The following is a 144179-nucleotide window of genomic DNA, read 5'->3' as shown; positions in this document are numbered from 1 at the left end:
TCATGTTGTCATTCAATTCCCATGAGAATTTGTTCATATTTTTTTCCATTCTTTCCCTGTCCTTTTGTGTGTAGAATTTCAGATGCCCTGTCCCCTAGTTTAATAATCCTTCCTTATGTCTCTTCAAATCTGCTTTTGTATGTCTCCATTGTGTTTGTAATCTCTTCTATTGTGCCTTTCATTCCCATAATTTGTTTTCTCTAACTTTTAATTTCTTCCTAAAGTTTGCCCAATGTCTTCTTTATATCCTTTGTCACTCTTGCCATATCTTTCCTGAACTCATTGATTTGATTTTTGGATTGATTTATCATGTTTGTTAGAATATCTTTAGTAAATTGTTTCATCTCCTGTATCTCAAATGAGGTGTTAGTTTGTTTCCTTCACTGGGCTGAATCTTCATTTTTCCTAGTGCAACTCATAATTTTTTGTTGGTGACTAGGCATCTGGTTTCTTTGATTAGTCTATGCTAGTGGTCATTTTCACTCTTTTACCTAGGGTTTTCTTGTTGGTTGGCTTTGTTCTCTATCTGTTCTTTGGCATTTATTTCAAATTATTCTAGACCTGTAACATAGCTTCTGTTTAACTGATCAAAATTTTTCAGCTCTTGATTTTCTGGTCCCATAAGGAACCTTTTTTTCATATCAGTCCCAATCAGATTTTCCCATAACTGACAGGCCCAGGTCTCAGGAGGAGGGTGTAATAAGTATCAAGTTTCCCTGAGGATGAAATCCAGGAGGTTGTCAGATTTTCCTGTAAGGCCTCTAGACTCTGTGCTTTTCCTATCCTGTCCAGCAGGTGGCATCCATCCGCCTTCAGCTCCCCACCAGCATAAAGACGTATGGTGGCTTTAATTCTCAACAGAGCCTGTTCCTGCCAGGGGCATAGTTAAGGCAAGCTTAAGCTGTTTCTGTTTTGTTTTGTTTTCCTAACCCCTGGGGTCTGAATTCTCTGAAGGAGGGCCACCACTTGAGCTCACTCCTACCCCTCTTTTCTTGGGGAAGGAAAGCCCTTTAAGGAATTATCTCCTTCACTTGACTCCTTACTTTGTCTCTCAGACCTGTGTTAACTTCACCCTTGCCTGGGTCAGCACTGACAGTTGAAAATGTCTGAGGCTTTCTCTAATGAGATACTTAGAATGATTTAAAAAGGGAGAGAAGAAAAAAATGTCTCCTTTTCAGAGTCAGTTCCCAGTTCTCCCCCCACTCCCCCAGTTTTGCCAGTCAAGAATCTGAGGTGGTACCTGGGTCTATGTGTCCCTTTTCTTGGGGCACAGCCCTTTTCCAGGGCTTCACTGACTCCAAAAGCCTCTGTTTTTATTCATTATTTTTTTCTGTCAGCCCTGCCTCCTCTCCTCAGAGTTCCTTTTCTGCTTGCTCCAGGTTTATGTGTGCTAATAGCTTATATTTGGTAGTCCACTTTTGTTAATTAAAACCACAATTGGAGCCTAGTTGAGCTACCTTCCCTTGCTACCAGCTGAGATCACTTCTCTTTCCCACAGGGAAGTGTTCCAGCTCAGACTCCTGTGCCAGTAGGGGAGGGGCACCAGCTCCACAGTTTGGCAGCTTTACTTACAGTTCTAAACTGTGGTCTCAGCCTTTCACCAATTCCAGACTAGTGTACAATGGGTGTCCAGTCATGGATGTCCCCTAAATAGTTGTTCCAGATTATTTGCTAGTTTTTCCTAGCTGTTTACTAGCTGCTCTAGAGGACTAACTAAATTCCACACCTCCTTATGCCACCATCTTGCTCTGCCTCCCACTATGAGTTATTAAACCAAGTTCCATTATTTATGGGTCCTTGTGCTGTTTTTAAACTTCTGCTAGTACAAAAAAAAAATGCAATGAATGTGCCCTATTATTCAGCCTTTTTACATTACTGTTTATAATATAAATACCTAAACTTGGAATGGCTGGATCAATGGTATATGCATGTTTGATGTTAACAAAAATGGTCACATTACCCCTTCTTGTTTTCCCTCCCTCCAGCAATAGACAAGAATTCCTTTTTCCCTACTCCATGTCTCTTAAAATCAGTGCATTATCAACCATTCTCATCTTTGCCAATCTGATAAGTTAAAAATGGAGTCTCCCTGTAATTAGCTGCACTTTTCTTATAAATATTATTAATAATATGAATAAGAGTCATTTATATGTCCTTTTCTGTGTTTATATGCTTTCTTGGTTCATGGCATTTTATCTTATTGATTTGTAAGTACTCTTTCTACATTAATGAAATTGTCTCTTTTTATAATAACAATTTCAAATAATTTACCCATCAGTTATTTGATTTTTTGGTTTGGTTCATGGTGTTTTCTTTTACTTAACTGTATTTTCATTAATTTTTATAGCAATATTTATCAACATATTTTCTTTGAACCCTGGGCTTTATGTCCTTATAAAATTCCTTCTTTGGAATTATTTTTAAAAATTCATGTTTATTTTCATACAATTCCTATTTGGAATTTGAACTTTAAAATTATCAGGAATTTATTATCTGATTAATAATGAGGTAGGAACTATAGAAGTTATTGCATGCTAGTTATTAATATTATTGGCTCTCTTTATAAGAATAGCCTAGAATTGTTTTCCCTTCCCCTTCTGCATATAAATATGTCAATATGATTTGTTTCATTCAGAGAAATGTGAGTAGAAGTGTCATGTGTCACTTCCAGGTAGAAATTTTAAGAGCTGGTGTGCAATTCAGTGTGATCTCTTTTATTTCTGCCAATATTTCTTCAGTTTTTCTACAGATAGTAGTTGTTTTGGCAGTCTGGGTCCCAGGGTGAATGTGACACCAAGCAAAGTACTCCAGCGAAACCACAATGAACCTGAAACTAGAGTGAGAAATTAACCTGGTTGTTTTTAGCCATTGAGATCTGTGACTTGTTTGTTATCAAGCATTATGTAACCTATCCTGACTGAATAGTCTATTCAGTATCTAAAAGTGGGAATTGCCTCTTTACCCCTCACCCCCAGCAAAATAAAACCACTTAAAACATATGGCACTGGGTCATGGGTTTGGAGTGGCCAGCATTGAAACTTATGAGCCATACTGTGCTGTGATGAAACATTCAGCCAAATTGTTGCTTGTGATAGTTTTTGAAGATCATGCGTTTAAGGAACTATCAGCTCCAAGAGAGCTCATTGGTATATGAAAGAGAATGAAAAGAGTTTCTAAACTCAGAGACTTGTAAGATCAATAGTGGCAATTGCTTCTCAACCCCCAAAGTAAAAGTTAAAATTAAGAAATATTTTAAGGAACAATATTAGATTTAAATTCACCCTTATCACAGGAGTATGGTGTCACACTCATTGCTAAAACTCTGATACTATAAATAAAGATACTAATAAGATGTGGCATCCAGTCAATCCATTCTTTTAGACAAGTAGCTTAAGGGATTGAGATATTGGTTCTCATATTCAAAACTGATAAGTCCTATATGCCCCCAATTAATTCAAGACAGAGAGGAATTGGGTTTAAAAGTAAAGAACAACAGTAAATGTAAGAGATAATTCTAGAAAATATGTGTGGGTGTATCTGCTGGCAGAGAGAAGTGGAATCAAAAGATGAGAACTTTATTACAGTCTTAAGAGCATTCGATTGCTAAAGAAAACTCAAGCCTGTGGGGAAGAAAAATGTGTGACTGTTAGTGACTTAAAACATCTTTGGCTCCTAACTGTCTATGGGCATGAAGTAGGCTGAGAATTCTGCTCAGTATGCAAGGAGGCATTTTCCCTGATGCCGACTACAGATACGGCCTTGAAAACAAGGAAAAAAGAAGAATCATTAACAGAGTGGAGCCAGGAACTCTGTAGAACACTAGAGAAGAGACATCTTCCCAGAGAGTGAAATCAGGACCCAGCTGAGGAACAAGGGGCCCCTCAGAGTGTCTTCTTTGAAATTTCAGAAATTCCAGTGACTGCTGTGTGTCTGAGAGGGTTTATTATGTTTATCATGTCTTGTTTCATTATTATATATTGGGTATATGGGGTGGGGGGCAAACAACTTGTCTCTTTCACTTATTGGGGTGACCTATGAACTAAACTAAATGCCAGAGGTACCACATTCAGGGCTGCTGTGTAAACAAGGCATAAATCAGAGCTCCTGGATTTTCAGCAGCTATGATTGGAAGATACCATTGGAGTGAGGGTGATTAGCTGTGGAAAGAGGTGTAAGGAAAGAGTTGATGGAGTGCCATAGTAGACATTAGTGCTTTCCACCAAATATTTCCAGCTTTTCTCATCCCAAGTTCATGTAGGATTATGTTTTCTTACTCATCTTGAAATGAGTGTTGCCTTCTCACCTACTTTGGCTACAAAGAATGCAAACCAAGGTGAAGCACAATTTGCTTTGTAGAAGCTTTAAAAGTCAGTGAGTTTTTCTTCTGCTTTGCCAACTGTGGGAATGTGGTTTACCTACTGGTTTTAAAAAGCCATCTTTACCATATTTCCATAAGTATTTGACCCTATTTCTGAAATTTCTATTCTGTTTGATTTATTTGTTCGTCATTCAAGAGTATATCTTTCAAATTTCTGTAGTTCTATACATTTTAACATTTAAAATTTTAACTTACCCTCCCTACTCTGTTTATCCTTGCTTGCTTTTCTAAATATGAATTTTAGAATCAGTTTGTCTTATTTTGAAAAAGTGTCATGTGTATTTTTAATTGAATATCTATTTTTGGTGTGTTTGTAATCTTTCTTATATTAACTGGCATTCCTGTTTTGCAATTACAATTTGATAAGTATAAAATTATAACTATAATACAAGTTGACTGTTCCAATTATTTTAAAGATAATTTATGTGCACAGAGGGTGTCATAACAGCTTATTCAAAAGAACATACGTATTGACTATGGTTACTACGATTTAATCATTGTGATTACTTAATGAAAAGTGTGTGGGTTTCCATGGAGCTATCAAAATTCTCATTCTATGAGAGGACTAATTCACAAAAAAATATGATAAATCAAGAAAGAAAGATTTATAAACTTACAAAAAGCAATTCACTCTCTGGCTTAATGGGCAAGAGAGAAGACTGAGTTCTAATCTAAGGCTTTTTACTTACTCCCTGTATAACTTTGGGCAAGTTACTTAGCCTGTCTGTTCCTTATTTTCTTCATATGTAAAATGTGGATAATAATAGTATCTACCTTAGCAAAATAAATGAATAAAAAACCCATACCAAGGAATAGCCTTATAAAAATCTAGTTCATCAGAAGTAAAGAAAAATAAACTTTGAGGAAGGAAAAAATAAAAACACAGATCTTATACAGGTAATTAGGCATTGGAACAGCTTTGGGCTTTTCAGTAACAATACTGGAAGCTAGAAGCAAATGAAACAATGCCTTCAATGCACTGAGAGAAAATAATTTCCAAGCTGGAATTCTAAACCTGAACCAAGGATTAACACATATGAGGGAAAATCAAAAATATTTTCAGTGATAAAAGATCTCAAGAATTTTACCCTCAAGTGCCCCTTTTCAGGAAACTACAGGAAGATTTTTACCAAAATTAAGCCAAAAAATAAAAATAAATAAAAAAATAAATAAAAAATAACAGGAAAGGGATAAGGCTCATTTGCCTTGGAAGAGAATGAAGGTAAATCCCCAGGGAAGTCTCGCTGCAGCTGTTACTGAACAAACAATTCATATTGGTGCATTGTCAAGGGCACCTGGAAATAGGGAAAAGCAGACCTGATAGATCATTTGGTGGGTGTTTGATTTCACTGAGGGAGGCTTCCAGTTCTGTCAGAGAGCTTGTGGATCAACTAGTGATACAACAAAACCTATATCAAGTGAAAAATCAAGGCCATTATCACTCTCAGAAGAAGAGTTGAATAATAAAAGAAACATTATACTAGCATAATACACGTTTGAGCTAAAACTTGAATTCCATTTTTTTAACCAAAAGTTCATATAAATACATTGAGGGAATAAGGAAGAGCCATTTGTATATGCATATCCATGTTTGGAAACAGGAGGTAAGACATATAAATCCTTATATTCTGTAAATAGGAAATCAATAGACAATGACTAAGACAGAAAAATCAACAAATGGCCATATACAAACTTGATATAGAAAAATAACAGTAAGTTAAGGAAAACAATAGTTGAAATTGACTGAAAATTGGTTGCTTCCTAGAGTGAAAATTAGGAATAGGAACAGATAAGGTTGGAGACAGCTCTTGGTTTCTTATAAGCCTTATACTATCTGATATTTTAGACAAGGCATTTGTGTTATTTTGATAAAAATTAAAATTAAAGTTGCAAGACTAAAATTGAGATAATATTTTTTGAAAAGAGAAAAATATATGGGAATTTAATATTGATCAGACAGTTGAAGGAATGGTTTTATTGATTAGAGAAGTGATTATATTTACAGGCAAAGAGGAAGAACTTATGGGAGAAAGTAATTCATAAGAAAAAAGGGACAAATCATGAAACAAGTATATAGATTACTTAAGTTAAACAGCCACAAAATCTATACATTGGTATCACAGTGTAAAGTCAGTAGCATAGAAAAACAACTAACAAATTTATTAATAATTTTACATGCATATGTCACCTATAAATTATGTGCATATTCCCTTTATGTTTTACATCCTATAAGAACAAGGATACATTTTGGCCTTAAAACAACTGAGATAGCTTAGAATTATGAAATCAAAAGTAAAATTTGATATCCTCAGATTTGTGAACTACAAATTCAACTTCAATAATAAAACCACTGCCATTGTGCTTGACAGATCAGGGCAGAATTGTTTATTAAACTCTAATTACCATGAAATTAGGCAGTACCCCAAATGAATTCTATGTTAAAGTAGGTGCAGTGCTCGTTGTCCATTAAAAATTGTGACATTTTTAGGTAATGCTCTCTCCATAATTCTCCTTTCAACCCAAAAATTTATTAAACTTTTGTATGCAGCCCCTCATTAGTGGCCATTAGCACATTAAAGCTGCTACTGAACAAGGAAAAGTAATCCCTTGTGCTTCACGTTGCCTTTTGTTCCTCCAACTAGTTACTCATTTTGGATATTATGTTCCAAAGGATAAAAAGTTAAATGAAAATGAGCAAACTATTATATTAGACCCTACATATTGATATGGATACAATTGTAAGCTATGGCCATTTAAGAATAATTGAAAATTTAAGAACATATAGATATGTGCTTAAAATATTTTAATTTTTATACTTAATGTAGATGGATGCATATACTTGTCTTTATATTGCACTAAATTCATTCTTCCTGAGTAAACTTATTTACACAAAATTGGGTTTTTGTTTGTTTCTTTTTTTTTTTTATTAAGAGAATTCTATCTCCTTTAACTGAAATAGCCAATGAACTAACTGCAAATATTTTATGTGGGAAGAAAAAGGACAAGAACTATATATAATAACTCTGGTAAAACTGCTTTGGCCCAAAGTCTTGGCAGATTTTAAGAATATAAGAGGAATGCAATCAACCAAGTTATCTAGATACAACCGTCAAAAGTTTCAAAGCCAACTTAATTTCATATCCGTTTCTATCCATATGTCCATGTCTTTATCTAAATCCATATCCATATCTATATCTATACTTAAAGAAACAAAAAGATTTAACAATGCTTATATATTTCACCATGTAGGACATGGAAAATTGCCTCAGAGTGCAGTACACAATGATCATGATATATGCAAAATGGTTGACATTTGAAACATACTTGTCAACTTCAAACAATAAAACACAAACAATAAATCAACTGTGAAATTACCTGTTATCACCTGAAAGACTACATGGGGTGTATTTGCATAGAATTATGTATTTCTCTGAGTAAACAAAACCACCAGGAAAGAGCAGATTGCTTAATGACATCATAGTCCTTTACATGTCCCCTTTCTCTCACATAACTACATGGCTGAATTTCCACTACACCTGTTTTATATGCTCTCTTATTGGGACGTATTTTCAGTTGCTTTCTGAGGCAAAAGAAGAGAAAGGACATGTGAACTCAGTTTTCAGGACAAAGAATATTTTTTTATTGCTCAGCTTTGGTCATCACTTGACCCCTAACTATTATTGATATAGACAGTGCCTATAAAAATGCCAAGGGCAAATAGGTGTTCTGTGAGAGAAAAATCTTTTAAAGGATCTGGGAAAAAACACTCTGTCCTATAGAATGTTTCATCCATTGTCACTGGTATCTGGCCTTTATGGATTCCCTCATGGGTGAGCAAGAGACAGCGCCAGTTTCCTACATGTGCAAAACATGTAAAGATCCACATTAAGACACTGGGGATGAAGCGGGTACCCAGGATTATAGATTATAGATGAATCAATGGGCCTAGAAAAGGGATGTGACTTGACCAGGGTTAAGTTGCAGCTGTCTTGTCCTGACTCTCAACTACAATAAAGCTGCCTGTTGAGTTCAGTGATAGTCACTTCCTTTTAAACATTATGTACATTTAGATCAGTAGTTCTCATCACTGGCTACATATTAGGATCACACGCACCATAGGGAGGCCCCAACCCCACCCCAGAGCAATCAGAATCTCTAGGGATGAAGCCCTGGTAGTCTCATTTTTATTTTGAACTCTCCAGCTGAGTTATATATGCAGTTAAGTTTAAGAATGCTGATTCAGGTAAATGTTTAAGTAAAAATAAGACATTCTAATAGTATGTATTAAAATAAGGCATGGTGTTACATGTTCACAGATGTGGAAAAAGATTTTAATTTGAATTAAATGTATTTATTCATATTTGATACAGGAAAATTCTGCTAACAATATTAAAACTTACATTTAGAAAATTTGCCTTTAAAAAGCAGTGAAAGGAATTCTGCTTTATTAGAAGGTTGGCCCTAACACATTTGTGTCAGTGAGGATAGGTTACCTTTTGCTGTGGTAACAAATAACCCAGCATTCCAGTGACTAAAAACAACAGATTATTTCTCACTTGTTCCAAATTAACTAAGTAGGATTTTAAATCTGGGTTCTGGGAGAACCAGAAGCAATAATCCTTGAACCAAGATGGTTTATTACTGACAGGTCCTGGAAGGGGATAGGGGTGCCATGAAGGGACAATGGGAAGTGCAAATGGCTTAGGGCTCAACCAGTAAGTGGGGAACACACAAACAGGTCGAGAAGGACCCATGGGCTTGTGTCTTTATTGTGGCTGAGTTGTGGTTACTATGTTTCCCCAGGGAATCAAGGGATGGTTAGTTTAAAGCAAATGCACGGGGAAAAGGAAAGGGACTGGGGGTCTGAGGTATGCTTAACTTATCCTTTGGAACCAGTTGTAGATCTTGGATGAGATGTGTGGGTGGTGTGGATGGAAGCCACTGATACACACTGAGACCAGAGCACAGACGTGGGTTAATGGCTAGAGCAAAGGCCAAGAGGCCCTAGCAAAATTGATGCTCTGAGGCAGCACAAACGTAATGGAAGTTGATACCATGCTCATTCTACTTGTTCAATGTTAGTTAGCAAGGGAGCTCTGTTCTTGAAGTCACTCGGTCATCCAGGTTGAGGGAGGTTCCATTGAGACAAGCTTTTGGAAGCACAGATATTGAGGAAAAGAGTGTGACTGCATACATACTCTTAAGTTATTGCCTGGAAATGACCTACATGCCACTCCTTTCATATCCTTGACCAAAGCAAGTTGTGCCTGGCTTTAAACAATGAAGGACTGAAGCCCTATCATATGCCAAAAGCAAGAGAATTGACATTCATAAGCAGTCCTAAATTTACATTTTTGAGCACTTCTCCAACCACCCCAATGGGTAACTAACAGAAATGCAGAGCACATTCTACAGAGAAAATAGCATTCCGCATATATTTACCACACACCTAACATGAACCAGGCATTGAGAATACAAATACACGGGAGCTGAGGGGCTATTAAACAGAGGACATGGTGAGTTGGGCTGAATTATTTACCCCAACACACACATGTTCTTAATCTTAATCCATGTCCCTGTGAGTTTGAACCCATTGTAAAAAGTACCTTTGAAAGATGTTATTTTTAGAATAGGCATGGCCTAACTGAGCAGGGGGCCCAAATTCAGTTAACTGAAGGCCTTATAAGCAGAGGCTGGAAGTTAGTGGAAACCAGAAGAGCAGATCCAAGAGAAAGGAGGGGACATCATCATGTGACCAGAGGCAGAGACAGAAGCACAAAAACTCCAAGGATTCCCAGAAGACATCACGAGAACACTATAGTCTTCAGGAAGAAATGAAGCTTTGCCAGTATCTTGATTTTATACTTCTAGCTTCTGAAACTGTGAGCCAACAAATTCCTGTCGTTTAAGCCAAAACCTGTTTGTGGCATTTGTGATAGCAGTTCAGGCAAACTAAGACATACAGTATATGTAATAGCCCTTATAAAATAGATGGAGAGGGACTTTATCTATAGAAAAAAGTAAATATGGAGAGGTAGACAGGGGCCAGGAACTTGTAAGTTCTCTTGGGGATTTGTACTTCACTGTTGTTATTACAGCTTTTCAAAAATTGAGCACATAGCAGGTGGCAGACACTTTTCTAAGTATTTTATGTATTCTAGCTTATTTAATACTCACAATGACTGTGCCAGTTTGAGTGTATTGTGTCCCCCAAATGCCATTATCTTTGTGGTCTTGTGTGGGGCAGACGTTTTTGGTGCTGGTTAGATTTACTTGGAATGTGCCCCACTCAGCTGTGGGTAATGATCATTTTGATAAGATGTTCCCATGGAGGCATGGCCCCACCCATTCGGGATGGGCCTTGATCAGTGGAGCTATATAAATGAGCTGACCCAGAGAGAGGAAACTAACTGAGTGCAGCTGGGAGTGATGTTTTGAAGAGGAGCAAGCTTGCTAGAGAGGAGAATCCTGGGAGAAAGCCATTTTGAGGCCGGAGCTTTGGAGCAGATGCCAGCTGCCTTCCTAGCTAGTAGAAGTTTTCCGGACGCCATTGGCCATCCTCCGGTGAAGGTACCTGATTGCTTGGACGCTTTGTGGCCTTAAGACTGTAACTGTGTAGCGAAATAAACCCCCATTTTATAAAAGCCTATCCATCTCTGGTGTTTTGCATTCTGCAGCATTAGCAAACTAGGACAATGACTCTATGAGGTTTGTGCTATTATTTCCTGCCTATAGATAATGCAATGGAGAAATTGAGAGGTCAGGTAACTTCTTAAGGTAGTGACCCCATAAATCGCAGAAGTGGGCTTGAACCCAGGAAGTCTAGGTCCTGAGTCCTAAGCTTAACCATGTAGCATTTGCTAAATGATATACTGGTTTGAATGTATTGTGTCCCCCAGAAAAAGCCATATTCTTTGATGCAATCTTGTGGGGCAGATGTTTTAGTGCTGATTAGATTGGAATCCTTTGAGTGCTTCCATGGAGATGCACCCCACCCAACTGTGGGTGATGACTCTGATTGGATAATTTCCATGGAGGTGTTACCCCACTCATTCAGGGTGGGTCTCAGTTAAATCACAGGAGCCATATAAATGAGCTGGAAAACAAAAGGAACTCAGTGCAGCTGTGAGTGACATTTTGAAGAGCAAATGAGAGTGACATTTTGAACAGGAGCAACAGCCAGGAGAGACACTTTGAAGAATGCACAGGAGCTGAGAGAAGCACTGCAGTTTACAAAGACATTTTGGAGACAGACTTTGAAAGCAGACTTTTGCTCTGGAGAAGCCAAGAGAGGACAAACGCCCCAAGAGCAACTAAGAGTGACAGTTTTGAGGAGCTGAAGCTTAGAGAGGAACGTCCTGGGAGAAGACCATTTTCAAACCAGAGCTTTGGAGCAGATGCTGGCCACATGCCTTTCCAGCTAATAGAGGTTTTCCAAACACCATCGGCCATCCTCCAGTGAAGGTACCCGATTGTTGATGCATTACCTTGGACACTTTATGGCCTTAATACTGTAACTGTGTAACCAAATAAACCCCCTTTTATAAAAGCTAATCCATTTCTGCCATTTTGCATTCCAGCAGCATTAGCAAACTAGAACAGACACTAAGATTTTAAACCTGAAAGTGGCTTAATGGTTACCCCATCCAAGTTTCTAGGCACTAGAAGATGCAAAGTCTCCTAGCATTTATTCCAGGACCTTTCTATTGTACGTTTGGTCCCTTTACTGGTGAAGTACTATTACTTTTTTTTTAATAAAAGCTAATAGAAATCTATTGCCTTCCTATAATAAATCTAGGGTGCAAGAAGGTGGTGAGAGTCAAATTCAGTGTACTTCCTTCAAGGCTGTCACTTGTGTCCCCACATGGGAGAACCAGGCTGAAGGGCCAAGTGGAGCAAAATCCAATTGCACTCCACTTGCCAAAATCTATGACCTAGGCTTTTAAAGCCAGCAAAAGAGGTACCTTTTTCTAATTTTAAAAGAGTAGGGTTCTCATCCTTGGTACTATTTTGGGTCAGATGTTATTTGTTGTGCAGAGCCGTCCTACATATCAGCAGCATTCCTTGCCTATGTTCACTAGATATCAGAATGCATGCTCCCCACAGTCGTAACAATCAAAAATATCTCTGGATATTTTCAAACATCTCTTGGAGGGAGCAACAATCACCCCAGACTGAGAAACACTGCTAGGAGAGGCAGGATCAGGAGCTGTGTACACCTGGGGCTGTAGCTTTCCCTGCAGAGGATGCCCTGTTCTGTGAATCACACAATGGCTGGCAGAGAAATTATCTTTGAATTTCTGTTTGATGCTTCTCAACCTGACCAGCAGCAGCAGCACTAACATTTACGTCCTGAAATGAAAAAATGGGCATATGGAAGATTAAACAAGTTCAAAGACAATGCTCACTTGATCGTAATGAAGAGCTTTTCTATGAACATTGGAAGACTTCAGTACACCATCCTATGAGAATATTAGCAAGGACACATGAAGAAATATGGGCAAGAATATTCTTTATATTTGTGACAGCAATATTGAAATAATGACAATCAACCTAAATTCCCATCCAGAAGGAAGAAATTAGATAAAATACAGCCTATTAATATGTAAAATAAAGTGTGTATTTTAAAAAGTGGATATATATTTCTGACATGATGTATTTGATGGAATGCGAAGTGGAAGAGGTTAGTCATATAGTAACATATGTAGTCTGATCCTATTTATGTGTAAAATGCAAACATGTGCACACATGGAAATGCAGATGCAAATATCTGTGGAGGCAGTGAGATGGGGAAGGAATGAAACAAGTTATTTACTTGTATCTATGTGTGTAGATACATTACACTGATTAGTTTTTTTGTATTTAAAAGTAATACCATAACCAAATTCATGAAACATGCTAAACAGCATCTCTGTGGGCTTTGCTTGCTAGTAGGCAAAAGGTGACTAGTAAGGTCCTATTCAGCTCACAGATTTGATTTATCTTAATGGATCATTATTGCCTAGGAGTAGAGCATCAATAAGCTATTTATAAAAATTTATTTTCTAATTCTCTTATTGCATATCATTTTTGCATAATTTAAAATTACATGATAATTGGTGCCACAATGTTGGATGAATGATTATTTAAAAATAAATACAATGATTTCAATAGTAAGTCTCATTCAAGGTTAAATTTTGAAAGCAGGGGAAAGTAACCACCTTTCTTTTGTATCTTTTTCCTTGAAAAAGAACAGCTAATCATTTTGTATTTCAATGTCCTTACACTGGATGGTCATAAAAGGCCTTTATTCATCTGTGACTCTTTACTTGGTGGTCAATTAGGTCATCTGGCTTCTCCCCATTCACATAGAGCTGTGGAAAGACTGCTCCCTGAGACTGTGTCAAGTTCCCTGTCATGTTCTCTTTCTCTTTGGTTCCATCTTGTTAATTTTGTTAGCCTTGAAAATGCAATACAACTGTGGCTACATGTATGCTTGTCTTCCTGGATAACCCAAGCACACAACTGGGAAAACAAAATGCACACAGGCTGTTTCTTCTCCAATTAACAACCATATTATAAACTGACAGATAACTAATGAAAAATAAGAGGTTATGAAAACACAATAACTCAACAGAATGGGTTGCAATTAAAAGCTTATCAGTGCCCACTTTTGTAATCATTCTGTGGTGCTCTGAAACCTCTAGGATGTAATTAATATTTCATACAATTCACAGCTTCTAAATGAATTTTTGCATTACATCAATGGACAAAAATTAATTAACAATCATCAACACACTGCAAAGGAATGCCTTGTTTACACAAAGATTATTGTCCAACTCAACTTTAGAAAAATAATTACTTACTACACACCAGGGAGAAGATTTCATTGTTATGGAGGCCTCCTCATGGATGACTCTTTAAGAGAATTATTGTTAAACAAACTGTTGAAGTGTTGAAAACCCTTATCCTACATATAACAGCAATTAGGAGAGTTAATGGATAATCTGCTTAGAAGACTGGAGAGTAATACAGTATGCATGGCACAGACATTGCAATGAAGAATGTCTACAAGTTTCACTGTAAGAACCCCACATGTTTTCATTTTTTTCAGTTAATTAATATTTCTTCTTTAAATATAATCAAAGAACCACTGTTACTATTTATTGCCTCTAAATCTCTTAATTACCTGATATTATATAATCTGATTTATTTTCAAAAAATATTGTCTCCTTAAGGCATAACTATTTACATATGATAGGCAAATATAACCAATTAATATTTTATAGACTGATACATTTTGTACAATATTTTCTTAAATATGCATCAAAGAACCAAGAGAAATCTTTTCTGGAAAATGGCAGTGGATGGATAGATAGATAGAAAGATAGATAGATAGATAGATAGATAGATAGATAGATAGATAGTTAAAGATGGAAAAATAGACAGAAGATAGATGATAAAGTAGATCACAGGCAAGGTAGATGATAGACATTTTCCATTTTATTCAAGAAAGCAGTCTAGAACTTAGAAGCAGAATTGAAAGTGCAGTCAGAAAAATCACAAGCCTCTAATTGCACAATTACATAACTCCTTGTGCTATAATCAGAGAAATAGAATTCATTAAGCATTATATCCTTTAAACATGCATGAGGAAGAACACACTGTACTGCATTAAATCCTTCATAACTGTTAATCTTTTGAATCTGGTTCTTAAACATTTGGCAATTGATTCTGCTTAAATTTATGAACTTAATTTCCTATGGCTAATGTCTCCAGCAGGAACTTTAAAACTGAAAAACAATATCTATATTTTCTTAAACATTGATCTTTTGAGCAGTTGGGTATAAATCTAACTCCCCTATGAATTTACAGTATGCCATTCCAAGGATTTACAATATCTCAAAAGCTTACTTACTCTTGTTTTTGAACATCATTATAGGTTGCTCTAAGGCTTTACCTTTGAACTTGCAAGATGTTGTGCTCCATGTGTATCTCACAAATGATTCTGAATTCTAGTTATAGTTAGTAAAGCCTTTCCCATGAGAATCACACTTGACATATGTGGAAATAGTTATATAGAGTCCATGACATCATTTTAGGCTGTGTCCAGACTTTCTTTGTCAGGAACATCAAAGAATCATTCTGACCTTGAGTTCTAATAATCCACTACAATTAATTTACATGATAATTGAATCATAGACATCTATGAATATCAGTTGTTTAAATAACACCATGTAGATGCACTAAATCTGACTAGTTAGAGCAAAAGATACAGAGCAAAAGACTGGAACAGTTTTGTTTCCAAGCAGGAAGACTCAACTTCAGTCACTTAACCACCCTTCAGCATTTTGCTTTGAACTATATCCTTGTACCTAATTTACAAGTTTGTAATTGATGATAAAGTCAGAACCTTTGCTAAAATCAAGAGACATTGCAGCTAATACTTTCCCTTGATCTACAAGTCCTATCACTCTGTCATTGGAGATTAGTTTAAATTAATCTGATTCATTCCGAAAAGTCATGCAGATTTTAACTAGAAAATCTCTTGATCTCTTGTATTCCAGATATTGGTAAATTGATTATTACATTACACTGTTATAGTCTTTTTTGTTATTTCAGTGGTAAATAGTCAAGCTCATAAGTCTCACCCAATCCCTATTTGTTCTTTCCTTCTGCCTTACTATAGGATATTTAGTGATAATGAATATGATAATAAATCCACTTCTGTGTATAGATTTAACTGTAATGTTTTAAAGTCTATTAAAGTTATATTTCTCTTTTTGGTAAACCTAAAAAAAATTTCATTTGGCTAAGAATGGAGAGTTTTAACTGGTCATCAATTGAGTATTTATTGAGCATCTACTGTATTCTGTACACTCTTAAGCATTGAGGATCATATACAAGAAGTAAAGGTCAATAAAGAAGGTTTCCTTGAGTCATTTACAATCTAGATAGGAAGATTGTACAGGCATGCTTGTGACAATAGCAAATAATACATTCATAATTGAAAGTTATTAGTTAATGATTTTTTTAAGTCTTATTAATTCTTATAGCCAATATAGAAAACTATAAAGAGTACTATAAAAGTACTCTATAAAGTGAGTACTTGTAACCTCCCTTTATTCTGACCCCTTTTTATATTATGTTGTTTGGTATCAACATATTGAGCCTCTCTTTGGTACTGTAATGGTATGGTAAATAGCTTTCCTAATCTTGGTAAATAGCTTTATTAATCTTCTTGATCTTCTTGAACTCCCTTTTTATCCAAAAAACTACAAAGAGGAAACATAAAGGGAAGAGGCAAGCAGACATGCCAAAGATCCCTTGCAGTGCTGATAAAGACCCCTTGCTGTGATAAAGGAGTCAAACTGACTAATCAGCTAATCTTCACCTGATAACCCCAAACCCTGAAGTTGCTAATTAATGGACTATGATCTGATAGCTCAAGTCGTCCTCCTCCCTCTCCATCCCCCCACATCTTCCCTTTATGCCAAACAGGCATATAAACTGCTTCCCAGAACCCAGACCCTTTGATCAATAACTTTCTTTTAGTTCTGCTCCCAGGCATGCTACTTTAGCTCAATAAACTTCTTCTGTATTTTCGTTTTCAGAGTCTGTAGATTCTGTTTTCAGCATAACAGCATTGAATACTGGCTGGAGTAGGGTGTGTCTTGCTGATCATTGTAAAGGAGATTGACAAGTCTCCTTACTTTCTCTGGGTTCCACAGCTGTGGGACGGAAAGAACCACATTTTCTTTTCTATAATTCCTGTAAACAGAAGAGTTTTTTGTTTTTGTTTTTTCAATTACAGAATTTTATTGGGGACACTAAAAGTTTTGCTGCAGTAATTACGGAAGCCTGATCACATGTAAAAATGGAAGTAGCTTCGATCTTCTAGGGATAACAAGTGATTTTTTTTTTTTTTAGTTCTATGTTTTTGATGTTTCTGAGAAGTTTCCTTTTAAGGTACTAATTTTTTCTTTGGATGAATATTTCTTTGACATGAAGGTTATTAAATTTTAGAGTACATATGCATCCAGTAGAGCTTATTCAAAACTGATATTCACAGGTTCCACCCACAAAGATTCAATTGTGGGTTGAGGGAAAAGGAATCTTCATTTTTAACAAGTATTTCTTGCATTATTATGTAGGCACCTTTCAGATCACACTTTGAGAAACACAGCTTCAGTAACTTTGATGATGAATCTTTAATGTGATGCTTCTAATTAGAAGAACCACCTTTAAGTGTTTGCTTTTGCATCCATGGCGTTAATATGTTTCACCTTAAATCCTGTTATCTGTTGTGTAACTACAGCTGTCCGTATTGTCAGAATAGGAATTAAAATGGCATTCAGACTGAAAAGAATAGGGGAGAACAATGTCCAAGGATCTGAGATATCATCACCACGGACAAGTCTGTAGGGATGGAATCAGTGGCAGATGGTGAGAGACAATTCAAACATTGTGGAGAACCCAGTAGGCTAGAAAGTGAATGGTAGAAGTCCTTGCAGAGAGCAGTCAGCTACTGTCACATAATCCTCAGAGGTATACAGACATTTTACACCTGCCAATATGAAATGCACCTTACTGTGCTTTCTTTTTCCTCATATTGTACATCTCTGTTTATTGTCAATCTGTATCCACAACTCCTTCCAAATAAGGTCAACTTTAAGTAATCACTGCTGAATACCACAATGCTTAGAATTGTTTGTGGTACATGGTATTTGATCAAAAAATAAATTTTGTTGAATAGATGAATATTGTTAAGTAGTAGAGGAGTGGCACCACAGAAGAAAGTGGAGAGTAGTAAGCTTTAGGAATTCATCCCTCCACTGAAACAACTGAGCTGGCAAGAATTATTAGAATAAACTATTTCAGAACTTTGCAGTCTAGTCAAACACTTGCAAGTATCTAGGGGAATGATTGGTGAAGATAAAGGCTGGTAAATTTTAGTGAATTTTGGCATTTCGCATACCAGCTACCATTTCCACAGCCCCAGCCCTGTAGTAGGTGGCCATTGGGGCAGTGATCTGCATTCCTGGTATGGCTTGCTGGTACCTAGATGTGCAAATAGGACTTGTTCCCCCTAAATTGCAGTAGTAAGTCTTGATCTGCCCATGGATCATGGAGAGACCAACAGAGTGGCTGGCCATTGTTTCTACCCCATCATACTCAAGTGGCTTCCCAGGTAGCAACTGTCAAGGAATTTCAAGAAACATAACACCCTCTTTTTCTTTTCATATTGTATGAAGGCTTTCAAGAAAGTCTCTTTCAGGTCCTTGGCAGAGTAAGGGCAAAATAGAACAAAGACTTCAGTGAATGCACACAATAAGTGATATATATATTCTTTGCAAAAATGGTTTGGAAATGCCATTAAACAAATGGATGGGTACAGCTCTAAACAATAAACAGCATAAATCTCTGATACCAGGCTAATCTGATTTCCAGGGTTGCCATATTATACTATTAAGAATTTCAAATTCTCAACATAATATTATATATATACAAAGCAATTTGAAAAATATGCCTCATTAATAAGAAAAAATAAATTAATGGAAAGATCCTCAAGCAGCCCAGACATTGGACTTACTAGACAATTCCCAATTCTCAGTAAAATATTACAAACATACAAGGCATTGGAAAGCATGCATCATCCATAAGAAAAAAAAAAAAAATTGAAAGATCCCCAAGTAGCCCAGACATTGGAAATACTAGACAAAGACTATAAAATTAACTTTCATAACTATCATCAAAGAACTGAGGGAAACCATATACAAATAACCAAGGGAAATCAGAAGAACATGAATAAGTAGAGATATCAATAAATATATAGAAATTACAAAAATGAGCCAAATAAAAATTCTGGAGCTGAAAAAATGCAATAATTGAATTGAAAAAAACTCACTAAAGGTGTTCAACAGCAAATATGAGCAGACAGAAAAAAGAATCAGCAAACTCAAAGACTGGGCAATTAAAATTGTTGAGTCTGAGGAGCAAAATGTAAAAAGGATAAGAAAAAATAAGAGTTTAAAGGACCTGTGGGACATCATCAAGTAAACCACCAAATGCATTATGGTAGAACCTAAAGGAGAAGAAGAAGAGAAAGGGATAGAAAGAACATTTGAAAAATAATGCATTAAAGCTCCCCAAATGTGATGCAAGACATGAACCTACATATTCAACAGACTTAAGAAACTCCAAGCCCAATAAACCTAAAGAGATCCATACACAGAAATGAAACTGTCAAAAGCCAATAACAAGGGCAAGATGGTGGCACAAGGAGTTGTGAAATTTAGTTAGTCCTCTGGAACAATTAGTGAACAGTCTGGAACAACAGTTGGGGGGCATCTCTGACCAGACAAACATTGTAAACCAGTCTGTAATGGGTGGAAGAGTTGAGATTGCAGCATAGGAACTAAAAGTAAAGCTCCCCAAACTGTGGATTGGTGCTCCTCCTCCACCGACACAGCAGGCTGAGTTGGAAAACTCTGTGGGAAAAAGAAAAGCAGTCTACTAGGAGGAAGGGAAGGTAGCTCAAGCAAGCTCCAATTGCAGTTTTAATTAAGGAATTCAGATAACTGAATACAAGCTATGAGCACAGACAAATCTAGAGCAAGCAGGAAAGGAACCTGGAGGTTTCTCCTAACAGAGAGGAGGCAGGGCTAATGAAAAAAATGCATAAATAAATAAAAACAGAGGCTTTTGGAATCTGCTGATCTCAGAATACTGGTTAAGGGTTGTGTCCCAAGAAAAGGGGCATATAGAACCAGGCACCTACTCAAGTTCTTGACTAGTTACTGGGGGGTTGAGGACTGGCTCTGAAAAGGGGATATTTTTCTTTTTTCCTTTTTTTTTCCTCTCAGTCTAAGTAGCTTATTGGAAAAAGCCTTAGGTATATTCAATTGTCAGTTTTGACCCAGGAATGGTGGAGTTAAGATAATCAGAGAGTCAAAGGAAAAAGTCAAATATAGGAGAAAAATTCCTAAAGGGCTTATCTTCCCTAAGAAAAGGGGGAGGAAGGGCCCAGTTCAAGTGGATGCCCTCCATCAGAGAATTCAAACCCTAGGGCATGGGGGAGGGGTGGGGTGGAGATTAAGATTGGCTTCTGAAACTCTCAGTCCCTGGCAGGAACAGGGTCTTCTGAGAATTAAAGGTAATACAGCTCTTTATACCAGTGGGGAGCTGTGGGCTGAGATAGGAAAAACAGCATCTACAGTCCTCACAGGAAAGTCTGACAACTTTCTGGGACTCATCCTCAGGGAAATCTCCTCCTGAGACCTGGGCCCATCTGGTCTGGGAAAACCTGATTGGGGTAATCAAGGAAACCAGACACCTTAACAACAAAAAATTATGAATCACACTAGAAAAAGTGAAGATATGGCCCAGTGAAAGGAACAAACATACTTCAAATGAGATACAGGGTTTAAAATGACTAATTAAAGTTCTTCAAACAAATATGCTAAATAAAGTCAAAAATCAAATCAATTAGTTGAGGGAAGATATGGCAAAAGATGAGGAATATAAATAAGACATTCGGTGAACACAGGGAAGAACTAAAGTTTGAAAAAACAATTGGCAGAACTTATGGGAATGGAAGGCACGAAAAAAGAGATGAAAAACATGATGAAGACATACAACAGCAGATATGAAGAGGCAGAAGGAAGGATTCAGGAACTAGAGGACAGAACATCTGAAATCCTACACCAAAAAGAACAGATAGGGAAAGGAATGGAAAAATATGAGCATTGTCTCAGGGAATTGAATGACAACATGAAGCACATGAATATACATGTCATGGGTGTCCCAGAAGGAGAAGAGAAGGGAAAAGGAGCAGAAAGAATAATGGAGGAGGAGGGCGGGGCAAGATGGCGGACTAGTGAGCTGTATGTTTTAGTTACTCCTCCAGGAAAGTAGGTAGAAAGCCAGGAACTGCGTGGACTGGACACCACAGAGCAATCTGACTTTGGGCATACTTCATACAACACTCATGAAAATGTGGAACTGCTGAGAACAGCGAAATCTGTAACTTTTTGTGGCCAGGGGACCCGCACCCCTCCCTGCCAGGCTCAGTCCCGTGGGAGGAGGGGTTGTCAGCTCCAGGAAGGAGAAGGGAGAACTGCAGTGGCAGCCCTTATCGGAAACTCATTCTACTGATCCAAACTCCAACCATAGATAGACTGAGACCAGACACCAGAGAATTTGAGATCAGCCAGCCCAACAGAGAGGAGACAGGCATAGAAAAAAACAGCATGAAAAACTCCAAAATAAAAGCAGAGGATTTTTGGAGTTCTGGTGAACATAGAAAGGGGAAGGGCAGAGCTCAGGCCCTCAAGCTCATATGCAAACCCCGAAGAAAAGCTGATCTCTATGCCCTGTGGACCTTTCCTTAATGGCCCTAATTGCTTTGTCTCTTAGCATTTCAATAACCCATTAGATCTGTGAGGAGGGCCCTTTTTTTTTAATCCTTTTTTCTTTTTCTAAAACAATTACTCTAAGAAGCCAAATACAGAAAGCCTCAAAGACTTGCAATTTGGGCAGGTCAAGACAAGAGCAGAACTAAGAGAGCTCTGAGACAAAAGGCAATAATCCAGTGGCTGAGAAAATTCACTAAACACCACAACTTCCCAAGAAAAGGGGGTGTCCGCTCACAGCCATCATCCTGGTGGACAAGAAACACTCCTGCCCATCACCAGCCCCATAGCCCAGAGCTGCCCCAGGCAACCCAGTGTGACAGAAGTGCTTCAAGTAACAGGCACACACCACAAAACTGGGCGTGGACATTAGCCTTCCCTGCAACCTCAGCTGATTGTCCCGGAGTTGGGAAGGTGGAGCAGTGTGAATAAACAAAGCGCCATTCAGCCATCATTTCAGCAGACTGGGAGCCTCCCTACACAGCCCAGCAGCCCAGAACTGCCCTGGGGGGACGGCACTCACCAGTGACATAGCACAGTCATCTCTCAACAGAGGACCAGGGTGTGCATGGCCTGGAAGAGGGACCCACTTGAAACTCTCAGGAGCCATATGCCAATACCAAGGACTTGTGGGTCAGTGGCAGAGACAAACTGTGGCAGGACTGAACTGAAGGATAGACTATTGCAGCAGCTTTAAAACTCCAGGATCACCAGGGAGATTTGATTGTTAGAGCCACCCCCCCTCCCTCACTGCCCAGAAACACGCCCCATATACAGGGCGGGCAACACCAAATACATACGCAAGCTTGGTATACCAATTGGACCCCACAAGACTCACTCCCCCACTCACCACAAAGGCAAACTAGGGGAGAACTGGCTTATGGAGAACAGGTGGCTCGTGGACGCCACCTGCTGGTTAGTTAGAGAAAGTGTACTCCATGAAGCTGTAGATCTGATAAATTAGAGATAAGGACTTCAATTGGTCTACATATACTAAAAGAACCCTATCAAGTTCAGCAAATGCCAAGAGGCCAAAAACAACAGAAAATCATAAAGCATATGAAAAAAACAGTCGATGTGGATAACCCAAGCCCAAGCACCCAAATCAAAAGATCAGAAGACACACAGCACCTAGAGCAGCTACTCAAAGAACTAAAGATGAACAATGAGACCACAGTATGGGATACAAAGGATATCAAGAAGACCCTAGAAGAGCATAAAGAAGACATTGCAAGACTAAATAAAAAAATAGATGATCTTATGGAAATTAAAGAAACTGTTGACCAAATTAAAAACATTCTGGATACTCATAGTACAAGACTAGAGGATGTTGAACAACGAATCAGTGACCTGGAAGATGACAGAATGGAAAATGAAAGCATAAAAGAAAGAATGGGGAAAAAAATTGAAAAAATCGAAATAGACCTCAGGGATATGATAGATAATGTGAAACGTCCCAATATAAGACTCATTGGTGTTCCAGAAGGGGAAGAAAAGGGTAAAGGTCTAGGAAGAGTATTCAAAGAAATTGTTGGGGAAAACTTCCCAAATCTTCTAAACAACATAAATACAGAAATCATAAATGCTCAGCGAACTCCAAATAGAATAAATCCAAATAAAACCACTCCGAGACATATTCTGATCACACTGTCAAACATGGAAGAGAAGGAGCAAGTTCTGAAAGCAGCAAGAGAAAAGCAATTCACCACATACAAAGGAAACAGCATAAGACTAAGTAGTGACTACTCAGCAGCCACCATGGAGGCGAGAAGGCAGTGGCACGATATATTTAAAACTCTGAGTGAGAAAAATTTCCAACCAAGAATACTTTATCCAGCAAAGCTCTCCTTCAAATTTGAGGGAGAGCTTAAATTTTTCACAGACAAACAAATGCTGAGAGAATTTGCTAACAAGAGACCTGCCCTACTGGAGATACTAAAGAGAGCCCTACAGACAGAGAAACAAAGAAAGGACAGAGAGACTTGGAGAAAGGTTCAGTACTAAAGAGATTCGGTATGGGTAAAATAAAGGATATTAACAGAGAGAGGGGAAAAATATATATGACAAACATAAACCAAAGGATAAGATGGCTGATTCAAGAAATGCCTTCACGGTTATAACGTTGAACATAAATGGATTAAACTCCCCAATTAAAAGATATAGATTCACAGAATGGATCAAAATCAATGAACCATCAATATGTTGCATACAAGAGACTCATCTTAGACACAGGGACACAAAGAAATTGAAAGTGAAAGGATGGAGAAAAATATTTCATGCAAGCTACAGCCAATAAGGAAACCAAATAATAAGGAGACCAATAAGGAGACCAATAAGGAAACCAATAAGGAGAACAATAAGGAAACCAAATAATAAGGAGACCAAATAATAGGAAACCAAACAATAAGGAGACCAATAAGGAAACTGAAAATCTAAACAACCTGATAAATGAATTAGATTTAACAGACATATACAGAACATTACATCCCAAATCACCAGGATACACATACTTTTCTAGTGCTCATGGAACTTTCTCCAGAATAGATCATATGCTGGGACATAAAACAAGCCTCAATCAATTTAAAAAGATTGAAATTATTCAAAGCACATTCTCTGACCACAATGGAATACAATTAGAAGTCAATAACCATCAGAGACTTACAAAATTCACAAATACCTGGAGGTTAAACAACACACTCCTAAACAATCAGTGGGTTAAAGAAGAAATAGCAAGAGAAATTGCTAAATATATAGAGACGAATGAAAATGAGAACACAACATACCAAAACCTATGGGAAGCAGCAAAAGCAGTACTGAGGGGGAAATTTATAGCACTAAATGCATATATTAAAAAGGAAGAAAGAGCCAAAATCAAAGAATTAATGGTTCAACTGAAGAAGCTAGAAAATGAACAGCAAACCAATCCTAAACCAAGTAGAAGAAAAGAAATAACAAGGATTAAAGCAGAAATAAATGACATAGAGAACAAAAAACAATAGAGAGGATAAATATCACCAAAAGTTGGTTCTTTGAGAAGATCAACAAGATTGACAAGCCCCTAGCTAGACTGACAAAATCAAAAAGAGAGAAGACCCATTTAAACAAAATAATGAATGAAAAAGGTGACATCACTGCAGATCCTGAAGAAATAAAAAAAATTACAAGAGGATATTATGAACAACTGTATGGCAACAAACTGGATAATGTAGAGGAAATGGACAATTACCTGGAAACATATGAACAACCTAGACTGACCAAAGAAGAAATAGAAGACCTCAGTCAACCCATCACAAGCAAAGAGATCCAATCAGTCATCAAAAATCTTCCCACAAATAAATGCCCAGGGCCAGATGGCTTCACAGGGGAATTCTACCAAACTTTCCAGAAAGAACTGACACCAATTTTACTTAAACTCTTTCAAAACATTGAAGAAAATGGAACACTACCTAACTCATTTTATGACGCTAATGTCAATCTAATACAAAAACCAGGCAAAGATGCTACAAAAAAGGAAAACTACAGGCCAATCTCCCTAATGAATATAGATGCAAAAATCCTCAACAAAATACTTGCAAATCGAATCCAAAGACACATTAAAAAAGTCATACACCATGACCAAGTGGGGTTCATTCCAGGCATGCAAGGATGGTTCAGCATAAGAAAATCAATCAATGTATTATAACACATTAACAATTCAAAAGGGAAAAATCAAATGATCATCTCAATAGATGCTGAAAAAGCATTTGACAAAATCCAACATCCGTTTTGGATAAAAACACTTCAAAAGGTAGGAATTGAAGGAAACTTCCTCAATATGATAAAGACCATATATGAAAAACCCAGAGCCACCATAGTACTCAACGGTGAGAGACTGAAAGCCTTCCCTCTAAGATCAGGAACAAGACAAGGATGCCCGCTGTCACCACTGTTATTCAACATTGTGCTGGAAATGCTAGCCAGGGCAATCCGGCAAGACAAAGAAATAAAAGGCATCCAAATTGGAAAAGAAGAAGTAAAACTGTCATTGTTTGCAGATGATATGATCTTATATCTGGAAAACCCTGAGAAATCGATGATACAGCTACTAGAGCTAATAAACAAATTTAGCAAAGTAGCAGGATACAAGATTAATGCACATAAGTCACTAATGTTTCTATATGCTAGAAATGAACAAACTGAAGAGACACTCAAGAAAAAGATACCGTTTTCAATAGCAACTAAAAAAATCAAGTACCTAGGAATAAACTTAACCAAAGATGTAAAAGACCTATACAAAGAAAACTACATAACTCTACTAAAAGAAATAGAAGGGGACCTTAAAAGATGGAAAAATATTCCATGTTCATGGATAGGAAGGCTAAATGTCATTAAGATGTCAATTCTACCCAAACTCATCTACAGATTCAATGCAATCCCAATCAAAATTCCAACAACCTACTTTGCAGACTTGGAAAAGCTAATTATCAAATTTATTTGGAAAGGGAAGATGCCTTGAATTGCTAAAGACACTCTAAAAAAGAAAAATGAAGTGGGAGGACTTACCCTCCCTGACTTTGAAGCTTATTATAAAGCCACAGTAGTCAAAACAGCATGGTACTGGCACAAAGATAGACATATAGATCAACGGAATCGAATTGAGAATTCAGAGATAGACCCCCAGATCTATGGCCGACTGATCTTTGATAAGGCCCCCAAAGTCACTGAACTGAGTCATAATGGTCTTTTCAACAAATGGGGCTGGGAGAGTTGGATATCCATATCCAAAAGAATGAAAGAGGACCCCTACCTCACCCCCTACACAAAAATTAACTCAAAATGGACCAAAGATCTCAATATAAAAGAAAGTACCATAAAACTCCTAGAAGATAATGTAGGAAAACATCTTCAAGACCTTGTATTAGGCGGCCACTTCCTAGACTTTACACCCAAAGCACAAGCAACAAAAGAAAAAATAGATAAATGGAAACTCCTCAAGCTTAGAAGTTTCTGCACCTCAAAGGAATTTGTGAAAAAGGTAAAGAGGCAGCCAACTCAATGGGAAAAATATTTTGGAAACCATGTATCTGACAAAAGACTGATATCTTGCATATATAAAGAAATCCTACAACTCAATGACAATAGTACAGACAGCCCAATTATAAAATGGGCAAAAGATATGAAAAGACAGTTCTCTGAAGAGGAAATACAAATGGCCAAGAAACACATGAAAAAATGTTCAGCTTCACTAGCTATTAGAGAGATGCAAATTAAGACCACAATGAGATACCATCTAGCACCGATTAGAATGGCTGCCATTAAACAAACAGGAAACTACAAATGCTGGAGGGGATGTGGAGAAATTGGAACTCTTATTCATTGTTGGTGGGACTGTATAATGGTTCAGCCACTCTGAAAGTCAGTCTGGCAGTTCCTTAGAAAACTAGATATAGAGTTACCATTCGATCCAGTGATTGCACTTCTCGGTATATACCCGGAAGATCGGAAAGCAGTGACACGAACAGATATCTGCACGCCAATGTTCATAGCAGCATTATTCACAATTGCCAAGAGATGGAAACAACCCAAATGTCCTTCAACAGATGAGTGGATAAATAAAATGTGGTATATACAGACGATGGAATACTACATGGCAGTAAGAAGGAACGATCTCATGAAACATATGACAACATGGATGAACCTTGAAGACATAATGCTGAGCGAAATAAGCCAGGCACAAAAAGAGAAATATTATATGCTACCACTAATGTGAACTTTGAAAAATGTAAAACAAATAGTTTATAATGTAGAATGTAGGGGAACTATCAATAGAGAGCAATTAAGGAAGGGGGAACAATAATCCAAGAAGAACAGATAAGCTATTTAACGTTCTATGGATGCCCAGGAATGACTATGGTCTGTTAATTTCTGATGGATATAGTAGGAACAAGTTCACAGAAATGTTGCTATATTAGGTAACTTTCTTGGGGTAAAGTAGGAACATGTTGGAAGTTAAGCAGTTATCTTAGGTTAGTTGTCTTTTTCTTACTCCCTTGTTATGGTCTCTTTGAAATGTTCTTTTATTGTATGTGTTTTTTTTGTTTTGTTTTTAATTTTTTTCGTCCAAACAGTTGATTTAAAAAAAAAAAAAAAAGTTAAAAAAAAAATACGTAGAGCCCCCTTGAGGAGCCTGTGGAGAATGCAGGGGTATTGGCCTACCCCACCTCAATGGTTGCTAACATGACCACAGACATAGGGGACTGGTGGTTTGATGGGTTGAGTCCTCTACCATAGGATTTACCCTTGGGAAGACGGTCGCTGCAAAGGAGAGGCTAGGCCTCCCTATAATTGTGCCTAAGAGCCTCCTCCCAAATGCCTCTTTGTTGCTCAGATGTGGCCCTCTCTCTCTAGCTAAGCCAACTTGAAAGGTCAAATCACTGCCCTCCCCGCTATGTGGGATCAGACACCCAGGGGAGTGAATCTCCCTGGTAACATGGAATATGACTGCCGGAGAGGAATGTAGACCTGGCATTGTGGGACGGAGAACATCTTCTTGACCAAAAGGGGGATGTGAAAGGAAATGAAATAAGCTTCAGTGCAGAGAGATTCCAAAAGGAGCCGAGAGGTCACTCTTATGCACAATTTAGACAACCTTTTTTAGGTTCTAAAGAATTGTGGTAGCTGGTGATGGATACCTGAAACTATCAAACTACAACCCAGAACCCATGAATCTCAAAGACAATTGTATAAAAATGTAGCTTATGAGGGGTGACAATGGAATTGGGAAAGCCATAAGGACCACACTCCACTTTGTCTAGTTTATGGATAGATGAGTAGAAAAATAGGGGAAGGAAACAAACAAACAAACAGACAAAGGTACCCAGTGTTCTTTTTTACTTCAATTGCTCTTTTTCACTTTAATTATTATTCTTGTTATTTTTGTGTATGTGCTAATGAAGGTGTCAGGGATTGATTTAGGTGATGAATGTACAACTATGTAATGGTACTGTGAACAATCGAATGTACGATTTGTTTTATAGGACTGCGTGGTATGTGAATATATCTCAATAAAATGAAGATTAAAAAAAAAAAAGAATAATGGAGGAAATAGTCACTGAAAATTTCCCATCCCTTATGAAAGACATAAATTTGCAGATCCAAGAAGTGCAGCATACCCCAAACAGAATAGATCCAAAGAGACCTACTCCAAGACACATAATAATCAGATTATCAAATGTCAAAGAGAAAGAAAGAATTCTGAAGCAGCAAGAGAAAAGTGATTCATCAACCCATCACATACAAAGTGAGCTTAATAATACTATGTGTGGTTTTCTCAGTAGAAACCATGGAAGTGAGAAGGCAGTGGCATGACATATTTAAGATACTGAAAGAGAAAACCTGCCAACCAAGAATTCCATATCCAGCAAAACTGTCCTTCAAAAATGAGGGAGAGTTTAAAATATTTTCATACAAAAAGACACTGAGAGTTTTTGAACAAGAGACCTGCTTTAAAAGAAGTACTAAAGGAAGCACTACAGGCAGATAAGAAAAGACAGGAGATAGAAGTCTGGAGAAAAGGGTAGAAATGAAGACTATCAGTAAGAGCAAAATGAAAGAAAGAAAAAAATAAAAATAAGATATAACATATAAAATCCAAAAGACAAAATGGTAGACAGTAGACATTACACTGAGTGAAATTAGCCAGAAAAAAAAGATGGCTACTCTATGGACTCATTTATACGAACTAACATTGATGAGCGAAATTTGAGAGTTAAAGTTGAGAATACAGGTTGTCAGGAGATAGAAAGAAGTTAGAAAATGGGCATTTGATGCTGATGGAGTACATAAGCTACAACAGGATTGATTGCATAGATCCAGAAATAGATAGCATAATACTGTGTGGTGGTAGCACAATATTGTAAGTACTCTGAACAAAGATGACTGTGACTGTGGTTGAAAGTGGAAAGCTAGGGGCATATATGACACCAGAAGGAAAGATAGAAGGTAAAGACTGGGATTGTATAACATAGAAAAACCTAGAGTGGTCAATGATGGCGATTAAATGTACAAATATAAGAATATTTTTAAAAGAGAGCAAATGAATGTCAACATTGCAAGGTATTGAAAATTGGATGGTATAGGGGAAAAATACAATCAATGCAAACTAGAGTCTATAGTTAATGGTAGCATTGTAAGATGCTTCCATTAATTGTAACAAAGGCAATATACCAAAGCTAAATGTGACATGGGATTTTTGGTGGTGGTGGTGGTGGTGTCTGACATTTTCATTGTGTTTTATTTTTCTGCTATCTTTTGTAATTTATTCATTTTTTCTCCTTTTCCTTTTTCTTTGTGGGAAAAAAAATGGAAATGTTGTCATATAAATTGTGGTGGTGAATGCATAATTATGTGGTTATACCAGGAATCAGTGATTGTATGGTATGTGACTAAAGCTGTTTAAAAAACAGTCTTTTTATTATTTTTGCTCAAAAAAAAAAAAGAGATACAAACATTGAAGAAAATATGGAGAGGGTTGTACCTATTCACTGTTGGTAAGGAAGTAGAATGGGGCAGCCCATCTGGAGGGCAGTATGGTGGTACCACAAGAAGCTAACTGTGAGGCTGCCATATGGTCCTACAACCCTGTTATTGGGTATACTTGGATGAACTGAGAGCAGGGACATGAATGGACATTGCACACTGGTGTTTATGGTGGCCGTATTCATGATTCACAATTGATGGATGTGATCTAAGGGCACATTACGTGATGGATGGAATGGTGAACTATGGTGTATACATACAATGGAATATTGAGCTGCGGCAAGAAAAAATGTTGTTGTGAAGTATGCAGCTAGGTAAATGGACCTTGAGAACAGTATGCTGAGTGAAATAAGCCAGAATCAAAAAGATAAACATTATAACGCCTCACTAATATGGACTAACTATAATGTACAAACTCTGAGAACTGAATTTGAGAGCATGGGTTATCAGGGGAAGGCTTATGGTAAGGTTCCTACATTGCTAAGCTCTTACAGAAGTCACATCTATCATGAGTTGTAATGATTCTTTCTAATTCTGAGAAGATGAGCTGTCTGTATATAACCTTATCAGTCTCTGGAATGCTCAGTGAACCCCTGTACATGCAGGACAAGTTCTGAGGACATCAAGTCCCAGAGAGATTGGGACAGACAAACATACTTCCAGTAGGTCCACAAGTGTTATTCTGCTTCTTCCAGAACTGGGACCAGGAATCTGCATTGCAAATAAGATTCAATTTAGTTGGGGGAGGACCAGCCACAGTACCAGGAGATCCCATCACTTTTAAGTGGCCTTTTTCTTGATTCGACACTTGACCTGTTACTACCATCCTTTAACTGTTTTCTGGAGCTTTTAGAAAGATGTTCCTGCTAATTCTTCCTGGTTGTTCAAAGGTTCAATGGGGATACAGAACCCTGAATTTTCTCACTCTGCCATTTTGATCAGTATTCAGTATTCCTTTTTATGCATCTTGAGATTGGTTTTGTTTTTGGTGTAGGGCAAATTAATACTTGGAATAGTTATTTTTCTTATTAATTAGCTTCATCTAACTGTATGGTTGATTTCTGAATTGTGGAACTGATTACATTTCTATTTTCCCTTTGATTGTTACAAAATTTATCACCAAATTTAGAGCCCACTTTTAGCAAATAAATCTAATTTCATGGCATGCATTTGGACTACTGGCTTAACTTCTGGCTCTATTTCATGTCCCTCTCTTTTGCTCCCTAATTCTCTTTTATTATTTAGAGCAAACTGTCTCAGGAACCCTGTTCCCATTACCTCAGCCCAACTCTGATGCCAGCAGCAGCTTCTATGAACACTTCCATTTATCTTTTTTCTTACTGCCCAGGGGCCTTCCTGAAGCCGAAGGAACTAAAGATTGATTCTAAGGTAGACTTGATTGACCTAAGTGAGTTCAATCAAGTGGATTTCAGGATTTCATATGAGGACTGGGACAAAGATGCTTCCTCCTCTCTGCTGGATACAAACCATAGAAGATTGGAGCTCCTGGCAGTTCTCTTTGATCTTGAGGGGAGTTACGATTAGGATGAAATCATTTCAAAAAAGCATAATAAACAGACGAAAATAAATGGGGTCCTTGGTGAAATTACTGAGATATTATAACTATCTTTGTATAAAACCATATTTATTGCCAGTTTCATATTTTCTATATAGTTTAAGTCAGTTGGAGTTGGGTTTTCTGTTATTTATGTCTACAGAAGTCTTGGTATATGTCTTTTAACCCAAGTTTCTTCTTCGGTATGGGGCTAGAATAACAGTTAATATAATAAAGTTTTTATGAGAATGCTGTAAGGTAACACATGTAATGAATAGAACACAGTGTTTACCATGCAATACCTATTAAATATATCAATCAGCATCAAATAGTCACATTCCTTTAAACACTCTGCATATGTTGACAATTTTCAAATTGACTTCAGTCAAGACTTCTTTTCTGATTTGCTAATATTCATATCTAACTACATTTGATGACTCTACTTAAAAAAATATAATCATAAGATCTTAAACCATGCAAAACTGTACCTTTAATTGCTCCATCCCTTTATTTTCCCCCACCTTTATTAAAGTCATCTCCACAAATAGAACAAATGACAAAATCCAGGATCATCCTTGTTCTTTTGTTTACCTCCTTTCTAACATCTAATCTTTCAGGAATTTCTCATGTTTCTATAGCCATAAATCTCCCTTGATATTCACTTTTATCCATCTTGCTAGCATCATTCTAGTCCAAGCCCCCATGAGTTTTGCCTACAGTATGGCAATATTAACCTATCTGGTCAATATATTAACCTATCTGGTCTTTTCAAGCAGCCAAAGTAATGTTTCTAGAAGGTGACCGTATGCCACTCACCTGCTATTTTTCAGCTTCCCCCTACAGCTGAGACTGAAATCAAACTCCTCACCAGTATAAAAGCTGCCTATTATTAGAACCAACTTCATCTATCATCACTATCTGCCTGACTCACTAAGATCTAGTCACACTGGCCCTCTATAGATTCCTAGAATAATTCATTTCATTTTCTAATAAATCTGACTGAAATGTGCTTTTCTAGGATCTATACAGATATGATCTTTTCATCATGTAGATCTATTACTAATGCTACCTGTCCTTCCTTCCTCTTCATGTTATATCTCTACAGCACAGTGTAAACTTTCTTCATAGCACTTATCCCAATTAATAAAATGTTATTTGTTTTTTAATGTGTCAGTGTTTCTAATAGAAATGTAAGGCTCTTGAAGAGGTACTATCTCATCTCAGTTACTAGCCCAGTGGCTGGGACATAATAGGCCCTCAAATTTTATTTGTATAAATAAATGATTATTTCTGCTTTGCTGACCATTTTCAACAAGATATTTTCATATTAATGGCACATAATTAATTGTATACACTGTATATATGCTTTTTCCAATTAAAATTGGACAGATTTATTAATAATCCCTATCTTATTACTTTGTTTTTGTTTTAATGTATGGAAAGAAAAGTGCATTTGGCCTGCAAAATTCTAGAAATAATCCCATTTGCAATTATACATGCAGAGAAATTTCCAAAGCATATATCTAACCCTATCAAGTGCTAAATTCTATAAAATGGACAACATTAAACGGAATTTAGGAAAGGAAGAGATCAATGTCACTTGGTATCTCAGAAAAAAGTTTCCTGTTGGAAAAAAAAGATAGGAAAAACTTTATAAGAGAACTAATATTTGGATGGTTGCATGAGCAGATGAGGGTTTCTACAGACTAAGGAAGCAGTACGTAAACAGCCATGATAAGCATGCATTTTCTATGGTAAATAGATTCTTATTCAATGTACCTAATAAACAAAATTTAAATTCATTTTACAGAGATTCATGTTATATATCATCTAAAAAATATCTTTGGTCTATGTCAAGTGTGATTTATTGCTCTCCCTCATCTTTTACAGCTAGATGTTACATGGCATTAGACACCATTTTTCATGGTAAAAATTTATTGTAGTTCATACTATCTCTTCTTATAGGTAATATTTTTATCTTAACTGACTAAACTTTTATAATCTGATAATAGTCTTTAGTAAAGCTCCTAGCCATATTTCTAAACCTTTTTTTGATCATGTGGTAAACTCCTATATCTTTTGATAGTCCACATAAGCATTCTACCAAAAAAGAAGACAATATCCTTAAAATTCACTTATAGCTAGTGGCATAAGATGTATTTGAATTGTGTATTAATTGGAACCCTAGTTGAGGTCTACAAGAAATGTTGCATTTTAAACATTTTTCTATTTATAATTTCTATTTGTTCTACATTTAACATTTAACTATGATCCATTGTAGTTGTTGTTGGAATCCTTTGCCCACAATCCAGAATCCAAAAGACTGTGGGAACATGGGAAATAGGTCTCCAATCTGGAGTACATCATAATTGCTCCTGACATCTTCATGATGCAATCCTACAGAAGTCCCTTGAACTCTAGGGTTACTCTACATCTCTACCACAGAAGCTAATTTTGCTCTCCATCTTCCTGCCATCTTCCCAAACCATTCCCTGCAGCATGAAACAGTCCCTGATAAGTTTGGGAACCTCTGGTAACACATTTAACCTTCTTCCAAAGTCTCAGAATCACTTTTTCTCTTTCTCTTAAAAGGTACCCATCTCTGCCCTCCTTTTCCAGAAAATCCCAGCTTCATTTCTTCAGTAAATCCCTCATTTAGAAAGCAAACAGAATCTGGGAAGTGTTTGTAGACAAATTCTCATTTTGACCTTGCCTTGAGGAAAATTTTTCCAAAAGTCCCAACCACCTTCTTAAAATGCGAAAATGAGAGAAAATAAAGGGAGGAAATAACATGAATTAATGCCCTAATATTTATCCCGATTCAAAGTTTTAATGAGGAACAATAACATCAAAAGTTAGAATGAAGAAAGGAAACTAAAGGATAGGAGGCTGGGGAAAAGAAAGAAAAATGTAACTGAATGAAAAGATCTTTTACCAAAACTTTAAAAGATCCTTCACATACTTGACATATCTAGAGGGCATTTGCTAAATGATAAGGTTGGATGGTTTTAAAAGACTGGATAGGTATCTAGATATATTACATATTTACAGCATGCATGGACACACACCCACCCCCATACACATAAGCACCCCATTTAATACTCTCTTAGATGTGTGGATAACACAGGGAATAATTACACTCATACAATTAATGAAAAATGCTGCATTCTGTTTGAAATTGTAGATCTAGCCAAAATTGGGGAAAACTCATTTTAAACTAATTTTCATAAAGTCTTTCATTTATTCATGTTTTCATTCAACCAATATTCCATTCTAATGTGAAAATCTAAAACATACTGTAAGAGGAGTAGGAAACACTTTCTAACTGAGAACTTGCAGAGAAATAGCGAGTTGCCATTTTGTTCTTATTGATTGCAATATTATATATACTAATTTTCTCTGATTTGATAAAGCATATCATCTAATTTTGTCAATGGAGTTTCTATAATGATTACTATGATTAGATTTGTGGAGGTTACTAATTCTTGAGCCCAGAATTTAGAATATAGGAAACGAGATTGACCATGTCAAGGGATTCACAACTCAGAACTCTATCACTTTATAATGAGCAATGAGGCAGTTTGGATTTATAGATAAAATATTAGATATGAAGAGAGTCAAAAGTCATATTTCTGATTGTTATTTTTAACATCATAATCATTTAATCAGTTTATATTTTGATAGTTGCTTTGTTTGAATAAAAATAATTGCTTTAAAGTCTTTGAGTACTGGGGTTTTGACATAAACACGTAAATACAGATATTACACAAATTTTCCATAAGATGGAAATATATCACTGAGGGTTAAAAGTGTACTTCCAGTAGCTCTCTCTTCCTTTTAACTTTCTTCACTGGTTGTGGACCCATAAAACCTATATCTAGGGTAGGGGCTGAGCAACAGAGAAGGGCTCCTTCACTAGGTTAGGAAATTTGGTTTTCCCTAACTGACTTGCTTTCTCTGAAAGGTAAATGAGGGGCAGATAATGCTCCAGCTGGTCAGCGACTCCGGTGTAGGTACCTCCTCCTAGATTCCGAGACTTCTGGATGAACACTGCCAGGATCTGACACTCCTGTCAGAGATGCAGTTTGGGGTGGCGGCGCAATACTAGGATTAAAAGAGGAAAATGAAGCCAAAACACCAAGGGATTTCAGGCAGTCCCAGTCAAGTATGGTAGTTGCAGGACTTTATCTAGATACTCTCAATATCTGGGAAGAGGGGAGACAAGAGTAGGGGAAACCTCACAGTCACAGTACTTACCCTCTTTTTTTCCTGGGAATGTAAGCTCATACTCTTCCTCAACAAGCGTTTTATTAAAGGGCTAAGTCCAGCCCTAAATGCCTTTTATAGATTCCATTCTCCTAGATTTTGTTTTTGTGGATTGAGGAGTCACTACCACCATTTTAACTGAACTCTGGTTTTAAAATCCCACTATATGAAGGTTGCTCCAGAATCTTCCAAATCACCCAAAATTCCAGAGTGGGGCAAGGTAGTTTGTAAGTGTCCTCTGGCTGTCCCCTTCTCTGCCTCACATGTCCAGGGCATTTGGTAATTTTCTTCTCCTTATCCCTAAAAGAGAGCTTCAGTAATACATACTCTCATAATATGTAAAACTATCAATTCTTAAGGGTAATAATGTACAATATTTTAATCTCTAAGGTAATTTTTGCTATATTGTGTTATACTGATCTTATTATTACCTTATGAATTTAACTCTTGAAATACATTTTAGAGATTTTCTTGTTTTTATATAGATGTAAGTTTTCTGCCTGCATTTTCTATAGAAAGGTAGTCATTAAAACCAGAAATAAAAAAAAAAAAGGTCAGGCTATAACAGAAGTTTCAGGACAGAAGCATACCCTAGCATGTGAAAGAACTTAATAAAATCCAGGAATTATCAAAGCATGTTAGGTAGGATTACTCATGTGGTGATGGGGAAATTTGTAATTCACAAATAGAGAAAACAATCAACTAGGATTCTCACCTCACATAAAACAGCAAAACACATACCAGCTAATTAAAAGGGACACATCAAATCATGAAGTATCTGAAAATAAACATCAGCACTTATTTGATTGCTGGATGAAGGACATTTCCTAATAAATTGCTGAGGGTAAAACCAATAGCTTTATTACTTACAAATTTAAAATTTCCATGTCCAAACAACCAAAAGAAAGAAGACATATTGAGAAAACATATTGGCCCTGACTTTGGAGTCAAGAAGACCTAGTTTGAACCTCAACTGTTTTGTGAACTGTACTGAACTTTATCAGCATCTGGATCCTTTCTGATGTTTCTGGAACTCCTCATTCTGACTCCAGCTATAGAAGTCAGGTGCTTGATGTTTCCACCTCCTTAGCTGGTACACAATACTGCAACCATGGCACAGCCTACCATTCACACCCATCGTGGGATATTGACCCATCATGGGATATTAACCCATCCATGGGATATTGACCCATCGTGGGATATTGACCCATCGTGGAATATTACTGAGTGATGCTGGGAGAGGAGGAGTGAATGGCTGAATAGTGGGTGACGGTAGCATCCGATTCCAGGTGTCCACTTCCAGCAGCACCAGCAGCTGTGTCAGAGGTTCACCCCTAACATGGTGTGACCACGACCAAGGCCTGGGAGTCTAGTGTCCCTCATTCCCGTGAATTTTCTGAGCCTGATTCTTCAGCCTTGCTAATAATTCTAGGAGCCATGGGCTAGGCTTTTGGTAAATTTATTTATTTTAAAACTTATCTTGCTTGTAAACAAAGTACCCTGATTGATAGGAATAGCCATTTACTGAAACTCTGAGGCTATTCTTTTATCTATAAAACAGACATTAAAAAGAATGTTGGGAGACTTAAAGATGATGCCTTTTTAAAATATTCAAATTATTTGGTAGTCTGTAATTGATAATTACCAATTACTAGTAATTTTGTGATGAGGTTGCTTATCCATAATGAACAATCTTAGGCAAAAATGTGTGAACTTCTTTCAAAATGAAGACCCTTCCAGTTTAAGCGTCAGAAAAATAATAATGAAAAACAATTCCCCAAAAGGACATTTATTTTCAAAGTTCCTATATTAATTAATGCAACAAACATTGGGTACCTTTTATGTCTGGGCTTTGTTCTAGGCCTGGGGATGTAGTGGTGAACAAGATAAAGTTTCTGCTTTTGTAGAACTTATATTCTAATGGAGACAGAAATAAATAGGTGAATACCTAAGGGTTGTGTAGATTTTTATAGTCACAGTCTTCACAGATGTAAACAATTCACCATTATTTTTCAATTATTCAGTCTCTATTTTGAGAATACATCAAAGTAATGTCAAAAGGTGTCAAAGCAAAAAAAAAAAAAAAACTTTATTTGGTATATTTTTAGTCAAATAAGATTTAAACTCAGATAATTCAGGATTTACCCCATCTTACTTCTTTTCCTGGCTGTAGCATCATCAGAGGGGTTGGTGAGAGAGAGCCTACATATCATCATGACACAAGAGGAGGAAGATCCAAGCTGCAGAACATTGGAAATCATCTGTTAAGATATACAATTTTCCTGTCCTGAACTAAGATTTCCAGCCCCTACTAACTAATATGGTCTTGCTCATTTGATGCGTCCATAAGATACCTTGGGGTAGCTCACATTCTCTCTCAGATATGGCCTCACTTCTCTTACTCTCCAGCTCAGGCCATAGCCTGACCTCCTTCCCCATTAAGATCCAATTTTATTTTATACACTTCAACATGGATCTTCTGCATTCATCTAATTCCTTTTATTTATTTTCATGAACTGAACATATCATGCATCACACCTTCAAATCTTCCTTTACTTATGCCTAACAGGAAGCCAAATGGCAAACAAGTGTGAGGATTGTAGTTTGTAGAGCTCTAACAGCATCATCATGGAATATAGAAGGATATAAATGAAGTTGATAAACAATAGGAAAATTACCACACTACCTCTTGTGTTTTCTTTTTTTTTTTGATGATCGATTGAACTAGTCTCTGAGTTTCTTCTAAAATAAATGCGAAGTCATCGCCCCCGTCATCATGATAATAATTCAGGATTTATCATGAACCTTTTTTCCTAGAAGACACATCTGTGGTAGGAATTGTTGACTCTTCCACCCCAACCACTGATGATTATACCAGATAATTCCTGACACAAAAGTAGATATGCTAGAGGGTGTTCAGTATTCAGCAGTCAAGAACCTTACAGACTGTACCCAGTTGCTCATAAGAATTTTGATGCAAGACAGATGTAGAGAGTGACTAATTGCTGGTAGCCCCTGGAGCTGAAAACTGTGATTAAGGGAGGAAAGAAACAGAAATTATGAGGAAGTAGAAGTCATGTACAGAGGAGTTCATAGTGAGAACAAACAGTCTAAAGGTATACAGAGAGTTTACATGAGCAATCAAAATTACAAAGCATTGAAGTTGTAAGATGCAGCTATAGCAGTTTAGGGAGAAATTTATATTCTTAATGCATACATTGGAAAAGAAGAAAAGCTGAAAATGAATAATCTGAACTTCTATCTCAAGAAGCTAGAAAAGAGAACAGCTAATTATTTTTTAAAGTAGAAAAAGTAAATTAAGATAAAACAAAAATAAATGAAATAGAAAGTATACTTAACAAGAAAGAAAAATCACAAAATCAAAAGTTATTTTTTTGAAAAGAATAAAATTTAGAAAATCCTAGTACAGAATAGGATAAAAAAAGAAAACTAACAAATAATCAATAAAATTAGAAGCAAAGAGAGAAAGAACAAAAGAACAGTTCTCAACCCATTTTATGGAAGCAATATAATCGTTATTCCAAAACCTGACAAAGACATTGCAAGAAAAGAAATTGTTTCTCATTTACCTAGAAACAAAAATACTAAAAATATGCTAACAGGTATAAAACAATGATATATGAAAAGATAATCATAATACATCATAACCAATTGAATTTAATTTAACATGCATTCACAATCAAAACTATGAACAAAATAGGAATAGAAGGGAAATTATTTACCTGACCAAAGGTGTCTACCAAAAGTCCTACAAAAATGTCATATTTAATTAACTGTTAATAAGACCCTGTGATTGGGAACAAGACAAGGATATCTAATGTCACCACTTCCACTTAACATTTTTATTAGAGTTCCTCAACAGTGCAATAAGTTAGAAAATAATAACTAACTAACTAACTAACTAGATAAATATCTGAAAGAAATACATTTTCATTATATGCTATTGACATTTATGTAGCAAAACCCAAATAATTTGCAATTATAGTTTATATATAAACTTTGTGATGCCCCAATCCAGATAAATATACAAATATATTCTAGCATAAAACAGCTAAAAATGAAATAATGAAAATAACATAATTTACCCATTACCAAAATAGCATAATATTCTTAGGAATATATGAAATGAAAGCTGTTCACATTGAAAGCTACAAAATAGTTAAGAAGAAATTAAAGATAACCTTATAAAATGGAGAAAACACTCAATCCCATTAAGACATCAATTCTCCTGAAAATAATCTATAGATTCAGTGCATTGCCTATGAAGATCCTAGAAGTTTTCTTTTGTAGAAATTGACAAACTTATTCTAAAATTAATATATAAACTCCAAGGACCTAGGATAGTCAAAGCAATATTAAAGAAGAGGAAATCTGAAGACTTAAAATACAGGTTATAAAGATTTGTTATAAAACTACAGCCTTGGCAAGAAGAGATACACAGATAAATGGAACAACATAGATAGATAAACATAAAGTTTGTTGCACATAATCACAGCAATTCAGTAAGAAAAGGTAGTCTTTTCTACAAATGTTGTTGAATCAGTTTCATATCCATACTGAAAATTGCAGCTTGACTCCTATGTCACCACAGACACAAAAATTAATTCAAAATGTTTTAACAACCAAAGGTAAAAGCTGAAACCACAAAATTCTAAGAGGAAACATAGGAGACTATCTTTGTGGCCCTTGGTGTAGACCAAGATTTCATAAACAGGAAACAAAAAAAAAACAAACTATAAAATATTGAAATTAAGAATTTCTGACAAAGCACTAGCATCCAAAATTTGTGAAAACAAAACAAAGCAAAACAAAGACAACAAAAAATCAGAAAATACAAACAAAAAACTACAAATTAAATTTTAAAAATACATAAAACCCAATAGAGGAATGAGCAAAGTTCTGGGGAGGCACTTCACAAAAGACACTGTCCAAATAGCCACTAAACATATGAAAGGTCACTCAACATCATTTTACACCAAAGAAATGCAAACTGGAACCACAAGGAGATACCACTACAGACTCGCCAGAATGGCACAAATTAAACAGATGAACACCATGAAGAATGTGAGTCCTACCTCATAGGTTGAAGTATACAATTGCACAACCAGTTTGGAAAACTATCAATATTACTAAACCTAAATATATGCCAACCATTTGACTCAGCAATTCCATTCCTGGGCATATATCCAACAGAATATGTTCATCAAAAGACTTGCATGAGGATATTCATTACACACATTTCGTAATAACTCAAAACTTGAAAAAGTCCAAATGCCTTTCGGTAATAATTGGGATTAGTAAATAATGTTAAATTCACACTATGAAATGGTACACAGTAATAAAATAACAAAATACTGATACAACTAACACCAGGATGAAACTTGCATACATCATGTTGAATGAAAGAACCAGAATTAGAAGGGTGTATATTGTACAATTCTAAACTGGTCTAGAGTTTGTTGCAATAGTGGCTATCTGTGGCAGAGGTGTTAATTGGGAGGGTGATGATAGAGTCTTCTGGGGTGTTAGAAATATTCTATATCTTGATTGAACAGTGATGGCACGTATACATATCATTGATTTTTTTAATATCTCAAAAAATGACAGAACATTAGATTAGGGATCAGAAAATTTCCCAGCACTGACAGGGTGGGACAAGTAAACTCTCTCGGGAGAATCATGTGATTCTCACCTGTTCCAGTCTCCTTATATGCTTGTAGCTTGGCTGTTCTGCCTTCTCATGAAGTCTGAAGGCCCTAATCTCTCTGTTCCTGACCTCCTGTGAGTTCCAGATCCGTAGCTGAGCTAACTGTACTTCCAGTGTTCCTTGTGCATCTTTACCAATCTGATGTCTGAGTAAATGTCAGCAGAGACATCGCTTCACCTCTTGCAGTTTTGATCTCCCTCTGGCTTTTCTAAGTTTGCTCCTACCACCTGAGATGTCATCCCCTTTCACCTTCATTTATCAACAGCCTACTACTTTTTCACTTCCTCTGAAATGCCACTGTTAACAGGATACTCTTCCATCTCTAACATGTTTTTCATCTTACCTGCACTGTTAATGACCACTTTATTTGATACCCCAGATGTCCCTTGGTGCACTCCCTTACCTTCTTCAAATGTTTGCCCTCATGTTCTCTTTTCAGTAAATCCTTTCCCAAAACTCTATTTACAATTTTAACCCCTCAACTTTCTTTCTTCCCTTATCTTGCTTTATTTATCTCCCTAGCACTTTTGTGTAACAAACACAGGCACACACACACAGGCATAAAACAAAACAATAACAAACTCCTCAGCACCTAAATTAATGTCTGTTACATAATGGATACTCAGTAAATATTTATTCAATGCATAAATGAATGAATACTATAAAATTCCCAACTCCATTATTGCACAATGGAATAATTTATTAGTTTGTATATTTCAGTTGCTACTACTTTTTTTTCATGTATGTGTTGTATTCAGAGTTTAAAAGTATTATTAACCCCCTAACTTAGGTGCTGTTTTGTTGTTTATTTCATTATTTTTCACATACCAATGTTATCTAGCATCCTTTATCTTCAATGCACAGTTAATAAATCTATGGATGAAAATACATTTATTCAATTATTTCAATTTATCAAATCCAATGGAGGACTAGAACAGAGAAAACTGGTGCTTTGAAGAAAACCTGAAAGAATATTCCATTCACTAGTATGCTTGGAATCATAAGGGTTAAGGAATTTGTACAAAGCTAGTATTAACATGATAGATGATCTATAATCATAAGGGTTAAGGAATTTGTACAAAGCTAGTATTAACATGATAGATGATCTATAATCAGAGGTAGGAAACTAGAGAACTTAAGGTTGGTCTAAAATTTTAGTCCACAGATATTATGAAGCAGTGTTGAAAATTGTAGAACCACAATCAAATAAGCTAATTTTTCCCCGAAGGTATTTTATAGCCTCCTATAATTTACTTTTTTTTCCTCCAAATTTGCTGGAAAATATATTTCCTTTGATTCACTAAGTACCTTCTTGGTTATATGTGTACTGCCCAAAGCCACTTAAGTAAAGTCATTTATAAGATATAATTAAAACTCCTATTTTCAATAGAAGGCAAAATTAACCCTTAACAAATTCAGATAATCAGTATAGGTTAAAGAATTCAGGATTAGAATAATCACATAGAATCTGTAACACATTAATCGAGAATCAAGAACTACTTAGTCTTGTAGAGATCTCCAAATCCTTACATAAACTAAGTTTGTTGTTGGAAAAAAAAAAAAAAAGGGAGGGGTGAAATTTTCAGCTTGGTCTTAATTCTTACAGACGTCTTAAAAAATAATATGTTCTGATTTATGCTATTTTGGCAAGTATTCTTAGCAACACTGGTATCTTTAAATTACACTGAAAATTTTAATTTAAATTAAATGCATTGTTATCAATCCCTGCAGATGTGTGAAAAGTTTACTGTCTAAGTGGCACCATAAATGAAGGCACGTTAATTAAAATGAAACCCAGGAAGACTTCTCTAATGGAGACATCCTATTTCAGATTTTAAGTCAAAACCTTTCTTTTTCCCCTCTCCGCACATTTCCAAATTCTAAAGCATATAATTCCAAATCAAATTTTATAATAAATTCAAATTAAGAATTGTATGTCAAAACATACCAATGTGTGTGGGCTTTTAAAAAAATTCCATTTATCTTTTTTTTTCTGTTTTAAGGAAGTGCATTTAAATCATTCCAATTATGAATGCAAGCAATCAGCCCAGCCAAGCTGCAAAGAGGAATGAATTTGCCCAAGAAATAAAAGGGACGAAGAGCTAAAAATGAAATATTTTATGTTATTTAAATTGCAAATGTAGTTATTTTTTTTATCAATACTCCAATGCCATTTTGGCAGCTTTGAATAAATGATGAAAGTAGCATCTTTTTCTCCCCACTGTTATCAACAGCTTAGACAGTGCAATTAATTTCTCCTAAGTGCATGTGAGTTTTCTCTCTTCAAAATTTTGGCAGTTGTTTTTATGTTCGGGGTTTCAATCTATTTGGTGGTAGACCTGATAGTTTCATAAAAAGATAGTGTCCATGGGAGGAAAAACAAAAAACAACAAGCTTAGTCCTGAAAGAATAACGACTTTCTACAGAGAATTCATAATCATGCCATTTTCTACTATTTCCTTCATCTTATGCTGAAAAGTTTGAATTTGTATTCAGTATTTCAGCTTCTTGAAAAGATGATTTACAAATACTGTAACTTTCTAAAATGACTCCTAAAAAGCAACTGTTACTAAATGTACTTTGAACTGTTTGTAATACGGGTCCCCTTATGCTTACCCCTTCCACAAAAAGAAGAGTCACTATCTCAGGTTTCCCCAAATGGAAAATGCCATAAATATGCAATTTAAACAAACCAAATTGCAAAACATGTACATGAGTTTGGTTGAATCCATTCCTAGATTTTCATTAGGTAAATCAAATTGAGTTCATACATGCCTTGGATACATAGGACAGTGATCATTTTCCTTGTTATTTTATTGCCTTTATTCTTGGTAAGGGAAAGTACTTTTCAGGGGGTAAAAAACACCTCAGCTTCATTCTATTTATTGCCCCTAGGGAGAAGTTCTGACAGAGACAGCAAAGTTCCTAGAGCCATGATTAGTCCATGGTGTCTAAAGAGATATTTTCAGAGAGGAAAAGACCTCTCTCCTTGATATGACCCTAGCACTAAGAACCTAGGGGTACTGTGACATTTATTTCTCCTTTTGTTCTCCTTTCATGGGGTAGCTGGTGCTGATAGCTCAGGCCTGAGAAAGCCCACAGCAGATGGCCAAGGCTGGTGGATGGTGGAGCAGAGGTTGTCCTGCCTGGCTCTCTTCTTGGATTTTTTTCCCTGACTGGTGGTGTGGCTTCTGAGATTCAGGCTGAGGCTTTTGAGCAAAAGGAAACTTCACACAGTCCAGCACAATTTAATAGATCTCATTAATTATAGAGTGTCACCTTGCTTTTCTTTGTTTCCCTTAACAAATATCTCAGAGAACTTCTTGAGTGATTGGGCAGTTGCCTCACACCAGGAATCCAGTATTTGTAGGGGCTTCATAGAAGTGGTTTCCTAATCTTATTTGGACACCCCCCCCTCCCACACACACACAAAGGCATTTGGTTTTTTGTAATAGCTTATTAAGAATATTCCTCTAGAGGGTATTTTCATCTCACTTTCTATTTATACTGTTACCTACTCATGTAATTGTCCCAAATATGTTTGAAACAAGGCAAGATGTAAGCCAAAATGTAGTTATAAACAAACAAAAATATTTACACAGAAGGTGTCCTAGTTTGAAACTGTTGTGGACCTCAGAAGAGCCATGATCTTTTAATCCAATCTTGCTGGATGGAAACTTTTGATTGTTTCCATGGAGAAATGTCTCACCCAATTGTGGATGAAATCTTTGATTAAATTATTTCCCTGGAGGTGTGACCCAGCCCATTCTGGGTGGGTCTTAATTAGATCACTGGAGTCCTTTAAGAGAGCTCAAGGACAGAAGGTGCTCAGAGAAGCTGAGAGAGACATTTTGGAGAGAAGCTAAGATATATAATCCAGAGTTTGCCCCCAGGAGAAGCCAAGAGCCAACACAGACCCAGATGCTTGGAAATGCAGACAGAATGATGTTTGGAGATGCTAAGGCAAGAGATGAAGCCCAGAATTTGCCCCAGAGAAGCTAAGAGAGGACCTCCAGACACTTAGAGAGAAATGCCCTAGGAGAACAAGCAAGGATGCACAGAAGCTGAGAAAGAGAAGCTAAGAGAGGACTTCCAGACACTTAGAGAGAAATGCCAAGCAAGGATGCACAGAAGCTGAGAAAGAGAAGCTAAGAGAGACAGAAGCCCAGATATTTGGAGAAAGCTATTTTGAAACACAACCCAGGAGCAAAGGACCAGAAGATGCCAGCCACATTCCTTCCCAGCTGAGCAAGGTGTTCTAGATGCCATTGGCCTTTCTTCAGTGAAGATATCCTCTTATTGATGCCATAGTATGGACCCTTTTATGGCCTTAGAACTGTAAATTTGTAACCCAATAAATCCCTTTTATAAAAGCCAACCCATTTCTGGTATTTTGCATGATGGCAGCTTTAGCAAACTGGAACAGAAGGCAAATAAACCAGCATTTACTAATTTTACCAGCTCTACTGGTTGAATGGTGAGCCCCACAGATATGTCCAGAGCCTAACCCCCAGAACTCAGAATGTGACCATATTTTTTAATCTTTATATTATCCTTTATCTTTTATTATTACTTTTTTATTTTTAATACATTTTCATTGTGAAATTTAACATATATCCATAACAGTGATAACTTTCAAAGTACAATTTAATAAGTAGTTAAAGAGCAAATTTCAAAGAATGTATGGGTTACAGTTCCACAATTTTAATTATTTAATTATTGTAAAATATAACATATATACAGAAAGATGACACTTTTCAAAGTAAAGTTTAATGAGTAGCTACAGAGAAAATTTCAAAGAATGTTATGGGTTACAGTTCCACCAGTTCAATTATTTCCTTCTAGCTATTGTAATACCCTAGCATCTAAAAAATATGTATTTAAATAAAGATTAGAATTCATAATCATTTGTTGAATCTTATCTTGTCTGTTGCTACATCTTCCTTGTTTAATCACTTTCTTGATCTTCAGCAGTGTCTAGGCAGTAACCACCCTAATTTGTTCATATTGAAAATGGGTATCAACATTATGGGGAAGAGGGCTGCCTCTGACTGTTGTTCTTAAAGAGACTGTTGCCTCTGGGTTTTGGGACTTGTCTGGCCTAGGAACACCCTGGTGGAGTTAAGTTTCTGAGAGATAAACATAGTGAATAAAACTTTTATAGACTCTCAGATAGGGACCTAGGTATTTTGGAACTACTATTGATTGGGACTTGGCATACTGTGGCTGATTGGGATATCTAGATGGAGCTTGCATAAGAGAAACCTCCAGGACATCCTCTCAACTCTATTTGAAATCTCTTGGCCACCATAACCTTATTTTGTTACCTTTATTTTCACCCTTTTAGTCAAGAAGGCATTTTCAATCCCTTGATGCCAGGGCCAGGCTCATTCCTGGGAGCTATGTCCCACATTGCCAGGGAGATTCACTCCCTTGGGAGTCCCATCCCACATAGGGAGGAGGTTAATGAATTTATCTGCTGATTTGGGCTTAGAGCAAGAAAGGCCACATCTGAACAACAAAAGAGATTCTCTGGAGGTGCCTCTTAGGCATAATTATAGGAAGGGTAGCCTCCCATTTACAGCCCTAAGATTCATAAGAGGAAACTTCAAGATTTAAGGCTTGACAGATTAAGTAGGAAGTTCCTAATTTCACATAGCATATATTCTGTCCAAGATAAACAATGTGTCTCACATTATCTTCACTTAGTTGTACAATCATCATCACTCTCAATTTTAAACTATTATCATAACACAAAACACCCCAAAGCTCTTATCAGCCCCTAATTATTCACCCCTAGTATTAGTGTAGCATTGTAAGGAATTCCTATTAAATACAGTCTATAATATGCAGGGGGTAGTGTTTCCCATATACCACTCTGTTGTTCACTCTTTGTACAGTGTCATACCCTAGAAGTATATCATACACACAGTTGTTTATATTTATGGTGCTACTCTGTGAGTTACATGCCTTTAAGCAACCATTTTTGATCATGTTCACCTTCAATGCAGCACTTACACTTCTAATCCCATTAATGAACCATAATCAACCCTGTCCATTCCCATACCTTTAAATTTTCCCTCATTATCATGTATGTAGATATTAGTTTATTATTCTTCCTTCACTAGCTTCTGTCTATCTCTAGGTCCCTTATATTCTACATTATAAAACATTGATTTACATTGTTCAGGGAGTTCACATTAGTGGTAATATACAATATCTCTCCCATTGTATCTGACTTATTTCACTCAGCATTGTGTCTTCAAGGTTCATCCATGTCATCATATGTTTCAGGATCTTATTCCTGCTTAATCCTGCATAGTAGTCTGTCATATGTATATACCACATTTTGTTTATCCACTCATCTGTTGAAGGACAGTTGGATTGTTTCCATCTCTTGGCAATTGTGAAGAGTGCTGTTATGAGCATCAGTGTGCAAATATTTGTTTGTGTCACTGCTTTCAGATTTTCTGGATAAATATTGAGAACTGAAATTCCCATATCATGGGGTAAATTGATTTCTAGTTTTCTGAGGAACCACCAAAATGTCTTATACAGTAGCTATACCATTATGCATTCCCACCAGCAATGAATAAGTCTTCCAATTTCTCCACATCCTCTCCAGCATTTGTAGTTTCTTGTTTGTTTAATGGCAGCCATTCGTATTGGTGTGAGATGATTTCTCCTTGTGATCTTGATTTGCATTTCCATAATAGCTAGTGAAGATGACCATTTTTTCATGAGTTTTTTAGTCATTCATATTTCCTCTTTGGAAAAATGTTTTTTCATATCTTTTGCTCATTTTATAATTGTGCTGTTTGTACTATTGGCACTGAGTTGTAGGATTTCTTTATACATGTAGTAATCAGTCTCTTATCAGATATATGGTTTCCAAATATTTTCTCCCATTAAGTTGGCTGCTTCTTCACCTTTTGACAAATTCCTTTGAGGTACAGAAGGTTTTGATTTTGAGGAGTTCCCATTCATCTACTTTTTCTTTCATTGCTTGTGCTTTGGGTGTAAGGTCTAAGAAGATACTTCCTAATAATAGATCTTTAAGATGCTTCCCTACATTATCTTCTAGGAGTTTTATGGTACTGTCTCTTATAGTGAGGTCTTTGATCCACTTTGAGTTAATTTTTGTATACAGTGTGAGGTAGGGGTCTTCTTTCATTATTTTGTATATGGATATCCTGTTCTCCCAGCCCCATTTGTAGAAAGGACTATTCTGTACCAGCTCAGTGGATTTGGGTACCTTATCAAAAAATCAGTCAACCATAGGTCTAGGTTCTATTTCCAAACTCTCTATTAGATTCCATTGATAAATATGTCTATCTTTGTGCCAGTACCATGCTGTTTTGGCTGCTGTGGCTTTATAGTAGACTTCAAAGTCAAGAAGTGTAAGTCCTCCTATTTTGTTCTTTTTTAGAATGTTTTTAGCAATTTGAGGTGCATTTCATTTCCAAATAAATTTGATAACTATCTTTTCCAAGTCTGCAAGGTAAGTTGTTGAAATTTTGATTGAAATAGCATTGAATCTGTAGATCAATTTGGGTAGAACTGACACCTTGATGACATTTAACCTTCCTATCCATGAACACAGAATATCTTTCTACATCTTTAGGTCCCCTTGTATTTCTTTTAGTAAAGTTATGCAATTTTCTTTGTAGAGGTCTTTTACATCCTTGGTTAAGTTCATTTTTAGGTACTTGATTTTTTAGTTGCTACTATGAATAGAATTTTTTCCTTGAGTGTCTCTTCAATTAGGTCATTTCTAGTGTATGGGAACATTACTGACTATTGTGCATTAATCTTGTATCCCACCACTTTGCTGAATTTATTAGCTCAAGTAGCTGTGTTGTAGATTTCTTAGGACTTTCCAAATATACAATCACATCATCTGTGAATAAAGACAGCATTACTTATTCCTTTCCAATTTGAAATGACTTTTATGTCTTTGTCTTGCCAGATTACTCTGGCAAGAACTTCTAGCACAATGTTGAATAATAATGGTGACAGCAGGCACACTTGACTTGTTCCCAATCTTAGGAGGGAGGCTTTCAGTCTCTCACTGTTGAGCATCATGCTGGCTGTGGGTTTTTCATATATGCCCTTTATTATATTGAGGAAGTTTCCTTCAATTCCTACCTTTTGAAGTTATTTTATCTAAAAACAATGTTGACTTTTGTTGAATGCTATTTCAGCACGTACTGAGATGATCATTTTATTTTTTCCCTTGCAATTTGTTATTGTGTTTTATTACATTGATTGATTTTATGTTGAACCACTATGCCTGGGATGAACCACACTTGGTCATGGTGTATCATTCTTTTAATGTGTCCTTGGATTCAATTTGCAAGTATCTTGTTGAGAATTTTTGCATGTATGCTCATTACATGAGCTTGGCCTGTAGTTTTCCTTTCTTGTAGCATCTTTATCTGGTTTTGGTATTACATTGATGTTAGCTTCATAAAATGAGTTAGGTAGTGTTCCATTTTCTTCAATTTTTTGAATGAGTGTGAGCAGGACTGTTGTCAGTTCTTTTTGGAAAGTTTGGTAAAATTCCCCATGAAGCCATTTGGCCCTGGGCTTTTATTTGTAGGAAGCTTTTTGATGTCTGATTGGATCTCTTGTGATTGCTTTGTTGAGGTCTTTTATTTCTTCTCAGGTCAGTCTAGGCTGTTCATGTGTTTCCAGGAAATTATACATTTCCTCTAAATTGTCCAAATTGTTGGCATACAGTTGTTCAAAGTATCCTCTTATTATTTTTTAAATTGCTTTGGGATTCACAGTAATGCCCCCCTCTCATTTATGATTTTGCTTATTTGGGTCTTCTCTCTTTTTGACTTTGTCAGTCTAGCTAAGGGTTTTTCAATCTTGTTGATCTTCTCAAAGAACCAACTTTTGGTTTTTTTATTCTCTCTACTGTTTCTCTGTACTTGATATCATTTATTTCTGCTTTAATCTTTGCTATTTCTTTTCTTCTACTTGCCAGAGGATTACTTTGCTGATCATTCTCTAGCTTCTTCTGTTGTTCTGTTAGTTGTTTGATTTTAGCTCTTTCTTACTTTTTAATGTAGGCATTTAGAGCAATAAATTTCTCCCAAGCATCCCATAGGTTTTTTTTTATTCAATTTTATTGAGATATATTCACATACCATACAATCATCCAAAGTACACAATCAATTGTTCACAGTACCATCATATAATTGTGAATTCATCACCCCAATATATTTTTGAACATTTATTTGTACCAGAAAAAGTGAAAATAAGGATAAAAAAATAAAAGTAAAAAAGAACATCCAAATCATCCCTCCCTCCCATCCTACTTTTCATTTAGTTTTTTGTCCCCATTTTTCTACTCATCCATCCATACACTGGATAAAGGGGGTGTGATCCACAAGGCTTTCACAATCACACTGTCACTGCTTGTAAGCTACATTGCTATGCAATCATCTCGAAGAGTCGAGGCTATTGGGTTGCAGTTTGATAGTTTCAGGTATTTATTTCTAGCTATTATTCCATAGGTTTTGATAAGTTATATTTTTGTTTTCATTCATCTCTAGATAGTTATCAATTTCTCTCACAATTTGCTCTTTGACTCGCTGATTATTTAGGAGTGTGTTGTTTAACCTCCACATATTTGTGAATATTCTGGTTTTTTTAAATGGTTATTGACCTCTAGTTGATTTCTATTATGGTCAGAGAATTCGATTTGAATAATTTCAATCTTTTTATATTTATTGAGGCTTGGTTTATACCTCAGCATATGATCTATCCTGTAGAATGTTCCATGAGTGCTAGAGAAGAATGTATATCCTGGTAATTTGGGATGTAACACTCTCTCTCTCTCTCTCTCTCTCAATCTCTCTCTCTAATTCATTTGTCACATTGTTTATGTTCTCTATTTCCTTATTGGTCCTCTGTCTGGTAGTTCTATCTACAGAAAAGAGTGGTGTTTTGAAGTCTCCCACTATTATTGTGGACACATCTGTTGTTTCCTTCAGTTTTGCAAATGTTTGTCTCATGTACTTTGGAGCACCTTGATTGGGTGCATAAACATTTACAATTATCTCTTCTTGGCAAATTGTCCCTTTTATTAGTATATAGGGTCTTTCTTTGTTTCTTATGATGTCTTTTCATATAAAGTCTATTTTGTCTGATATTAGTATTGCTACCCCTTTCTTTGGCTGTAGCTAGAGTGAAATATTTCATTCCATCGTTTCACTTTCAATCTCTTTGTGTTACTGGGTCTGAGTCTTTTGTAAACAGCATATTGATGGTTCATACTTTTTAATCCATTCTCCCAATCTATACCTTTTAACAGGGAGTTTAATCTATTCACAGTCAATGTTATTACTGTGAAGGCAGTTCTTGAATCAACTATTTTATCCTTTGCTTTTTATTTGTCATATCTCTTCCCCCAGCCCCCATTTTTATATTTTCACCTTTAAGCTTCCCTTGTCAATACTCTTCATTTCTGTGCCCTTCTCCAGACCTCTCTCTCCTTTCTTTTTTTCTCAGCTGGTAGAACTCCCTTTAATATTTCTTGCAAGGCAGATCTCTTGTTAAGAAACACTCTCAGCATTTGTTTGTCTGTGAAAATTTAAAATTCTCCCTCAACTTTGAAGGAGAACTTTTCTGGATAAAGAATTCTTGACTGGCAATTTTTCTCTCTCAGAATCCTACTGGCAATTTTTCTCTTTCAGAATCCTAAAGAGGTCATACCATTGCCTTCTCGCTTCCATGATGCCCACTGAATAGTCAGCACTTAGTCTTATGTGATTTCCATTGTGTGTGGTGACTTGCTTCTTTCTTGCTTCCTTCAGGAGTTTCTCCACTTCAGCATTTGGCAATCTAATTAGTATATATCTTGGAGTGGGTTTATTTGGATTTATTCTATTTAGAGTTTGTTGGGCTTCTTTGATTTGCATATTCATGTTGTTTAGAAGGTTTGCGAAGTTTTCCTCAACAATGTCTTCAAATAGTCTTAAGACCTTTACACTTCTGTTCACCGTTTGGGACACCGGTGATTTTTATATTTGTGTGTGTCATGTTGTCCTTCATTTCCCTGAGACCCATTTCAAATTTTTCAATTTTTTTCACCATTTGTTCATTTGCGCTTTCATATTCAATCATTCTGTCTTCTAGTACACTTCTTCTTTCCTCTGCCTCTTCAAATCTGCTCTTCTGTGTCTCAACTATATTTTTAATTTGATCAACAGTATTTTTTTATGTCTATAAGATCTGCTATTCTTTATTAACTCTTTCAAATTCTTTATGCTCTTCTAGATTCTTCTTGATGTCCCTTATGTCCTTAGCCAATTCACTGAAATTGCTTTGGACATTTATGTGTACTTTTTGATTAATTGCTCCAGGTTTTCTGTCTCCTCTGGTTTTTTAATTTGGTCATTTGGGTTATCTATATCTTCTAGTTTCTTCATGTGCTTTATGATTTTCTGTTGTTGGTCTCACAGCATTTGTTTATCTTGATAAGGTTATTTTGAGATTGCAGGATTATTTGAATATTTATCTATAGTTTGTTAGAGCCACAGCTTGGTGGAGTGCACTTTCCCTGACCTACCAGCAGATGGCACCCTTGAGCCACCTCTTACCCTCAAGCCAGCTCTCACCCAACTTGTGTGCTGGGTGGAGGAGTCCAAACTGTGTGGAAATCCAATCAGTGCACCAATTTTTCATGTGCACTTGGGATTACCAGTCCTATAGGAGAATGTTAGGACCTTTACACTTTGGCAGGGAGTTCACTCCAGGGCACAATGGAACCAGTAATTCCTGTGGCTGCACGTGGACCACTCTGGGACTGTGGAGCTGCACATCTCACACTCTAGCTCAAATGTACTACATTCCCTGACTGCCATGTGCCCATGAGTCCCTGGGGTTGGGGAGGGGCTCCTGGAACTTTTGTATACACCCTTGCCTCTCAGCTGTGCTCACCGTGTGCTTCCATGGAGGAAGACTGAATGTGGTAACCTTAGGGCCACTGAATCCTGAGCTCCTTCACAGGAGCTCTTAGCTATGGAGCTGTGAAGGGTTATCTCCCCAGCCAACTGCTGATATGACTGCACAGGGCATGGAAAGCTGCTCCTTTGCACACTCATCAGCTGGCTCCCACCACCAGTTTCTGGCATGAGAGCCATTTTCCATGGGTCTGTGAAGGGTTATCTCCCCAGCCAACTGCTGAGAAGGGTACACAGGGTGTGGAAATCTATTCCCTCCCATGCTCATCAACTGGCTCCTGCCACCCATCCCCAGTGGCAGTCCAGACCAAACACACTTATCCATCCTTTCAAATGCAGTGTCTCTACCTCTCCTACTAAGTTCCTACTATGTGGTGTAAAAGTTCCTGCCCAGCCGGTGGCACCCCGGAGGTGTTGTTTTGGAGCACTTTCTTCCCTTTATCTAGTCTTGTTCATGGAGGAGAATTTTGCTCTGACTCTTCTAATCCACCATCTTCCCAGAAGTCTGTAACCATATTTGCAACAAGCATTTAGCAGATGTAATTAAGATGGGTATCTCAAGGTGATATCATCCTGGATTAGGATTGGCTCTAAACTTAACTAAGAATTCCTTATGAAAGACAGAAAAGGGGAAGACACACAAAGACACAAGGAAGAAGGTCATGTGAAGATGGAGGCATTAATTGAAGTGATGCTTGACACAAGACAAGGAATGGTAGAGCCACCAGAAGATGGAAGAGGTAAGGAAGGAGTCCCCCCTAGATCATGGCTCTGCCAACACCTTGATTTCAGAATTCTGTCCTCCAGAGCTGTAAGAGGTAAATTTCCATTGTTTTAAGCCACAAGTTAGAGATTATTTATTCTGGTAGCCCTAGGAAACAAATATACTGGCTCAAGTCAAAGCAGATCTTCATAAAAATATTCTATGGCTACCTCATACTAGGTGGTGTTTCCATCCTCTGCTCTCCCAATTTTAAAAAGGTCACTTCATTTTGCAATGAATTGTATGCATCTCTGGACATTCCTTCAGTTGCTGTTGTAACTGTTATTTTAATTTTCTTGTGTTTTCCTCATCCATCCAAATATATTGTGGTATTTCAGAAGGCACAGATTTAAAATAAAATTTTTCTGAGAGTGATAATAATAGTTAAAATATATGGAGCTCTAACTAATTGCCAGACATTGTTCAAAGTATTTTACATGTATTGGCACATGTAGTTCTCACAACACATCTTTAAGGTTAGTATCATTATTTGACCTATCTATGGATGTGAAAGTTAAATAATAGCTAGTAAGTGGTTGAGTTGTATTTTCCCTAGTCTCTAATATTTTTCCCAAAAGAAACATTTAAAACTTTATTCAAAAACTATTGAATTTGAACTCATTGAAAGGACGATAAGGCATTCAGCCTCCCTCAAATATGATTATATTTATGAGTTTCCAATTGAAAGATCTTTTGTATCTCTACCTTTACATGGGAGAGAAAAGCATTCCATCTAAGCCAGACATAAACACAGAACATGAGAGCTGAAAGATATACATATTTTCTATTCATTCTCCCAAAGTCACAGAGCTCTTGGAAGGAGATCTACACACAGCCTTTTCAATTTAGTCTAAGTTGAATTCCCAGGAAATATTTTTATTGTGTTACCCTGCCGGGATAGGCTGTTAGTAAATGAATTTATGGAAGAAAGTTTCCCTCACAAAGGTCTTAGTAGCAAGGCTTTAACAAGATTTACTGAGTACTCCATGAGTAATAGATTTAAGAAGGTCAAGAAAACGGACATTTTTATTGCATAGTATATGGTCTCTCATTTCATCAATTCTTTGGATTCCGTGTGGCAATCTTTCAAAAACTTTTTAGAACAATTTTTATAAAACCACTTATTGAATTTAGATATAACCCAAAAGAGTTCTGTATCATTAATTTTCTTTATGATGAATTCCAAGATCCCATCTGATTAGCATAGCTTTCTAAAGCAAAATTCAGATAAAGATAGTGCAAAGGGTTCTTGACATTTTCATATGGCTTATTCATTCATTTTCCAGTCATTTATAAAAATACTTTCAATATTCATTACAGTCCTTAAATATATATATATATATATATATATATATATATATATATTTGCTTTGAGATGAAATGTATCAATGAGTTTAAAAGTAAGCTGCTTGTTTTTAGGAAAAATTTTGGCATATACTGAAATATTTTCCTTACCCTATTTCCTGTAACTGATCATCAATGCATCCACTCATTAAATTAGTAAATATTTATTAAATTATTATTATATACTAATCATTGTATCAGGATCTAAAGATATTTTGGTGAGTAAAACAAACCTATACCTTTTATTCTGTCTAATGAGGAAGCCAGACATTCATGGCATAATTAAACCAATATATAATTTCTAATAATGTTCAGTGCTATGATCTAAATATATTGGTAAGTATGAAGAATTAAAGGAGATGCACATCATCTATTCTGGGGCAGTTAGAGTGGGTAAGGTGTTAGGGAGAATCCTGATGAAATAGTGCTTGAAGGAATTAGATGAATAGATGACTAGGTGAGAAGAACCTTCTAGGCAAAGAAAACAGTGTGTGCGAATGTTCTGAGGTCAAGGAACGTACAATCTTGAGAAAGCAAAAGACAACCAGTTAAGCATAAGCAATTTAGAAGAAGCATAGAAAGTAAAAGATAGTGACATATGAAGAGACTGGAGAGTTGGGCAGGAGCCAGGTTACGCAACACATTAAAAGTCCTATTGAGGGAGGAGGTGGCACAAGATGGCAGCATAGAGAGCTGTGGAAGCTAAGTAGTCCCCCTGGAACAACTACAAAAAACCAGAAACAACTAGTAAATAATCCAGAATAACTGCGGGGGGACAAACAAGACCATCCACTCATCATCCACCAACCTGAATTGGGAGGAATGCCTGAGAACACAGCATAAAATCTGTAAGTAAAACCTGTGGATCCAAGTCGTGAAACCCCCTCCCCCATAGCCCGAGCTGCAAAGCCTCGTGGTGCCAGAGAGAAGCTCTCTCCCAGCAACCAAATATAGTTCAGCTGAGCTCCAAATGGGGTTTTAAGTACCGAGTGTGAACTGCTCACTACAGGTAAGCATCCCCAAAAACATACAGAGGCTTTGGGTGACGACTGACCTGGGAGAGCCGGAGGGTCGCCTTGGACTGGGTCTGAAAGGGACTATCTGTTTCTTTTTCAGCTCAGTGGAGAAAGCCCCAGTCATATTCAGTTTCCAGGGCTTTGACTCTGGGAAGGGTGGAGACAGCACAAGCAGAGAGCGAGACCATTGAAATGCTAATGACCTCCACCTGGGGGGGTCTGTCTTCTCTAGAAGGAAAGGGGTGGGGCCCTTTCCATTCAGAACCAGACCCCAGAGCCTGGGGGAACATGGCCATACCCCCTCACACCAGTCAAGAATCATAGGCTAACAGGCGTCACCTGCTGGGCAGAAAAGCACAGTGACCTGAGGCATCAAAGGGTGGAGCAATTTTCTAAGACACACCCTCAGGGAAACCAGATACTGAATATTTCTTCCCTCTGGGACCTGAGCCTGTTCTGGTCTGGGAAAACCTGATTTGGATAACCAAGGAAACCAAGCCTAGACAACAGAAAATTACAACCTACACTAAGAAAAACAAAGTTATGGCCCAGTCAAAGGAACAAATGTACACTTCAGCTGAGATACAGGAATTTAAACAACTAATGCTAAATCAAATCAAAAAGTTTAGAGAAGATATTGCAAAAGAGATAGAAGCTGTAAAGGAAACACTGGGCATATATACGGCAGAAATCAAAAGTTCAAAAAAGCAACTAGTAGAATCTATGGAAATGAAAGGCACAACACAAGAGATGAAAGACACAATGGAAACATACAACAGCAGATCTCAAGAGGCAGAAGGAAACACTCAGAAACTGGAGAAGAAAACACCTGAAAGCCTACAAGCAAAGGAGCAGATGGAGAAAAGAATGAAAAAATATGAGCAACGTCTCCGGGAACTCAAGGATGAAACAAAGTACAATAATGTATGTATCATTGGTGTCCCAGAAGGAGAAGAGAAGGGAAAGAGGGCAGAAGCAATAATAGAGGAAATAATTAATGAAAATTTCCCATCTTTTGTGAAAGACATAAAATTACAAATCCAAGAAGCGCAGCATACTCCAAACAGAAGAGATATGAATAGACCTATGCCAAGACACTTAATAATCAGATTATCAAATGTCAAAGACAAAGAGAAAATCCTGAAAGCAGCAAGAGAAAAACGATCCATTACATACAAAGGAAGCTTAATAAGACTATGTGTGGATCTCTCAGCAGAAACCATGGAGGCAAGAAGGAAGTGGTGTGATATATTTAAGATAATGAAAGAGAAAAACCGCCAACCAAGAATCCTATATCCAGCAAAGCTGTCCTTCAAATATGAGGGAGAGCTCAAAATATTTTCTGACAAGCAGACAATGAGAGACTTTGTGAACAAGACACCTGCCCTACAGGAAATACTAAAGGGAGCACTACAGGGTGATAGAAGACAGGAGTGTGTGGTTTCGAACACAATTTTGGGAGATGGTAGCACAACAATGTAAGTACACTGAACAAAGGTAACTATGAATACAGTTGAGAGAGGAAGGTGGGGAGCATGCGAGACACCACAAGAAAGGAGGAAAGATAAAGACTGGGACTTTGTAACTTGGTGAAATCTAGAGTATTCAACAATTGTGATAAAATGTACAAATATGTTCTTTTACGAGGGAGAACAAGCAAATGTCAACCTTGCAAGGTGTTAAAAATGGGGAGGCATTGGGGGAGGAATGCAATCAGCATAAACTAGAGACTGTAACTAATAGAATCCTTGTATTATGCTTCCTTTAATGTAACAAAGGTGATATATCAAGGTAAATGCAGATAAGAGGGGGGGATGGGAGGCATGTTAGACACTTGACATTGCTGGTATTGTCTGATTCTTTATTCTACTTTGATTTAAGGTTATTTTTCCTTTTGCTGCTTCCTAGCTGTCGTTTTTTTTTTCCTCTTTCTTTTGCCTCTCTACCTTCTTTGACTCTCCCTCCTGCCTTGTGGAAGCAATGTAGATGCCCTTATATAGATAGTGGTGACGGTGGTGAACACATAAATGTATGACCATGCAGAGAACCATCGATTATTTACTTGGGATGGAATGTATGGTGAGTGAACAAAACGATATTAAAAAAAAAAATGGGTCGATGACAAAACCTCGAGAGCAATATACTGAGTGAAATAAGCCAGACACATAAGGACAATTATTGCAGGGTCTCACTGATAGGAACTAATTATAATATGTAAACTCATAGACATGAAATATAAGGTACCAAGATATAGGACGAGGCTTAAGAATGGGGAGTGGTTGCTTTGTATGAGCAGAATGTTCAATTAGAACGAACTTAAATATTTGGAAATGAACAGGGGTGTTGGTAGCAAGATGTGAGAATAACTAACAGTGCCAAATAGTGTGTGAATGAGGTGGAAAGGGGAAGCTCAGAGTCATATAAGTCACCAGAAGGAAAGTTGAAGGTTAAAAGATGGGAATGTAGAAAACTGAATCCTATGGTGAGCAGTGTCCATGATCAACTGTACAAATACTAGAAATAGCTTCCATGAACCAGAACAAATGTATGACAATACAATTAGAAGTTAATAATAGAGGGGCATATAGGGAAGAACTATATACCTATTGCAAACTATATACTACAGTTAGTAGTGTTTCAACATTTTTTCATAAACAGTAAAAAATGTACTGTACCAATACTATGAGTCAACAATTGAGGGGGGTTGGTTAGGGATAGGGGAGGATTAGAGTTTCCTTTTCTTTTTTTCTTTTTTCATCTTTCACTTTATTTCTTGTCTGGAGTAATGAAAAGTTTCTAAAAATTGAACAAAAATTAAGTGTGATGGATGCACAGCTGTATGAGGGTACCCAGGGGCAAGTGATTGTACACTTTGGATCTTTGGATAATTGTATGGTATCTGAACAATCTCAATAAAAATGAAAAAAAAAAGTCCTATTGAGGATGTTGCTGATTATCATAAAATAATGGAGCAAATAAAGAACTTTGTGTTGGGAAGTGGATAAGATAAGAGAACTGCATTTTCAAAAGATCACGCCAACTACATTACAGAGATTGGTTTGGGAATGGAGTAAGTTTAAATGCGTAAACACCCAAGTAAGAAACTCCTGTAGTAATTCAGGCAAGAGATGTTGAAGTCCTAGATTAGGGTGATATCAAATATAAGTGGGAAAAGGTTGATTAGATTTTAAAATATCTCTAAACTGGAGATGTTTTAGATATGACAATGTCTACTGGGTAAGGCTTTAAGGATGACTGATTTCTGGCTTGAGGAACTGGTCAGATGGTGGAACTATATTCAATGATAGGGGACACAGAATGAAAACTATTTGGCTGTGGAGGTGCCTTTGAAGCAAGCAAATAGAGAGAAAAGAAGATATCTATTATAAGTCCTAGAGATAAGAAGAAAGATCTGGGCTGAAGATAAAATTTTAAAGTCATCAGAGCACAGTTGAAATTTAAAAAGAAGAGAAGCCCAGGACCAAGATTAGACAGATTCTAATTCTCCAAAACTGGTTGAAGGGGGATGCTTAACTGAATTTTTTCAATTACTTCTCCTAAATAATTTTCAAATCTCTCTTCTCTTGCTCACACTCATTGAGCTACTCTTGCTCAGAATCTTACAATTTTTACCTAGATAATGCAAAAGTCTCCTAACAAGCACCCCTACTTCAGTAGTGACATAGTACATCACATCTTTCATTTATCTGCTTAAAATCCTTCTATAATTCCCCAATCTTGAAAGGATAAAGCCCCATCTCAAGTTCAGCATTCAAGCCTGTTCCTTCAAGATCAGGTCCTGGCTTGTATCTCAGAATTCCCTTCCAGTCACCAGCTCTGTTTTAATTTCTGGGGATACAGAAGTGAATCAGCACAGTACCTAACCTCAAGCAGCTCACATATTATAGGCTATAGCACCTAGTAGATATTCAGTGAATGTCTATTGAATGAAAGAATGGTTCAGCAAGTACCCCCTCCCAAAGTGTGGCATTGAAACCAACATTATTAATCTTTAAAAATTACTCTCATCCCTCCGGACTTATTGTTGGCTACTTGAGAACAGAGGGAAATGGAAGTCTCCAAACATTTCTTCAGCACAGAAAAACAACCTAAGCCACACATACACAATCAAAAATTTTTTAAATGTACTTTACCACTTCAATGCCCAGAGTTCTGTAATGCAGTAGCATTACCAGAAGGATGTGGTTTTTTTTCAGCATCTCTCTTGAGTATTGAAACTTCACACTGCTCTAGGTAAACCTAAGCCAAGGAAGTATAATGCTATGAAACGAAATCATATAAAGAGATACTCCCTTTTTAGTGGCCAGTGGGAAGTTATTAAAAATACAACTGCTGATGAAGGCATATGAGTGTGTCTAGAGAGGAGATAAACTTTCAAAGTTTTCATTTCTTTCTTATCAAAAAGAAATGTTTAAGGGGCAAAATTGGCTGCAGTACAGATACAGTTTACCCAAAAAGAATGCGTCTTTAAAATTGATCAAAGTTAAATCAAATGTAGATAAAATTGACTGCTATGGTGCATGTCTCTAGCATCTTAAGTCTCTGGAATTCTTTGTGAATGCAAGCCCAGCTCTCTCAAATTAGTTGATGATTGTTGTTTCTGTTGACATCGTTGACATGCTGATTTATATTTTTTCTTCACTTTGCATTAAGAAATGATACGTGAATTTCTTTTAAGTTGTTTAACTTCCCACTTAGCAATTCACAACTTTGTTTGAGGGCAGAGGGCAGTTTTGGTTAAAAACACACATTCAAACTCACTCATTTCTTCTCATTAACCTGATTGAGATACAATAACCAGTCTAGCAGAATATAAATTTTTGAAATATATACCAATATTCACATGAAGTTAAATGAGGAGTTAATTACCTGATAGTAAGATTTTCCAAACTGCACAACTGAATTTTAAATACCTCCTCTACTGTCCTTTTCCCAAACCATATCAAATTCTTCATTTGAAGCAAATGCCTTTCTTTCTAATTATTTGAGAAAATAAAGGCTATTTTTAATTCATAGTTTGCATTCTTTTGAGCTGTTCTTTAACTCCATGTCCAATTAATTTTTAAGACCTGGTGGCTTTACCCTGCCCCCATCACCTGACTGATTCCTTAGACATATTTTGCTGCCTGGATTTTCAATCCTTGCATAATTGGTGACCGAGACATTGCCACCTAATCAAACTTTTACATCTGGTATGTAAATTGCAGAGCTGGAACAAGAATCAGAGTTTTTCAGCAACATTCAATCACTAATTTTTATTGCTAATTATAATACTAAAATTATGTGAATGTTCAGTAATACTTGTAACTTTAGTAACACAATATGAGGCAAGTACATGACAGCTCCAAAGAAGATATTTTGAAGTTGACAGATCCTTGTTTGCCACTTCATAATCCTCCTATAATATATACTGAACCAACTTCCTTGACAGTATTACAGAATTGTCTCCATTACCTGTCAAAATCATGGTTGGAGATGACTGCTTTAAACCACTATTATTAATATCTTCAGGCAAACTGTATTAGATACATTGGATAGATATGTCCTAGCTTATATACATATTTATGAGAATTCAGAAATCTCATTAATTAAGCATTATAAAGATGGATTTAAAAATAAATTAGCTATTTTCATTTCAAATGCTTATGCAGATAAATTATTTTCAAGTAGCTAATAACATAGATGATTTATACACAGTCTTACATAGACATCAATTAGTTGTATATTTGATATACTTATATATTTCCTTAAAATACTTAACAGAATGCACTTATATAGGTGAAGCATAAAATGCATTTGAGTGTTGTTAATTTTCTGAAAGAAACTTGACTATTTTTAAAGCCATATGGCAAAAATATCAGTAAATTTCATAAGGATATTGCAATAAATTTAAAGCTACACAATGCTAATTATGTTTATGGGAAGAATAAAATAATTCAATACCATTTAGAATATTTTAATTATACTATAATGAAAATTACTTGAATAGGTATTTAAAACTTTGTAGAATGCTATCTAGAATTTGAGAAATACAATAGTCAATTATTCAAATCAAAAATAATGAGGAATATGATTTTGCAAACTTGATTTTACAAACTTAAATATTAATGCTACTTCTATTGTTTACATTTTGATTTTCAAAATAATTGTATAAACCAAAGCAATAACCAGCCAAAAGCCATGTTAATCACATCCCATTGTTATTATCATGCTGTTCTCAAGCAGGAATGATGTTAAAAAAACAACAACAACAAATAATATGAAGTCATGTATTCAAAGACAAATAATTACAGAGCTATTCAAATTGTAGGGAATGTGCAATGCCAATTTGAATTAGTGAATTGAAGTGGGTATCTTTTTCCAAATGTCCATTTATGCTAATAAGCAAAGAAGCAAAAAGTACTGGAGTTCTGTTAATCAGGAGTTGTCAATGGTGGGTCAAAAGAACTAAGTGAAGGAGGCAAATTTTATACACTTAGTAATAAGTAGGAGATTATTATGTATGATTTTATCTTAATTGGTTTTGAGAATTAATTGGGTGGTAACAAAAGCTGGCATAAAGCTTTTCACTTGAATAGAACTATTAAAAACCTTAAAAGGCTTGAAGTCCATGATAACCACTCTCTGCAGGATTAAATCCTAGCTATAAAATCAGAAGAGATTTATTATTTATCTGAAAATTGAGTTAATGTTAATGACTAATGTATATTACTTAGCAGGGTACATTTCTACTTTTCAAAGTGTGTTCCTTTGGACAAGGTCAAGTCTGCCTGAATTGATATAATAGTAAGGAATTTCTATGTCTACATTTTTGTCATTTAGAATTGGAAAATATATAATGAAATTAACAAGGCATAGTATTTATACACTATTTTATATATACATAATTATATATAAATAATATTTATATATATATAATTCTATTTGTTTTATATATATGAGTGTATATATATATAACCTGTTTTTTGTTTTTACAATTTGTTTTCTTTGTCATCTGTAATATCTTCAACGCTAAGAATAATAATTGTCTCAACTTAGAAACAATAATCATCTCTGGATTTATATTTTGATAAGGTCACAGTTACACATCTCAGCCTTTCTTAAGATTAATTTCTCAAAAATGAAGTTATTCCTTACTCTACTAGTTAAAACCCAGAGAGATGATTCCCTAGACTTGATAACTGTTACAGATAAAATATTTTAGGATGAATTCTAGTTGTCAGTGATGGAGGGCTAGAGTTCACTGCCAACCATGTTAATATTTATTATAACCATTTGTTTCTAGAATTCTAAAATGTTAAAAAAAATTTATGGTTGTAGAATATATTTAGTCATAAGTGATATACAATATATTTACAGCACTGATGCAATGATATGTATTTCTAGTGTTATGCTTAATTGGTCAATATTCAACCAGAATGAGTAATTCTTTTCCCAGCTATTGTAAATTGATTTCTCATCAGATAATAAAAACTCACTTTGCTTGCATTTTATATTTTCAATTTTTAAAAAGGAGTGTTAGAGAATTTCCAGGGGAAAGTTGGCAGAGTAGGGAGCTGCAGCACCCTTTCTCTGAAAACTGGGCAGGCAGAAAATGTCTAAAACAATTGCTTTGGGGCTCTAGAGGCCAGGGAAGAATTGCACAGCAACCAGGAAAGAGTGGAACAAAGAGGCTGAGACACTGCAGGAAAGAACTGTGAGTAAAGTGCTCAATGGTGACTGACAACACCCGGCCCCCACTCTCAAGTCTAGCCACCTCTGGTCCCATCCTGGCTAGCTGCCGTGGTCAGAGAGGGATGTGAAAGGCCTTTTCTTCAAGAATGTGGGGGTGGGGGGTCACGGCTGAGTGCTGATTAAGGCTTTTGATAGGAAAATTGGGATCACTGTGTCCTGGCTTTGAGCTGTGGTTTTAGCCTGTCCCAGACAGGAACTGGCTCTGAGGCCATTGTTTTAATTCTCCTCCAGATAGGAGCAAAGCTGGTGGCAATTCAAAGACACAAAGACTCCTCAGAGCTGTGGGAAAAAGTTTGCTGAAGAGCTCCATCTGCTGGGAAGGCCAGGAAAGCTTTGGGGTACCAATAAAAAGGCTTTTTGGCATCTTTCCTGACCCTCTCTCCAGGGCTCTTCAGAACTGGTCCTTTTGTGGGCCCCTGGACTTCTTTTGGCTGCAAAATACTGATTTGGGGTGACACTCATCCCAGAATTCACCATCCAGGCAAAAGCAGGTAGTGATGATGAAAGGAGGGTTAAAAAAAGAGACAAAACAAAAACAAACAGAACAGATCAAGATTTCTGGAGAAGGAACAGAGGACAGAAAGCTTTCCGTTGGGAGTAAAACAATTGCAGAAATAGTGCAATCTTAAAAATTATACCACATATCCAAGGTAAAAATCAAATGAAGAAGGACTGAGAAAATCTGATCAGTTAAACATGAGCAAGATCAGTTAAACAGAGCAATTCCAAAGGTCTAGAATAAGTCAAAGCAAGCGTCAAAGACCCTTAACACAGACAAAACCAACAATCAAGCCCTAGGCAAGAGGGAGAAACTAACCTTCAGAGTAAACTCATCAACATAATCAGATGCCTAGACATCAGTGAAAAATTACAAGCCAATCTAAGAATTAGGAAGTTATGGCCCAGTCAATGGAATAAAGTAAAATTTCAGAGGAGACACAGAATTTGGAGCAACTAATAAAAGATGTCAAACAAGTTTCTTAAATCAACTCAAGAGATGAAATAAAATACAACTAAAGACATAAAGGATATTAAGACAACAAGTGAACATAGAGAAGAATTTGAAAGTATGAAAAGAAGCATAAATAGAACTTATGGGAATGAAAGTCACAATAGAAGAGATTGAAAAGATAGTAGAAGCATTAAATGGCAGATATGAGCAGGCCAAATAAAGAATTAGCAAATTGAAAAGCTAGGATAAGTGGAATTTCATAGATAGAAGAATAGATAGATAAAGAATGGAAAAAGTTGAGCAGAGTCTCAGGAAATTGAAAGACAGTATGAAGCAAGCAAACATATGCAAAATGGGCATACCAGAAGGATAAGAAAAAGGGAAAGGGACAGAAACAATATGTGAGGAAATAATGGCCAAAAATTTCCCAATTCTTAGACATAAATATATAGGACCAAGAAGTGCAACATACCCCAAACAGAATAAATCCTGACAGACCTACTCTGAGATACATACTAATCAGATGTCAAATGACAAAGATAGAAAATCCTGAAGGCAACAAGAGAAAAGTGATTCATCACAACAAGGATCCTCAATAAGATTAAGTGCCAATTTCTCATCTGAAACCATGGTGGAGAGTAAGCAGTGGCATGATATATTTAAGGCACTGAAAGACAAAAAGTGCCAGCTAAGCATTCTTTATTTGGCAAAGATTTCCTTCAAAAATGAGGGAGAGTTTACAACACTCACAGATAAAACAGAATTTGTCAACAAGAGACCAGCCCTAGAAGAAATATCAAAGGAAATTCTACATACTGAGAGAGCCTTGGAGGAGAGTATTGAAATGAAGATTATCAGTAAGAGCAACTAAAAGTGTAATAAGAGACAAAAATAAGGTATGACAAGTAAAAGCCAAAGGATAAAATGGTTGAAGTAAGTAATGCTGCTATAGTAATAACACTGAATGTTAATGGATTGAACTCCCCAATCAAAAGACACAAATTGGCAGAATGGATAAAAAAGCATAATCCTTCTAAATGCTGTCTACAAGAGACTCACCCTTGATTCAAGGACACAAAAAGGTTGAAAGTGAAAGATTGGAAAAAGATATTGTACACAAATACCAACAAAAAAAGAGCTGGATTAGCCATAATAATATGAGACAAAATGGAATTTAAATGCAAAATTGTTTTAAGAGACAAAGACATTCTATATTAATAAAAGGGGCAATCCACCAAGAAGAAATAACAATCATAAATATTTATGAATCATAGTGCCCCAAAATACATGAAGGAAACACTAGAAAAACTGAAAGGAGTAATAGATGTGTCCACAATAATAGTTGGACATTTCAATAGACCACTCTCATCAATAGATAGAACATCTAGTCAGAGAATCAATAAGGAGACAGAGAACTTGAGTAATATGATAAACAAACTAGACCTAACAGGCATATACAGAACAGTGTATGCCAAAACAGCAAAGTATACATTCTTTTCAAATGCACATGGATCATTCTCCAGGTTAGACCACATGCTGGGTCACAAAACAAGTCTCAATAAATTTAGAAATTATACAGAGCATCTTCTCTAATCATATTGGAATGAAAATGGAAATCAATAACAGGCAGAGACTGGAAAATCCACAAATATATGGAAGTTAAATATCACTCTCTTAAACAATCAATGGGTCAAAGAAAAAAATGCAAGAGGAATCAATAAATATCTCAAGATGAAAAAACATAACATACTGAAACTTATGGGATGCAATGAATTCAGTGGTGAGAGGGAAATTTATAGCCCTAAACACCTACATTAAAAAAGAAGGAAGACCTAAAATCAAACACTTAAATGAACACCTGGAGGAACTAGAAAAAGAACAAACTAATCTCAAAGTAAGCAGAAGGAAAGAAATAACAGATTAGAGCAGAAATAAATGAAATTGAGTGTAAAAACAGAAAAAAAAAAAAAAGAGAATTAACAAAACCAAAAGTTGGCTCTATTAGAGGATCAATAAGATTTACAAACACTTAGCTAGGCTGGTAAAGAAAACAAGAGAGAAGATGCATAAATATAATCACAATTGAGTGAGGGCAACATTTATACTTAACCCAAGGAAATAAAAAAGGATCATAAGAGGATAATATGAAATGCCAAAAAATTAGGCAACTTAGATAAAATGGACAATTTCCTAGTAACCTACATTGATTCTAGAAGAACCAGAAGATCTCAACAGACCAATTACAAATAAAGAGATAGACTCAATCATCAAAAACCTCCCAACATAGAAAAGCTGAGGCCCAGATGGCTTCACAGGTGAATCTACCAATCATTCAAAGAAGAATTACCACCGAACCTGCTCAAATTCTTCCAAAAAATTGAAGAAGAGGGAACACTACTTAACTCATTCTGTGAAGCCAACTTCACTCTAATACCAAATCCATAAAGATACTACAAGAAAAGAAAATTACAGATCAATTTCTCTAATGAATATAGATGCAAAAATCCTCAACAGAAAACTTGCAAATTGAATCCACATTACATGAAAAATATTATACACCATGATCAGCTGGGTTTTATCCGAGGGATGCAAGGGTGGTTCAACACAAGAAAATCAGTTAATGTGATACACCACACTGACAAATCAAAGGGCAAAAATCACATGATCATCTCAATTGATGTAGAAAAGACAGTTGACAAAATCCAGCACGCTGTCTTGAAAAAGCACTTTGAAAGATGGGAATAGATGGTAAGTTCCTCAACATGATAAAGGGTATAGACAAAAACCCACAATTAACATCATACTCAATGGTGAAAGACTGAAAGCTCTCCCTCTAAGATCTGGAACAAGACAAGGATGCCCACTGTCATCATGTTATTCAGCATTATACTAGAAGTTGCAGGTAGAGCAGTTAGGCAAGAAAAAGAAATAAAAGGCATCACAACTGGAGAGGAAGAAGTAAAACTTTCACTCTTTGCAGATGACATGATCCCATATATAGGAAGTGCTAAGAAATCTACAACAGTTACTAGAGCTAATAAATGAATTCAGCAAAGTGACAAGATACAAGATCAACACCCCAAAGTCAGCACTGTACCTATACAATGATGAGCGATCTAAGGAGGAAATAAAGAAAAAAAAATCCGCTTATAAGAACAAGTGAAAGGATCAACTATCTAGGCATAAACTTTATCAAGGATGTAAAGGTCTTCTATTCAGAAAAATACAAAACACTGCTAAAAGAAATCAGAGAAGACCTAAATAAACAGAAGTGCATTCAGTGTTCATGAATTGGAAGACTCAATAATATTAGCTGCAAACATCTTGAAAAAGAACAGTGAAGTTGGAAAACTCACACTCCCTGTCTTTAAAGCATATCACAAAGTTATAGTGGTCAAAAGAACATGGTTCTGTCATAAATATAGATAGATTGACCAATGGAATAAAATTGAGGGTTCAGAAATAGACTCTTACATCTATGGCCAATTGACAATTTGACAAGGCTGCCAAATCCACTCAATTGGGACAAGTATTTCTTCAACAAAAAGTGCTGGAGTGCTGAATATCCATATGCAAAAGAATGAAAGAGAACCCCTATCTCACACCCTATAAAAAAAATAACTCAAAATGCATCAAAGACTTAAATATAAGAACCAGGACCATAAAACTCCTAGAAGAAAATGTAGGGAGGCATCTTCAAGATCTTGTGGTAGGAAATGGTTTCTTAGACTTTACACCCAAAATACAAGCAATAAAAGAAAAAAATAGATAAATGGAAACTTCTCAAAATTAAAAAGTTTTGTGCCTCAAAGGACTTTGTCAAGGAATTGAAAAGGCAACCTACTCAAGGGGAGAAAATCTTTGGGAATCACCTATCTGATAAGGGTTTAATATCCAGGATATAACCCAATTAAAAAATGGGTGAAAGACTTGAATAGACATTTTTCCAAAATGGAAATACAAATGACTATAAAGCACATGAAAAGGTGGTCAAAATCACTAGCTATCAGGGAAATGCAAATGAAAACCACAGTGAGATATCTTTTCATACCTACTAGAATGGCCACTATTAAAAAAACAGAAAACTACAAATGTTGAGAGGATGTAGAGAAATAAGAATACTCATTCACTGTTAGTGGAAATGTACAATGGTGCAGCCACTGTGGAAGACAGTTGGCAGTTCCTCAGAAACTAGGTATATAATTACTATATGATCCTGCAATCCTGCTGCTAGGTATATACCCAGAAGAACTGAAAGCAGGGACATGAACAGACATTTGCACACTGATATTCATAGCAGCATTATTCACAATTGCTAAAGGTTGGAAGCAACCGAAGTGTCCATCAACCAATGAATGGATAAACAAAATGTGGTATATGCATATAATGGAATATTATTCAGCTATAAAAAGAATGAAGTCCTGATGCTTGTGAGAACATGGATGAATCTTGAGGACATTATGTTGAGTGAAATATGCCAGACACAAAAAAAACAAATATTGTATAATGTCACTGATATGAACTAATTATAATAAGTCAATTCATAGAGTTAGAATTTAGAATGTAAGTTACCAGGGGATAGAATGGTTGTAGAGAAAGGGGAGCTGATGCTTAATTTGTACATAATTTCTGTTTGAGTTGATTGTAAATGTTTGGAAATGGATAGTGATGACAGTAGTACAGGATTGTGAGTGTAATTAACAGCATTGTAGTATCTTGGTGAAAGTAGTTGAAAGGGCAAGTTTGGGGTCATGTATGTTACTAGAAGGAAAGTTAGAAGATAATATATGGGACTGTATGATACAGTGAGCCCCATGTGGACAATGAACTGTGTTTAATACAACAAACATAAGAATGTTATTTGATGAATTATAACAAATGTACAACACTATCACAAAGTATTGATAATAGGGTAGTATAAGGGAAAAACACATCTAATGTAAACTATGGACTAGAGTTAACAGTAATATTTTAATATTGTTTCATTATTTGTAACAAACATACCACACCAAAGCAAAGTGACAATGACACTATATTTCTATACATCTCTTCTATAAACCTACAATTAAACCTACAATTAAAAAAAGAAAATAACAATAATTTTAAAAAATATTATTATGCTAAGTGAGAGATACCAGACACAAATTACTACATATTCGATTATTCCATTTATATAAAATATAAATAAATCTGTAGAGACAGAATACGATTTGTGGTTTTATAGGGCTGGAGAAGAATAAAAGGATTGAGAAGTGACTGCTGAGGGATATGGGGATTTTTTCTTTTTTGGAGTAATGAAAATATTCTAAAATTGATTGTGGTGATGAATGCACAACTCTGTGATTATGCTAAAGGCCATTGATTGTACACTTTGAGTGGATTGTAAGGTATGTGAATATATCTTAATAAAAACTGCTTTAAAAAAACTGAAAGAGGCAGAAGAGGGGGTTGAAGTAATATGAGATATGAAAAGGCCTCAACCTGGCTTTGAAATTGGAGGAAGACCATTCATCAAGGAATGTGGATATGATATAGATGTTGGAAAAGGCAAGGATTCCCCTAAATCCTCCAGACAGGAACACCAACCTCCTGACACCTTGATTAGCCCACTGAGACCCCTGTTGGAATTCTAACCTACAAAATTGTAAGGTTATAACTGTTTTGCTTAAAGTCACTAAATATGTGATAATTTGTTATAGCAGCAAATAGAAAACTGACATACCACATACTAACAAATCTTCCAGAAACAGCAACCCAGGGTTTGAAAAAATTTCAGAGTTTTCAGATCTCTGCTCCAAGAAAAGGCATAAGATCTTTAGCTTTCTCCAGGCCTTCTGTTTCAAGGGGAAAATATATTCTTATAGTTCCTAGAATTCATGGCCATGGAAATGGTTTGTTGAGGAGTCTCAACTACTTGCAAAGTAAATATGACAAGGTTTTATTTTGTCTTCCTTCCTGTAATAATGCATTGAGGAGACGCCATAATTTACCAGTCACTTCAGTTATAACAAGACCAGTCCAGTGTAGTTTAAAATTATAATCTTATATCTAATTTAAATTTATCTCCCCATTCTCTCTGGAAAAGTCAAGCTTCAGCTAGGGACTTAAGTGAGGAGTATGTGAAGTCTGCCTTCCTATTCTTCATCTTCCCACTGATAGATCAAGTTGGTCTAGCTTGGGGAGTTGGGAAAGAGGTGGGATGAGGACTCAGGGGCTATCAAACATGACTGGTCATCCATCTGTACTGAGGTGTCTGGGTACATGTGGTACTAGAAAATTTGTCTGATGTGTTAGTCTCAGCATATGTGGTGGGCAAGGTTTTCTTTGGGGTCATATCTAGCCATACTCCTGTCTGAGAGTGGCCAGCCTCCCTTTGGCCAGCCATGAGTCTCTGCCCTTGGGTCACGTATTGCCTCAGTTGGTCATTGGACAGCCCTATAATCCCTTCCTTTCTTCTCTCCTAATGTCCACCTTCCCAAAGAGCCTCTGGAATCATAGAGGCCCACCCCTGCATCCTCCAAGAACCTCAGAGAACTGATCTTTGCTTATTACCAAGCAGCTATCAGACTGCATGCTCACTCCTCTGCCCAGACTGCTCCTGCGGGCGTTCCTCCTTCAGAAATCTCCAGGCAAAAAGCCAGTACTGGCCTCAAAGTTCCCAGAGCTTCCAGACTCCAGGATGCACAAATCAGTCTGCCCAAGAACTCTCACAGTCTCACTACATTCTTCTGCACTCAGATAACACTGTTCCAGAGGTTCAGCAAACATCCCACCAGGGAGGACATGCTAGTGTTCTCTTTTTTGTGGGCACCCTCAGTCTTAGAGAACTCCCAACTATTCATCTAGCTTTGGGGAGAAAATATGCTCTTTCCAGGAACTTTGCACTCAGGAAGCCTTGTCTTCCCTCTTCCTTTCCCTAGTGCTCTGGTTATGTTGGAGAGACTGTGGGGTTATGGATAGGGGGAGCCCAGGGCCAGTTGTGCAGCCTCTTAGTAATCGTAGTGGGAGTGGTATGGGCCCAAATGCTGGAGGTCCTTTTTAAATTGAGGGGTTTCTAACACCTCATTGTTTTCAAATACAGCATGGGCTGCCCATCTGCAGTCAAATTCCTGCTCCTGCAGCATTTCAAAAATCCTATTCTTTGGTGTCAACTTTTCTTGAAATTCTCAGTTCTAACAACTACCTTAACTAGTAAGACAGAGGATTAGAAATAAAGTTTTCTGTGAGCAGGATTTATAAGAATTAGATTTCAGGTATATAAAGAAAAAATCCACTCCCACAGGAGTAGGATTACGAAAGATCTGAAGAGTTTTATTAAATACAATAAATTAACAGCTGGTGGTGGAGAAAAGCCATACCCTTGGGATCTTGGTACTTCCCACTAAACAGCCCTTCCCTCTGAGTTTCCAGCTGCTGCAAAACTGATTTTGATTCTGAGTGGAGCCACACTGCAGCTTCTACTCATGACCCAATGCCTCAGGCCTCAGCAGTTTGGGGTGGGGGGGGCGGTGTGCAGATAAAGCCACATTAATGGTAACAACCCACTTGGACCCACCTCTTACCTGTCCAGACAGGGCTCTCTTTTGGGGCCCACCCCCTGCTCCAAGGAGCTCTGCATCCCTGGAGTGTGTCTGTCTCCTGCTGGAGATCATGACACTGTAATTGCACTAGGTGCTGCTATTTGATGTACTAGAGCCTCCTGGTGGTGGTAGGTAGGGGAAGAATTGCGGAAGTGCTCATTTCTCTTCACTGCACATGCTGTTAAAGGTGTCTGCAATGGTTCTTTTCATGTGTCAACTTGAGTGGGTTATAGTGTCTTGTTTGGTCAAGCAAGCACTGGCCTAATTGCTATCCTGAAGGTATTTCTTAGATGGATTTGCATCTAGTCAACTGCATCTACAACTGATTGCATCTATAATCAACAATGGAGAGTCCCTTCATCAATTAAGGGAATCTCTTTATCCAATCATATGGAGGCCTTAAAGACCAGAGGATTTCAGCAGTCAGAAAGAATTTCTGCTTCTACTTTAGTCAGACAGATTCTCATGGGAAATTCAACTTCATCTTCTGAAGTTTTCAACTTGTGGCCTGCCCTTTAAAATTTGGACTTGCCAATCTCCATGGCCTCATGAGCCAATTCCAATAATGTGTACATGCATACATATTTTTATATATGTATCTCCTGTTAGTTCTGTTACTCTGGAGAACCCAAAGGAGTGCTATATGTGGCCCCTATGTCTCACAGATGTTTGGGTTTTAATTGATTTAACAATCACTTAGGATTTATCCTGTGTCAGACACTGTTCTAAGATTTTACAAGCATTCAGTCATGTGACCTCATAGCAACTGTGATGGTTCAGTTCATGTGTCAACTTGGCCAGGTGATGGTACCCAGCAGTCTGGTCAAGCAAGCACCGGTCTAACCATTGCTGTGAGGACATTTGTGGCTGGTTAATAAACCAACAGGCTGGTTTATTAAATCATCAGTTGGCTGCAGCTATGACTGATGACATCAATGAAGGTTGTATCATCCACAATGAGAGAATGCAGACAGCTGGATTTAATTTAATCAGTTGAAGACTTTTAAGGAAGACAGAGGACCTTCACTTCTTCTTTGGCTGATCAGCAAAGCATTTCCTGAGGAGTTCTTCGAAGTTGCCAGTTAGTTTCCTGAGGAGTTCATCAAACACCTTGATTGAAGTTGCTAGTTTGCTGCCTGCCCTACAGAATTTGGACTTGTGCATACACACAGTTGTGTAAGACACTTTTATAAATTTTAAATTTATTGATATCTCTCATTGATTCTGTTTCCCTAGAGAACCCTGACTAATGCAATTCAGTACCTGGAGGAGTTCTTGAGAAACAGAATCTTAAAATGGGCTTTCACAATTTGTTTTCTACTCTGATTAGATTCAAAGGCACTAATGAGTCCATTTCCAATAATCAAGATGGCACTGACAGTCCATGGTGTGCACTGACAATGGAGATACACAAAATAGCACCATTTGATTCTCCTGATCATACTCTTATACAAAGCAAGGCTCTGGATGACAGTGTTTTTGACACCTTCACAGAGTTTTGCAGAATTAAGAAGTATAATAATGTTGGCTGGCTGCTCTTAGATAAGTTGGATAAAGTTAAAGAGAAAGGGATGAGCTAAAGGTTTCAAATTCAAAACTTAAGCACCACATGACAGATGTAAAGGTTTCTATGTGTGCTCTGAAAGAAAATCTTATTTTCTGTGGCCACAGACTTGAGATTTCTGAAAACCAGACACAGACTCTCATCGGGTGAGTAGAGATTTACTGCATAAACTAAAATTTCAACCTCTCAGGGTGTCTGCTGTTAAAGTAAAGGCATTGATTGGAAAAGAATGGGATCCTGAAACTTGGAATGGGGACATATGGATTGATAAAAATGGCAGTGAGGACACTGGAACCCTGGATTCTGCTGAGTCATTGTTAGATTTATCTGCGGTGGGCTGTCCAGAGGAAAAAGCCCCCCCTACTCCAGTCTGCCCTGAGAAAACAGCTTTCCCAACTCCAGTCTGCCCTAAGGAGCCTGCCATCCAACTTCCACCTAAAGAGATTAACCTTCAGTGCCTGCTAATCCTGTCATCACCTCCCCTGAGGAAGCAGCCCTCAATCCTTTGTCTGGAGAGATTAATCCTGTTTTATGAGATGAAAATGCAACAGAATGTCCTGAGGTAAATGGCTTGAGGGATACTTCTAATTCTTTTCATGACCCACCCCCACCACCAGTCTCTGCTTCAAGACCTATAACTAGGCTAGAGTTCCAACAGGCCCCCAAGGGTGAGGTACAAAGTGTGACCCATGAGGTAGTACACTATACTCCAAAAGAACTGTATGAGTTTTGCAACTTAGACAGACAGAAACCAGGGGAATGTGTGTGAGAATGTATATTAAGGGTGTGGGATAATGTTGGGAGGAATATAAGGTTGGATCAGGCTGAATTTACTGGCATGGGCCCACTAAGCAGAGATTCTGTGTTCAATGTTGTAACTTGAAGGGTTAGAAAGGGCATTAATTGTTTGGGTGGTTGGCTGAAACATGGATCAAAAAGGTGGCCAGCATTACTGGAGGTTAAAATGCCAGAATTGCCCTGGTATAATGTAGAGGAGGGGATTCAAAGGCTTTAGAGATATTGGAATGTTAGAGTGGGTTTATCATGGAAGACCTGTTCATACACTGCTGGAATGTCCAGAGGACACACTTTTACCAGGACTGTGAGGAATAAATTTGTGAGACTAGCTCCATCATCCCTGAAGAGCTCTGTAGTTGCCCTTCTTTGTCGGGCGGATATTACTGTAGGAACTGCTGTCACTGAGCTGGAATCCTTAAGCACAATAGGGATAATCAGATCTTGAGTTGGCAGAAGCCAAGTGGCTGCAGCTAATCACTACAGACAAGGTGGGCATGGATCCCATAATGGAAAACAGGCTCAAAGCAGCAATCAATATAATCTGACTTGCACAGACTTATAGCATTGGCTAGTAGATCATGGAGCACCAAGTAGTAAAATAGATGGGCAATCAACTAAATTCTTGTTTGAACTATATAGGCAGAAGAATTCTAGGCAAAGTGAACAAAAGTCTCCCTTGAATTACAAAAACAGAGAGTCACGGCCCCTTAATCAATTCCTAGACTTGAGACAGTTTACAGATCCAGAGCCTCTTGAATGATAAGAAGGCCAGGTACACTTGGGGAAGGACCAAGTTACACTGCCAAAAATGTATACTGTTAATTTTCCTCCCAGGCTTCCCCAGGAGGGACCTACAGCCTTTTACCAGCGTAACTGTGCATTGGGGAAAAGGAAATGATCAGATATTTTGTGGAATATTACACACTGGTTCAGAAGTGACATTAATTCCAGGAGACACAAAACGTCACTCTGGTCCACCAGTCAGAGTTGGGGCTTACAGAGGTCAGGTGATCAATGGAGTTTTAGCTCAGGTCCGTGGGTCCAGTGGGTCCCCACTCATTCTGTGATTATTTCCCTAGGGCCAGAATGCATAATTGGAATAGACATACTCAGCAACTGGAAGAATCCTCACATTGGTTCCCTGTCTCATGGAGTCAGGGCCATTATGGTGGAAAAGGCCAAGTGGAAGCCACTAGAACTGCCCCTGCCTAGCAAAGCAGTAAACCAGAAGCAATACCTGATTCCTGGAGGGATTGCAGAGATTAGTGACACTCTTAAGGACTTGAAGGATGCAGGGGTGGTGATTCCCACCACATCCCCATTCAACTCTCCTATTTGGCCTGTGCAGAAAACAGATGGGAATTGGAGGATGACAGTGGATTATTGTAAGCTTAACCAGGTGGTGACTCCAATTGCAGCTGCTATTTCCAGATGTGGTATCATTGCTTGAGCAAATCAACACATCCCCTGGTACCTGGTATGCAGGTATTGATCTGGCAAATGCTTTTTTCTCAATTGCTATTACTAAGGACAACCAGAAACAGTTTGCATTCAGCTTGCAAGGCCAACAGTTTACATTCACTGTGCTACCTCAGGGTTATATCAACTCTCCAGCCCTGTGTCATAATATTGTCTGCAGGGATCTTGATCATTTCCGATTGTATGCTGCACAGCAGAGTATTGTTAGATGAAATATATGTCTGTTATTGTTCTCTACTTAGAGATAAAGCATGGTTTCAGATGATGGGTATAACTGCCAAGTTGACAAGGGGTGGACTGTGATGGCTAGGTTCATGTGTCAACTTGGCCAGGTGAGGGTACCCTGCTGTTTGTTCAAGCAAGCACTGGCCTAACCATTGCTGTGAGGACATTTGTGGCTGGTTAATAAACCAACAGGCTGGTTTATTAAATCATCAGTCAATAGGCTGCAGCTGTGACTGATGACATCAACGAAGGGCATGTCTTCCACAATGAGAGAATGCAGACAGCTGGATTTAATCCAATCAGTTGAAGACTTCTAAGCAAAACAGATAGAGGACCTTCACTTCTTCTTCGGCTGATCAGCGAAGCATTTCCTGAGGAGTTCATCAAAGTTGCCAGTTTGTTTCCTGAGGAGTTCATTGAACATCTTCATTGAAGTTGCTAGTTTGCTGCCTGCCCTACAGAATTTGGACTTGTGCATACACACAGTTGCATGTGACAGTTTTATAAATATTATATTTATTGATATTGATTCTGTTTCCCTAGAGAAACCTAACTAATGCAGCAACCCTACGAGGTAGGAAACATCATTATTACCATTAAATAGATTAATAAGCTGAGGCATAAAGAAGTTAAGTAACTTGGCCAAAGTCACTCATTTATTAAGTGGTAGAATAGAGCAGGGGTTTTGCAAAACTATTTATAGATAGATAGATAGATAGATAGATAGATAGATAGATAGATAGAGATATACACTTTTAAAAGTTTACTGGCAGCCTTTCTCTCCCTACAACCTGATGAAGTGTCTAAAGGGCTATGTTGAGGATAGATTTGATGGGCTGCAATACCTCATGCTTTGGTTCTGGCTTGGTTCACCATGCCTAGCCCTTTCCTTTGGAATGATCACCCCAGGAGGCCCCTACACCTCTTAAAAATAAACCTCTAGCAGGCAGACCAACCAGTTCATCAGAGAAGCTAGAACTTCCAGCAGTGGAGAAAAGGCTATGGCTATAGCTGAGAAGGGTGCTTCCTCCTTGACCTGATACAAAGTTTGAGGTTTGCCCTTGATTTTGTTTTTCTTAAGCTTAAGAAAAACAATGAATTTTTTTCTGGCCACTGCTGCTCCCTTCTCAACCCAAGGGGTTACATTTGCCTGAATAGGTAAAGCAATGAGGGGCACTATGTGCTAGGAAAGCTGGGGCTGCAAAGAATTCTCCGTGATCTCTGAGCTGATGGAGACCTACATCAGAAAGGTCACTTGGCTCCTCTACTTGAACCTAAGCTGTTGCTCAGAGTGACCACTTTGTCAAGAAGGGGAAAAGGTATCTTGCCTTCCTTCCTTCATGTTCTCCTAATCAAATAATTCAGGTGAAACTGATGCAGTTGAAAACCAAAAGTGAGTTGAAAAGATTCCTCAGAGGCTTCAACCTACCCTAAGCATGAAGATGAAGAGGTCTTCAGACTAAATGCTCCTTTTAAAGCACTAAGCATCATGCAGCTTGCTGTCGTCTCTGTCATAGTCTCCCTTCCAGGCCCAGCCCACCCCCACCAGCCCCAGGCTGTGGTGAGAGGAAGTTACAGACTCCACTAACAGGAAGGTAGCTGACCAAGCATCAACCTATTTGGACAAATGCTCAGAGCAAAGGCATCCTCCCCACCAGATGCTGGGTTGATTTCCTCTACTGCTAATTAATAGCTCATAAGTACTAACAAACTTCTTGGTACCTGGAAGCAGGGCAGAGTAGTTTCTAACAAGAATTTGGGCCAAGTGTAGACACTGATGCAGTTTCAAACCCTATTTCTCTGAGTGTTAATGGATTTTTGTCAGGAAACTCTCAAGAGAGAGCTGTGTGACATAACACCATTCATCGCCTCTCTGCCCCTTACTCGCACTAGTGGGTGAAAGGCTGACATCCATGTGCCCACATTCCTCTTACGTGGGCTTAGGGATTCATTTTACCATTCTCATGCAGCCCATGTTTCCTCTTGCTCTCAGGAGGTTTGCCTCCTCCTCTGTGCTGTTTGCAGCATCACCTTGGCCTGGGTGGATGAGACAGATGCAGTCAAGACCTTGCCCATATCCATTTGCTCTCTGTCTTCTACAGATGCCTGCCCATTTGGCAACTCCATGCCTGAGGGGTTTGTCTGTCCAAAGGAACATATTCTCCCATAGGCAGGGCAGGCCAGACTTGCCAGGGAGTGGATACTCTCAACCAATGACAAATGGGCCTTGGTTGACAAATGGGCCTTGGTAGACAAATCCTCTAGCATCCTGACTCAGGTGGGACAGCTCTGAGGCTTGTTCTACACCATCTCCCAGAAGTTCCCAGCATGACTGAGTCCCATGGTCCACAAAGACAACCTACTCCTATAATTCACTTTGTTTTTCCTTCCTTCCCTTATCAATCCACTTAGCCTCAATAGTGGTTGGGAAAGGTTAGAGGGAAAGAGAAAATGTTAGAGAGAAAGTACCTCTTTTACAAATCCCATCAAGACTAAATTCATGAGAGAAGCAGATTCTGGTGAACAACTAATGCAAACAGTCGGCTTTTATCCTTCTCCTTGAGTTAAATACTTATGTCTACCTCATCAAATGAGGGTTGGATACTCTTAGAGGCTACTGAGTCAGGAACTGTGGAGCATTCATCCTTGTTTCTACAGTACCTGACACAGACATGACACTTAGTTGGCTCTTTATAAATGCTAAGAACTAAGAGGAACTCACTCCATCAAAGTTCAATTGGAAGGGGCTTTAAAAATCACGGAGAAAAGAGTTAATGACTCTTAGCTAAGGACATTTTATGTCCATCTGTGGCTGCCAAGTATCAGTGATTTAGGCATCATTACATCACATTTGAGTGTGGGGTCATGAGCCCATGTAGGGGTCCTGGCTTGGGAGCTATGGGTTATTAACGACTTGGGAAAAGCCTGGAGCTGGGCCTGCCCTCAAGTGGAGAAGGCTGAGTCCTCAACTGAATATTGTCCTGTCCCCAGAAATGTAATCGGGATGCCCAGAGTTCCTTCAAATGCTATTTCCAAAACACTTGCCCTGTACAATCTTGCCTTTGCTCCCATGGCAGGATGACACTTGACCATGGCATTTAGTGTATATAATTGGTGAGTAGGCACCAGGAGGATGTTGAAAAATCTGTTAGATCTGAGCTTGGGAACAAGCTTGAGGAATCCATTCATACGATCCTACTGAAAATTTCCCCAATAAGTAAAAAAAAAAAAGAAGGAAAAAAGAAAAAGAAGAGAAAGATGCCATTGGCACTGGAAATAAGGGAAGATCATCAAGATGTTTTGTCACTCACATTGTCTTAGATGGTTGGTCCCCAGGGACTCCCCATTACTGCCCAGAGACTCTCAGTGTCTGTACACATTGCCCTAGTTAGTAAGCCTGGGCCAAGACCTGGGAGGGATTGATGAACCAAATGTGTCTGGGCTTTTCACTTCCTTGGCAGGAATCATGCTGGGCAAGCTCACCTCTCCTCCCAAACAGTGTGCAAGGCCTCTCAAGATAAACACAGATGGAGAAAAGACCTGAGCATGGTATTGAATGGAACTTAGCCAGCCCCAGATTCTTTGGCTGCAGAGCGGCCTGGACAGATCACACAGGTAGTGCCCCTTTATTCTTGGAATAGGAAGCATCAAGGTGGAAGGGGAAGTTGAGGGAGGCTAGGCAGGAATATTTTACAGGCCCCTTTGCCTGGGAAGTTAAAAAGCTGGCTGAAAAATACCTTTGATGGCTTTAAATGTCAGAACATTGTATATTCCAAGAGGGACCCAGTCCCCACTGGACTCATTCTCTCTTTTGATTCTTGCCTCTCCCCATCCCCATGTATAAAACATAACCTACACATGGATATCTGCAGGTAGAGCCCAAAAGTTTTCCTCCTAGCAAGTGGTGTGGAACCTATGAATAGTTCATCAAAATAAAATGTAAAAAAAATGAATGGATGTATAGATAGATATAATAGATAAATTATAGATTTGATAGATTATAGATAGATATTGATAGATGATAGATTAGATAGATGAGGATGATGATAGATTTGAGAGATTTAATGGATGATGATAGATTGATACAGATCATAGATTAGATAGATGAATAAGATGATAGATGATAGGTAGGTAGGTAGATAGATAGATAGATAGATAGATGATAGATAGATGATAGATAGATGATAGATAGATAGTAGATATAAAATTGTATCTGGTGCCAGAACCAAGGCAATGCTGCAGCTCAGAGCTCTACCTTCAGCATCTTGGTGCTACCGGACAGTTTTAGGCAGGTAGTGCTGTGTTGGGGCTTCAGACCTCTGAACTTCAAGTTGACTTTGCCAGTTTGATGAGAAAAATGGGATGTAATGTTGCCTGGTCTATTGGCGTTTAGCATGTAGATAGTCTGATCCTCATCCACAAGTGTGCTAGGCTTGCCAAGACCCTGTCCTTAAAAAGTGTTCTCTGTTTGATTTCAACCTAGCTGTTTAGATGGCTTATTCCTTATGAAGCATATTTTAGTTCTTTAGGGCACTGCAATGTGTCTCCCCTCTCCTGTGCAATAATCAACATAAACATTTAGCAAGTTGTTAGGAATTCAAAAGATGTAAGATATTGGGATGTTCCACTTCTTGGGGAACCAGTGCACATACACACAACAACCACCATTAGGTGGCGGTACCTCTGGCTGTAGGGCCAAACAGGTGTATCAGGGCTATGGAGTCATACGACTGGGGATACCTATCAGCTCTGCAACTCACAACAGGGTGACCCTGTGTAAGAAACAACCCCACTCTACCCCCATTACCCCACTGAGCCTCTCAGCTTCCTCTCCCAACAGTACTCACCTCACTAAGCATGTTAGGAGGAGTAAATGAGATGGCTGAGACAAAGTTCTCTTTGCCTGGCCTACAGAAAGCATCAATGCCTGCCAACTGCTGCTGTTTTTCTACAGCTGAATCATAAGTCCCTTGAGGACAGAAACCAGCTTTCACAGTTCTTTGTTATCTCCCATATGGCTTTTAATGTAATATATGCCCAAGAGTTGTTTGTTGATCCTCTTTGAGGGAAGGCACAGAAAAAAGAAGTATAGTTTATTGTTTAGGACAATTTCCTTAAGGAAAAAAAAAAGCACAATGAATTTATGAAATTTGATACAGATTTTTAAAAAGTCACTTTGTAAAATAAAAGTATTTTCAGCTCCATTTGTTCATATTTTAAAATAATTAACCATGATGCCCATGCCTGAAGTTCATTCTGGAATGTTTAGGCAAGAATGGAGATGATACCTGAATCGGAACCAAGCCAGCCAAATCTAATCTAGAGAATCTACCTCAAATTTGTCGCTTATTTTGATGAAAATCATGAGGGATCTGTCAGGGAGGATGCAGAATACAATGTTCAGAAAATAACCTTCTGCCTTTGTCCACATTGTCAATCACTGTCAAAGTGTGATCCCTGGCAGACAAAAATGGTCCTGAAAGGCTGATTCCCCTGCCTGCCCAGAATATGCACCCAGGCTGCTGCTAGGTGGCACCTGGGTGGACCAAGCCGGGCAAGCCCGTGATCTGGTTCCTCTACCTTAGCCCAGTGGCAAGACTCAGTACCACCATGGACGGTTAATCAAGGAACAGACCCCTCCTGCTCTAACACCCCCTGTCTTGAGTCTGTATAATGGAAAAAGGGTTGGGTGAGTGTTTAGGAAGTGGCCTGCATTCAATTCCAGCTCTGCCTCTCACTACCGTGTGACCTTGGTCAACTCCCTCATCTTCTCTGAGTCTCACTCTTCCCATCTGTAAAATGACTGGGTTTGGGTCAGATAGCCCGTGTGGTCATTTCCAGCTCTAAATCCTAACATCCTCTAGATGTGGAAGGGTAAGACTAGAACGAGGCAGAACAGCTGCTGGCAGGGCATGGTGACTGGGTACCAGCACCCAGAGCTCTTTCAGAGACCATATCCAGGTTCCTTTTGTGCCATCCCCAGGATATACACCCACAGGCACATACTACAGTTCTGCCCGAGGTGTAGAGGGCAAATATTCATTTGAATAATTTAATGAGTTAGTATTTGCCGGGGCCCTTCTATAGAACAACTGACTCAGGCGTTGTGCCAGGGGACAAACTCCAGCTCTGTCTGCAATAGGCTGTGTGACCTTGGGCACACTGCTTAACCTCTCTAAGCTGAGGTCCTCACTTGTGAAGCAAGGATAATAAAGCTACTTTGCTTGTCATAAAAATTAGAGATAATATATGTAAAATTTGTTGGATTGCTTTAAAGATTGGACAGTGGTTAAGAAATAGATATCATGTGTTAAACTAGCACAGTGCCTCACACGTGGTAGGTATTGAATGAATAATAATCATTATACCTATGAATATACTCTTATCATTATTCTCAGTATGGGCCAGGATAGTTAAAAATGCTTTGTGGAAGAAAGGATACCTGAGAGAAACCTAAGGAAGGAGTGTCAGCTAGATGAAGCATAGGTGAATGTTATGGGTTGAATTGTGCACCTCAAAAAAAAAAAAAAAACATCAAAGTCCTAACCCCTGGTGTCTTTGAATGTGACCTTATTTGGAAATAAGTCCATTGCAAATGAAATTAAGTGACTTAAAATGAGGTCATACTGCAGTAGGGTGAGCTCTTCATCCAATATGGCTGATGTCCATATAAGAAAGGGAAAAAGACACAGACAGACACAGAGAGAGAAGACGGCCATGTGGCAAGAGGGGCAGAGATTGAGTTATGCCACAACCCAAGGGATGGCACAGGTTGCCAGCCATTGCCAGAAGCCAGGAGAGGGGCATGGGACAGATTCTTCTCTAGAAACTTCAGGTAGAGTACAGCCCTGCTGCCACCTTGACCTGGATTTCTGGCCTCCAGAACTGTGAGGCAATAAATTCGTTTTTGTTTTTTTTTAAAAAGGAGTGACAGTGTTTTTATATACCACCAGATTGTTAAGCAGATTATTTAGCACAAATGCCAAAAGCTTTGGGTCCTTACGTAAATGAAATGAAAGGATTAGTCTAGATATTTCTTTAATATTCAAAGTGCATTCTTTTTCTTATGATGATGTGGAATACAAAACTAAGTTTCAAATGAAAAATGTTTGCTTTGAGTGTTGATTTTCCCCCTTCAAAGAACCTTTGCAAAAATTTGATTTCCATTCCTCAGTTTTATTGTAATGCATTAATTACTCAGATAAGAAAATTTTATCTTATACTCATACTAACAAAATATTGAATTTAAAGAAAATTTAGAAAATTTAGAGTATAATCTAAGCAAATGGAAAAATAAATAAGGCAAGAAAATGAAAGAGTAGAGTGTCACAGCATAAGGTATATTATCTCAACAAGAAATGCTGAATTTGGTCTTTTGAAACCTGTTCCAAATCGGTAAGGTTTTTGTATTCACCAAGAGTGTTTGCTTTCACATTTTCATAGTCGTTCAATAGTCTTTGACAAGCGCTTTGTGTCCAAGGAAATTTAAAACTACTTTGAAATTCTCTGAGCAACTCACGGATACCATAAGAATATACTGCTAGAGTATCAAGAAATATTGAAGAATTATGCCTTTAAAACTGTGCCAAGAAATCTAGCATGCTTTTTTTCTCTCTCTTCCATCATCACGCAGAGTTCTACGGTCTGTCTTTGAATGAGGCAGTTCTGTAGATATTCTTCATATCACTGCTTACTGTAAAAGTTTTAGACCAGAAAAGACATTCTTTTCTCACTCTGGGGAAATAACATGGTCTAAGCAAAAAAAGTATGCAAAAGCAGAACTGTCTCTGCCATTAGCCAGAAAATTCTGGAAACTCTCCAACATTTGGTCTTTATATTCTTAAAATAATGGAAGTGCTTTATGTGATCACTGATGTCCCATTTAGCACCCAAAGTATGAGAGTCTGCATTTGCAGTCCGTTAAATGTCCAGTTCTTAGTATAAAGAGGGTGACAAAAGTTTGTCTTTATACACATCTCACGACCTTACTTTTAGCTGAATATCAGTTAAAAGCAACAAGTTGTGTAATGGCTGGAAGGAAAAGAGGGTGAAAAGTTAGAAAGGAAAAGAGGGTAGGAGGAACAAAGTAGAGAGATTTTCTTTTTTGTTATTGATGATGATGTTTGTTTCTTTAAGATATAAAATTGAAATCTTTTTTGGCCCTCTGGAGATTCATCTAAGGGCAATGGTTTATGTTCAGCTACATCTTGACATCTTGGATTGCTCAAGGTACTTCAAACAAAGCTTTCTTCTAAGTGATCCCTTCTACAAATCTTTCCTAGTCCCGTGTTCTTTCTGTTGATGAATGACGCCATCACCCAGAAACTTTGGAAGGCAGAAACTTCATCAATTCACAAATTTAATCTATCACTAAGTCCTGTATATTTTATCTCCTAAAATCTTGCAATTCTGTCCACTTCTCTCCATCGCCACTTATCATAATCTCTTTGTTAGAGGATATAATAGACTTTCAAGTGTTCTACTTATATATAGTTTTCCTTTTCACAGCCAAACTACTTTCCACATCTGATCATTTCACTCCACACCTCAACATTGATGAAAACCCTTCTATAACTTCACTTTGCTCTTAGGATAAAGCCATATCTCTAACACACTTCTATCCAGTGGCACTTTCTGTGAAAATGGAAACGTTCTCTGAACTGTCCAATAGGGTCCACATGTGACTATTGAGCACTTGAAATGTACTGTTGCAACTGAGCTACATTTAATTTAATTTAATTTAAATTATTTTAAGTCTAAATTTAAATAACTACTTGGACTAGTGGCTTCTTTATTAGGCAGTGTAACTCTAAAATATAGCCCACCAGTCCCTGCATTATCTGGCATCTACCTATTTTCCAGCTTTTTCTAAAACCAAGCCCTTCAGTCTTTTACTTTCTTTGATTCACTCCTTCTTTAAATTTTACCTATTAGTTATGGTCCCTCATGCCTCAAGCGGTCTTTCCCCATAACATGCCCTCTTCTAGGAGAATTCTCAGCCTTTTTTGCCTAGTTAATGCCTTCTCATCCTTCAGAAGATCCAAAAGTAGTAGTCATCTCTTTAGAGATGTCTTCCATGATCACCTGGTAAAGTCAAATGTTAAATGTTCTTATAAGCACTGTCTGCCTCTTTTTCATTTTACTTGCCATAGACATGGTTATTCGATGGAACTAGACTGAAAAAGATCTATGAGTAGAAGGACAGCTGTTTCCTAGTAACTAGTCCAGTGCTCAGCATATGGAAAATACTCCATAAATATTAATTGCATGGAGTAGTGATTCTTTCCTTTTATTAATCTGCAGATCAGTGGCCTCAATGAATTTGATCTGTATTTTCCTAGTAATATTTCTGGCAAACATTTGTGCAAATATCTAGCACACATAAGAGCAACTGGAGTAATCTCATCCAATTCCAGCCTCTTCACAGAGGCAGAAACTTCATCAATTCACGAATTTGATGGAATTTGAGGGCTCCCTTCATATTTAATGATAGGGCAATCATCCACTAACACCTGAGCTGAAAGCTCAAACAAACAGTGATTATTGGTAACCGATTTGCCCATCACAGCCTAAACCACATTCAGGCTGACATTTCAATGAAAAGAACTTTCATAGATTTCAGGGACAACTTGAGCTGTGCAAATCCCTCTGCTCTTTATATTTTAATTTAATCCCTTTTCAAATCATTTGTTCCTGTAACTGGCAATTTAATCTCCTTGTGTGCATTTCACACTTGATATCAGCATACTCTTCTGCAGTTTAATACCTTCAAAGAGTCGGGCATAGTTTTACTGTAACTTAGATTCCTATGCTCCTTTGCAAGGACCTTCATTCAGGTCTTAATCTTTTTTTCTTTCTTTCTTTTTTTTTTTTTGTCATAGTGACAGGCTCAATCCTAATTCCATGAATACATCTTGCACATTTGAGGGGACAGGTTTGTAGGAGAACCCATACTCATCCAGCTTGCTGACAACCTTGAAGACAAAGAAGTTATCCCTCTAAATTCTCTAAAGGGCACGAGATATTAATGATATACCAGATAACTGTCAACACGAAATGATTCAGTAACCTACTTGTTACAATTCCACAAAGCACTAAAGACTTTCTGATAAACTTCACACCAAATCTCTTTAGATGTATGCATACAAAAGTATGCTGGGAACATACATACCACTTTGCCCTTGATAAGATAACATGAACTGTGGGTGCAGCTAGTAGAGGGCAAAAGTACAGATTTCAGAACTATGATATATATAGCCTCAAATAATACTAATGCCACTATTTAACACTCTGAATCTGTTTTATGAAAATAATAATTACTTTCAACTGTTTTATGAAAATAATAATACCCCTCATTAAAAAATTTTAATGAATTAATGCAATTCAAATGCCTAATGAGAATACATTTGGTAAATGTCAGATTCCTTCCTTCCCTTCCCCCTCTTATTATAACATTTGTCCAGCTCTGCCCTCCAGGAATACTTGAAGCTTTTTAGACAGGCTCTGGCCCACCTTCTGCAGCTGAAAACAATAATGACTTAGTCCTTCAGTATTTTCAGCACACCAGCTCTTAGGATATAGAGCTTGTTTTGCTGACTAAATCCAAGTACCCAGTGTGGCTAGTCCTCAGACAATAGCAAGCCTGTGGAATTGGCCATGCAAGTCTTCAATGCCTTTAATCCAAGTTAACTGTAACAATGCTACATTTCCTTTCCTAACATTCCAATTCCCTGCTGCAATTGGAGCACCAACACCTACTTGACAGAACCAGCTCTTTGCATCCCTTAATCCCTGAGAAGTAGATCCTACTCTCTCTATCACCAAACACTGATTTTACTGAGAATGGATGAGTAGGAGTGACCTGGATCCCTCTATTTAATTTCAAGGTTTGAGAACCATTTTTGCTCCATGCACCATATTTCACCTTTGTGGTTAACAACTCTCTCTTAACCACACTTAAATTTTAGCATTGTTCACTAGATTATGTAGCTGCCATTCCAGAGACAAGCCACCATAGCTGGTTTGTTCATCTGTCCTTTCGGCTCTTGTCCTTTTCTCCAGTCTTAAAGACTCATGCTGGTGACTCCATGCCTGTCTCTGGCTTAACAGAAGCATACTTTTTAGGATAAAATCCTTTGTAACCACTGCTAAGAGAAGCAAGGCAGAGAATGGGCTCTAATTGAGAAGAAAAAAATCAGTTTTCCAGTAAAATAAAACTATTAGACAATAAATAGATGGAATCCTAATAGAAACAGAACAAAAATGTTCTAGCAATAATTGTTGATATCTCACTTTTGAGGCTAATGAAAAAAATTAATTTGCTGCAGTCCTTATAAAAGCAAATGAACAAAGAAACTGCATAGTTCTAACCCCTCCCATCCTGCCTATGAATCCTTGAGGGTCAATGGCAAAGTTTCTATATTCTGTGTTAACCCAATGACATTTGAACAACTGACCTAGAAAATCTGGAGATCACAGTCCTCTGAGTCTAATAGCTTTTTCAGGTAAAAGGTCTGTACTCCGAGGGGGCAGACAACACACACAAACACACACACACACACACACACACACACACACACACACACAGCAGCAGGCATCTATCAGCCTGGCTGTTTCCAGAACGCTTAAAGTGCTAAGGGAGTTGCTCAAAATGTAAGATGGAAACTCCCAGCTAGCTCTATCTGGACTAGATTTCTCCTGCTTTACATTTATATTCTTGAACCTTAAAGCAGAACTTTCTAAAATCTCTCATATCTTCCATCAGTGTTAAATCTGTTAACCTCCAGTCCATTACTTCCATGAAAACAAAGAGATTTTCTCCCTGTGTTAGACTCCAAGAATTCCCTGAGATGCTTGACCTGAAACATATGGAAGTTTTATAAAATCCATTTTCAGTTAATTCGGGACTAGAAAGATAAATACTATTGAGTGTCTTGTCTGTCTAGCCGGTTTGACCATTTATCATTAGAATCTCAGTATGGCATAAAATACTACGTTAATGTTAAATTTCATTCCAATAATTACAATAAATAAGCAACCCAAACAAAGTAAACAGAATATACAATGTATCCAAATGTTTGAACATGGTAGAAATAGGCATGCTTAGGAATTTATAATAAAAGATACTGTACTCTCTACAATTTTACCCAGCAACAAAAGGTACTGAAAAGAAACATCTTTTGATACAAAGTCTACTATTCCCTTTTTAGTAAATAAATAAATAAATGCTAGTTATTATTGCTTTAAAATACACTGTTTACTCTCATAAATGCAACTTCAACTTTGGATAAACAAATAAAAAAAATTCAATAAATGAAAAACTAGTTTCAAATAAATAAAAACCCAGGAATAAACATATTTAGTATTCATTTATTTTTAGTATTTTTTTATGTAAGGAGTTGTTTTTTACTTCTTACACGTATATGAGTTTCCCCAAAATTCATTTCAAGCAGAGTATTTTTGATCTTTTTTTTTCACATACTATTTCATGGCAAACAACTTCCTATGATTTAAGAAATTTTTAAACCCATGTGCATTCCTCATTGTTGTACACATTTAGATTATTTCTTATTTACTCTTCGCTGTAAAAAAAATAATGTAATGAAAAATCCTCTACTTAAATTTCTCCTAAATGGCTAATTATTTCCTTGAAGTAGATTTTTAGAAGTAGAATTACTGTTGCAAATGCTATTAATACTTTTATGATTCTTAATAAATAATTAAAATTCACCAATTTACGCTTCTACAATAAGTGTATGAGAATGCTTGATTCAGTAAACCACCTTCAACCTTGAGTATTACCTTCCAAAAAAATTGCCCATTTAAAATGTTAAAAAAAATTCATTTTTGTTTGTATAATTCTAATTAGTAAGCATATTACAACTTATATGTACTTAGTTTTTAAAAATTATTTACTCATATCATTTGCACGTATTTATTAGAAATTCTCTTTCTTACTAATATGCATGAACTATATATCTCTATCTTATTTTTTTTTTTTTTGGTTTTTTTCTTTTAATGTTTCAAAAAAAAAGTTTTTCTTGTAGAAGCTAGTGATCTAAGTAAATATTTGCATTTTATTTATACAACATTTATCTATGCCATCCTCCTATATTCTAATCAGTTGCTAGGTGATTACAAATATTACTACTATTAATTTTCTTATTAGTAACATAAGTTACAGAAAATAGAATCCATGTGAGCCTACTACATGATAAAAATGATTAGGTTCTCATGACAACCCAATTATTTATCCCTGTTTAACAGATGGGGAAACTGAGGTCCACAGATGCACTGTAACTTGCTCAATTACACACATCTGGCTAATGACAGAATTGTTATTTGCATCTCAGCAGCCTGAATTCAGAACCCAGAACCCAGACTCTACCCTATATTGTTATCCAGAAAGTAGAATACCAAAGCACTGTTAAATCATTTCAATATTGGTGCACAACATGAAGCATGTTCCATTTACCCACTCAATCCAATTAACAGCATTAACAATTCTATTTTAAGAAATTCTAGTTCACATTAATTGATGTGGTTTTTCAATTCGTCTTTGCTGGATTTCTCTAGCCTGGGGTTATGCCATGGCTATTTTGTAGAACAGTAATGAACATTCAGACCACCTGGAAGAGCCAATATCAGGGAATTTTTCAGACCTTGCCCGGAAGGTGCCTCCCTATGTTGTATGATGCATCCAAATGGGCCATGCTTCCAAATGAGCCAAATCTCTACTGAGATCAGGAAACTAACTGGTCAGTTACAGTGCCTTCAGCTGACTCAAGTTTGCTTAAGGTATAAGGAACTTATTATCAGCCCAACAAGAAGTCTAAAGGCAGGGATGCTCCAGGAATAAGTTCAGTGACTCAACATTATCACTGAGAATCCAAGTTCTTTCTGTTTTGTTTTGTTTACTCTGCCATCTATAGTGAATTGGCTTTGCTTTTGTGACTAACTTCCCTGTTTGTCACAAGACAGGAGTTACAGCCTGACATGAAAATGTCCCAAGGATAGGAAACCATCATTTCTATAAGACCCCATATGTCTTATTAGTCGAGACTAGGTAGCATATGCCCACCTCCAGGCCGGTCACTGGCAAGGGAATGGAACTGCTAGGGCTTTGACAGATCATCACTTACTCTTACAACTCTGGACAGAATCCCTTTCTTCAGTCACATAGAAGGATGGGCAAACACAAAATCAGGACCCTGACAGCAAGGAAGGGGGAAAGGATCTTGGGTGGGCTACAAAAGGTGTCCTTTATAGGAGGTTAAACTTGCCATTTTGAGGCTGTTCCCCTTTTAGCAAAAAAAGGCACAAACAAAACAAAGCAAAAAAACACCATCTTCAATTCCAAAAGGTATATTCAGAGACATTTTTTTATATTCCTAATTTTAATTTAACCCCAAATTCTTCAACTTTGCAGGAAAAATATTACGTAAGTATGACACCCAAATAGATGAAACACAGGCATGGCACACTGACAAATGCTTCAGTAATTTAAGAGGGTGAGAAGAGCCTGAAGTTGCTCAATACATAAACTAAATAAATCATGAACAAATGATTTACCTCCCTTTACCATATATGTTCAAATTCTTATGCCAGGAGAATGGTGGAAAAAGCATAGTGCCATTTGGACTTCCTGGGACATAAATGCCAGCTTGCCCTTTTCTAGATGTGTGCTCTTATCTGCAACTCTTTTAATTTTCCTTTCTCCATAAGTAAAATAGGAATAATAAAAATCTACTACACAGTTCTGTCATGAGGCTCAAATTAGATATTATTTTCAAAAAAGCACTCTATGACTTAGGAATGCTTTCAGCTGCAAGCAACAGAAAATAAAAATCCAACCTTATATAAATAAGAAGTCATTTTCTTCTAACATCACAAGACATCTGCAGGCTGGGAGGCAAGCGCAGCAGTTCCACAACATCTTCAGTGTCTCAGGATCCTTATGTCTTCCTGTTCCAGCTTCATTAGCCAGTTGGCTAATTGCTTCACGGTCATATGATATCTCAGGACATTGTTCCCAAGTTCCTAGTCATTCAGGGACTCAGGGGAGTAGAGGCTCCACCTGAGCTGTGCTTCCAGTCACTGCAGCAGATACCAGAGGACATGGTGAACAGTACATTGGCTTGTAAAGGTTTCTGTCCGTCTTCTACTGGCCAAAGAAATTCTGGTAGCTGTACCTGAGTTCAAGGGGCTGAGGAAGTACAATAGTTTTGAGGCTAGGAGAAGTCCAAAATCAAGGTGTCAGCAAGGTGATTCCTTCTCCCCAAAGCCTGTAACAATCCTTAAGGTTCCTCGGCTCCTTGGCTTGTATACCTGCCTCGCATCACACTGCAGCGTCCCCTCCTTTCTCTTCCGGGTTCATTGACTTCCCGATTCCAATTACTTCCGGCTTCTGGTGTTTCCTCCTGGTTTTCTCTCTCTATCTTATTTATCCATCTATATACCAAAGGAAATTAAGATTATGCCTACTAATGTTTATGAGAAATATTTTCCTAGCATATAATTTTCTTCTTAATTTTACTTATGGTATTTTTATTTACTTATGGCATTTTGAGACAGCCATATTTTATGTTCATCTACTGCATTTATTTTATAGTTTCATTATTGATATTAAATACTTAGTCTGTAGAAAATTTGATTTGATGCGAATTGATGTCCAATATTAAATACCATTTACCTAATAAACTATTCATTCCCTATTGGTTCTGTGATCTGCTTATAGGGTATCCATTCTACTCCAATAACCAGTATGTTGCTTCTTATATTAATACCAGACTGGTATAGTATTTGTAGTTCTAGACTGTTGTTTTAATATGAATTAAAATGGATGAAACACAGGGGAAAATATTGATCAATATCTTTATTTATTTCAGTGCCTTACAACAACCAAGGTTTTTTTCCTGCTCATGCTACATGTCTATCCTTGGTTGGTTGCAACATTTCTCTGGGGTATTTTCACTCTGAGAAATTGCAGATTTAAAGGCTGATGGAAAAGAAGCATACCTATCTTCTATGTTGCCCTCTCTACTCTCTATCCATATTTCACTGATCAAATCCAGTCACAAGGCCAGATATGAATTCCATGAAGCAGCGTCCCATAATCTTCCTGCCAGTTGGAGCACTGCGGTAATATAAATCTACACTGGACAACTTTAAAAAATTTGATTAAGTCCCCCAAAAAGATCCCTTTGCACTTTTTACTGACATTGTCTTAAATCCACAAATTGTTTTAACAGGAACTGGCATATTTACAATATTCAGTCTTTCCATCCAATATATATGTCTCTTCATTTATTCAAATCTCTTTCTCAAAACTCTCAGCTAAGTGTTAAATTTTTCATAGATCTAAGAGAATACTTCACTTAATTCAGAGTTTATACTAGATAACTTTTGATATTTTAATGCAATAATTAAAATGATTTTCCACTTATATTTTCAATTGCTTAAGGTTAATATGGAAAGGGTAATTTAAAAATTATTGATACTGTATTGGCCATATGGCTGGACATTCCTTATAATTCTAATGAATTTTAAGTGATTACCCAGGGCCTGGGAATTCTAATTTTCTGTTTCATTAGTTGGAAAATGACAAAAGATTGTCACCATGGGGTGCCATACATGGCTATTGGAATTCTCAACTCCCCTGCCCCCAACCATCCTTCCCAAATTCTTACAACTTCACTCAATGTCTTTTTATTATCTTGATATTTTGGTATGGGAAGGGATATAGAAAGAAATGTGGTGAAAGGAAGTATTGGTGAAAACAGTATTCTGGTTTCTCAAATGTTAGTACATAAGCAGTAGAAGAAACATTGTCCAGTTTTCTGATAAATGCAGGCATTGGGTTTCCAAGCTCTTGGTAGGAAGTTGAGAAGGAATGAGACATTTCCCTTCCTACTCTCAGGCCTGTAGCAAAGCATGCACTGGACGTAGATTGCAATACTTAATGAAACTGCATGGATTTTATCATGGCTTTTTTGTCACAATGAGACAGTCCTCTCCAATTCTTCCTCTCAAATAATAGCACTATATCATCTTAATTTTAAGATGTCTTGTAATTTTACTTCCTCCATTGTCTTCAAAGATAATTTTTAGTTGCGAATAAAGAAAAAGCTTCATCAGAGTTCACTGGCCAGACACCATATTGAGCCAGAAGTTCCAGCGTTGATTTAATATGTTATTGGAGTTTCCATTTACTCACATTCTTTTTTTTAGACCAATGGACTTGTGGACCTCTTAAATATATGTCATTAACAATGAACCTAAAGAGCTAGTAACTGACATTTACTGAACCTTGTTATGTGTGCCAGGCACTTAACCAAGCTTTTAAATCATACTTTGATGGTTTAAACATCATAATAATATTAAGTACCAAATCATTTTAATCTGAAGAAAATAAGGCTTGGGGATACATAGTAATTTTCCCAAGGTCAAAGCAGGAAAGTGAGAAAGCAGGAATTTGAGATTAAATCTATTTAATTCCAAAGAGATTATTTTTCTTGATAAGAAGTGATTTTATTCTTTTGTATATGATGTGTATACATATATATATATATATATACACATACACACCCACATGCATACACACACACATATAAAGCTTTTAAGATGGAATTGATAAATGTCATTGTGAAGTGCAGTTTCTTTGTTAATGGGAATATATTTAAAGGACACATTCTTCATTGTGTTCTGAGGAAATGGCAATAGAAAGTTTTCAAGAAATAAAATAAAAATAAAGTACTTGGTTCCCTTTAGAAACACAGACGCATTTCATATCTGAGAGTAAATTTTGCTATATTAAAGTCAAAGATTTTTTTAAGCAATTTGTGATTTTGTCACTATCTTGGGAATACACAGAGTGGGGGAATATTTGAAATCAAAGGAAATATATATGCATAAAACACTTTTACTTCTTCTGAATTTTATTCTTGCTTGCTTTGTAATTAGGCAACTGTGATAATCAAAGCCTCCAGTTCCAATGAAACTTTCCAGGAGACAATGTTTTTGTACTGCATATTGATCATGTTTCTCATTATGCTGTCTTATTTAAAGCAATTGTTTCCTCCCCCAACATTCACATATTGACTTCCATAAATATCCACAACCACAAGCTACAATGTGTAAAATATCCTATGGGACAGAAAAGTAAGTTTACACTAATCTCATTTTGTTAATAAGTAAATATTAACCTTCATAATAAAACATACTAAAAGTCTTTAGTAAAATCTGCATGTTGAACTTTCTCAGAGTCAATATGAAAACATTTTTGGCAGCACTGCCAAAAGAGAACTTTGCATTTTGGCATCTAACTGAAATATGAATAATTTTGCATGTTTCCTTTTATATAATTTTAAATGCATATATAACTATGTTACATGCCATAATTAATCTCTGATATAAGACACTGAATTTAGGCAAATACAATTTAATGATAAAAGTTACTCTTAGGCATATATAGAAAACTTTTTTTTCCTCTTGGACAAAGTATACTAGATATACAGGGCAGATTGGGGGCCCAAGGAGAAAAATGATTTATGTCCAGGTTCTAAGAAGTACCACCCACACTGGACTGTAAGTTTCAAATGCAGAAGCTATGCCCGCCTTTCATACGACTTCATCCTCAAAATCCTGCTTTCAATAAATATTGGTTGAATGAGCAAATAGCCAAATGGCATAGCCTACTCCTGAACAGGTTACATTAGTACAAAATCAAGTAAAATCTTATATTTTTCAAGCCACAATGTTTTTATGTTTGTTTGTTTATTTTTGTTTGTTTACTTTTCTTGTCTGCCATTCTATCCCTAAGCCCCAGCTCACAGTTAGGGTTTTCCTCTTCATACCCCTGGCCCACCCCTGATACCTACTTCCTGACCTTGTGCTGCTGTCTGCTGAGGTGTGCTCTCTTTGGGATGTCTTGGGGCTACCTCTATACCTTTCAGTAAATTGCAAAGGGTGATGATCTTGAACACTTTTAGATAACTGGGATAATCTATACACACACAGTCATCATACACAAGTGTTCATTTTATCTTTATCTCCATGGAAATTATGACCACTATTAATTATTACAGAAAGCATTTATTGAATGCTTACTAGATGCAACTTGTATTGCATGTAAATAAGGCCTATAAATTAAACTGCATCTAATAATGATCAAGGCTTCATAACCCTATGAAGTGGGCACTATTTACAGCCTACAGCCAAGGCACCTGGGGCCCAGTAATTCATTACATGAAGCAACACAGTTGTTGAGTAGCTGAGCCATGCTCCAAACACAGGCAGTGTGATTCCAAAACAAATGCACTTAACCTTGATCTTACACTGCCTCTGGTCAGGGTGGAGAATTTGTGACATATTTCAACACTGCTTCTTTGAGAGCTGGTTATCATTGAACAAGCCTGTTTTCCCACCTCAGATTACAGTCTTTATGAGCACTAAGTATTTGTTGAATGATGAGTAAATAAATAAATATTAAACTCACCCCTTTGAGATGGATTGCTAACTCATGATATGGATTGTGTTTCCTCATCAAATGTATGTATTCTGGAATGTGGAAAAGAAGTGAGGAGGAAGGAAAAATCTAAAGCTAAGTGTTAGAATAATTTTCCTTTGTTCTTGAAATATTTTTTAGGGTGGTTATTATTATCATTTGTTTATAAAACATATAGACATGAGGAAATTAGGGCTCAGAGAGTTTAAGTAACTTCTTAGACAATATATCTAGCAAGTGGCAAAGATTCTAAACCAAGTCTGCCTGGAGCCAAAGCGCACCCTTCCACCAATTTACCATACTAATATCTCCAGGGGATTGGACATCCTCTCTTGAGAATTCAGCTCTATATATGAATAATTTGAGGATTCAGGGGTTCCAAAACTCTGGATAGTCATTTCAAACCTTTGTGATGATTCCTTTCCTATAAAATGAAATGATTAGAGATGATATATTATCATCTCTACATGCTTGCTCTAACAGATAATTACTCAGAAATTTCCCAGCTCATGTTTGTAATTATAATTTATTCCAACTGGATTATGTTTAATTTAGGAATATCTAAAATCCTAACTGCATAAAAACAGTAGCTATTGTGATTGCAATGTATACAAAGCAAACAATAAATGCATTGAGATACTGATTCATAGACAAAATTATCAGGTCTCACAGCTCATCTGAGTATACGATGCAAAACAAAATAAAACAAAAACAATTCTAAGTGTGCTAGTTGAATAATCTCTTTTATAACTGTAGTTTTCTTGAAACAGAAGTTATTTTATATCTTTCAAAATGATACCACATATCTTGTTCTTTAGAACCTAATCTCTCAGGGGCAGTGGCCAAGAATTGATGAATGGTTCAGTAGAGAATCACATGGTATTTAGCTCTTCTGGTGAGATATGACATTTCAGGTTAAGGACGATTCATTACATGATTGATATGTCAAGTTTTCCTTTGGGATGTTAGTTTTTGCAAGAAACATAATGGAGCTATCACTGGTGTGTCTGGATCCTGGCTGGAGTCTGCCTATCCCTCTGGAGTAGCTGAGTGAACCAATTGGCATATGTCCAAACCACCTATTAGCCAAACCTTGTGAATTCGAGGCACATGTTTCTTTCAAACATCCTGATGTACTCCATGTGCAGTCAAAGCTCCCCTGCTGGCACAGAGAGACTGACCATGATGATAATTAGTGAACCCATTAGGGGATTCTAATGATCAATAGAACCCTTGTGTGTTCCCAAAATGTGTGCTCAACCCCAGTCAATATTTATTAGGCTTGATTCCCTACTATCTAGGATACACACCCTACAAAGGATACTTTGTTTCTCCTGTGTGCTGCCCATTCTGTTTAGCTTTATAAGAGAGGCTATAAAAAGAGAGAAGCAATTTGTGCCCTTTAAGGTTCACTCACTCATCCATGTGGGAGACCACTGGCACTGAGCCAAGCTAACAGGTAGAAGCCACTGTTCAGAAGGAAGATTGGGTTCAGTATCCATTACTATTAAAGGCCCACCACCACAGCCAGCTGTGGGTAATCAAATAACAGAACCATTAAATGATCAAAAATGCACACAGGCTAGATTTTAAATCCAGTCTATGACTCACTTATGCTGCTAATTTCTCAAAAGTTTACCTGCAATTTAATTGTGCAAAGAAATTCCTCCCTTCATGAAGCTAAATCCATGGCTTCCCAGATTTTAGAGAAATCCTCCAAGAGAAGCATATTAGGGTACTACAGAGCATTAGAATTGGCAGGATGTACATATACATAAATATTAAGAGATTTATTATAGACATAGGCTCAGGTGACCATGGGGATTGGTAAATCTGAATTCTGCAGGGTAGACTACAAGTTGGAAACTCAATGAAGGTGATGAATCTTCCAGGAAACACTGGCTGGCTGAAGTAGAGATAGAAATTCTTCCTTCTGACCACTGAAATCATCAGCTCTCCCTTTAAGGCCCTCAACCTTGGATGAAGAGACTTCTCTCATGGCTGAAGACAATCTCCTTCGCTGAGCTGACTGTAGATGTGTCAGTCATAGATTTAGTCAACTGACTAATGATTTAAATCCACAAAATACTCTTACAGTAACAATAACACCAGCACTTGCCTGACTGAACAACTGGATTCCATAACCTAGCCAAGTTGGCAAATGAAATTCACCACCACAAGGAGATTCTCCAGGAGGAGAGGGGCCATTGCCCAAGCAAATTTGATTCTCCCTTAAGTTTCACCTCCCTTTAAAACCCTCTCACTCTCTCCACAACTTCTACTGGGCCTGGCCTGGAAGGGTGCTCACACCTCAGACCTAATATCAGGCCTAATTTCCCTTAACCAAGCTGAAGCAGGCAGGTTTTTTCAAAAAGGACTTCAATGAGTAAATGGAGAAAACAAAATTTTAATGAAGAAAATATAGCAGCATATAAAACACTCATTTAGTGAAAATCAGGTTTCTTTTCATACCATACTACCTCATATTGCTTATTAGCAGTATGATGCTTTTTCCAATAATTGAGATTACCTCCCAAATTGTGAGTCCAATAATGAATTATTTTATGTAGAAGACATTCATTTTTATTTTATATACTTTTACTTGATCCTGATTATTAATTATAGTTTATAATTTCTGTATTATCTCATTTATTTATTTCCATCTATAAGATCATTCTGTGTATAAGCAGAATAAATAGAAGTCTGAGCAGTAGAGTTGAAGAATGATACTGTCATCTGTATCACTGGCTACTTGCAATGCCTGAAATCCCCCTACTTTTACCTCAGCATAAGGTACTGAAAGTTCTTGATAAATAAAATACACTATTTATTATTGCTCACTAAGCCCTAGGTGAGGGTGAATATTAAATTTGAGAAGCAGAGATAAATTTGCAACAATGGAAAAATGCTATTGACTGTTAGATGCCAAATAATAAGTCTGTCCTTTTTAGTTGTGCCATAAAAAAGGAAAAAAGAACCCCAAAGATGGAACCAAATTAAAAAAAAAATCTAGAAATATTGTAATGATAAACTAAAGATATTCTGTAGGAATTTAGATTAAAAAATTAATTATGCAGCTTCAGCAGAGTCATAAATTATAAGTAGTGTCATACACAATAAGCACTAATTGATTTTAGGCTTATTGTGAGTCAACAGAATGAATGAAGTCTAAAGAAAGGCACATGACCACAGACTGATTACACTAGGCAATTCTCAATTCAGGGTCATGATTATCTCATTGAATTCTGACTGGGCAGACCACACCCAAGTGCTTGATTTTGTAAGCCACAATATTAAATGGTAATAGTGGTAGATGTCACCCAGGGAACAATGACAAAATTAGTCAAGTTTCCAGAAACCATTCAATACTAACAAATTGAACAGAGCTTCAGATGTGGGTCAGAAAAATTTGGTTTGAACCCCTATTATTTCATGTGAGAATTGCACAGTTTGGAGTAATTCATTTTGCTCCTTTAAGGCTCGGTTTCCTCATCTATGAAATAAGAATAATAATATAGCTTCTTTTACATGATTTCTGTGTAAGTCAAATGGGATCATGTATATAAATGCATTATGTAAATTCTAACATAACATGCAAATATTATGAGAAAGTTTATCTGATTCCCAACATTTAATGAAACAATGTGTAAGAAGGATAAATTTATTGGTTATGGCTATAGGCTACAGAAAGGAGTAGAACTTAAAGTGAAGCAGGTTTGGCTTAATATATGAAAGTATCTAATAATGACTGATCATGTGTCAACAATTTCATCAGTTGCCTTAAAACATAGTAAGTTTCCTCTCTCAGAAGGAATTAGGGGAGAAACTGGAGAAAGACCTGGACAGGATGGTTGAGAAAGAATGTACCAGATGATCTGTAATTACCCTTTCTGGTAAGAATCTATTATTTCAGTGAGGTTTTGCTAGAATCCCAATATGAATCTGTAAACCATCAGTTAAAGACAACTGTATACTTAATAATTAATGAAAACATCACCAATGGGAGGAACTAGCACTTGCTAAGCACCAACCATATCCCAGTAAGCCCAGACTACTTTTAGAAACTTTTATGATTTTCAAAGCCATATATGTAATTATTCTTATGTTAAACTATGGATTGCCAGGAAAGAAACATATTTTTAAAAACATATCTCTACCATACTCAATCTAACATAGATGAATAGGTCCACAAGTAGAAAGTTGTTACCAAAATTGTTGTTCCACCTTACTCATGCATACTTGATACCTTCTAACTCTAGCTCCCAAGATGGTGCTTAGAAAAGCAGGATTATGTGAATCAACACTGTAAGAGCAAAGTCTGCCAGTATAGATAACAGCAAGCAAAGCAGGTAGAAAGAAGATTCTTCATCACCCAGCAAAGAATCACTCTGAAATGCATGGTTTTAAAAGAAATATGGTTTTTAAAGAAAACAGAAAAAACAAAAATAAAACAAACAAACAAAAAACACCCAACTTCCCTTTTGACAAACTCCCTCAGTGGTTCTACTTGGTGAAGTAAGAGTAATCAAATCTCATGCTTCAGAAAATAAGTTCAACACTGCAGGGGTCAGGAAGATATTTGTTTCTTTTGTAACCCTATGGCATTTGATAATTGGCTCAAAGCAGGGAAGGTGGCACATGGAGCTTCTGTGCTTTCTTTCAACACATCAGCATCAGTTTGGCAAACGGACTTGATGTTCAAGGGCCTTAAAAGGGAAGGACAAATGTCATCTTCCTTAATCTGTAGGCATTATGCAAGATGCAAGTGGTTTATTCTCCTTGTTGATTGAGGCTCTCTTGTTTATAGAATGTGTGAGAATAAATAAATGCATTTCATGACAATGAATGGATTATCATATTGGGCAAAGAAAGAAATTCTTTATATGCACATACATACATAATACCCATTTATTTTTCTAGTCAGGTTTTGATTTCTGTCAACTCATTTCTAGTTTAGTTGAGAGAAATGAGAAAAATGCCATAAAGGATAAATCTTTAATCATCTCTAGGTCTATTTAGAAGCAAATTTGTGAGCCCACTACCAGCAGGTTGGAAAACTGTTCAGAAGAGCACCTGCCTGTCCCCTCACTCAGTGATGACATGTAGGGAATGAAAGTGTCAAAGAAGAAATCCACGCATCCTTCTGCTTTACAGCCTCATTTTTAATGATACAGGACAGAGAACAGCAACAGGCCATTGTAAATCCTTCCATTTTCCAGCCTCAGCTTTCCAAAGGTGAAAATAATCAGATAATTTAGAGTTGTTTGAGTTCAAATGGCGGAAGTGGCAAGATTAGTGTGTTCATGGTTTTAAGGGTCCTATCTGGTGGAAGGACAAGGTTACCCACTAAAGCCCCTGGTGAATAAGCTTAGCTTTGTTAAAGGTGAGAGTGAGAATTTCTCCAAGTTGCTGGTAGAGTTAGTGCATTCGTTGAAGAGAGCAAATCTTGGCACATAAGCAGGCATTCATAAGTACATTGAGAAAGCTTGGGGGAACAGGGAAGGCAAAATTGAAAGGCTGAAGAACAACTATCCTAGTAGTTGCCACATGGCCAGAAATCCCCTGTGGATAAGCATGGCCAGAAGATTCACATGGCACAGTGGAACTGTTTCTAGAACCTAGAGGATGTACTATGTTAATGTTCCTGCTTGAGACTATTTCCTATTCCAAATACTATAAATTTAGTGCAGCCCCTTGATGAAGTAAAATGGGGATAGCATTTAGGGAACATCTTTGAACAATGATTTATTGAAGTGGTTGAAGAATTCTTAAAGTAAGTAGATGAAGTACTCCAGAAATATGGAGAGGGGAGGGAAACATTTCTGAGGTTGCAAGGAAGGGTTAAAAACACAGACAAAGAAACCAGCAAGTGAAAGGATTTAATGAGATAGAGATGAAAACAGTAGAAGTTATTTCCCATTAATATTAAAGTACAGGTATGAGGATCTTCTAGACGGTTAATTAGGGCATGCCACAAAATAGCAATGAACAATAATAAAATCCACAAGCATGAAAAGATGCATGGATTCTGCTACAATTCCAGGAAGAAATGATGGTTTGTTTGTACCTGGTGGTTTTCTGCGGAGGCATATGGTGACAGCCATATGTGGAAATGGCATGGCTAATTGGCTCTTATGCTGTCTTTCTGGAGTGTGAGTCCAAGACATGACAGAAAGCCTGCCCAGAGTCATCAACCTCGCTTCCCTCCACTTCTGCTGGTCCAAGTGGGATGAAGGATAAGATCATAAAAAATCACATCTATCCTTTCAACATATATTTATTGAGTGACACTGTGCTAGTGGAGATAAGAGCAAACACAGCATGTTTTTCTTCTCATGGGTTTACACACTAATGTTCAGACAAGCATTTAAACAATAACCACCTAGTACAATTATTACTGTGATGGAGTAATAAAAGGCACTGTAAGAGCAGAGGGAAGGGGACTTAAAAAAATTAAGGCAGAAGTTAATGTAATCTTAGGGAAGGAAGTCTTGCTCCAAAGAAGGAATACCATGAGCCAAGTCCTAGAGACAAGAAGTGGGGAAGATGCACTGAAAGTGGTGCATCTCTCATAATTTTGATGACCTTGAATTAAAAATCACTCCAAAATTTCCAGGAAAATGGGAAACCAAAACACCAATTCCATCTTCTGCAAAACAAGAAAACATTTTTAAATCCAAAATAAAATGCTTGATGATGGAAAACAGATGAAATGATTGTAATTGACTGGTCAGAAAAAAGGTACGTTAATCTTTAGTTACCCTAGAAGAAGAATCAAATGAGCTGCAAGATGATCCACCCTAGAGAATCTTTCCAAAATTCAAGGAATCCAGGAAGATGAGATGAAAAACAACAGGATACAGTAAGCACAGACTAATTGTAATGAGGAAAATTACTAAAATGAAAGTACTTTGGCAAAAGTTTGCTAATGAGACTGTCTTCTCCCCAAGCCTGAACCTACTTCTGGAACACTGGTAGCCACAGGTATATATCCTGCTCCATAAACGCCACTCCCCCATTATTCTAGTTTGCTAGGCTGTGGAAAGCAGATAACTTAAAATGGGTCATCGTTTAGTAATGGGAATTTATTAGCTCACAAGCTTACATTTCTGAGGCTGTGAAAATGTCCAAATCAAGGTGTGCCAGTTTGAATGTATTAGGTCCCCCTAAATGCCATTATCTTTGATGCTATCTTGTGTGCGCAGACATATTAGTGTTGATTAGATTTTGGAATCCTTTGTGTGTTTCCATGGAGATGTGATTCAATCAACTGTGGACAAGACCTTTGGTTGGATAATTTCCATGGAGGTGTTGCCCCGCCCATTCAAGGCAGTCTGAATTAAATTACTGGAGCACTATATAAGCTCAGACAGAAGGAGCAAGTTTGCTGCAGGCAAGAGGGACACTTTGAAGAATGCACAGAAGCTGAGAGAGTAGCTGCAGATGAGAGACAGTTTGAAGATGGCCGTTGAAAGCAGACTCCTGCTCCAGAGGAGCTAAGAGAGGACAAATACCCCAAGAGCAACTAAGAGTGACATTTCTGAGGAACTGTAGCCTAGAGAGGAATGTCCTGGGAGAAAGCCATTTTGAAACCAGAAGTTTGAAGCAGACACCGGCCATGTGCCTTCCCAGCTAACAGAGGTTTTTCTGGACGCCATTGGCCATCCTCCAGTGAAGGTATCCCATTGCTGATGTGTTACCTTGGACACTTTATGGCCTTAAGACTGTAACTGTGTGGCCAAGTAAACCCCCTTTATGGAAGCCAATCCATTTCTGGTGTTTTATGTTCCAGCAGCATTAGCAAACTAGAACACAAGGCATCATCAAAACAATGCTTTCTTACTGAAGACTGGCTATTAGCAATCCTGGAATTCACATGGTGGCATCAGCTGGCCTCTTCCTACTCTTTTGGGTTTCTGTGCTTTCAGCTTCTTGCTTCCATGGCTTTCTCTCTTTGTCTGAATTTCATTCTCTTATAAAGGACTCCAGTAAGAGGATTAAATCCCACCCTGAATGAGGCAGTTTATGTTTTAACCTAAGATCCCACTCACCAAAAGATCCTACTTGCAATGGGTCCACACCCACAGGAATGGATTAACTTTAAGAACATACTTTTCTGGGGTACATACAGCTTCAAACCATCACATCCATCTACACACAACCCAGAAGAAAAGAGGATCCTTTTCTACAGAAAGTAGGCCCCTTAAGAAGATAAGCCAACAGATATTGACTTTTAGGAAGCTCATAGTGATAAAAGCAAACTGACTTTCAAAGTACTCTGCATAGGGCTTTCAGTTGGATATGCCAAGTTTCATTTGTGAATTAAAATAGGCAGCTATGATGAGAAAATCCAAAGGGCATGGGCACAGGTATGTGAAGGAATCCACAGGATACAAAAACAATATAGGAAACAATATCAAACTTCCAAACAATTGATAGTTAGTGTGCTTTGGGAAATGAAAGCAGATATGGTTCTGTGAAACAAGAACAGGATGCTCTAAAACAAAGACCATTAAAGATCTTTTGGAAATGAAAACTATGAAAAAGCAAAATAGATATATTTAAAAAGGAGGATTGTGAGATAAAATTAAGGAAATCTCCCAATTCCTAGGAAATATAGAAAGACCATAATAGAAAAAAAAAATGAAATAAATGTGTATTTATCCATTATGTAAAACATTTGACTAATAAGGTTTTCAGAAAGAAAGGGAAAAGGAGATTGTGGATGGTGATAGTATCACAGACAAAATGGAATTTCCCCAGCCTGAAAGGTAAAAGTCTACTGTTTGAGTGAACTCACAGAATGGCCAGCATAATAAAACAAACAAAAATTGACTGATCTAATATCAAACTTCTTGAAATCTTCAGACACCTATGGTAAAGAGAAGACCCTAAAAGCACCCAAAAAGAAATACACAACATAAGTCTAGACATTGTCAAACATCTATCTCAAATTTGATTTTAAAATATAAAAATATGACTCAGTATGATAGAACTAAATATTTTACGGAAAATTCATTGTGAGTAAAGAAAGCAAATTAAGGAAATCAGTATTTGTACTCCATAAATTTATAGATCAGTTTGGATTATAAAAGGAAATGCTGTACACAAAAGGAATTCCATAATTAGAAAAAAATAGAAGGAAGATCACAAAGAGCTAAGAATTTCAAATGCATTGGCTGTAAATTAGATAAGGCTTGACAAAAAGTGCTAAAAATTAAAACCTCAGAGTAATCAAGGACTGGAGCAAGCAAAAAAGATATACACTCACTTTACTGATTTTGGAAACACCCCTTGCTATATTAAAATGAATAAGGTAAAAAAAATGGGAAGAGTGAAGTCTAGTCTTTCAAAAGGATAAAGCCACTTCTTATGTAAGTTCATTATCTGATAATAGCCAAAGATATTCTCTTGGGAAGAGAACATTACCTTACCTTAGCAAATACTCTAATTCTACATAGTCAAAATAGTCTGGAATTGACATAGAAAAAGAGGAATATATAAGCAGATATAGAGTCCAGAAATAGATCCTAGTGTATATAGGAATTGAGCTATATTAAATTTATTATTTCAAGTCAAAGAGCAAGAACATTTTAAAAACAATACTGGTGCAATTTGCTATCCATTACACAAGATATATTATTGGACCTTTTCTTCACACCATAAACAAGAAGAAATTCTAGCCATATAACTTTTTTTAATATCAAATAACAAATATAAGAAGAAAATTTCAAAGAATATATGAATAACCCAAGGTTAGGAAAGCTGTTCTTGGTCAAGATAGGAAATGCAGAATTTGGGGATTGAAAGAGTGACATAACTACCTTACTTTAAATTTCTTTAGCATAAGGTAAAATGCATCACAAACTGAATAAAAATAAATTATTACTTGGATAAAATATTTACCAGGTATTTGACAAATAGCAGGTTAATATTGTATATAGACAATAAAAAAGATATAGTCCAAGAGAATAAAACAGTGAAAGTATACAGATAAGTAATTCACAGAAGATTACATCCAAATAGCCAATAAATACATGAAAATGATTTCTATTTCATTAATAGTTAAGGGAAGATAAATTAAAGTAATATCATTTCTTGAAGATTATTTGGGAAAATATTAAAAGAGGAACATCAATTCTGCTGGTAGTTATGAGGGGACAATTGTATGCTCACGCATTGGTGGTGAAAGGATGAATTATTGCTGCCATTTGGAAACCAATCTGTTAATAGTCATTCCAAGAAAAAAATACATACCATTTGACCCAGGAAACTTACCCCTGAAAGTCAATACTTTGGAAATAAAAGCACCAGTATATAAGGATATGAATAAGAATCTTTGTGGTAGCATTTATTATTATAAGGGATTAAAAGCAGATAAAGTGTATTGATAAACAAACACTTTAGTTGTATATGTTGAGTAATTCTTATTCTTTCTGTGTTATTCCCATATGGGAATTTCTAAATTCTCAGGACTGGCATCCTGTTTCTTCCCCTGGGTTTTTAGGTACCATTTCTCTCCTCCATTCATACTACTTATAGTGGATGTTCTATTAAGAGAGCTGCATACTTCAGCTGATTTTGAAATCTTTCCATAAAGAAAAATTATTTCAAATGAGAATACAAGAAACATGGTTAAGAACATGCTTATGCCCTATATTAGTATGAAGAACATGAGGACATACCAGTTCAGTTTCATGAATGCTGGCAGAAGCTATCAAATACCTCAGTAAGCATCAAAGGACTTCATAACTCTTAGTAGAGCAAGCAACAGGAGGTCATTCCATTGTTCATTACTCTTGCTCCAGGTCTCATAGGTGACAAAGAGGCCCATATGGGTGCTGTGCAGAATGTGGGTTTGTGCTACCCCAAGTTTAGAGAACCCAAATAATCCATAATGGGATGCAAGCAAATAGGGCAAAAGTTTTCCCCAAAGAGAGACACTATCCCTATTAAACGTATCAGTAAGCAAAGCTGCCCCTTGCTGTGGAGGTAGGTACTCTCTCTACGTGCTGAAACTATTTGCTCTACAACAACCCTTGAAAAGATAATATGGAAGAAAAACTGATTTAAAAAATACAAGAGATTCATATAGAATTGTCTACCAACATTATGTTTTCATTTTCAAATATTTCAAAACACTTTCTAATTTTTCTTCTTATTTCCTTTTGGACTACTGGTTATTTAAAATTGTATTTAAAATTTTCCAAATATTTTCAGATTTAGAAATACCTTTTTACTGATGTTTATTTTAATTCCTTTATGGTCAGAGTACATACTTTATATGAGTTGTAACCATTAACACTTTATGGGAATATTTTTATAGCCCAGACTATGGTAAAGTTCTTAGTAAACATAACAAGGATGGCTGAAGAAAATGTGAATTCTGCTGTTGTTGGGTGGTGCATCCTATAAATGTCAATTAGATCAAGTTGATCTAATTGATTTTCTGTCTATTTTTTCTAGTTGTCTTTAGAGGGGATGTTGAACCCTCTGACTATAATTACTGATTATATTATCAAGCTTTACTTCATGTTTGAAGTTTTGTTATTAGGTCCATAAATGCTTATGATTGTTATTAATTCACTTCTTTATTACTGGTAATATTCTTTAATATGAAATCTATTTTGTCTGATATTTATATACTCCTTCCAGCTTTCTTTTGTTTAATGCCATCATATTACATATTGTATTCCTTTTACTTGTAACCCATCTGTATCTCTATAGTTAATGTTTATTTCTTTTAGGTAACATATAGTTGTGTCATACATTTTTTATTCAATCTGACAATTCCTAACTTTTAATTGTGGTCTTTAGCCCATATATATATGTATATATACATATATATATATATATATATGTATATATACATATATATATATATATAAATATAATATTCATTTTATTGAGACATATTCACATACCATGCAGTCATACAAAACAAATCGTACATTTGATTGTTCACAACACCATTACATAGTTGTACATTCATCACCAAAATCAATCCCTGACATCTTCATTACCACACACACACAAATAACAAGAATAATAATTAAAGTGAAAAAGAGCAATTAAAGTAAAAAAGAACACTGGGTGCCTTTGTCTGTTTGTTTGTTTGTTTCCTTCCCCTATTTTTCTACTCATCCATCCATAAACTAGACAAAGGGGAGTGTGGTCCTTATGGCTTTCCCAATCCCATTGTCACCCCTCATAAGCTACATTTTTATACAGTTGTCTTCAAGATTCATGGGTTCTGGGTTGTAGTTTGTTAGTTTCAGGTATCTACCACCAGCTACCCCAATTCATTAGAACCTAAAAAGGGTTGTCTATATTGTGTGTAAGAGTGCCCACCAGGATGAACTTTCGGCTTCTGTTGGAATCTCTCTGCCACTGAAGTTTATTTCATTTCCATTCACATCCCCCTTTTAGTCAAGAAGATGTTCTCCATCCCACGATGCCGGGTCTACATTCCTCCCCGGGAGTCATATTCCACGTTGCCAGGGAGATTCACTCCCCTGGGTGTCTGATCCCACACAGTGGGGGAGGGCAGTGATTTCACCTTTCAAGTTGGCTTAGCTAGAGAGAGAGGGCCACATCTGAGCAACAAAGAGGCATTTGGGAGGAGGCTCTTAGGCACAATTATAGGGAGGCCTAGCCTCTCCTTTGCAGCAACAGTCTTCCCAAAGCCCATTTCTATTTAATGTGCATGTGTGTCCCACCTGCTCTTTGCTCCCTTTTCTTTCATGCTGTATCTTTTTTGTATTTTTTTATGATTTAATCGTATCTTACATATTGACTTATTAACTATATCTTTTAATTTTTGTATGGTTTCATCAGGGTTTGCCACATACATATTTGATTAATTGCTGTCTATATTCAAGTAATATTATATAATTTAATGTATCATTTAAGAAACTTAAAATGGTTCCATTTGATCCTTCCCAGTCTTTGGACTATTGTAGTCATGCATTTTACTTCTATATATGTTATAAACTCCACAATAAATTATTTCCTTTAAACATCCAAGTGTCTTTTAAAGATATTTATAGAATAATAGGAAGTTGTTTTAATTTACCCACATATATATTTTTCCAGTACTTTTCATTCCTTTGTGTAGATTAAAATTTCCATCTGTTATCATTTTTCTTTTGCCTAAAATATTTCCTTGCATTTCTTTCAGTGTTGGTCTGGTGTTAATTCTTTCAATTCTTATATCTTAAACAGTCTTTACTTAGTCTTGATTCCTAAAAGATAGTTTGACTATGTTTAAAATTCTAGTTGGCAGTTTCTTTTCTCAGTCCTTTAAAGATGTCTTTCTACTCTCGCTTGGATTGTATTAAAAATTTAATGACTGATCCCAACCCAAGGAGCAGCTGTGTAAATATGTATTGATCACATTCTTAGAGGACAATGGTCTGTCCTTCCTCTCATACCATAAAGTAACCTGGGTAGTAAGATGCTGATAATTTAAACAGAAACCACATCTTGCAAAATGAACTACATTATGACTAATAAAAGAGATAATGCAAGAACCAACCTGTATTAGATAGGGTTCTCCAGGGAAACAGAACCAAGAAGAGATATCTGTAAATATAAGATTTTATAAAAATGTCTCATGCATCTGTGTGGATGCACAAGTCCAAATTCCATAGGGCAGGATGCATGAGTCCCAAATGCATAGGGCATGGAATGAACTTGCAACTCTGATGAAGGTGTTCAATGAACTCCTCAGGAAATGCTTCACTGGCTAGCCAAAGAAGAAGTGAAGGTCCTCTCTCTTTCTTCTTTAAAAGTCTTCAACTAATTGGATTAAATCCAGCTGATTGAATTCCATCATTATGGAAGACACACCCTTTGTTGATATAATCAGCCACAGGTGCAGTCAATTGACTGATGATTTAATAAACCAGCCTTCTGGTTTACAAACCAGCCATAAATGTCCTTGCAGTAATGGTTAAGTCAGTGCTTGCTTGACCAGACTCCTGGAAACCATCATCTGGACAAATAAACACATGAACCTAACCATCACAGTCCACCCCTTGTCAACTTGGCAATTATACACATCACCTTAAACCACACTTTATCTATAAGTAGAGTACAATAACAGATATAGCCTAACAATACTCAGCTGTCCTGCACACAACCAGAAATGCACTAAATCTCTCCAGAATAGGGTGCAAGTCTTTGGGTGACATGACTCTTAAACTTGATGTCCTTTAACTTGAATACTGCAAAATGAACAATACAGATTATGTCATATGATAAGGGGGTAACATAGAGAAGAAAACAAAGATATTTGCTTTATGGACAAATACAAACATACTCATAACAAAACAAGGAGGAAATATTCATGCCATCATAGTCCTTGTTTCTGTAATTGGTCACATGGTCATAGTTCATATTTATCACGACCTTCTTCCACTACCAATTCCATGCTCCCTTTACCCTCAGCAAGCACTTCTGCTGCCCATGGTTCTTGGATGGGTAGGATGACCCAAACCTTCATTCCTGAAGTTGGTAGTCCTGCCTGGACTGGGTTGTTGAAGTTTTCCATTGACTTTAATCATAGGGCATGTTAGTACTGTGACATGCCCTAGGGGATCTCCTGTATTCTGGGAAAACTCTTCTTTACCTCCACTGTGTAGTTGCAGTGCTATTTCCCCTTGATAGTCAGGATCAATCACCCCAGCCAGTACAGTAATCGCCTTCCTTGCCTGTTGATTCAGAGGCATGAGAAGCCCAAAGTAGCCAGGTGACAGTCTTAACTTACAGTTCAATAGGACTACTGTAGTGTCTCTTGGTGGAAGCACTCCTCCTTTTGGAATTAGGACTTGTAGACCAGCTGAACTTAAGCCTGCAGGGACAGGAAGCAAAAATTTTCCCAGTAAATCATTAGGAGTGAGTAGTGCCACTCCTGTTTTCACCCCTTGATTCCTGGAACCATGAATCCTGGCTATGGGAGAAACAGCCCCAAAGAGTGGATGCATACACACCTCATGGAGAACACTTCCCCAGCCCTGCAAGGTATTGACACCTAGTTGGCATTGTAATTGAGTCTTCAAAAGGCCATTCCACCATTCTATTAACCCAGCTGCCTCTGGATGATGGGGAACATGGTAAGACCAGAGAATTCTATGAGCATGTGCCCATTCTCTCACTTCATTTGCTGTAAAGTAGGTTCCTTTTTCAGAAGCAATGCTCTGTGGAATACCATGATGGTATAACTCCATGGATGGTAGTTTTGGCAGAAGCATCACATTCAGGGAAGGCAAACCCATATCTGGAGTATGTGTCTATTCTGATGAGAATAAATCACTACCCCTTCCATGATGGAGGGGTCCAATATGATCAATCTGCCACCAGGTAGCAGGCTGATCACTTCAGGGAATGGTGCCATATCAGGGACTGAGTGTAGGTCTCTGCTCCTGGCAGATTGGGCACTCAGCTGTGGCCAGGTAAGCCTTGGTGAGTGGAAGTCCATGTTGCTGAGCCCATGCATAACCCCCATCCCTACTATCATGACCACTTTGTTTATGAGCCTTTTGGGCAATAACAGGAGTGGCTGGGGAAAGAAGCTTATTGGTATCCACCAAATGGGTCATCTTATCTACTTGATTATTAAACTCTTCCTCTGCTGAAGTCACCCTCTGCTGAGCATTCACATGGGACACAAATATCTTCATGTTGTTTGCCCACTCAGAAAGGTCTATCCACATACCTCTTCCCCAGACTTCCTTGTTACCAATTTTCCAATCATGTTCCCTCCAAGTCCCTGACCATCCAGCCAAATCATTAGCAACAGCCCATGAAACAGTATACAAATGAACCTCTGGCCAGTTCTCCTTCCAAGCAAAATGAACAACCAGGTGCGCTGCTCAAAGTTCTGCCCACTGGGAGGATTTGCCCTCACCACAGCCCTTCAGGGATATCCCAGAAAGGGGCTGCAGTGCTGCAGCTGTCCACTTTTGGGTGATGCCTGCATATCTTGCAGAACCATCTGTAAACCGGGCCCAAGTTTTCCCTTTCTCACTCAACTGATTGTAAGGAACTCCCCAAGATGCCATAGCTGTGTGCTGGAAAAGAGAAAGTAATGCAGCAGGAGTGGGGGCCATGGCATTTGGGCCACTTCCTCATGTAATTTACTTGTGCCTTCAGGACCCACTCAAGCTCTATCTTGAGTATACCATTTCCATTTTATGATGGAGTGCTGTTGTGCATGCCCAACTTTATGGCTTGGCAGGTCAGACAACACCCAGCTCATGAAAGGTAACTCAGGTCTCATGGTAACTTGGTGGCCCATGGTTAAGTGTTCTGTCTCTACTAAGGCCCAGTAGCAGGTCAACAGCTGTTTCTCAAATGGAGAGTAGTTATCTGCAGAGAATGGTAAAGATTTACTCCAAAATCCTTAGGGCCTACATTGTGATTCTCCTATAGGAGCTTGCCAGAGGTTCCAAACAGCTTCTCTATTTGCCACTGATACTTCCAGCACCATTGGATCAGCTATATCATATGGTCTAAGTGGCAGAGCAGGTTTCATAGCAGCCTGGACTGGTTGCAGAGCCTCATCTTGTTCCTGTCCCCACTCATAAGTAGTCTCACTCAGTAAATGGGCTGGAGCAGCACACCTAAATGAGGAATTTATTGTCTCCAAAATTCAAAGAGGACAACTAAATATTATGCCTATTTTTTTGTTGTAGGATGAGCTAGATGCAACAGCTTCTCCTTCACCTTAGAAGGGATATCTTGACATGCCCCACACCACTGAACACCTAGAAATTTTACTGAGGGGGAAGACCCCTGTATTTTTGTTGGATTTATCTCCCATCCTCTGACATGCAAATACCTTGCCAACAAATCTACAGTAGTTGCTACTTCTTGCTCATTAGGTCCAATCAACATAATATCATCGATATAATGGACCAGTGTGATGTCTTGTGGGAGGGAGAAATGATCAAGAGCCCTGTGGACAATATTATGACATAGGGCTGGAGAGCTGATATACTCCTGAGGTAGCACTGTGAATGTATACTGCTGGCCTTGCCAGCTGAATGCAAACTGTTTCTGGTAGTCCTTATTAACAGCTACTGAGAAAAAAAGCATTTGCCAGATCAATAGCTGCATACCAGGTACCAGGGAATGTGTTGATTTGCTCAATGATAGCACATCTGGAACAGCAGGTGCAATTGGAATCACCACCTGGTTAAGCTTACAATAATCCATTGTCATCCTCCAAGACCCGTGTGTTTTCTGCACAGGCCAAATAGGAGAGTTGAATGGGGATGTGGTAGGAATCACCACCCCTGCATCCTTCAAGTCCTTAAGAGTGGCATTAATCTCTGCAATCCCTCCAGGAATCCAGTATTGCTTCTGGTTTACTATTTTGCTAGGCAGGGGAAGTTTCAGCCATTTCCACTGGGCCTTTCCTACCATAATAACCTTCACTACATGAGTCAGAAGACTGGTGTGAGAATTCTATCAGTTTCTGAGTATGTCTATTCCAATTATGCATTCTGGAACTGGGGAAATAACCCACTGGACCCACTGTGAGATAACTCCAAAAATATCTGATCATTTCCTTTTTCTCCAGTGCACAGTTACCCTGGTAAAAGGCTATAGGTACCCTGGGGAAGCCTGGGAGAAAGAATAAACAGTGTAAATTTTTGACAGTGTAACAGGATCCTTCCCCAAAGGTACCCAGCCTTCCCCTCATGCAAGGGGTTCTGGGTCTGTAAACTCTCTCAAATCTGGAAATTGTTTAAGGGCCTGTGACTCTCTGTTTTTGTAATTCAAGGTAGACTTTTGTTCACTTGTCCTAGAATTCTTCTGCTTATATAGATAGAACAAGAATTTAGTTGATTGCCCATCTAATTTACTTATAGGTACTCCATGATCCACTAGCCAATGCCATACATCTCTGTGAGTCAGATTATTTTGACTGCTGCCTTGAGCCTGTTTCCCATTATGGTATCCATTCCCACCTTTTCTTTGGTGATCAACTGCTGCCACATGGCTTCTGACAACTTGGGATCCAATTATCCCCATTGTGCTTAAGGATTCCAGCTTAGTGACAGTAGTTCCCACAGTAATATTGGACCTACAGAGAAAGGCAACTACAGAGCTCTTCAGGGATGATGGAGCTAATCTCATATATTATTCCTCAAAGTCATGGTTAAAGGTGTGTCCTCTGAACATTCCAGGGGTGTGTGAGCAGGTCTTCCAGGATAAGTCCACTCTAACATTCCAATCTGTCTAAGCTTTTGAATCCGCTCCTCTACAATATACCAGGGCAGTTCTGACATTTTGACTTCAAGTGATGTCAGCCACTTTTTGATCCATGTTTCAGCCAACCACCCAAATTGTTAATATGCTTTCTAACCCCTTGAGCTACAACATTGAATGCAGAATCTCTGCTTAGCAAGACCATATCAGTAAATTCAGCCTGACCCAACTTTATATTCCTTCCACTATTATCCCACATCCTTAATATCTATTCACTCACATATTCTCTTGGTTTCTGTCTATATAAATTGGAAAACTTGGGCAGTTCTTTTGGAGTAAGGAGTATAGAGTACTGTGGTTATAGGACTTGAAGCAAAGAGTAGTAGGAGTGGGTTATGAAAAGAATTAGAAGTATCCCTCAAGCCATTAATCTCAGGACATTCCATTGCAATTTCATCTCATAAAGAGGATTAAGCTCTCCAGACTGAGGGATGAGGGATGAGGGGAGGTGATTGTAGGTTTAGCAGGAACTGAAGGGTTAATCTCTTTAGGTCAGGTTTGGATGGCAGCATTCTCAGGGCAGACTGGAGGTAGGGAAGTTGTTTCCTCAAAGCAGGCTGGAGGTTGGGAGCTGTCTCCTCCGGGAAGACTGGAGATGGGGGAGCATGTTTCCTCAGGGCAGACCATTACAGGTATGTCTAACAAAGACTCAGCAGAATCCAGGGTTCCAATATACTCACTGCTATTATTATCAATCCATGTGTCCCCATCCCAAGTTTCAGGACCCCATTTTTTTCCCCATGCCTTTACTTTAACAGCAGACACACTGAGAGGTTGAGATTTTAGTTTATGTTGTAAATCTGCTACCTGCACAATGAGACTCTGGATCTGGTTTTTAAAAATCTCAAGTCCATGGCCATGGAAATAAGATTTTCTTTCAGGGCCCATATAGAAACTTTTACATCTGTCATACAGTGCTTAAGTTTCAAATTGGAAGCCTTTAGCTTGTCCTTTTCTCTTATAACTTTATCCAGTGTGTCTAAGAGCAACCAGTCAACATCATTATACCTCTTAACTCTGCAAAACTCTGTTAAGGTGTCAAACACACTGTCACCCAGAACCTTGCTTCATAAAAGAGTGTGATTAGGAGAATTAAATAGTGATATTTTGTGTATCTCCATTGCCAACTCACACCATGGACTGTCAGTGCCATCTAGATTATTGGAAATGGAGTCATTAGTGCCTTTGAATTTAATCAAAGTAGAAAAACAATTGTAAAAGCCTATTTTAAGATTCTGTTTCTCAAGAACCACTCCTAGTACTGAGCTGTATTAGTCAGAGTTGTCTAGGGAAACAGAAACAAGAGATATCTGTAAATATAAAATTTTATAAAAGTGTCTCAGGCAACTGTGGGGATGCATGAGTCCAAATTCCATAGGGAAGGATGCACAAGTCCAAATTCCATAGGGCAGGCAGTGAACTGGCAACTCTGTTGAAGGTGTTCAATGCACTTGTCAGGAAATGCTTTGCTGTCTAGCAGAAAAAGAAGTGAAGGTCCTCTCTCTTTCCCCTTTAAAAGTCTTCAACTGATTGGATTAAATCCAGCTGATTCAATTCTGTCATTGTGGAAGACATGGCCTTTGCTTTTGTAATCAGCCACAGGTGCAGTCAATTGACTGATGATTTAACAAACCAGTCTTATAGTTTATTAACCAGCCACAAATGCCCTTGCAGTAATGGTTAGGCCAGTGCTTGCTTGACCTGGGCACCATTACTTGGCCAAGATGACACATGAACCTAACCATCACACAACCCATTATGTACACCACAGAATATCTAAATTCAAGCTTTTTTAATGTTAATTCCTTCAGTCCTAGCTCTAAGACTATACCATAGATAAGCTGATCTAACAATAATTTCACACAAACTCACTGTTTCAAGCATCCTGCCTTATTTACCAATTCTTATCAATTCCTTAAGTCCCCCAATCCTTATGTGTTTTTTTTTTCATAACTTCTCACACTTGGATACATGGAGTAGATCCTCGGAAGTGTATTTTCCAATCTTCTAGCTAGCTAGCTCAATAAAATTAACTTTATTTTTTACTACTTGTGTATATTTGGTTGTCTTTGGTCAGTTAGCTAAAAAACCTTAGTTCCTCATTATGGCAAACTGGATAATGCCCACCCCCATCACCCAAGGAAGCCTATGTCCTAATCCCCATAACCTGTGAATATGTTACTATGCATGACAAAAGAGATTTTTCAGACATGATTAATTTAAAGATCTTGAGATGGGGAGAATTTCCTTGGTTTACCCAAGTGGGCACAATGTAATCACAAGGTCCTTATAAGAGAGAGGCAGATGGCTCAGACACACAGAAAGCAGTGAGGCAATGGAAACAGAAGGGCAGAGAAAGAGAGACTGAAAGGTGTTTCACTGCTTGTTTTGAAGAGGATGGGGCCATGAGACAATGAATATAAGCAGTTTCTAGAAGCTGGAAAAGGTGAGGAAACATTTTCTCCCATAGAGCCTCCAGAGCTGTAATACAGTTTGTTTTGTTTTAAGCTTCTAAGTTTGTAGGAATTTGTTACAGCAGCAGTAAGAAACAAATACACTAATGATATTAACACAATTTCTTGCCCATATGCGTGAAGGTTTTTGTGTATATGTACGTGCATACTTTTAGAATTAATATACCATTATAATGATATTAATAAAATGATTTCTGAAAATAGTTTATGATTTTTTTCCAATTCATTTGACCTTAGGGTATAAATTCCATGAGTGATGTACAGTCAATTACTTACTTTTAATATCCCTTAAAATAATTTCTCTATGTATTTAAATCTTCAACTTTATTCAGGATTGGTCTATTTACTACATTTTCCTTTTTTTTTTTTTCTATTTATAATAAAACCCAATTAGTTACTCACAGGGAACTGTGAGTATATTAAATCTTTCAAACTATTCCAGGCTCTATCTGGCATTACCATACCTCATACAGGTACTATGAACAAAATAACATCTAGCCTCACAAATTCTCATTCAAAGCTACCCTTTAGCACTAGAAAGAAAAATAGAAGAATGAGAAGGACATCTTTTCCAGTCACAGAGAAGAGTAGGGCCCACTCAATTTTTTGATTCATGCCAAAATATCTCTTAATTAATTTCTGGACTTCTAGGAGTTAGAGACTTCTCTAAGGGCAAACAATGGGAAAAAAATAATGAAGTGAACTGGGGACTAAGCCTGAGCTGTGAGAAAAGAGAAGAAAAGAAAAGAAAGGAAAGGAAAATAGAAGAGAAGAGAAGAGAAGAGAAGAGAAGAGAAGAGAAGAGAAGAGAAAAGAAAAGAAAAGAAAAGAAAAGAAAGGAAAAGAGAAGAAAAGAGAAGAAAAAAGAAATCTGAGGGAAAATATCAATCATAGCATTGCAGTGGAAGATTAAACCTAGGGCCCATTGCAAGGATAAGGAGCTGTACCTTTCAAAAGAGACTAAGTGTCTTTAACAGGCAGAAAATGAAAACCAAATTGTCATTGAATAAAGGTGTCCTCATTTAGATCCTCAAATTCCCAAGTTTAATAGTGAATTAAGACTGAGCTTGCAACAAGGAGTCATAAAACATAACATGAAAGCCAGCAGAAAGAGTAAACAACAAAATTAGATCAGAAAGACCACAGACATTAGCATCATCAGGTATAGAATAAATCATTTTATGATACGTTTAAACAAAATGAGAACAGGTAACTACTAAAAGGACCAGCTACATTTGAAAACCAACCATAGAGAACTCAAAAATAAATTATGTAAGCATTGAAATTAAAATCCATTATATGAGTTTTCCTTAGGAGACAGAAATCTACAAGAGACAGTCATTCCCAACCTAACAACAAGAAAAGGGATGATAATCTCCAAAATCGTAATGTGTTTTGAGCCAAAAAAATAGCTAAATTTCCAAGGAAACCAAGTGCACTGAATTCCAAGTGAACTGATAAAAGATACACAAACCATTTCACCTCAGGCGGGACATGGGAGGAGAAGGTGTTTACAGTAAAATTGGTAAGAAGAAAAACCTGAAATTTTAATGAACTTATTTTACAAGCACTTATTCAGTTTAATTCAATTTAACTATATCTGTAGATTGTATCATATTTGTATGAGCATAATATTTCTACTTCTGTAATTTTTTTAAATCATACATTCTTTTTTTAAAATTTAATTTTATTGAGATTGTTCACATACCATACAATTATCCAAAGTTCTAAAGTGCAGAGTCAATTGCCCACGGTACCATCACACAGCTGTGCATCCATCAGCAAAATTAATTTTTTTCCAATTTTTAGAACATTTTCATTACTCCAGAAAAGAAGTAAACACAAAAAAGAAAACACAATTCCTCCCCTACCCCCAACCACCCCCCTCCATTATTGACTCATAGTATTGGTATACTGCATTTGTTACTGTTGATGAAAGAATGTTAAAATACTGTCAACTGTAGTACATAGTTTGCAATAGACATATTATTTCCCTGTATACCCATCTATTATTAGCTTCTAGTTATAGTACCATAAATTTGTTCTAGTTCATGAAAGATTTTTCTCATATTTGTACAGTTAATCACAGAAATTGTCCACCACAAGAGTCACTGTTTTATGCATTCCCATCTTTTAACTTCTAACTTTCCTTTTGGTGACTCTAAGCTTCCCCTTTCCACCACATTCACACACCATGCAGCACTGTTAGTTATTCTCACAATAATGTGCTACCATCACCTCTGTCTGCTTCCAAACACTTAGGTTCAACCTACTTGCACATTCTGCTCATAATAAGCAACTGCTCCCCATTCTTTAGCTTCATTCTATATCCTGCTAACTTGAAGTTCATGTCTGTAAGTTTACATATTATAATTAGTTCATATCAGTGAGACCATGAAATATTTGTCCTTATGTCACTCAATATATGTTCTTATTTCACTCAATGTAGTGCCCTCAATATTTCTTCATCAATCCATTCTTTCAGTTTTTAAGATGGCTTTGTTTACCCACCCTACTTTCCCTTCTAAGTAAACAATTGATGGTTCCCTGTGTAGTTACATATTTATGATTTACCACCATCACCATTATCTATATAAGGACATCTCCATTTCTTCCACAAAAAAGGAGGAACAGTCAAAGAAGGTAGAGAGACAAAAGAAAAAGAAAAAGAAAAAGAAAAATATGACAGCTAAAAAGCAAAGTAAGGAAAGATAGAATGAAATTAACATCACCAATGCCAAGAGTCCCATACCCCTCCCTTATGTCCCCCTCTCACATGCATTTAGCTTTGGTATATTGCCTTTGTTACATTAAAGGAAGCATAATACAAAGTTTCTGTCAACTATAGCCTCTAGTTTGCATTGACTGAATTTTTCTCCAATACCACCTTATTTTTTACACCTTGCAAGGTTGACATTCATATGTGTTCCTTCATGTAAAAACATATTTGTACATTTTATCACAATTGTGAGCACTCTAGGTTTCACTGAGTTATACAGTCCCAGTCTTTATCTTTCCTCTTTCCTTCTGGTGTCCCACATGTTCCTAACCTTCCTCTTTCAACTATATTCACAGTCAACTTTGTTCAGTGTGCTTATATTGCTGTGCTACCATCACCCAAAATTGTGTTTCAAACCTCACTCCTGTCTTTTCCTACCTGTCTATAGTGCTCCCTTTAGTATTTCCTGTAGCATGGGTATCTTGTTCACAAACTCTCTCATTATCTGTTTGTCAGAGAATATTTTAAACTCTCCATCATATAGGAGGGACAGTTTTGCTGGATATAGGGTTCTTGGTTGGTGGTTTTTCTCTTTCAGTATCTCAAATATATCACACCATTTCCTTCTTGCCTCCATGATTTTTACTGAGAAATCCACACATAGTCTTATCAAGTTTCTTTTGTATGTGACAGATCATTTTTCTCTTGCTGCTTTCAGGATTCCCTCTTTGTCTTTGACATTTGATAATATGATTATTAGAAGTGTCTTGGCGTAGGTCTATTCAGATCCATTCTGTTTGGGGTTTGGGGTATGCTGTGCTTCTTGGATCTGTAATTTTGGCTTTCATAAGAGATGGAAAATTTTCATTGGTTATTTCCTTTATTACTGTTCTGCCCCTTTTCCCTTCTCTTCTCCTTCTGGGACACCCATGACACATACATTCATGTGCTTCATTTTGTCATTCAATTCCCTGAGACGTTGCTCATATTTTTCCATTCTTTTCCATATCTGTTCTTTTGTTTGTCAGATTTCAGGTGTCTTGTTCTCCAGCTCCTGAGTGTTTTCTTCACCTCTTGAGATCTGCTATTGTATGTCTCCATTGTGTTTTTCATCTCTTGTGTTGTAGCTTTCATTTGCATAGATTCTGCCAGTTTGTTCAATTCTTACCTTATGTTCGCCCAGTGTTTTCTTTACAGCCTTCAAAGCTTTCATCTCATTATATTTTCCCTGAACTGATTTGTTTTTTTATTTGATTTAGAATATTTCTTTGAAAATCTTTAATAGATTGTTTCATTAAAGTGAAACAATATATCAACTGTATCTTGATTGAGGCATGTTTGTTCATTTGACTGGACCATAGCTCCATTTTTCCTAGTATAGATTGTAGTTTTCTGTTGTCTAGGCATCTGGTTTCCTTGGTGTTCTAGTTTGCTAATGCTGCTGGAATGCAAAACACCAAAGATTGATTGGGTTTTATAAAAGGGGTTTTATTTGGTTAAAAAATTACAGTCTAAAGGCCATAAAGTGTCCATCAACAAAGGATGGAGGATGGCCAATGGCATCTGGAAAACCTCTGTTAGCTGGGAAGGCATGTGGCTGGTGTCTGCTCCAAAGTTCTGGTTTCAAAATGGCTTTCTCCCAGGACATTCCTCTCCAGGATGCAGTTCCTCAAAAATGTCACTCTTATTTGCTCTTAGGGTGTTTGTCCTCTCTTAGCCTCTCCAGAGCAAGAGTCTGCTTTCAACGGCCATCTTCAAAATGTCGCTCATCTGCAGCTCCTGTGCTTTCTTCAAAGTGTCCCTCTTGGCTGTAGCAAGCTTGCTCCTTCTGTCTGAGTTTATATAGTTCTCCAGTAATTTAATTCAGACCGACCCTGAATGGGCAGGCCAACACCTCCATGGAAATTATCCAGTCATCACCCATGCTGGGTGGGGCACATCTCCATGGAAACACTCAGAGAATTACAATCTAATTAACACTGATAGGTCTGCCCACACAAGATTACATTAAAGATAATGGTGTTTGGGGGGACATAACACATTCAAACTGGCACACTTGGTTATCCCAGTCAGATTTTCCCTGCCCAGAATGAGTTCAGGTCTCAGAATGAGGTTATATTCAGGGTGTATCTTAGAGGAAAGACAAACTTTCCTGTGAGGTTTCCAGTCACTGTGCTTTTCCTAACTTGCCCAGCAGGTGATGCCTGTCAGCCTGTCACTCCCAACTGGTGTAAGGAGGTGTGGCCTCCTTAGTTTTTGTTTTGGCTCTATTCTCCCAGGCTCTGGGGTCTGGTTCTGAAGGAAAAGCTGGGCCCCACTTCCTTACTCTTAGAGAAGATGCACCCCCTAGGGAGTTATCATTTGTATTTGAATAGTCTCTCTGCCTCTGTTATCTCCACCCCTGCCTGGGTCAGAGCACTGCAAACTGAAAATGGCTGTGGCTCTCTCTTCTGAGCCCATCAGGTTGAGAGAGAAAGGGACAGAAAGCCCCCTTTTGGAGCCAGTACATAGCCCCCCCCAGTTTCATTCATCAGTCAGAGGTAACATCTGGTCTTCTGGGCTCCCTCTCCCAGGACAAATGAGTCTTCTGGTTCTTTAAGTTCAGTCATCACTAAAAGCCTCTGTCTGCTTGTTGGGAGTTTGTAGCTTATATTCAGCAGTCCACATTTGTTAATTAAAACCCCACTTGGAGCTCAGCTGAGCTATATTCACTCACTCAGGGAGTGCTACTAGTTTCTACCAAAGTGAGGTTTTGCAGCTTACCCTAGCATGGGGGAGGGGGTTCTCAGCACAGTTCCACAGCTTTTACTTACAGATTCTATGCTGTGACGTCAGGGATTCCTCCCAATCCAGGTTGTTGTACAATGTGTGGACAATCACGGTTGTCCCCTAGTAGTTATTATTTGCTAGTTGTTCCTTTTTGTTTATTACTTGCTCCAGGGGACTGAGTAAATTCCACTCCTCTCTATGCCACTATCTTACCCCTCCCCTTAATAAACTTTTAAAGGCTGAGTGTCAGTTAGTGTGACAGGATAGAATCCCTGGGAGCCTGAGACATTGGGAAATCTGTACCCATGGGGACACTTTCTTACCATCCCCTACTGTATAAAGTCCCTGGGAGCAGAGCAGGGAGAACTGAGAGGTACATCACTGGCGGAGCAGACATGCACTACTCTTAAGTGTAAGTTGGGCTGGGTGCAGAATTGGTTTAAAAATTATTTTCCACCAGAATTTTGTTAGTATCACTCCATAGTCTTCTAGCTTCCAACATCCCTATAATTATGAGAGCATTATTGTGGTACTTGAATTCTTGCTCTTTTTTAAAAAATCTGTTATCTACCTCTGGAAAACCTGAGGACTTTGTACTTACTGCCTTTGTTCTGAAATCTCAAAATGAGTTTTCTTCATTGGCACCATTGTTCCCACCTTTTTTATTTTTTTCCAGTCCACTTTTTTTAAAAAATGTATTCCATTGCCCTCCTTTAGGGATATTCACATGTTGAAAGGCAGTTGAATTATCAGCTGTCTAATTCACATCATCAATGGGAAACAACTACTTTCAGTGCTGGAAATACTAAGCCTGGGAAATCTTTACATGGGTATTTCATGCACCCCAACCCCCATCCACCGCCATGGATGAAAAACCACCTTGCCCAGAACAGGGATCCAGGGAAGACTTAACCCATGGGCTGCATGGTGCTGGGGCTTGTGCATCTTCTAAGTAGCCAGATGATAAGGTAGTGGGCAAGCCGGGCCTCTGGAAAATACTTTATCTTGCATTTAGGGGAGTTTCCTCATCCGGTTTAGGGAAATACTGCATTGGAGGTAAATTATGCTAAAATAATTATTTTCAACTGGCCTCAAAGCAAGAGGCTGACTATACTTGGTCTCAACCTTTCATTCTTCCTCTATCTCTCCCCAACTCTCCCACCTCCTTTCATGCTTTAGTTCTTTTAAAGGGCCTCTAATCACAAACATCAACTCCAGAGGCAAAGTCTCCATCCATGGAACCCTAAGGTTATAAAATACATGTGCTTCTAAATGATGAAAAAGGCAGACACCAACAGAAAGAGAGACAAGGAGCCTCTGACACAAGCAGCACACTCCGAGGTTCAGGAAGGGAGGCAACTTTCTACAGTCTGCTTTGGGGCAAAGGGAGGCTGCTGTAATGCCATAGATCTGATGGGGTAAAAGGAAGACCTGGCATTGTGCATGTCAGAAATGAGACAGTGCACAAAGCATGTGACCCCAAGGTGAGAAAAGCACACTATAAATTCAGAATGCTATTCAAATGAACTTGAAAATCGCATCCTTCATTCTCTGTCTAACCACAATGCACATCTGACCTCAGGATGGAGAATGACACCCTGGAAGGGCAGCGGCAGCACAACAAAGCTGTCCATTCTAGAAAAACACTCTGTCTTCCTCCTCACCCTAGTAAGTCCAGGAATCAAAGCAAAAACTACTAAAAAGAGAGAGAGAATCTGTCACTATTTCAGTAGCACCAGCTGCACAAACAAAAGCAGCCTTTGGCGCCACTTTCCAGACAAAACAAAAATATAGTTTTCAATTTTCTACTTCCAAGTTTTTGAAGTCCTTCTTTCCTAAGGCACTGCTAAGGAGTTCCCCAGAAAGGCTGGTACCACTGGAGAATATGCCTTGAGAACCATGGGTCTGGTTCTGGGACCAGCTAGATAAGGCAAGAGGCATCACTCCAGTGCAGCCTGCTGCTCAATGACATAGTGCACTTTCTTTGTAGTTTCTTCAAATTCTTTCCACTTGCTGTTGGTGTCTTTTGCATGGGGTCGTCTTCTGGCTTTCAGCCTTCCAGCTCCTTGAAGCAGAAAAAGCGCTGGGCCAAGTAGGGCCCATTCTCAGTGGGACAGTGGATGAAGCTGGCCTCAGCCATCCGTTTCGGGGTGCAGGCTCAGGCCTCTGAGAAGGGCCAGTTCTTGAAGGTGGAGACGTGGAGGTCCTTGAGATAGAGCTGCCAGGCTGGGGGAAAAGACCTGGCATCCATGCCACCGCCGCCCATCCTGAGATTCAAATCCAGTGGTTAGCAGTGCGCCGTGATGCATGTCTGGAACGAAGTTGCCCTTTTTTAAATCTAAGAACTTATGTGGTTGATTTCTGGGCATTTTCTTCTCTTATTTCCTCGATACTTTCCTCCTGTCTAATTTTTTTTAATTTGTTCTTGACTTCTATTGGCAGCAGTTGTACCAACCAGATTCTCTATCTTTTATGTTCTAACTTACTGTCCAATTTTTTGTTTTATTCCACTTATTCAACTTACCCTCTGAACTTTAATTGAATTTTTAATTCCTGTTTTATTTTTGATTTCTAAAAGGTTTTAAATTGTTTCTAATTATTATTTTGACATACAATTCTTATTTACATGTTGGATCAATATCTTCTCTTGTTTTCCTGAAAAGATTAATTATAGACTTGCCAGCATTTTCAAAATTCTCTGCTTCCCCTGAGGGCTTTTTTAGGGGGAGAGTGGGGGTATTTTGGGGGTGGGGGATGGTGTTTAATCCCTGTATATCATATTAGAGAATTCCCTAAAATGCCTGCTGGTCCTTGTATCTCCACTCATATTTAAGATTAAAGCACTAAAACTCAACTTGCCATTCCACAAGTAGTGTCACAACTCATTGAATGCTGGGCTTCATCACAGGATGTCGGGTGTGCATCAGGCCATTTCATGCAGGCACCTAGTGCCCGAAGGCTGGAATGTTTCTCCAGAGAAGAATCTTCCCCCTTCTCTGTTGGGGTATGGAAAGGCAGATTTTCAGTTTACTATGTCTAGTATCTCACACTCTCTGGCTTGGAATCCGAGTCCAGAGTCTTTCTGGCTCAATTTATGCAGAGGATGAACCTCATCTCTTACTAGAGTATGGACAAGCCTGGCTAAGTTGGAACGCAGACCAGAGCAGACCCACATTCACCCACTTGATTTCTACCAACTAATCAATATTGGGTCCAGAGCCACTTCTTGAGGGAAGCCTTCCTTCATTCACTTCCTTAGTTTATAGGATTGATCTCTCTCTTACAGGCTCTCAGAGGACTATGTATCTTTGCACTATGGACACCTCACTATTGTAATCATATATTTATTTGTGTTATATTTTGATTAATATTTGCTCCCCCTCTAGACTATCTTTTCCTAGTGCCAAACACTGGGCCTGGGACAGAGTAAAAATTCAGTGCATATTCCTTGTAAATAAATAAATAAAAATGAGTAAAATTTTTTGTGTAAAGGGTAATGGAATGAGCAGTGATTTTAGAGTTGGAAGACCTGTGCTCAAATAATAGCTCTACCCTTCCATAATTGTGACTTTGGCAAGTTAATTAACCTCACTGAACTCCTGTGTCTTCATCTATCAATTGGGTATAATGTTGTCTGCCTCGATGTATTACAATATTGTGAGGTGTCATCTGTGAAAATGCTTAATCCAGTTCCCACCCCATAAAAAGACTGCAATAAAAAATTGTATGAATCTATTGAATCGTTGAGTCAATTAAATTGTGATATTGGTTGCTGGGATAACATGGACCAGAGCATGTTGAACAAATAATTAAAAATCCTAAGCAGGTTAATATAAATTTGCAGCATATGATTAAGCAAGTGAGAAGGCTATTAACCGTACCTTTTCTGTGTAGAGTTTAAGGCTTGAGGTCCAGTTAAATGCAGCAGGTCTGTCAAAAGTAGTGTTTGCTATGGAGATCACAGACAGAGTTCCCTGTTATACAACCTTGATTGTGCCTAGGAAAATATTAAAAAACACGTTAGTTTTGTTTATATTAACAAGAAATATATGAATATAGAGTGATGTTTACATTGGTAAATTCAGATCTTGTTTTTAATTTTGTCATAGGAAATACCTGAATAAATAGTAATTCGCTTGGACTAGTGTCAGATACCTTTTCTATGAACATTAAAGTTCTAGAGAAATGGCAAAAGCAGATAGACAATGTGGAAGAATGGCAATTCTCATCAAGTCACAAGATAACCTGGAAATTGGAGATTGTTATCTCCAGAGAGAATTACTCTACAAGCAATGGAATTGGAAGTGTGTGAGAAGAACAAGAAGAGAAAAAAATTCTCCTTGAAGAGTTGAAATTCAAGGAGAGCTTCAATCTAAACAGAAATGCAAATATCTGAAGTTGTTTGTATATATGAAATGTTTTTAAAGAAAAGCTGTATTTCTCATGCTCAATTTTTTAAATTTTGAAGTCCATTTTACAAAAGCCATAAAATGGTTCTCATATTTAGTCCCCCCAAAATTACTTCCAATAAAGGAAGATTATAGGTATGGGAATTTATGTATAACAGTGTTTATCAGAGTGTTATTTAAACAAGACAAATGGTGAAAAAACTTATGTATTGAACAATATGAAATTGGAGAACTTATCCAAATAGTATAATACTGTATTGCTTCTAATTGTTAAATATCATTTTGAAGAATATTTGGTGACAACAGAAAGTATTCATGATGTTAAATGGAAAACCTAAATTAAAAATATTACATGCAGCATGATCACATGTAAATGCATGCACAGACTCACACATGCAAAAACATGCAGTAAAAGATAGGAAGTCTATGCATCAAAATGGTAATATTAATCATTGGTAGGTTGAGAGATTTCTAATTTCAGTAAAGTACCTTTGTGTAATTTTAATTTTCAACAATGAGCAGATATGACTTTTTGTAACCAGAAAAAATATTTGACATATATATTATTCTTATATAGATTTGCCAACATTTCAAAAAGAATTTAAATCTTACATCTGCTGCACAGAGAATCAATTGCACAAGCTGGAATAACATTGATGAAAATGATAAACTTTAGTACAGAGCCTGAAGGCAGATAGTGGAGAAGTCTGGACCAATTTAACAGAAAATTTCAAGGAAGATTCAATTACAGATCAAGGCTATATGGTTCCTTCCCCAAAGATTTCTGTTTATCAATTGCCAAATAATCATGGATTTGACTCACAAAGTCCTAAGTCTACAGAGAAAGGGAAAGAGGGCATGGAAGAAAAACAAAGAAAGGTAGGTGTTCTTATCATGACCCTATATAAACAGAATATCATATTTTGGGAATAAAATAGCAAAAGCAAACCTAGGATGATGATTTTACCATGTCGTCTTTCTATAGATTACCAATATACTGAAGGTTCTCTGTGTGTCACTTGTTCTATTGTGATTGGTCACTTATAAACACAGAATAAACAACTGGAAGATGTAATTACATAATCATGTGTCATTGCATTCTCATTCTAGCAGCATATGCTTTTAATGAAGCAAATTGAGAAAAGAAAATAAGTTATATAGGAAAGACAAAATACCTTCTAGAAACTTTCAAATTGTGATTATTTTCCACATGTCAATGCATTCATTCATTTATTCACAAATGTTGTCACATTGTCACAAGTGACAATGATGTTCCAGGCATCATATTAATGCTGTAGGCATTAATGGTAGATTTCTTATAGGTTTGATATGAGCATTACATGAGATTAGACATGAAAAGTACTAAGTACAGTGTGAGAGCTTAATAAATACTAGCTATTAGTTCTATTACTACTAATACTCAACACAAACTCCTAAATTTATTACTGATATAAAGGATACAAGGTCCAAAACTTCATGCTCTCCCTCAAGCCACTTGCTATATTGTGTGTGTTTCCCTTATAACAACCTGATTATCTCCATATGATCCAAAAGCTTAAATAATCTGATGTTTAACATCATTACATGAACAAAGTAGCCTTCCAGAATTGTTGCCTGAATGGTGTCAAAACGCTAAACTGTTGAATTACAAACTAAAATGTTCCAAGGCAACCCACAAGTGACATCATTTTGTCATCTTCAAATATGCTATTATGGTATTTCACCCACTTTAATGTGTTGGCAGCCCATAAGGTATATACTCAATAAAGGAGTTGTAGGGAAGAGTGTTTTCCTAAGTCCTGTAGCTCAAGCACGGTTAATGAACCACTCTGGTCATTTGGTCACTCACCAAGGTGTGTATGTTCAGGAGACATTGCCGAAGCCAAGAAATACTGGAAGCTGTGTTTCTGTGAGTTTGTATGCTAAGAGGCAAATCTTCCGGGATTTCAATGTAGTGATGGGATAAAACAGGAGAAATTGCCTAAGCTTCCAACGAGCAAAATAAAATCATTGAAGTTTAGTGCTGGATAATTCCCTCTTCACAACACACTACTTTGCCAATGGCGATTTTTTTTTCTTCACATTTTGTTTCAAATGTTTTGGATGATCTCATTTTAAATGACTCATGAAATGATGATTGACGGACATCCTTTGGGTCCTCAGCCTGGTAAGCACACCTGATAGAAAAAGGTTTCTAAAACAGCCTTGCTTAAGTCAATTCTAATATTCTTAGATGATCTGTAATAACTAAACATATCAAAATGATGCTAAGATTATCTATATCACTTTTTGAATGTCTACGAAACTATATAAAAACTCAAAAATATGCTTAGAATATTAGCTGTATCATTTTTTGGGGTATAATTTCCACTTTTTATGTTTTTCTTAAGGGATGGGGAATAGCTAAAATAAGAACAGTGAATTGTTGACAGGTTTGAAGCTGGGTGGAGGCATATTTTGCCATACTTACTTCATCCATCCTCTTACCATATATATTTTTAATATTTATAGTAATTGTTTTGCTAAAGTCTTTCAAAGCAAAATTCAGGCTTCAAGTCAACTCACCCAAAAACACTTCAGAATGCATCTCAAAAACACAAGGACATTTTCTTAAATAAGCCAATACTTTAATCAAACATAAAAAAATTGATAACATGCCTTAATTTTATCTAATATCTAACCTAAATTCAAATTTTCCAAATTGACAAAAGTAGTTGCCCTTGTATAGCCAATTTAGTCATATAAACAAGTTATACACATTGTAATCAGTTCTTATGCTTCTTAATTAATTTGTGTCTATTAATCTGGAGCAGTAATCTTTCTCTATTTTGTTTCTTGTTTTGTTTTCGTACACACTATTCTTCTTTAAGAAACCACAACAGGTGTCCTATGAATGTCTCACATTCAGTATTTGACTCATTGCCTCCTTGATGCAACATTTAACTCATACCTTTATTCCCTGAATTTCCATCAGCTTTATTTGATTCAAGGTTCATTTTGGTTCTTTTGCTTTTGAAGGAATACTCCCCGGGGCTGCAGCTCATTTCATATTATGTCCTCTCAAAAGGCACATATTGTCTGTTTTTCTCACTTTAAGTGACACTAAGGTTTGTCAATGAGATCAGGAGGTGACAACAAGACTGTTAAAGTCCCCAATCAACCTTTGTCCTAATGGTTTTTCTCTCCATTGATGACTACTGCCTGGATCAGTTATCTCATTAGCAGTGAAAAAAATGGTGACTTTTTCAATTCTATCATTTCTTCTGCATTTATTACATGGAATTATTCTGTATAGTAGAACTCTCCCTAGTGCTATTTGCTTACCCCAACTACAGTTCATACTAGAAGTCAAAATCAATGCTGTATTCTTTCCCCGTAATTATTTATGTTCAGTGTTTCAATTTGGTGCTCTAGCAATCTCCAGTGGTGTCTGAAAGGTTTTGTTTTATTTCTTATTTTCAGGTATCCTTATGACCTTATGGCTTTTCATATATTCTCTGTGTTCCAGATATAGATACTCATTATTGTTTTTGTTTTTCAAATTGCCCCATATTGGCCAGAGCACTTCAAATTTGTCCCCACGTCTTTTCTCCCCTCCTGTATCCTTTTGGTACAACCTCATTAGCATTTTAGAGTGTTCTCCTTTTTAATCTTATATTCTAGGATAATCTTTTACATTTCCTGATCCAGATCTATTAATAACCATTAACCCAAGGGACTCTGTTTTAATGTATTAATTTTTAAATGAATAGAATGGCTTAGAAGTGATAGTCTGAGTATTAGAAGTAGACTGTCAGTGGATTGCCTTGGCATATGGATTTTTCAATAGGCAGAGCTAGGAAATAATTAGTTTTATAAAGAAGGTACCAAAAAATGCTCATACAGATATTTCAAATTAAAATTTAAGATTAGAGGAATTTGACTTAACTCTTTTTTCTCATTCTGAAAACCTTTGTTCCTGAAAACATTACATTAAAAATTTCTCTTATGTTATACATACAATTATTTCTAAATAACTATATCATATTATGACAATGAAATGGAACTCAAGGTTTTGAAATGGAACTCAAAGTTTCTTTGTAGTTCATTCTATTTTTAGTTTGTAGCCCTCTGATGGTTTACAGACAAAACACTATGTTCTAAAGTCAAATAGTACTAACTCTTTTCTCTCATCACCAAACTGATATTCATTTAGATTTGTTTGTTCAGGTTTGTTTTCAATTTGAGGGATTTAATTTTTTTTGTAATTTAATTATGTATGCCATTTACATGATTTCAAAGACAAAAACCATATGTCCTCCCCTGTTCCCTGCCTTCCCCCTTGTCACCATTTTCATTAGTTTTTATCTTTTTATCTTTCCATTGTTACCTTTTGCAAAGTTAACCATGTATTTGTATCACCCCATTCATTTCTTACATAAAAGGTAGCATACTATATACATTGTTGTGCACATATATCCTAGAGATCATTCCATGTCAGTGGATGGAGATCATGATAATTATTTTTTGCAGCTTTCATAGTAGTTAGCTAAGTGTACCATTATTTTTTCAGTCATCCCCCAAAGAACATATGCTTTATTCCCAATATTTTGTTATTAAAAATAATTTCAAGGATACTGTTATACCTAACCTATTTTGTGGTTTGCCAGTGTACCTTTGGATAGATTTTTAGAAGTGGGATTGGGTAGCCCAAAGTTTGGTATAATTTTGCTTAATATTGCCAGACTTTCCTCCATAGGCATTGTAATATTTTTCATTCTTATTAGCAATGTATGAGAGTGACTATTCCACTACATATGCACCAAGAGAGTATATAGCAATACTGGTTTTTTTTTCCAATTTGATAGGTTTCTCCATGTTGTTTCATTTGCATTTTGTATTATTCCCTTTCTTTTATTTATTTAGATTAAATTTGCTTTGCTTTTTTTCATTTATTGTGGAATACTTCATTTGCTTTTTTCAATTTATAAATGAAGTTAAATGTCTTTCCATTTGTTTAATGAATGCTTGCAAACTTTTTTTCCATAAACTATTCATGTCAGTTTCAATTTTTATATTAAGTTGTTGGGTTTTATTCTCTTCTTGTTTTTAGGACTACTTTACATGTTAAGTTATTAATTCTTTGTGATATAACATACAAATATTTTTACTAGTTTGCCATTTGCATTTTGACATTTTTGCCATTCAATTTTTAATGTGTATATAATCAAATATTCCATTTTTATTACTTCTTATAAATATTGAATCATAATATTTTTCCCAGTTTGCCATTTGCCTTTTGGCATTTTTCTGTTCAATTTTTAATGTGCATATAATCAAATATTCCCTTTTTATTACTTCTTTTCAATTTTGAATCAAATTAGGAAGACTTTACTACAATTGCAAAATAATTCATCTCTGCTTCCTTTTAGTACTTGTGCAATTTTGATTTTTACATTTAAATACATGATCCATTTGGAATCTATCATCACATGGAATGTAACACAGGGTTCTAATTTTATCTTTTTTGCCTAAATGGCAATCTGGTTGCCTTAAACCAACAGTTTAAAGATTAGTTCTTCCCCACTGATTTTTGATGCCACCTTTAACATAATTTTCCAAATGTTCTTCGATCTATTTGTAGAATTTCTCCTCTGTTTCATTTTCCATCCATTTATTCACTATATTAACCCCAAAGCCTTATGTGTACTTTTAATAATATTATTGCTTATTTAAAAAATTCCCTATGTATTTATCTTTGTTCACTTCCTACAAAAACTTTAAAATCAATGTATATAGCTTCGGTTATTAAAAAAAAAACTGCTGTTATTTTTATTTAGATCATGCTAAATTTTTATATTAACTTGGTAAGAATTAACATCTTTATGATATGGAGATTTCCAAGACTATGGGATTTCATTTCATTTATTCAAGCTTACTTTTGAGATTTGCAGTAATATTTTGAAGTTTTCCTTGTGCAGATTTGGCATATTTCTTGCTAATTTCATTCAAGGCATTTAAAATTGCTTTGATACTATTGTAAATTCTTTCATTTTTATTCTTTATGGCTATTTTCTGTATATTTGGGGCTATTAACTTATGTTGTCAGCTTAATATTCTGCTTCTTTAATAAATTCCCTCACTGTTTGTAGTAGTTTTACCATTTTATATCTATTTATTATCATTTTATCTCTATTTATTGTTTTTACTAGTTTTACCATTCTTATTTCTTCAATTAGTTGTTTCTAGGTCCTTATCTAATTGTGTTGGTTAATACCTCCAGTAAAATATTAAATAGGGGTGTCATAAGTGGGCATCTTATGGTTTTTAGTTCATTAGTTATACCATTCTTCTGTTTTCTCACTCACCAATTTCTGTTTTCATCTTCACTAATTCATTTATTCTTGCTTTCTTTCAGTTAACTTTCTCATTATTTCTCCAGCTTTTGAATTGGGTGCATAAATCATTAATTTTAGAGTTTCCATTTTAACTTATATAAACATTTAATGCTATGAATTTTTCTGTTTTTATACTATATAAGTTTTGATTTTCATTATTTTCCAGTTTCTAATTATTTTCTAATTTCATTTAGTATTTCTTCTTTATCCAAGATATATTTAATGTTGTGTTGTTTTTTGTTATTAGAGAAGTTGTAGGTTTACAGAAAAATCCTGCAGAAAATACAGAGCTCCCATACACTGACCTATTATTAACACTGTGTGATACGTTTGTTGGAATTGATGAAAGAACATTGTTATAATTGTACTATTAACTATTGTCTATGGTTACCTTTAGGTTTCACTGTTTGTATTGTACAGACCTATGGATATTTTAAAAATATTTATTCTGGTAACATATATACAACCTAAAAATTTTCCTTTAAACCACATTCAAATACATATTTCAAAGCTCTTAATTATGTTACCAATTACTGAAATGTTTCCATCATCCCAAATAGAAACTGTACAATTTAAGCATTAATCAACATTATCTACCCCCTGCTGGCTCCTGGTGACATTCATTCTAGTTTCTAACTCTAAGAATTCACTTATTCTAATTATTTCATATCAGTGATATCATATAATATTTGTCTTTTTGTATCTGGTCTGTTTCAATCATTATGATATCTCCAAGATTCATCCATGTTGTTGCATGTATCAGAGCTTCATTCCATTTTACAGGTGAATAATATTTCATGCGTGTATATACTGCATTTTGTTTATTGTTTACCCATTCATCAGTTGATGGACAGTTGAGTTGCTTCCATTTTCGGCAATTGTGAATAATGCTGCTATGTACATTGGTGTAAATATATCCCTTAAGCCCCTGTTTTCAATTCCTTTGGGTATATACCTAGTAGTGAGATTGCTGTATCATATAGTAATTCTATCTATACTTAACTTTCTGAGGAACCACCAAACTGTCTTCCACAGCAGCTGTGCCATTTTACATTGCCACCAGCAATGAAGGAGTGACTGTATTTCTCCACTTCCATTCTTTTTTAATAGTAGCTATTCTAGTGGGTGTGAAATGGTATCTCATTGTGGTTTTGATTTGCATTTTCCTAATGGTTAATGTTGTTGAGCATAGTTTCATGCGCTTTTTGGCCATTTGTATATTTTCTTGGAGAAATGTCTATTCAAGTCTTCTGCCCATTTTTAAATTGGTTGTATTTTTGTTGTTGAGTTAGAGTTTCTTTGTATATTCTGAATATCAAACCCCTATTGGATTTGTGGTTTCTAAATACTTTCTCCCATTGTTTAGGTTGTCCTTTTTTCATGATAAAGTCTTTTGACGTATGAAAGTTTTTAATTTTGATGAGATCCTATTTATCTATTTTTTTTCTTTTGTTGCTTGTGTTTTGGGTGTAAAGTCTAAGAAATCATTGCCTAACACAAGGTCCTGAAGATGCCTCTCCGTGTTTTCTCCTAGGTGTTTTGTCATTTTGGTTCTTATATTTAAGTCTTTGATCTATTTTTGATAAAACAGTATGTTTATTCTTTGTCATATTGTTTCATGTTATACTGAAACTTTTATTTAAAATTTTTTACAGTGTGTTTTGCTTTCCTTACATTTTTGCAGTGTATTTTTGTATTGAGCATAGTTTGCATTTTGTCTCAATTTTTATTTTGATACTTGTGTCCTTATATAAAAGTCCTTATTCAACTCTTCAGATGCTGTAAATTGCCATCTTACTTTAAGAATCACTTTCTCTACCTTTCACCCTCTCCCCAACTCTGCAATTTTTGTCACTAGTATTATCTTAGCTAGTTGATTATTTCTACTTTTACAGAAAAAAAGATAACACTGACATCCCACCATCTCTTCTCTATTCTCATATTTTAGCTTGACTTCTACTCAAAAATATATTCAATGTTCATCCCCAAACATATGTCAAAAGTCACTGATCATTTCTTGATTATCTTAAAATTTTAATAGATTTCTTGGGAAGGGCTCATGGGTACAATATTTCCTGTGTTCTTTTATTTTCCTAACTGTGGCCTTTATTCTTCAAGATCAAGTTGTCTGTATATAAAATCCTCATTTTTTTTTCCTTTAATACTTTTTAAAATATTGACATAAGGTACTCAGGTCTAAAATATTAGTCAAGACTGATGCCATCTTGATTTTTCCCTTATAAATGTCTTAGACTTCTTTCCCAGATTCTCAAAGGTTTATTTTTCTTTATATTTAAATTTCAGTAGTTTTATTGTGAATCATCTCAGTTTTGTACCTTTTTAACATGCAGATTTAAACTTTCCTCTATTTTCAGAAAGCTTCCTGGATTATAGTTATCAGTATTTATCATGTCCTATTGCTTTACATTTCCTATTCAGGATCTCTAATAAGGATACACTGGATTTTTTTTTGCAATCTCTTTATTTTTGTCTATTTTGTTATTTATTTGTTTCGTCCTTCCATTCCCTCCTTGTGGTTTATTTGTGTCTATTTTCTTCAGAGTTTTATTAATACTGATTTTTAATTTTGTTATAAATTTGTTTTTTCATTCTTCCCTTAGCATCTCATCTCTTAACTCATAACTTTCTGCTATCTAGCCAAATCATTTATAAGCTTTATTATTTAAGACTTTTAAAATCTATATTGTTAAATTTTAAATATTTATTTAAAATTATTATCTTCTTCATGGACATTTTTTCCTTGGGTGTTTTGTTTTGTTAACTGTTGGAACACTAATAGTTTAATTTTCATCTTTTTCTTGTTATATCTTAGTTTAGAGTTCAATAACATTCTTTTCCCCTTGTTTAAATGAATAAGGTTTTCCTAGGCTTTTCTGAGGTGCAAGGGATGGTAAAGAGCTAGCCTAGGTTTCCTATTTGACAGCTCAAGTCACTTTCCTTTGTTAGAATCATGAATTATTAAAAAATATGATATCTTTGTGTAAGTACTTCTCAGACACTCAGAGATAAGCTTTTTCTTAGGAAGACTTTTGCCTCCATCTCTTTTTTTCTCCAAATATTTATGGACTTTTTTTTTTTTTTCCAATATAGTGCTTTCCCTCTTACATTTTTCATTCTACTTTACTAGACTTTCTGAGATGAGTTTAATTGTGAATACAACAAAGTGACTCAGATCCTCAATATATTCCTTTAGTTAATTGGTGCCTTACCTTTTGGTCCTGACAATTCTGTTACTTCTAGAACCAGGATTCAAATCTAGATGAGACCCCTCTAAAACCTTTTTTTCTTCAAGGTTGTTAAATAACCAGATTGCAACAAGATGCTTCAGACATCAGTGTGGCTCCCTTGTGCCTCCTGTGTGCAACAGCTAAATGCTCATCCTATTTTGCAGAATCCAAGGCAAACAAAATACAAATCATTTTTAAAGAGACTGCAGAAAACAACAGTGGAATTGACTGATGCACGCACCATTAACTGTGGAACTGAATTTGCCCATTTTTGAGTATGGCTTCACATATGCCAAAGTTTAATAAATGCTCATATTTTTAGCCATAAGTCAGCATATCTTACTGATCCTGTTATTTTTTTCTTACCAAAACTGAAAAATGCCATATATGGTTTTTATATTTTGCAAGTTTATCAGTACTTTTCTGTGAGCTCAGGAACAAACTGTTGGAGAATTTGCTTAACTTTTTTTACATCCTTATTTCTTGACAAATCTAGAGTTGTGGGACTAATAAGGAGAAGATGTTTGTTCATTCCCTTCTCCAGTTGCTTCACATCTGGTGTCCTTGTTATTTCACTTCAGCAAGATTCTCTCTTGATCTAATTTTATTACAGCTCATATGGGGATATGATTTATAAAATAGACCAAATGAGATGCAGAAGCTGCCACTTTGTTGAGAAATAAAAAGTATGATTTCCTATTCTTTCTAATTTTTCAGCTCTCATGAAGTTTGTCTATTCTCTAGTCCTACATTTTTTGGATAGAAACTAAAAAAGAAAAACAGAAAACATCACGACTATGCTTTCCTGGCTATTTACAAAACCCTAAAGATCAAGGATTTTGGAGAAGTCATATTAACATTTGAACCCCGGTTCTAGAAATAATAAGCTATGTGACCTTGAAGGATACTTAATTTCTCTGATTCTATTTGCTTTTCTGCAAAATCGGGATAGTAATAGCTATCTTGCAAAGTAGTTCTATATGTAGTTCTATCAAATGAGAGTAACAGTTCCTGGTCCGTATTACTGAATAAATGTTTCTTTCCACTTCGATTTCTGTTGTCTTAACCCTACTAACACTAATATTATCATGTGATTTGAGATGGTTCTCTACTACTGCTCCAAAAACATGAACTGTAAAATTCCAATGACTCCCACTATAGGTATGGACACAGAAGTGGAGTGTGGGGGGGTGAGGGCAGCTGATTTACTGATTGAAGCAATTTTATGATCAACTGGTTGCCCTTTGTATTGGGAATTTTGTCTGCCTATTAGAAGCAGAGATTGGATATTGCATTTTAAATTAAGTTATTATTCTCAAAGAAATCCAGATTTAGCTAACATAGAAATTCTGAAAAGTCATTTGGGAACCAGATTCCTATTTTCCCTTCTGCAACTCTTAGTTTATAACTTCCTTCCTCAAGGTCACAAGAAATCTTCTAGGGCTTCATCTATCATGGGTAGAGTTTTAGGCAGGAAAATAGGGAATGAAAAAGTGGTAAATGGGATTTCCCAAAGCCCCACACAATGATTTTTTTTCATATCTCATGGTCATCCCTAACTGCAAGAGAGTCTGGCTAAAAGTTTTTGAGCCTCAAACAATACTGTAACTGTATAATTAAGGTTCCATTAATAAGACAGATGAGGCAAATAGAGATTACATAAGAAACCAGCAGCTTTGCCACACACTATTTAAGCTCAAGTAATCTCAGTCTCACTCCCAGAAGGCAGAATAGGAACAGAATATGGAAAATATGCTAAAGGTGCATGTCCTTCTGTGAGAACGTATCAAGGAGGTGAGCCACACCAGAGATAGTTCACGGCTGAGGCAGTGCTGTCTCAGGCAGGAGTAATATAACATCCAAGACAGGGCTTTAGATGTAAGATAGAAGGAGACAGGCAGAATCAAGAAGACCCAAACCTGGGGTAGAACCTTAATATTAGGTAACAATGACAAAATTCCAGGAAACAGAACACCCTCACATCAGAGTGAGCTTAAGATCTTGTTTTTAAGTAGAGTGAAAGTCTCTAAATTAATGGTAAGGAGATAAAAGTTTCCCTTGCAAGTGCTTTATAGCATCTCTCTTACATTAGCATCGCCAGTCTTTTTCCTTTGCAATATCTCAAATACTGGGTGCAATACTAACCAAACATTAGACCCCAAACCCAAAGCCAAACAGAAGACAAGATGCTATTAAGAGAAAGATCTGGGTATACAAAAAGCATTGAGAAAAGCAGATTAGTGTGGTACGGTTTGAGTTAGGTCTATTAAATGGAAAGTACAAACACTTTCTAGGAACACTGTCTTCAAAATAAAAGATAAGTTTCATGAAAATTCAATGTTATATAGATTAAAAAAAATACACTTTAAAGAAATGAATTGATGGCCGAGTAGGTAATTAAAAAGAAAATTTTGCTATGATAGATACAGCTATGAGCATTTCAAAGCACCCAGAAATGTTTTTAAATCTTTTCAGGGGGTTCAAGGTGAAGTTTTCACAGATTTAAATATTTTTCAAAGACGAGGTGGTCAAGTTTCATCTGATATACACTCAGGTGGTCACTCCCTGGTAGTGTGCAACTAGGTTTAAAGAATGGGAAAGAGCTATCAAACAATAATGATGTGTCTGAGTTTTAAAGAAATAGCAGCGAATCATCTGACACCATTCCTTAGAAAATGAAAGAATTTATTTGCCAAATACAGCACAAATGTCTCTTTCATCACCACATATTTTGTCAATTGTGACCCTGTCAAGCATCACTCTGTTTTTAAGGACATTTAAAAATGTGTTTCACTCACTTTCAGTTAATTATAAAACTAACATGTGAAATAGTGGCTTCAAACTTGATGCCAAATTATAGATGGGAAGGGGAAATGTGGTACCACATGTTGGAAATACTGTGTGTTAACAAATACAGTATTTCTGAGGAAAATGTGTGGTTGTGGAAAGTCTGCCTTAAGGTAAGGAGAGAACACAGGAAATCTGGTGTTTTTGAAATATGGGGGTTTTATTGGAGACACACAGAATAAACCCTTAGAAAGGGAAAATGAGGCCCAACACTCAGATGCTAAAGGTATTGACATAACATGCATTTTATACTCTTTTCCAGTTCAGAACCTTTGCACAGGATGTTCCCTCTCTCTGGAATGCTTTCTTCTCACCATTGTTTGCTGAGGTGACAAGCAGGGTGTCATCCTTAAGGACACAAGTGGAGTGTCCTTCCCTTGTGCCCCTAGAGAAACTGCCATGGACTTTATCCCATTATAATCTTATCACCCATTTATATGTCTTCCCCAATAGCTACAGTTCATTAAGGGTAGGGGTAATACTTTATTACTATATCTCCATATCTACCTTAATGCTTGGTGGCACTGAATAAAGCCTTGATGACTTAATGAATGAATATCAAATGCACATCAGAAACGGTTAAACATAGAATTTAGATTTGCAAACCTATATTCAAGTCCTCTCCCCTTCCTACATTTCATTAATCTTTTTCCAACAAAGACTATACACAATTGTACTTTTCTTGGAAATTACTGCCCCTTGTGACAAAAGATTCATTTTGCTTCTGAAAATCAAATGAGTTTTCTACATTTCTCTTGCCTCAAAAAAGACTCAAAACCTCCCCCACCCACCTGGTGGCCATTTTTCTCAGTGAAAACAAACAGAAAACAAAACAGAAACACAAATCTGTCAAGTTTTCCACATATGATACCAGTTCAGAGTTTTGATGTAGCTGATACCCTAGAAGACTTGCAAATAGAAGTGCTAGTGTTTGGGATTTCTTTCTATTTTGCAGCAAATTCATGAGTGGTACAGGGAAGATGATGGTCAGGTCTGGGGAATGTGGCTATCTGCATTAGAAACTCTGACGGTAGATAAGTTAAAGTAATAAACAAACGTACCATTACAACTGGTTACCCAGATTCCTAAAGGGGGCAAAAAGTACGATGGTTAATTTCATGTGTCAGCTTGGCTAGTTTATGGTGCCCAGTTGTTTAGTCAAGCAAGCACCAGCCTGATTGTTACTGTGAGGGTATTTCATGGACAGATTCAAGTCATTAGTCAATCGATTGCCTCTATGGCTGATTACATGTATAATCAACAAAGGAGATTGTCTTCAGCAATGAGAGACGTCTCCTCATCCTACCAGCTAAAGCCTTAAAGGGAACCCAGCAGTCAGAAAGAAGAATTTCTGTCTCTTCTTCAGCCAGCCAGCTTCTTCTGGGGGAATTCATCATCAATTTCATGGGCTTTCCTGACATCCTTCTCCTGGAGAATTTGTCACCATCAAGTTTCCAATTTGCGGCCCATCCTATAGGATTAGACCTCTGACTAATTCAGCAAGAGAACAAGCATCGTATTGATCATCATCTATCTCCTAGGCACTGCCCTGGAAACTTTATATAGTTTCCTTGTTAGGAATATGGGCTCTGGACTCTTGGGCTGCTCAAGTTCAAATTTATCAAAGGGTGACTTTGGGTAAGCTGCTTCATAATCATTACACCTCCACATCTATACCTCCATTTCATCACCTGTAAAATGGATACTTTCAGCTCCTACCTCATAGGATTTGGGGGACTATTAATTATATATATGTGATGTAGGTAAAGTTGTAAACAAGTGTCTGGCACATAGAAAGTGCTATATATGTTTGCTTCAATTTTTACCATTATTATTGAACCCAGATCAGTTTCATTCCACAATTTCTGGAATGGGAAGTTTTTAATTTTCCAACAAAAAAAGCTTAAATAAAATGGAAGACAGACATTTTCCTTTCAAGAAATCAGGAAAATTCCAAAGTCTCATGATTGATTTGAAGAAATAAATGGAAGTCTTTATTACTGTTTCCAAAAAGAGGCTTATGCATGAAGTCACTCATTACTATCCAAAAGCAAGTGGGCACTTTGCATTTCTTAGGCAATAGTCATGAGTGTAAACTGAATAGCAGCAACAATTTTTTTGAGGGAGAATTCTTTTCCAAATTGAGTTTTGAAACATATTGCACAGAAATGAAGGTGAAAATGATTGAGGAGTTGCAGTATCATCAATCAATAGTCAAGTAGGAGGACACAAAACCAGAGGTGACTTTGTGATAACTGTAATCAGTGAAGCATTTTCTGTCATCTAAATTTATCCACCCAAGTGTAGAGAACATTTGACAGGGATGAAAATAAGGATTACTATCTAGAATAAATCTACTTAAGCAACTACAGAGAATATCAAGACAAGGAAGGCAGTTTCTGATGCAATCAAAACAAAGTTACTGTCGGTGATTGGCAAGAGTAATTGAAAAGGCTGCTACTGTCCTGATACTTAGAGCTAAACAAGTTTTAAATTTATACTTCCTGCTCCATTTTTTACAGACAATAAATCAGAATAGTTCACTTTGTCACTATCTGTGAACGATTTTACAAGGCATGCTGTAAGTGAGGAAATACTTGAACACTTATTGTTTCCTGGCCCAAGGTCACAATTTTTTAAATTAGATCAATAATTTCTTGGTCTGGTAGTTTTAAAATGATCTACCATGCACTGAGATTGATGCCTATGATACAAATGAAGAAAATCAATGAAAGCTTTACAGACTTTATAATCTATTAATGTTAAAGTAGATTACAGTAGGATGAGGTTTTATTGATGTAAATTATTAGATTCTAGCCAAAGGAGGCAAAACTTCTGATAGCCAGGTAGGTGTTAATAATCTTTATCACTTTTGGAAAATTCTATTCTTTTTAGTTTAGTTTCTTTTTTAGTGGAGTGGGACTCTGGCTTCATAAAATTAGCTGGATTCTATCTCAAAATGCAAAATAGCACCAGAACACAAAATATTCATCTGAGAAATTTACTATGGTGTCTATAAATCATATAAGCTTAACACTGAGCAGCTGATTAAGTCTGGGCTTAGTTGTTTTGGTAAATAATTAAAATGATTCAGTTTTGGATCTAGATTTAAGAATGGAGAAATTTTACTGATTTGTTTTCAAGTTCATTAACCCTTTCTTTCATCATTTCCTATCTGCTGTTAAAACCCTTTAATGAATTTCTTATATCAATTATTATATTTATTATTTATTTTTTATGTTTTACATTTCTATTCTAACATTCCCTAGTGATTGGATTAATCATTATGACCAGGTTTTCCTTACATCTTTGGACATTTTTATAAGAGCTGATTTAAAATCATTCTCAGTTCATTATAACATCTGGATCACCTCAGTGTCTATTCTTACCAACTTTTTTTTTTATTCACAATGGGATATACTTTCCTGCTTCTTCCTGCTTATTTTTTGTTTACATATATTTTATACTTTTGGAATGAATCAATACTTTCACAAAACCCCCTTTTTATTGTATACAGCTGATAAATTCTTAAAATTGTGCAAGCACTGGAACGATAGTGTTGGCCAATTCATCTCATCCAATGTGATGCTTAACAAAATTTGTTTATCATCTGTTTGTTAATTTATTGTTGGAAATGTTGTTTCTGTTATACTGTTTTACATTCTACTTTCACAAAATGACTTGAAGAGTTTAGAATTGTTTCAATGAAGTAAACTATAATTATAAAGTTATTAATGTATATATTCAAATTCAGAGTAATGTTTAGACTGAATTGCCAAAAAGATGCAAGAATTATTAAAGAAAGTGGTTCCATTGGTGTCAGGTCAAGTAAATCTGAAAATGTGGTTATTTTGCAAAGAAGCCAAAAACAAAATTGCAAATTGGAAATAAAAAGATGTATATTTGATAGATTTCATTGTCCCCATGATCCGTTTACTCTTAATCCCTCAACCCTGAAGATAGAACTAAAAAAGTTTCATTTTTCTATAGCAAGTATATAAGAAGCTCATAAAATAAGATCTTGCATTGATGACATTTACTTAAAAAAAATAAAAACAGAGAATACTCTTGGCACAATCCTTCTGTGAAAGAGTACTATAAACATCAGCATCCTACAATGCAGGAAAGCAATCGCCATCTCAAGCACTAGTTACCATGTTGTTTTTCTCTCAGTGTCACTAATGTGTAAAAATAGAATCATTTCTTAGCATTAATTCATTGTTATATAAATATGGATAGATACATTTAAGTATTTAAATATA

At 36.8% G+C, this 144179-nt stretch overlaps 1 pseudogene; it reads right to left on the bottom strand.

Annotated features, from left to right (window-relative positions):
- Positions 1-124976: 124976 nt before the first annotated feature.
- Positions 124977-125287, bottom strand: LOC119540299 (annotated as a pseudogene).
- Between the last annotated feature and the right edge of the window lie 18892 nt (positions 125288-144179).

Source organism: Choloepus didactylus, chromosome 7 (assembly GCF_015220235.1).
Source record: "Choloepus didactylus isolate mChoDid1 chromosome 7, mChoDid1.pri, whole genome shotgun sequence".
Lineage (NCBI taxonomy): Eukaryota > Metazoa > Chordata > Mammalia > Pilosa > Megalonychidae > Choloepus > Choloepus didactylus.
This window is presented reverse-complemented; position numbering and strand designations above follow the sequence as displayed.